Genomic DNA, 142,491 nt, shown 5'->3' with positions numbered 1-142,491 from the left:
ACTGACTACATCGACAGCACGGGAGCGATAATAAAAAGAACATCCAATCAACCATATTATTTACTATAAATATTGTACTCCATGGTAACGCACATGTAGTTCCTAGTTACTTAAAATATTTGTTATCGTGGTCTGCCGCTTTGCCTCCCGCCTGGGCCCTGGCCCTCGTGTGGGCCCTCCAGCCTCCCATACGCTCTGTCGCGTCCATGCGTCCGCACGTCCCGTGTTCTCCAGTGCATCCTGTGGATCCCATGTGCTGCCGTCAGATGTGCAAAGCACGTGCACCAGCTTAGTCTATTTTCATATTGACAAATATTACGTGCAATCAAACTTCTCTAAAGAATATAGAACTTCAAGAAAATATAAATATTGTAGACATGAAAATGGTCAGTATAGATTTAGCTTAAAATATTTTTTCATAATATTGTCATCTTATTAGGTTTGTACAAATACAATTGTTCTTGAAAAATGCATTGAAACTAGAAAGGTGGACCGCATATTTACACGGCTAACTTTGTTGTACTATATTTTTCTCCATTCTAATGCAAATTCATATTTATAAGATCAATCAATAAATCTATTATTTATTCTGTACTATATAAGTTTCCCGCATCACATCTTCCCCTACTCTTCTCATATATAATAAAACTCTTAAAATTCAATAATTTATCCACTTTTACTATCCACACTTTTCCTCCAGCTTCCTCACCTCGTTACCAACTACGAATATGGCATATGTTTTACTAATAAAAATAAATAAGGAGATTAGAAGAAAAATTAGCGAATAATCTTCTTTCTTTTTTTGATCACATCTGAAATTAAACTATGACATCACTCCCGATGTATTCTTTCAGCAACACTCTCGTAGCGTATACACATCTCCATACTTTAAGTTTATGCTTGATGTTACCGCGTTTAATATTTTTTTCATTACAACGCACATGCACCTAGATTTATTGAGGTAATCGTATAAATATGAATTTGTGGGAAATTTATATAGTACAGAATAAATAATAGATTTATTGATTGGTCGTATAAATATGAATTTGTATTAGAATGGAGGAAAATATAGTGTAACAAAGTTAGCCATGTAAATACGTGGTCTACCTTTCTAGTTTTAATATATCTTTCAAGAACAATTGTATTTGTATGAAACTAATAAGACGACAATATTATGAACAAAATATTTTAAACTAAATCTATACAGGCCATTTTCATAGCTACAATATTTATATTTTCTAAAAGTTCTACATTCTTTGGAAAAGTTTGATTGCACGTAATATTTATCAATATGAAAATAGACTAGGCTGATGCATGTGCTTTGCATGTTGCATTTGTGGCCATTTGATTTGCTTTAAAAATCTCACTCGGTTTGATTAACTGCTGTGGATTTTTTTCTTATTGGTTAATCGACTCGCACCACAACCCGTTAAGGAGGCCAACCTGGAGCTGGGGTGAAATTTTTAGCCTCGGTTTCCGTGCCCTCTCTCTTGCATCAGTAGCATCAGCTCTATCCTAACCAACAAGTAGGTGTCTCTCTCCTCCTTTTTCTCAAAGACTCGTGCTCTCTCTCTTCTCTTCCCCCTCTCCTCATCCTCCATTCCTCATCCAGATCGTACGCCTGTTCAACTCACGGTGAGTGGGCCACGGTGGATTTTTTATCTATGTGTTATTGGTTATTGTTGATTTCTTCTCACACCACTCCTCCATCGGTGCTCCTCTGATATCTTCTCTTTTTTGGTTAATTTTCGCTGCTAAGGTTTGGTCTTTTGCAAGCAGCCATACATGGGGAGATGCAATTAGTCGTTTCTACACTTCGGTAACGTCATTTGATTTTTTTGCTTCGTTGATCTAACTAGTGTTTGTTGGTTTTAATCCCTTCTGATTTGTTTGTACTTTCATGGTGGCGATGGGGAGTAGCGATGTTTTTCAGGTGTGGAAGTTTCTTCGTGGAGCAGCAAGCTATTTTCGGATTTCTGACCTGCGTACTCACTATTTTTCATTGTAGTCAGCCAGGTTTATCCACAAAACAAATCTCTATTTATTTGTTGCTTGTGTCTGTGATAGCTGATATGTGACCTCCAAAATTTGCCTATGATGGCCCTGTTGTTTTGAGAGGTATATGGCTGACCTGTGTTGTTTGTTGACTTTACCTATTGCTGGTAGTTGTACTTCTGGGAAGAATGTATGTTGCCTTCCTGTTATTTTCCTACTGATAGGTGATGGTTAGCTACGGTTTTTTGTCGCCCCCTCTATGATGCTAGTGATAGCTGGACATACTTGGTTGCTGTCCTGGTGATATCATCCTTATGATTCTTCAGCAATGTTTGTTAGCTAAGGTGTGATGCTTGGCTTGTTCTTTTTGTTGAGTTGATGAAAGGTGAGGCTTCAATGTTGGAGGCTTGATGTCATTACACTGCTCCTCTGTGTTGTTGATGGAGCTGGTAGATGTGGTCATGCATCTCTATTGTTGGCCGCATGAGCATGATAATGTTATATGCTTGCTGTTTGTGGCTTACTCTGTATTGAGCCCTCATGCTGCCTTACTGTTGTTGATAAAGCTGGGGGATGTGATTCTACATCTCTATTGTTTTATTTTTCTTGGAGTTTTGTTTATGTACTCATTCATGGTAGGTAGATTTATACAAACATTGAACTAACTGATGGTCCCACTATAACCAACAACTGCACTTATATCTATCTATTTATATCTTAGTTTGATCACAGGGTAGCTAGCATTTGTATTGTCTTTTTTTGTTTCTGATATTTTTTACTGGACCTTATCATTGCCAAGAAACATGACAAGCATATGTGCAAATTTTTCGTGTGGATTAAGCTAGTTTTCTTTATGAGGCCTTTTTTTGCATTAATTTCACTTCCTTATGCTTAATTTATAGTACTAGTTTGTATAGTTCTCTCGGTAGTTTTCTTGTGGTATGCGTTTGGTGTTTCAATGATTGAATGCATACATTTTGTTTTACCAGAAAGTGTCTCAACTATTATTCGCTCAGTTAGATTTCTAGCATGTGTGTGTGATTTATATTGCTTTAGCATAAACTTTGATGTGTCCTGTGTGAAGGGAGAGTTTTTTTGCCTCTCTCTCTGTTTTTCTGTGAATTATGCGCAACACATGCTCATCCACTAAGTGTTGTATGTAGTATGTTCAATTTTAGTCATAGATGTGTATAAATTTTTAATACATATTTTTTTATCTATGTACAGCATACTTATAGCCACTGCAAGTGCATAGTTGTTTACCTTGTTATTTATGTTTTTTGAAGTGAATGTTTATTGTCCTTATTTTTCATATGGGTAATGGTGATAGAAATGGCTTGATCCCTGATGAGTATAGTTATGACGGGGACCATTTAAAATCATCCTGGTCTAAATTGAAACATCTTAGAGAGAATGTTGCATTAGATGATGCTATTTTTGAGTTGTACAAGAAAGATGTGAGCATTTTTATGAGTTTTACTGTTATTTTTAATTCTCTTTCTTATCTCCACATGTTGTTAACTCCAATTTCTTTTTTATCCATGCTTCTTTGTTTCTTTTTTTAAGAAAATCCAAAAGTTGAAGAGGAAGTTGGATGCTTCTATTCTTGATGATATCATGAACATCAAGGCATGCCGTTTTTTATATGTTTTTTTGTTGATATTGGAGTTAGTTGTTTTAATTGTTATGAACACTTACAATTTATTTGTTTCTTCTCAGAGAAAAAAATTATGCATGACAAGAAATCAAAACCAGCCTCCACACACGTTTATGCTAAGTATGATCAGAAAACTTTCGACATAATTTCAGTATCTTCTGATTTTATATCCAGAGTTGAGAGTTCTTTTGGTTCTTTTCTTCCACCTCATGTATTTTTTTAGTTTTATTGTGATTTCTTCATTCTTTATTTACAATTTAATATTATTGTTTCTTACTCTGACATTGTTTTAACAATACCTTTTTTCCTTCCTTCACAGGCTAAAGATGGTCTATGTCAGATTTTTGTAGATCATTTTGTTGAACAATCTAAGAAAGCTCAATTGAGTTGTGAAGATTTAATTTTTAAAATGTTGTTGTTGTTCAATTAAGCGAGAGCAAAGATGCTTGATGATGAACTTGATCCTTCTTTGGGTTTGTCACTATTCTCGTTTTCTTTTGTGTTTTTATTATTTCATGTTTTTTGCTTTTTTCTGTGATACATTTCTTATTTGCTTTATTTATGCATACAATCTTTTTTTTTTTGATACCATTGTTATTTGCTACATTTATGTTTCTATTTGTTATGTGTAAAGATATACAATCTTTTTTATTTCTTATGCCTTCATATATGTTGTCTCACACAGAGGCATTTTCACTGTATTATTTAAGAGTGGTCTGTACTTTGTAGTTTCTCAAGGGATGAATAACAAAATGAGCTAACTTGTTTAGATTTAATATTTAGTGCACCTCAAAAGAATAATTAGTTGAATTGTTCAGGCCAGTTCTTCTCTACCTTATGTAAAATCAGATGGTTTCGCAAAGCTTTTTTGAAAAGTGTACATGTTATAGAGGACTAAGAATTTGCTAAATGACTTTGTTTTCTGTGACAAAGTTACTCTTTTTGGGTTTCACCAATGCTAAACTGTCTCGTTTGATAACAATATGCACCTTGCAGATTCAGACAAGTATTTTTGTTTTTGTGCTATTATCAATGAATCCATAAGGTAGACATATTTTTCATCTGTTTTTGCTATGAATAAAAATTATTGATCAATCTTTTTCTTCTTCTTTTGGCTGAACATTGATATTGCATCTGTCCTATTATATTTCAATTAAAAAAATAGGGGTGAGGTTACTCTGTGATATATGTGCTAAGATTACTTTTTTTTTTTTGCAAAATAGGCAACAAGAATGTTGTGAATCCGAACCCAAATAATAGCTTTACAGTTTCATGCAAAAAAAATGTGTACAGGCAAAATTCCTGATTTTGACCTAAATTTGTCCCTCAAGGCTAGGTGGAAGGTTGATGTAGACATTGTTGAAGTATGTTTTTCTGCATTTTTCTTTGTTAATTTCTTTGTTATATTTTTTAGAATATGTCTTTGAATTTTTTTCATTTTTTGGTTGATTTTTTTAGGCTGATGATGTCCAAAACTCTTTATCTCGACACAATCAAAACATAAATGCTAAATGTTTCATAACCATGAGTAGCAAGAGGAATCCTGAAACAATTGACTGTATGGTAAGTAATCCTCAAAAATCTAAAAATATGTTAAGAGCACATCTTTTTTTATAATTTATTTAGAGTTGTATGTTTTAATCTCATTATAATTTTTGTTTTTTTTGGTTGTTAAGGATCCTAGTACCGAGAGGTTATTGCAAATATTATGCAAGTAAGGTTAGTTTTTATTTTGTTAGAGTGTAGAATTCCTAGTGTTGTGCAAATTATTACATTGGTTATAATTTTTATTTATTTTCCTATATTTTTTTGGTTATTGATCTGAGCACACCAAAATTTATTTAAAATAGAAGTATTGTATCTTCTGGCAATCATCTTATCATAGGTATGATCTGTGTTAAGTGTTATCTAAAAAAAATTATGGTAAGTTATTATGATATCTTATTATGTTTTATCTGTTCTTTTTGAAAATGTTCCAATTAAGAAGCTTAATATTATACCAAAGCTTAGAAATATCCATAAAAAACTAAATTTTGTCAATCTGAACAATCCATCATGTGACATTTTTTCAAACAACGTATTAGTCTACATATTAGATATTATTTCAATTATGCATTATACGATTTATGATTATCTGTATCCACCTTTTCTTTTACAGACTCCTGTTGAAGTTGTCATTTTGTCGGATTCTAAATATGACAAAAAAGAAAATCACATTTCTATTTGCAACATCCTTGCGCATACTACTGATCTTTTGAATGCTAAACCAAAAACAAAACCTTCTCATGTGTGTTTTTTTATCTCATCCCTTTTTAATGGACATTAATTATATTTATGCATGGATATTGTAGCTTTTTTTTGTGTGTTTTTGATGCTGCAGGGCAATGTTGATGTTGAGGTTCTTGGTGAGATTAATTTTGATCAGAAGACAAAGTCAACGTGTTCAAAATCTAAGAATCTTTACAACAAGTCTTTTATATATGACCATCAAAGTTTCAAGCATGTTAATAAGGACATCCCATATTCTATTGTTGTCAAGGGTACTTTTATTGGTTGCAATAGTGCAGGGCCTCCTCCTGATGTTTTGTCTAATATTGTTGTCAATAGTGCTTCTAAATTTGTTGTCAATATTCAAGAGAGGAGGAACTATGTTTCTGTGTGCAGTCTTGCAACTAGCACAATATGGTACAAGTAAGTTGATAAGTATTTTTTTTTAATGCTATGTGTGTATGTCTGAATATTTAATTTATAGTTGAGCATTTTTTTTTCTTTTTTACATAGGTAGCACGCTATTAATATTGGTGGTTGCCATGCTAAATATGATTTTCTTAGTAATTCTATGAAGCCTGTGGTAAAGTTGATAGTTTTATTATAAATGCATTTTGCCGTAAGTTTTTCTTAGATGAGAGGCCTACAAAGTCAAAGAAACACTATTTTTCTCCAGTGTTGGTGTGAGTTTGAATTATTTTGTTATTTACAATTTAAATATGTTTCATTTTTTTTATTATAATTTTTGTATTTGAAGAGTTTTTTTTTCTTGCAGACTATGCTATTGAGTGATACTACTGATTACTCATATGTGAATAAATGTTTTGACGGAGCTGCTAGTGTTGTCTCGTTGCATAAGGCTGATATGGTTAATCCCCTCTTTTTTCTTATGATTTTTTTAATTGTTGCAATTTATAAGATGGTAATGTCTAATTTTTTAGCTGATTTTCCCTATCTATCATGGTGACCATTGGTTCCTTTTTGTTGTTGACTTGAACTTCAATTAGTTTCTTTTTCTTGATTCTTTGTATTCCAAGGATGATGATTATCAAGTTTTTGTAAGAAGAAAGCTGGTAATATATCTTTCTTTATGTGTATGTGTACATGTATGTATGTTTGTGTGTTGTGTTTCTTTTTTATGTATGTTTGTGTGTTGTTTTCATTTTGTATCCGATAGCCAATAAATAGGTTGGTTACATTAGTGTTGAGCCATGTAAGTTCTTTATGTGTTTGTGTACATGTGTGTGTGCGTACGTGTGTGTTTCTTTATGTATGTATATTTGTGTGTTGTTTTTATTTTTTATCCTATGGCCAATAAATTTGTTGGTTATATTAGTGTTGACTCGTGTAAATTCTTTTTTAATTGCTAATTTGCCACCTCACCTGCAATATGAAGTGCTAAGTCACTTTTTGTATGATGTGTTCTACCTTTTCAATCCCAAGTTATGGATGTATCTAGATAAATTATAAAGTGAAATATAGTACAAGTTTGTGGTTTGGGGATTGCATCACATGCTTGCGTGTTGTTATACTTAGTCGGTTAAAGAGCATGTTGATTCCATGGTAACCAATGTTTTCAAGTAGTGCGCAAAGTAGGTGTTCTAAAGCTCGCAATTACTGTTGGTGTGGCAATAGTATGTTTTGTATATGTTTGTCTGTTTGTTTCTTTGGACTAGGTTTAGATATATTTCTGAGCATGTTTGTGGTGGAGTCAGCGTATATGTGTATGATGTTCCCATGGATTGGGGAGCATGTTCCTGAAAAGAAGGACATGACTTGGTTCGGGTTTGGTTAGGTTTTGGTACAAGTTTTTTGTTTGGGGAGGGGGGGGGGGGACTGAATCAATATGTGATATCAATTGTATTTCTTTTTGCAAACAAGGATGTTAATTTTTTTTTTTGAAATGGAACCATGTCTTGTGTGTGGTTTTGTATGGTGTGTTAGAATGCGCACTTTTGTAACTGCCTCGTCCCCCTCATTTTATTTCTTTTTTTCCTTCTGCACTTCTGTTAATGAAAACCTCCTAAAATATTTTTGGTTCTGTTGTTGGAAATACCCTCATTTCAGTTACTTGGTTTATATTGATTTTGTTTGATATATGGATGGGTATTGTTGTAGTTCTCATTATATAGGGTTGCTGCATATTCTTGTGTAAAATAATGCGACATTTATTGAGCAGACCATGACTTCCAAAATCAGCCACCATTCAGCTTTGTGTGTGTGTGTGTGTTCCGTTTTTGAGTAAACATTTTGTTTGATAGTCAATAAACAGGTTGGTTATAATAGTGTTGAGTCGTGTAACTTCTTTTTTAATTGCTAATTTTGCTGCCACACCTGCAATCTGAAGTGCTGAGTCACTTTTTTGTATGATGTGTTCTGCCTTCTTCAATGCCGAGTTATGGATGTATCTAGGCAAATTATAAAGTGAATACAGTACAAGTTTGTGGTATGGGATTGCATTGCATGCCAACGTGTTGCTATGCTTAGTTGGTGATCTGAAGATTGCAGCTACTGTTGGTGTGACAACAATATGTTTTGTATATATTTTTCAGCAAGTATGTTTTGTATATGTTTGTCTGTTAGTTTTTTTTATTGGGTTTTGGATATTTTTTGGCATGCTACGTGATGGAATCAGTGTATATATGTATGTTGTTCCCGTGGATTCGGAGCATGTTCCTTAAAAGAAGGATATGGCCTGCTTCGGGTTTGGTACAGGTTTTTTGGGGGGGGGGGGTTAATCTGTGGTATCAAAACATGAGCGTTATTTTTTTTTAAAATAGAATCATGTCTTGTGTGTGGTTCTGTTTCATAAACATTTGTAATATACAAAATGTTTGTTACCGTCCGTGAAGTGTGAGCTGAAGATTTCTGATGATGTAGATAGGGCACTGGTATTGTTTGCATAAAGGATTTGTATGGTGTGTTAGAATGTGCACTTTTTGTAACTGTCTCTTCCCTCTCATTTTCTTTCTTTTCTTTCCTTTTGTACTTCTATTAATGGAAACCTCCTAAAATATTTTGTAGTTCTGTTAATGGTAATATCCTCATTTTCAGTTACTTGGCTTGTATCTATTTTGTTTGATATATGGATGAGTATTGCTGCAGTTCTCATTATAGAGGGCTATTGCATATTTCTGTGTAATATGATGTGACATTTATTGAGTAGTTGTGTGTGTGTGTTTGAACTAGCTATGTGGTTGTTTTTTGTTTGATCTAGCTACTATTAGAATGCTTGTGTGCGTATGTATTTTTCTAGTTCTACTGAAAAAGATATGTGTGTATGAATAACATTTTTCAGTCTAAAATATATAGCTTTTGTTGTGTTTTCTTATATTATTTCTTTCAGGTATGTGTGGAATAAGTTTGTGCAAACACCAGTCCAAGTACATTTGGACAATTTTTGCATTGGATGTCCTTCTGTTCCGAAACAAAACAATATGTATGTCTCACCTTACTGCCTATACTTTATGGTCCTGTTATTGGTTTTTTTCTAATATATCTTGTGTTTCGTTTGTTTTAGATTTATTGTGGAGTTTTTGTCATGAAGTTTATGAAACTTTGGAGACCTAAGGCTCTTCTTCGCTTTAAATTTTTGCAAGATGATATACCCAACATCATAATTCAACTTGTGAATGATCTAGTTTTCAGTGAGCACAACATCATCGACACTAGCATTGTAAGGGACTTCTATACACAGATTTGTTTTCCACTTGTGTTTATTTTTTTTGGGAATTTTGTTTTTTCTGAAGTATAAAGAGTCTTGCCTTTGCTTTTATATGTTGGTTCAATGTCGGTTATTTTTTTTAATAGGGAGATTATCTTCGAGTTCGATAGGGGATGTAAAATATCACTGTGTCATTGTATCAAAAGGCAGCAAATACAACTTTATAGAGTTGATAATTAGTGTAAAAATGCAGCACATATGCAAACATATGATCCTTGGAAGTAACCCATATATGTTCCTTAGATAATGCGAAATACATTGTAATGAAGAACTCAATTACATAATGATCAACCATCATAGTACTTTCATAGTTTGTTCATCAGACAATACTTGCTGAAATATTGTTACTATTTTAGTACAAATTATTGATATAAAACCTTGCTTAGTCCTGTGTTGTGCTTTTCTCATTGACTTTGAGTTGAGCTATCATTTGTATTTCTCTTCTTCCCTTAATCTTTCTGTCCTTGTCCTTCTCCTACAAATTAATCCTTTATTAGACTGTACTAAAGCTACAAATTCAGTCAAAACTTTTTTGTTAGTTACCTTAATTTTTTTATAAAAATTACAGTAATTGTTCTATTTTTACCTTTTGTAGTAGTGCTGAAGTTCTTCTTCTTTCTCTTCTGCTTCTTTTTGTTCAAATCAAATTGTAGGTGTTTGAATTTACAATCGTGAACATTGTGTCCTGCCCCTCCACAGTGTCCACAATTATATTTTTGCTTACTTAGTATTTTTCAACAATTGGCATCCATCTTTTATTTGACAGTGATCTCCCTTTTGTATTTTCCACATCTGAGTCTTACACTTGGATAATTGATTCCGAATCTATGTCTTGTCCATTTATCTGCTCATTTCCATTTGATTGCATATAGTCTGTTGAACTTTATGGTTATTCTTCTGCATCAATGCTATCCATTAGCTCTTCCATTCTCACAATTTCTATGAGCACAAACTTGTATTTGCCTTCTGTTCTTGCCCCTTTGGATGCAATATCTGCAAGCCTTCTAGAGAGTATATTGAACCTCAGACTTACACTATCAGCCACAAGTGTGTTTGATATGCTTGATATTTCTTTCTTCCTTTCTCTTTTTCTCCGCCTCTCTATTATGTATTTATCTAGAATCTCTTTGATTTGTTACTCCAACATTACTTTCAGGATGTGTGAGCACAAGAGGCCATTTTTCTCAAATTTTGCACAAATGCATGTATACTCTTCTACATTTAAGTCTATCAGCACAATGTAAGTTATGCTTCTATGATAATCTGATTTGTAAGCATGATATGTTTTGTTCCTCCTCTATGACTGTCACATCTAGCTTTGTTGTACTTTTGAGCTGAAACTGAAATTTTTTGAAAATTTTTCAATTGTATAGCAGCATTGCTTGTTCTTCTATCCAATATCCAGACCAAAGCTTTGATAGCCTTTTCGTATTTGATTCATGGTCTGAATGCTCTTCGTTGTCAAATATAGTTTCTTTATCCTTTTATACTCCTTTAGAAAGCTAGTAACACTATATGTAGGTCCAACATTTGCTTTGTACCTTGCATTTGTTGATTCAATTCTTGCAGTGCTTTGTATGAAAGGATAGAATTGATGTATGAAATACACTGGCGACCATCTTTGTCTCGTATTCCAAATGTGTGTCAAATATATTATATTATGAAGGTTATTCTTATCTACCATTTCTATCCATAACTTCTCAAACTCCTCCACTGTCAGCGAGTTGTTCACTATGTCCACAAATTTCATATGCAGTTATTTGTCCTCAAATGTTCTTCCAATTTTTTGCTTCACTTTATTTTTGATGTGGAATAAACAATTACGATGGATTGCATTTGGAAACACTTGTTCTATAGTTGACTGCATTGCACCATCTTGATCAGTTATGATACTTTTTGGAATTTTTTTCTTCCATTGCTCCAGAAAAATTTTGAACAACCATTTGAATGTATCTGTGCTCTCACCTAAGATTAGTGCACAACAAATATGCATTCTTTGCATGGCTTGTTATTCCCACAAAAGGTGCAAATGGTATATTGTATTTGTTTGTCAAGTATGTAGTGTCAAAACTGATGTAATCACCATACAATTTGTAGTATTCTCTTTCCTTTGTGTCAGTCCAAAATATGCATTTCACTCTATTGCGGTTATCCATGTTGATCTTGTACAAGAATGTGGGATCTTCTATCTTTTTTCTCATGAAGAAACCAATTACTTGCATCATATCATTTTGTGACGTCTACCTTCTAATTGATGTCCTTATGTTGTTGACATCTTTTGATCCATATCGTAATGTTGCCAATCCTCCACGAAGATATGAAAAAATAGCAATCATCTTTCTTGTAGGTATGTTGCAATCATTTAAGGTCCTTATCATCCTTATCTAGGTTTACTCTTGTAATTTTGCATACATTATTTCTTTCTGAAATGACCATCACAACTTGGCAATATGTTTTAATGAGAATGTTTGTGTCTCTTTTTGCAATCACCTCTTCATCTCCTTGGTCTTGTTCTTCTTATGTTGTTCCTTTTGACTATTGGTTCCTCCCTTGTATATTACATTTATATGTAATCCGTACCACCTTAATGTTTCTTTTCTTGCTTTGTGTGCGTGCACTATGTGCTATGACTATTGCAAAACCAGCCAGATATGAATAGAAGTTAAAGAAACGATGAGCATCTTCTGGGGTTTTGAATTCCATCCCTAATGTTGGGGTGCATTCGCAATCTATTTACACATTATTGCCCTGAGTTGCTGTCATTCTCTCATTTTCTAGAAAATTATCTATGTCGTCTTCATTTAGTTCAACACCCTCATTGAATCTTTCGTCTTGATGTCATGCTTCTTTTCTTATCTGGCCAACTTCTTGTTCACATAAAACAGTTGTCATGTTTGATGTTTGGTTGCTTCCACATATTATTGCTCTTTGCTCATCAATAATATCAACTTCAATGTCCTATACATAAGACATAGATCATGGGTGATTTACTCTAGTGATATATGTGTTAAATATCTTTATTTGAACAACTTGATTACCTGATTTTTTTCAATATTTTTGAACATTGTCCTTCTTCTTCATCTTCTTCATCACATATTTCTGAACTTTCCATCTGCCAAAACATTTGGTTAGTATCCATTTCACATTCTTTATTTTTGTTTCATCCTTTTTTATGTATGAAGGACGGCGCTACCTCATGACTTATGAGACTATCTGACTGTCTCTCTTCATTATTTTTTAATGTTGTGTCTCTATTAACACTGGCATAAAATTGTATCTGCATTGAAATTTGAAGGTTAGTTGTGTATTGATCTTTATTTTTTCACATTTATACATACTGCATTATGCTTTTTTTAGGACATAAAATACCTCGTTTGACAAATCATTTAGCTACAATGTTATGTTATTATCAGTTAACCTACTTATTGTCATAAATATGTTGTTCTCCACCTTATAATTGATTGACAATAATAATAGTCATAAGCTTTACCATCAACTTGTAATGACTTTTTGTTCTACAAATTATTATTTTTCATACCTAGTATGGAAGTGGATCTGGTAGGAGTCTTGTGTAGCCCCCAATTGGTTGTTCCTGTTTTGCTTTATGGAAAATAGAAATATAGTGTGTTCATATTTATTACAAGAAATATACATGTGTCCATTTTCAATTCTTTAAGTTCAAAATATAATATAACGGAGGGGGAATACCTCACTGTATATCCATTGCGGACTCCATGCGTCTGTTTGTTGGGTAAGAAGATCTGTGAAGCTGCTGCTCTCAATCTGTGTCATACGAATAATAAGATCAATTTGGTTTTTGGACATGTTATTATATTTTTTTTCATGTTTTTTCTGCATCAATGTATTTTTTACAAACAGATTTTGTAAGGAAGTTGGTAATTTTTGTATCAAAATATTGTTACGCATTCACCAAATCACATCAGGGGTAAGTAGTCTCCGCAAATGATTGTCTTGCTTCTTTTTTTGCCTGTTTCTGTTTCTGAATTTATGTCAAAATCAATTGCACTGAACATGTTTCGCAAAAATTTTAGAATATGTAAGGTTTTTGGTTTGAGGGGGTGGGAGATCAAAGCGATGAATTGCTTGTAAAAAGAGATGAGCTAATCATACAACAAATTCAAGCAGTATGTATGTATGTGTGTATGTATGTATGTATGTGTGTGTGTGTGTATGTGATATTTGTACATATGAATGTATGTGTCTAGTACCCACACATAGACAAGCCTGTTCACATATCTTGTATGAATTTTACTCATGTCACTATAGCCACTCCTGTATATCTTGTATGTGGTAATTTCTATGTTTTATTGATATGAAATCTTCTGTTATTTGGTCAGGTATATGAGTTGAGAAAAGACCCATTAATGCAGTCTTCTGACATAGTATTAGTCATATCATGCAAGGTAAATTTTTCTTTTTGTTCTCAGTCACATGTATGAACATAGGTAGGCAACAAATGTGTATATTAGCTGAGGAAAGACCCATTAATGCAGTCTACTGACATGGTACTAGTCATATCATGCAAGGTAAATTTTCCTTTTTGTTCTCAGTCACATGTATGAACATATGTAGGCAACAAATGTCTTTATTGGATACAGAGCAATACGTTTGACTATGTTTTTGGGTATTTCTTTTTGCAGTGCTAATTGTGTTGTTTTTTAATCAAGTTAATTTATACAGTGTTGATTGTGTTGTTTTGGGTATTTATTTTCGTGATAGATAAACAAGTAGAAATAGAAATGTAAGCTCATTTATGTGTGTCTGTCTCTCTTTGTTTAATTATGTATCTCTCTATGGCTCTCTGTATTTGTATATGTTTACTTTTGTTTATATATATATTTATATATATATATATATATATATTCTTTGAACGGGTATCTCTCTGTCAATAGAGAGAGGTTTCATATGTATGCTTTGTTTAATTATGCCTCTCTCAATTTATATATGCTTGTTTTGTTTATATGTATCTATGTCTCTCTATTTATGTGTCATCTCTCTATCAATAGGTTATTTGTTTTGTTGTGTCATCTCTCTTTCTCTCTGTTTGTGTGTGTCATGTTTGTGTCATGTCTCTCTTTGAGTATCTCTATCTCTGTTTCTCTCTCTCTCTTTCTCTTTCTTTTCTAAGTATCTCTTTATTTCTCTCTGTGTGTTTCTATCTCTTATCTCTTTATTTCTCTCTTTCAGTTTCTCTCTATCTCTATTTATGTTTGTTTGTGGATGTAGTTATGCTGTGTATATGTTTGTATTTGTGTATATCTCTTGTGTATATGTTTGTCTATGTGTATATGTTTGATTGTGTATATGCCTTGTGTCTCTTTCTCTTTTGATTCTGTTAATAGGTGTCCCTCTTTCTATTTTTGCTATTCTATATGCTTGTGTATGTATTTGCCTTTGTTTATATCTCTTATGTGTCTTTATCTTTTGATTCTGTCAATAGATGTCACTCTTCCTATTTACGTGTATGTTTATTTGTGTGTCTCTATCTCTTTCTCCCCCCCCCCCTCCCTCTCTCTCTATTTCTCTCTGTCTGTTTCTCTCCCCTCCCTGCCTCTCTATTTCACTGTAGATATTTGCATAAATAAACAATTACCTTTTGTTACAACAAAAGGTAATTGTTTATTTTTCTATCTCTCTTTTTGTTTGTTATATCTCTATGTATCTCTCTTTGTTCCTTGTATCTAATGGTCATATGCATCTAAGTATTCATATCTATGTCTGTGTTTCTATTTATATATTTGTTTTGTAAGCTCTTTGTTTAATTATCTCTATGTTCATGTCTTTCTTTCTCTATCTTTTTATTTATCTCTCTCCTTTTTTCCACTTGTATCTGCATGTCTTTGTTGTTATCTGTTTCAATCTTTTTGTGTTTTTGTATCTTTTTGTCTATCTGTGCATCTGAGTATTCATATCTCTTTCATTTTTTTCATACACTGACTCTTGTCTCCCCTCATATTTTTTTTAGTTTTGTGTATGTATCTCTGATATTTATGTATTTTGTGGTATACATGTACCTTTTATTTTGTGTGATATTTTTTTTCATATATTGTTAGTGGAATAGACTTGTCTATTTTATAACAGAGAGAAGTTTTTTAGATATACATGCATCTTTTATTTTTTTTCATACACAGATAGAGAAAGATTGAGTGTTTATATGCTCACTTCTCATATTTAGTTTGAAACATTTGTGTTATACACATATTTTGTTATATAAATTTGTAGTATTTATCTGTTATATTTCACTTATGTAATATACATGTTTATCTATGATCACTTGTGTGTATGTGTGTTTTGTAGGATTGGATCATCAGACTATATGCAGGAAGACAATATTTTTTGGACCATGTTTGGAGGTGAGTTTGGGTTTACTTTCCTTGCTGTTTTTTTTTTATGTCTTCCTCTCTTTTTATATCTCTTTCTCTATCTGTTTGTCTTTGTTGCATACGCCTACATTATAGTTGTTTGGAGATCGATCATGCATATTCCTAAGCTTCATCTTACATCTGTGTCTACTCAACTGGATTAATTTGTCCCACAATCAATGAATCAAAATCTACTGCATGCATGCATGAAGGATCATGGGTAAGGTTTTTTTATTCATCGATGAGATAAGATGAGCAAGCAGCAGCTATCCTGTGCCATAAATTTAGAACTTGTTGTATAACATAGAGAAGGGGGATCACAAACTACTACGGAATTGAACTTGTGTTACTTGCCTGCATTTTTCTTTTTTTCGATCACCATCTTCTCCAGGTTCCATTATATTCTCTTCTTCCTCCATTATTTTGAAGTTATTTTTTGTCTGTGTTTATGAGCAGCCAGGAGAAGAAGAAGTGTTTTTTGGCTTCTTCTTGCGCTGCAAGATGTTTGTTTTGGGCTTTTTTATATTTTTTTGCTATGGGCTTTTTTGCAAACCCGTTTGTGTGTTTTATGTGGTCTTTTTTGTGTGGACCTTTCTGTATATGGGTATTTTTTTCTGTCTGTGTTTTGTGAACCGGTCTATATATAAATTTGTGGATTTCACCTAGCTAGTTTGTGGATCTATTGCAGGTTGGCTCATTAAAATTATTGAATCCAACCCAGGGAAATCTGACATATTTGTCTCAAAAAATCATTCAAATTCTCCACGTGGCGCTATGTGATTGGACAAAAAAATACAACAGATTTTGGAACAAAAATATGCCAACAAACAATTAAACAAACTCTCTTTATCTTTCCCAACAAATTAAGTTAAAAATAGCTCCTCGTCATCCTGTAGCCGCAACCGCAAGGTGCACGGTCCAAGCATGACTCTGTTTTGCGGTCCAAGCATGACTCTGTTTTGCGGTCCAAGCATGACTCTGTTCTCGGTGTTTCTTGTCACCACGGTGAGGCCGGTGATACGCATCAGATTTCGTGTCCTTCAAAATTCAGGACTTCTTTTTGTAACATTCATAGAAGTTTCACGTACACACAACCAATGGATGAAGAGTGAAGGGTGAGGGAGAGGAGGACTCGAGTATGCCTAAGGTAGGAGCTATCTCAGTAAACCTCTGGCTCGTTGTCCTTTTTCTTATATACATACTTGCCAGCGTAGTGCAAGAACACGACCAGCTCCACGGCGCTCAGCGCGGCGAGCAGCCAATAGAAGTAGTCGAGGTGGGCGCGGTTGAGGTTGTTGGAGAACCATCCCTCGCCGCCGCCGCGCCGCGTCATCCCGTCGATGACCGACACCAGCAGCCCGCTGAGGAAGCTGCCGATCCCGAGGATGCTCAGGTACAGCGCCAGCCCCAGGCTCCGGAGCGAGTCGGGAACCTGGTCGTAGAAGAACTCCTGCAGCCCCACGATGGTGAGCACGTCGGCCACGCCGATCAGCACGTACTGCGGTACGATCCACCACAGGCTCATGGGCACCGTTGCGTTTGGGTCATCCACGATGCCGTGCTCCCGTGCCACGGCCAGGCGCTTGCCCTCCACGAGCGCGGCCGCCGCCATGGTCACGATGGCCACCGCGATGCCCGCGCCGATCCGCTGGAGCATGGTGATCCCGGAGGGGAGCCGCGTGAGGCGCCGCGCCAGGGGCACGATCGCGCGGTCGTACACCGGGATGAACGCGATGATGGTCACCCCGCCGAAGCTCTGCAGCGCGGCGGCCGGCACGTCGAGCACCTTGCCGAGGCTCCGGTCCAGGGTGCTGGCCTGCTTGGTGAAGAGCGTGCCAACCTGCGCGAACACGATGGCGTAGATGAGGCTGGTCGCCCATATCGGAAACAGCCTTAGAATCCCCTTGGCCTCCTCGACGTGCACCGCCATTTCTTTGTACCCTGCCATTGTCATCGCAGGCCTGAACAAATTTCATGCCACCATTAAATGCTACTCCGCACAAGTGACAGCATCGTCTAATAACGGTGTACTTACTTGTGATCACCGGGAAGAAACCCGGCGACCCATCTCTTGGACATGGCGAGGAAGGTGTTGCCGATGCGCGCGAACGGGTTGTCCTTCTCGGGCGGGTACATGCGGTACGTGCGCGTGCCGAGCAAGAAGATGGCCATGGAAAAGCAGACGACAATCCAGGGGATTCCGAAGCCGAGGCCCCAGCCGACGTTGTCCTGGACGTAGCTGAGCACGACGACGGCGACGGTGTCGCCCCACGACATCCAGAAGCGGAGCCAGTTGAAGAAGCTGCTGCGCGCCGCGGACTCCTCGGTGTCGCTGCGGTCGAACTGGTCGGCGCCGAACGCCTGCACGCACGGCTTGTGGCAGCCCTGCGCGAAGGCCACCATGTAGATGGAGACGTAGAACGCGAGCATGTGAGACCCCGACGGCCTGCACCGGGCCGCGCCGTCGACGTCGGAACAGATCTTCATAGCGTGGTCCGGCGGCAGCACGGCCGAGATGGTCACCATGCCTAATCCCTGAACAAGAACACATCGCGATGCACAGCTTGTGCGGTTAGAGCAGAACCACTTGGCAGTGTTACAGTTTACATAAAAACGATTCTTCCTAATTTACAGTGACAAAAAATTTCTTATCTTTCAATCACATAAATAAATTCTAAAATTTACTAGTGGATTGCAATATTTTGCTTGGCGCTATACTGCATATAAAACTATGTTGATTTGATTGCACGAACATGCTTTGTACTTTAAAATACAGACATTATCAGAATCGATCCCAACATGTGACGCAAGCAAACAATCCAAGGATCATTTGACAGTGCAATATGCGTCCATAAATTGTGATTCGTACTGCATATAAAACTATATCGGTTTGATTGCACGAACATGCTTTGTACTTTAAAGTACAGACATGGTCAGAATTGATCCCAAAATGTGACGCAAGCAAAGAATCCAAGGATCATTTGACACTGTTGTTGCAATTTACATAAAAAAGAAAGAGTCTTGCTAATTTTTGTCGCCTAAAACTGTATTATATTTCAGTTACCATAAAATTGTTACAATTTAGGAGTAACTGCAATCGTATAAACAGTTATTCGTAAACATAAAACTATGTCAAATTGATTGGATTCCTCTATGCACGATCAGAATCGGGCCCGACATGTGATGCCAAAGTAAACAAAGTGAGAGACGGAACCATTCCATCAGCCATGAGCTGGGGAACTGTAATGGGCTACACCCTACAGGCAATGGGTCGAACAACCGAATCAAGTAGGCCACAACTACCACGCCTTTCCCAAACTCGTCCTTATCAAGCAAAATTCTAACATTTTTTAATATACATTTATAAAAAAAATCATCTGTATCTTGACTTTTTTATATTCCCTCCAATACAAATCTTAACCTAAATAAACGGTCTTGATAAAACATACATCTATATGCTAATAAAATTTTCTCTTGATAAGGAAATGCTACTAGGGTGTTTGAAGTTTGGACGGGATATTTCACGCCTTTCAATTTTGTTCTTAGGTGGTGTATCGCTTTTTTTCTTTTTCTTTTGCTATAATTCTGATTGATGCGACATGTTCCCTCTATTCATGCTCCTTCCGTCCGGCTGGAGACGTATTTTGGGTCTACCAGAAGTTAGATTAACAAAGAACCATCTTCTAACGACCTTCACCTCGATGCGAAATTTACGCGCCGTCCAGAAGACAAGAAGCAAGATATACGGTTGCACGGCGCGTGGAAACTGGAGATTGACTTGAGGACTGTCGTCACAGAAGTACAGCAGTAACTTTTTGTTACTCACAAAGAGGCAAACGATAAGTCCCCACCACCACATCGTGTGCGCTGCACTGCCTACTGCGCTGTGAGAACCATGCTCACCATGAGGCTTTTACCATGTGTTAACAGTGCACACAAGCCAAAGCACCCATGAACTGTGAACCTACGCTACCATGCTGCCTGCCAATACATGAAAACGTGGTAGTAATAGATGGAGCGTGTCAATGCTGTCGCGTTGCGTGCGTGCGTGCGCGTACCAGGATGTAGAGCGCGGAGGCGAAGAGTATGGTGCGGTAGCGTCCGAGCCAGGAGTCGGCGACGCAGGCGCCGAGCAGCGGCAGCATCTGCGACGCCCCCGCCCACACGTTCACGGCCGCCGCGGCCGACGCCGTGCTCTCCCCGAGCGGCCCCGTCAGGTAGCTGATCAGGTTCGACGACACCCCGTAGAACGCGAACCGCTCCGCCACCTCCGTTCCTGCAAATCGATGTCAATTGCGCACGTACGCTCACACACACGTGGCGGCATCCACACGAGCGTGTGCACGTACCAATGATGAAGTTGGCGGAGAGCCACCGGCCGTGGCGCTTCCGGCTGACGGGGCTGCCGCGGTAGTCGACGGCGCCGGCCAGCGGCTCCACGTCGTGGAGCGACAGCAGCAGCGCGTCGGCCTCGGCCGCCTCCGGGTCCATCTCGCCTCTCCCCTTGCTTGCACGCACGCTTTCCTCTCGATCGAGTGGAGGTGGATGGAGGTGGAGCTAGTGCCCCTTGCTTGCACGCTTTCCCCCTTGCTTTGCGGAGTAGGCTAGTGGAGATGGAGCTCACACCCCACGTCGGCTCTGCTCTTATAGCAGTTGCCTCTTCGCCCGGCCGTAACGGGGGAAATCTTCCGGAATCACTCCATTTTCGTTGCTTTTCCCCGCGGTTAAGCGCAAGTGTCGAGGAGTTAGTACTGTAGGTAAGCCATGGTAAGGTGGGCTTCAGTCCGTAGGAATTTCATTAAGGTATGACTCATATAGTAAAAGTCTAATTTGATATGATATTTTGATATTGATTAGCTGTTAAAGTTTAGCTGAGATGTGACTGAATCATGCTTCCGCCCGTGTTGTGTGCTATGGATTAGCGGCTAAAATATTCATTAGCTTCAGCTAATTTCTCTTACCCCGCCTCGTGACGGGTGGCAGGTAACGCAGTGCTTTTTTAGGACGGGGTGGTAGGTGCATGTCCGTGCCTCCCCGAGGGCGCTTTTACCCGCTGTTTTGTTCCTGTTTGTTTCTATTTTTGTGTTTTGGATTTTGATAGTAAAAGTTGAAAACCAAAATAAATGTTTTAATTTTATAATCTATAATTCATAATTTGATATTAGTTTGTGTCATAATTCATAATCTAAGTTCTTCTTAGCTTCTGTTGGATTATATGGGATAAACAAATAAATCTAAACATCAAAATCGATGATATTAACTACAATTGCTATTGAGTCACCCCTACCGATACCTCCCACCGCCCCTAGTCCCGTCCAGATACAGATAGGACATCTCCTGTTGCTTCATGCCGCTCTCGTATGATCCCGCTGACAGGCGTGCCTTTCCTGTCCGACCAGCGCGCCTCCTCACCCCCGAGCTGCAGGAGTTCCGCGACCGCTACAAGATCCGCTCGCTCGACGGCCGCGATGCCTTCACTGTCGCCAGGTCCGACGACTCCCTCCACACTCTCTCGCCAGTCACTCGTATTCCCTAAACTGTAGAGCACGAAGTTTCGCGGCTTCGCTTCCTGATTTGGCTAGTTTGAGCTGTTTGAGTCGTAAATCGGTGGTGGTAACTTACATGTGCGTACGTTTGTTCGCATGCAGAGGAAGTTGCGGTAGGGATCCCTTGCAAGGTCTCGGTGCTGGGTGGCCGGCATCATCAGGTTGTGTGATACTGATGCTTTATTTGCTATGAGAAACTAAATTGTTCATATCAATAATATTTCTTAGGTTATGGATTAAAAGAATTTATGTAATTGATGTATCAGTTGTTACTTGATGGTTAAAAAACAATACGCTATGAATTATGTTTTATTTACTAATTTATTCTAGCAAATTTGTATTTCTAAAATAACTGCAAAGGAATAAGTAGGAGAAATATGTATTATAAAAACTAAAGTGTTACAGATATTACAAAATATAAACTGCCATCCAACACTCTCATAATCCAAGTAGCCGAACAGTTCTTAGCTTTTAGTCCTTTAGTTTTTTATAATTTAACTTTTTATAATCTAAAATCTAATTATTTGTTTGTTTTAGCTTGCAGATTGTAGTTATGATCATAATCTGCAAGCTAAAATAAATAGGTTGGATTGTAAAAGCTAGATTGTACAATCTAGTTCTCATATTATAACAATCTAGTAATCCGTCTTTCATCAGCTTTGGTAGAGTATACAATTTAGATTTTTACCATTCATAATCTACCAGCAGCTTTTTATAATCTACAATTAAAATAAACATACTCTAAAAGCTTTTTTTCACAATTCAAACTGAAACAAATAGGTCCTGCCACGAGCAGAAATTCTTTTTCACACGTGCGCACGTTGCTTGCTCATGTCGTCCCCCTGATAGGCCTACTTTTCATTTTTGAAAAGAAATTCCGAACTTTTTTAATAACTTTTCTAAGTGAACTTATCATAAAAACTTATTTAGAAAACTTATCTTGATAACTTTTTTGAAAAACTTACCAAAAAAGCTTGTGAAATAGCACAGTTCACAGAATTCATTTTCACACACATGGGCGCTGCCTTGCTCCCGCCGCCCCCTGACATGCCCACTTTCTATTTTAAAAGATCAAAAACTTTTTCAAATAACTTTTCTGAGCAAATTTATCTTAAAAACTTATTTAGAAAACTTATTTTGATAACTTGTCTTGATAACGTTTTTGAAAAACTTCCTAAAAAAAGTTGCGGAGGAAAAATTTTTGAAAAGAAAATTTACGAGTTACTGTACCAACACGCGTCCGTGAAACAGCATAGTCCTGCCGCGAGCGATGCGCAATGGCTGCACATATCGGCGGCGGCCCCAGCCTTCGATCTGTGTCGGATGGACAGAGCACAGATGATGCGGTTGCGGGACCTCGGTCACGGTCACCAAGTCTATAGGGACAAGATTAGCGACTAGAGGGGGTGAATAGACGTCTTAATAAATTTTTGCGAAATCGATGGTCTTCTTCTATTTGAATCACCCAATGTATCTTAAAACTCAAACGAAAGCAAAATTAGAGAGAAGTTTTAATAAGAGAAAATTGAGACAATACGACTCCACGAATAGTATATGAACCATATATTCTATTTAAGATCAATTCATGTATCTTAGCACTCGAAAGGTCACAACTTGCAAATAAACAAGAAAAGATTAACACTGAACAACGAAACTCTCCAAGTTGATTATCTAGAGGCAAGAGAATTCAAGACCCCATCACACAAACGTGTGTATATAAATTTTATGCCTCTATAACAAGAATAATAATCTCACAATATGCTAAAATTTCAGCTCATAAACCAAAATAAAAATTAAAATCGAAAACCGAAAAACTTGTAAATTTGTAAGAGAACTAATAGATGGAAACTAGAATGGGGGGAATTCAAGCGTATGCAAAAACATAAATTTTATTACTCAAAGAGATCAGTCCTATTTTAGACGGATTACAAAGATTTGTCTCCAAAAACTCTCACTCATTACATAGGCTAATTATTCATCATTCTCTCATCTAAAACTCTAGCTCTAAGCTCTCAAATAGGTGGCAAAGGGTGCTTAAATGACTTGTTCAAACTCTTTCATAGCCCTACCTCTCTATTTATACGTATAGTAAACTTGACTCCTAAGTTTCTTAACTTTTTTCTAAAATATTTCTCTCTTGTAATACACTCTTACCTACCGTCAAGTGCATTTTGGTCCATATTCTTCTACATTCATTGAACAGCCGTGGCGCCTTCACGACTTAGCTTCGGCTCGACGCAAGCTTTGCGATGTTGCCACGTACTTCTCTAGTCCTCTCACGGGTTTGAGGTTAAACTGTGAAACTACCTGCACACTTCTCAAAACATGACTCGTCGGCTTACTTACACCTTAAGCAAGCGTTTCGATGTCGACACGTGTACTCCGTCATGCGATCCTAACAGCCGGCAAGTCTCTCCCGCTCCCGATCCCTCAGGCCGCCTTATCACTTGCACCGGTATCCCATTCGCTTAACTTTATTAACACACCGTCTCCATTCGCATTCCATGCTCTGTTTGAGCTCCACGTGTTCAGCTAGAATCACATTTTACTCCGTCCGGTCTCCTTGATCATCCGACATCAAGCACTCTGCTTAGCCCTGATCATCCCGCTATCGACCGTTAAGTTGCATCCATCAACTACACACTATGAGATAAGTAAACACGTATCTTCAACTCTAATTCTAGTTAATCCATAATCAATATACTCAAATGAAATCACAAATAAATTTAAATCACATCAACACTCATGCAAAATCGAAGATCATCAAATCAAATAAATATCAATATCAATCACTTATTACAAATAAATTAAGACACATAGATTCACAGAGTCGCAAGAGGATGTGCCTAACGTGAATTGCAGTAGTAACTGGCATGTTACAGTGCCCGCCAACTGTGGCGTCGTGGGCTCGTCAGCTCAGCTGTTGTGCACATCGGCCATGGACATGGACGAGCCTTGCCAACACGTTCTACATCATTGCATGTTCACTTTGAGCTGTCCTGGCTCATCAGTCTGCCGGACCGTAGCTAAGGAGCATCTAGCGGTCGGTCCTAAACGATAATTAACTCATTTTTACTTGTAAATTAAGCTATGCTTGACCTGTTCCTAGCATAATTGTATACTCCTTCACTAGTGGCGTAGTACTATTTTACTATGTAAAATATTCAAAAAAGTACTAATCGTGCTCACCTCATAATTGTTGACTTCTTAACCGTTGGGTTATACACCAGTTGTCTATGAGTTAAACGTGAAGCAACAGAATAAATCAAAGTACTTGATTCTTTCTCTGATGGCGATTTTCCTATTACCAGCCATTGTATTGAAAATAATCATAAGGAACCAAACATTCTGTGCCTGACCATTAGGTCATGTTCACCATTTTGTACCTGATTAGAACACGAACACCCCATCCCAGCTTAATGATGAACTAACCAGTAATTATGTTATACTTATCTGCCGCTCAAAAGGAATCAAGCAACTTGAATACGTTGTCGGAATCATTTTCTACATCCTGTCTGAAGTGGGAGGATGTGACCTGTCTGAAGAGGGAGTAACCCCTGACTAACTTCTCTACACCCTTTCTAGTCCAAAGCCAATTGTTGTATCGTAATTAAACATGTTCCTGAAGGATTTCGATCACTTAACAGAGCTTCTTACCTAGCAGATAGCTTGATAGCATTAACGTTGCATGAATTCTCCAACATTAGCAAAGATGGACGTTCAGCACACGACGATGAACTGTATACTTGAGGATGGTTAATTATAGACAGGGAAGCGAGCAACTGCGTACCGGAGAAGTTGAATGTCGTTTCAATCATATAATACAAGCAATTTCATGTTTACTATTTTTACAGACAGCATTCTACTACATGTATACAACAAACCCTTTCTGTCAGCAAGGCACAGATGAGAGCTATTATATGTTGGAAACATTGCAGAGTGGCAAGTTCAGATCTAAATACTATATCATCCGGTTGTCAGTAATCTTGCACAGCCGGTACTTTTTCTAGGCATTGTTTTCTTTATGTTGTCATCTAACAGTTGGTACTATCATACAGCCAGGCCTGGTAGTTTGATTTGGACCTATTTCAAGCGTGGGTTGTTCTCAGATCTCAAAGCCACAGGAAAAAAAAAACATAACATGATGCAAGTTCAATTTATTGGCGCTCACCCAAAACAGAGTTCGATTTGCCTAGAAAAAAATAGAGCTCAATACAAGTAAAGAAAAAATGAATACAAATAAATGCAGCACTGGAACAACGAAACATGCATTCTGGAGTCGAGACTGCAACGTGATGATCTTGCCAGTTGCCACTTGGGACAATTTCCAGGATAGAAAAGAGATACGATTCCATTTTTCATATGATCAGGGAAAAAGGCATCGATTAGTTGCATTCTATCCTTATCCTTCCATGAAAAAAGAATGTATAAATAGATATAGAAACATTTGCTAACTAGAATGCACCCACATGAAGCAGGTGCACGGACCTTGAATTATAGAAGTTAAAAAATATTTGCTGATATCACTTGCGTGTCAGCAGTGGATTACCTGAATTATACTTTTATTCAAGAACGCCAATTGGTCCACTTGGACTTATCATCCAATTAAACAATACATAATTTTATCTTTTTTAAATGAGCTGTCAGTTTTATTAATCAGAGAAAGGCCGGCGGTCAAACTTTACTAGTCCAAATGGCCCAACAAGATTTATACAGGTAAAAAAACAGACAAAACAGAGAGAAGACATAAGGAGCTATTCTGGTAAAAATTAGGCGACCGAGGCGCGGGCACGAGCGAAAGCCCAAAAGGCAGCGTTGACCCTAATCTTTTGGGTGATATCATCGACTGGGAGCTCAGCATCACGAAACGCCCTGCAGTACGCTCTTTCCATATTTCCCAGCATATATAATTTTATCCTGAAGGTAGTATAAGAAAATATAAACTAGCCCTTAATGATTGGCCGCCCATTCAGAAATCAGAAGGCACAAGCTAGCCCTTTAATGATTGGAAACCGAACTTGCTGGAGATGACCTTAGCTTGGAGTAGGAGGTTGGACTTACGAAGCAGGTAGAAATTGGGCTCCCGTGCGAGAAAATGGGATTTCGGAAGGCGGGTGCAGTGGGTTTATAAAAGGGAGTTTTTTAAAAATATATTATTTTACTAGAAAATTAAAAAGCAGTATTCAAAATCTGATATTTACATAAATAGTTACATGTTGGCACTTGGCACTCCGTGTGCCGACATACTACGTATCAATGGGTTATGGGTCCTGTCGGCATGAGTGCTGATATGTCTTTTATCCCGCATACGATATGCGAAGAAAAATTTATAATTTTTCCATATGATTTCAGATGGAGATGATATTTAAATAAAAATTATATCTATTGACGATATCTACAACTTTATAATTCAATACTTTTCTATTAGAATCTGTTTAGATATCAAAAAGTATCTAGAAATTCTAAATCTAGTTTTTCATATATGAAATTTATAATCATTTTTTGGTATCAAAACGGATTCAAATGGAAAGGTGTTCGATTATGAAGTTGTAGATATTATAGATATATACAATTTTCATATATAAAGATCATATCGATAGTTATCTATTTCTGCAAATATTAAAATTTAGATATTAATTTTATATTTGTTTCAATAAAATAATATTATTTAAAAAATTCTATAGGAGGAAGGGAGGAAGGAGGCTTGACCGTTCCTGCCCCTTGTCATTAGGGATGGTAATGGTTACAAATTACTCACGTGATTGTTGGTAAAAAAAACCCTTAATGAGTGCGGGTTTGTGATGCATTCTTTATCGTTGGTCTAAGTGTGGGTTTGATATTAAATCCATTGAGTAAAGAGAAATGAGCATAAAATAGTTATATATGTACCTGTTTTGCTCGTGTATCCATGTGGATCCAAATAATTTAGTGGTATATAAATTGGCATCCGCACCCGCTAACCCCGTCCGTCGCCCCCATCCACCCCACCACGTCGGCCGCCCTTGTCCACCCCACCGTGTCGGTCGCCCCGTCCACCCCTCACCTCGTATACGAGTATGTGGTGTTCGCGGGTATGTGATGTCCGCTGATAATATGCGTGACTGCCAGTTCTTACTCGTGGTGGATAATATGCGTGACAATTGTTCATCGATACTGGTTTATATAGTTCATCGATACCGGTTTATATAGCATCAACTCTCCTTTGGCATCCTAATGGTTGGCCTCTTGAGCTCCTCAACTCTCCCTTGGTATCCTACTTGTTGGCCTCTTTAGCTCCTCAACTCTTCTTTGGCTCCTTCGTTGTGCGAGCCCTGATACGGTGCAACGCTTCGACTGCTTTGTATAGCAATAGTTCAAGAAAATTTAGAGAACTCAGTAGGTGTGATGCCGTGTGCTATTAGAGTAGTATTTGGTTAGTTGTATCTGTCTGAACAGGTTGAGCTAAATTTCTGTTAATTTGGTTGACTGATTCTGAGGTCACATGAGCGGATGCAAGAATTGAGATTGTGATTGATTACTCGTATAAAAATAATTTTGTGATATTAATAAAGGAGCTCGCCGCCTGTATGAGCGGATGCAAGAGCTGATATCTGATGACCTAAGCTATGGACATATATTCATATCTACCGAATCAGATTAAAACAATATATACAGATAAACACCCTTGACTTTACAGAGATTATATACATCCGGCAAGACAAGATACTCCATACACACAACCAATCATATCCAGCTGCTCAAGCTGCGCACGGAATCAGAATAAGCAAGACGGGGGTTGGCTTGGCGGCATCAGCATCGTCGGGAGACGGACGGGATGCGATGCGAGCATTGCGAGGCGTCAGGTGCTGAGCGGTGGGCCTGCCGATTCGGAGGTCCCCAAAAGAAAAAAATCGTAGCAAATAGAACATGCCAAAATTGTGGGGAGTAACAGCTAACAGCAGGCGGTCACAAAAAAAAAAAGGATAACAGTATGCTGCCTTTTTCATTGTTGATGTTTGTATTGCTCGGTCCCATTTTACAGGATTTGTGCTGTATTGTTGGGGCTGCTTGATTTGCAGGTGTTGGAGTGGGATCACATAATAATATGTAATCCAGTTTACAGACAAAGAAGTAATAAAATGCAAATGGTGCTCATTGAGTCAATTTTGTTTGTTCTATCTTGTACGCACCCGAATTCCAAATTCGGAGTAAAAGCATTTCAGTGTACAGCAGCAAATTCACTGTTGGAAGAGTGAATTTCACGGGATTCATACGGGAATTATGTTGTTCCTGGGAAACTCCCGTGTTCCATATGGCGCCCAAATTTGATATCCTAATTACTCTGGCAGGTGTGCTCCTCCTCAACTCAATAGAATTGAGAACGAAATTTTCAAGGAGCTCAAGCCTGAGGCTGCGATACAACGGTGCAGATCACGCTATCCAATCTCCATGACGGCACAGCGTGCACTACAATGGTCATCGCCCTAGAAGAACTATTTCAGGCTTCCAGCCGTACCTCCTTTTGATATCATCCATGAGGTCACACGGAATAAAACAGGACAAATCAACAGAAGTATATTGGGCTCCACTGCAGCTTTGCTTAAAGTAGAGTTACTGCATCACCCTCCCTGGGCGACTCCAACTGCGTCCCATCCCTTAGCACCATCACCCCTCCTCAGGGCCGGAAGCCCGTGCACATGCGGCTGCAAGGACGGTGACGGCGGGGCCTCTCCAAGCCCGATCGGTGGTGGCAAGGACAGTGCGGCCAACGATGTTGGCTTTCGGTGCGCCCGGGGCGACCAGATCTACAGCCGTCAAGGCCGAATCCGATGTCAGCTCACCCGGGGAAGGCTCCCTTGCCCCATATTTAAGGGGCGGTGGCCTTGGGGGCAACGCGACTGGCTGACGTGCGGGGTGGCAGCGGAGCTAAGGCGAAGGGAGGCGGCTGCAAGCACGCAACTAGCGATCGGTGGAGCTACAACGCTGCCTCGTGTTGACGACGACGGGGCGTATGGTAACGGCTATGCCAGGCCTGTGTGCGGTGCGGCACAACAGGGGGTTGTGCGCGGCGCGAGCACGACGGGCACGTTGTGATGGCCATGGCGATGGTGCGGCAACTATGGGTGCGGCAGAAGACGACCATGGTGACGGCGTGGCAGTGCAGGGTGTGACGTTGCCAGCCATAGTAGGGTTGTGCGCGGAGCGATGCGGTGTTGATGGCCATGGAAAGGTGTGTGACGACTGGATCTGCAGGTGCACAGGTGCCTCTGCATGACGGTGACAACGTGGAGTGAGGTTGGGCCTCGTTTGAGGAGGGTTGTAGGTGTGGGGTGGACTTAGGAGACCACCAAGGAGTCGGGTTGCCATTGCTGACAGCATCTAGGAATCTGATCGTGTGGTTCGACTGTAATTTTGGTGGCGGCTCAACAGAAGGAGGATCTACACGGGTTACAGGGCGAGACTGCGCACCCTAATGGTGAGGCAAACCAGATCCGAAGTGTGGTGTCCAGCGGCGGGTGTGGGGCATGCCCGTGCGTTGTGTTCGAGGCGGTGAGGGGTGGCCTCGGAGGTAACCAGATCTAGTGCGATGTTTCGGTTGGTGGGTCTATGTAGTGCTGCAACGGCACTGTGGCGATGGGTCCCACACAACGACGGCCTTCTCGGTGCTGTGCTATTGGATTTGCGATGGCTTCCTCTATGATCGATCAAGACCGAGTTTTCGACGATTGTGCGAGTCGAGATGTGTTAGGGCTAGCGGCGGCTTGGCACCGTAGCGACAGCTAGCCTCGCATGGTGACAGCTAGTCCAGTGCTCAGCGATCTAGTGACAGGTCAGATGGTGCTCCGTCGGTGACAGCCGAGTGGTGTCTGCAGTGGGCGTGGAGCGGCCCGCGAGTGGCAATTTGGTAATGTCCGGGTGCCCAGTGGTGGCTAGGCCCACATGGTGACGTCTAGTCCGGCGAGGGGTGGCCTATGTTTCCAGGACGGTGGTGGCAGCTGGTCTCGCATGGCGACGGCTAGTCCGACGCAGCAAAGGGCTAGATCGGTGGTAGTGCCTGTTTCTTGTGGCAATGGGCAGCGACACACAACATTTGGGAGCCAGACTGTAGCAACTAACACTGTATCGTAGCGGCGAGTTCGATGCGGTATGGCTCCCACTCAAGTGCCGATGGCGGTAGAGGCAGGGAGGCCAATGCGATTGACCCTTATCCTTTGGAGCTGGTGGGGCACGGTGGCACAACGACAGTCGATCACACATAGCAACGGCCGATTTTAGTGTTGGGTGACTATGGCAATGTGACGGGTGATTTCGTAGTGGTTCGTTACAGTTATCAACATGTGTTGTGATCCTTTCGTCCAACCGGCCAAGTATCGTTACTACAATTGCTTGTAGTTTAGTTGTTACGTTTGTTATTGTTTTTCTTTTTTCATGATTATAGGCTCGCAGCTTTCAAGGCTATACTCTTGTATTTTTTCCTGCTATATCAATAAAAACATGCACTGTCTGATGTTGTTTGTAAAAATAATAATAATAAAAAAAGTAGAACTACTACAGTCCAAATCATTATTGGGTTGTTGGGACCCCTCCTCTGCTTAAAGTACAATTATCGTACATTATCGTACCAAGCCCCAGTCTCACTTAAAAGTTTTTGCAAAACTCAATGTTGAGTTAGAATTTTTATTATCCAGAGTAAGACAATTCCATCGTGGATCTTAGTTGACACTAGGCCGCATGGGCTACTGGGGCAGCATGGGCTACGGGGACATGTTTACACTAGGCCGCAAGGGCTAGGGGGACATGTTTACACATGGCCGCATGGGTTAAGGGGCAGCATCGTTGGAATTTTTATTGGTAAAATTTAAAAATTGTATGCATATATTTTAGTCTTATATTATATACATCTATTTTGTTTCTAAAAATATATAAAATTGTTTGCGAGTTTGAACTTATTTATTTTTCTGAAATTTGTTTGTAACAAAATTATTTATAAATTATTCTTATTTTTATTGAAAATATATAACAACTATATCTGATATTGTTTTTGAATGATTCTAATTTATTCACAAAATTTGTTAAATATCCTATCTGAATTGTCTTGACCTAAATTATCTTAACTTTGCTCGTAGATCTATTCTAATTTACTTGTGATTTTTTCACAAAATTACTTCCATAACTGCATTGAAGAGACAAACAAATATATGGATTTTTTATCAAATGATTCCTCTATTTTTTGCCACGTGTTGAGGTGAATCACAGATAAGTGTTACAAATATAGATGTAAAAATAAATAAAAAATAGAATAAGATACTCTTACTAAAAATAGATGTGCATGCTATAAATCTAAAGCATACATGTGCACTTTTTAGATGTATCCATTTTTATTATCCAGAGTAAGACAATTTCTTCATGGATCTTAGTTGACCATAAACTTTAATAATATTCTGAAAGTAGTGAAAATTGCAAGAGCGAAATAATACCATAAAGTAAGACAGCGAATCACCAGATGAGCAACTGTGTCCAAAAAAATCCAACTGACTTGCGTAACCCACAAATAAATAAGACTTATATTGCAAAGAGATAAAGTTGATCTCCTAAACAAATTAAGAATTAGGAGCTCAGCCATTACAGGGAATGAATTAACTCTCAACAAGAATAGAAGGCACAAAATGAATTCGATCAACATTCGTGCACGACAAAGAATCAAAGTAAAATAGGGAAAGCTGAAAGAGATATCCATGTAGTTTTTTTTTTATGTGGCACAGAAACGCCCACGCCCACGCAGCAAACAACTACAGTACAAGTAAATTGTCGCCAAGGGGTTGTTGGGACCATAACACCATCGCTACATGAAAAGATACTTCAGCCTCTTTCATGCTGCACCACACATTACCATGGCCTAACATCCTTTTCGCTTCAACTGGTTAACAATAACAGTTTTGGCACCTATGTACCACAACCTTCTCATCCTAAACTTGGATCAATAAGTTAGAAGCTCCAAACCACCCAAAGACCAAATCAAGACAAACTCTGCTTTCGTGATGATAATATAGATGCCTGTGATATTATTTGGTTGTAAATATATGACAATGTAGCAGCTTATCCAGGCGCATTGATGGGCGTAGGTGGGTGATGATATTGTTCATAAAAGGTGTGAAGAACTTAAGAAATCAAATGGCTGTATGGGGCCTCAAATAGTTCTTGGGTTTTACATGATGCAAATGAAATAAATACATGTAGGCACTACGAGCGGGTTTTATCTATCTTATTCATTTAGCTCTCAACGGATTCCTGAACTTTTTCCTAAACGTGATAAAAGCAAGGGAGCCGAGGAGCGGCCATGATGTTACAAAAGCAATGTAGGCAAGCAACCAGACTGACCTCCCTTGGTATCGAGTCAGTTGGTTTATGGATCTCTTGACAGGAGCAATTATCTCATGGAGCTTATTACCGTAGAGATCCTCGCCTTGCTGATTTGCAGATCCTGCAGGGCCTTTGCTCTCCACTCCACTGGTGTGTTCATTATGTTTTTCAGTGTGTACTTCATTCTGTTGATTAACACTCACCACATCACGAAATTCTACTTCATCAACTGTATGGTTAGAATGTGAGCCATCATTGCAAGGGCCATCATTTGTTACTGGAGCTACCATTCCATCTTCCATGATATTAACATACGGGCTCTTATCAATGGATGATTCCAAGGAAGAGTGCAAAACATGATCTTGTACCTGTATTCAATTATGAGATGAAATAATGTAGCCAACATTAAAAAAAATAGCATCTAAGATAATTTTCATTGATGAGTTAATGCTCACACCTTCTGCCGATGCATGTAGGAGCTGTCATGAAGAGCACAGAGGAACTCAGAAGCAGCTCCGACCCACCTACAAATATATCAGAAGACACCGAATTCAGAATATCTATCAAACAGCAGTAACATATACTGTAATACAAAAAGATATAATCAGCAACATAGATAGAACAGAAATTTCAGATTTATACAGACACCATACCATAGTCTTCCAGCAGTTAGTCCTTGAAAGAAAGCAAGATGGCCACCATTCGGAGTAGTTGCCAAGACAATGTTCTTATTGGCCCTAAATCAAATCAAGATGCTTCTGATTAATACATAAACATAACTGTTCAGGAATCAGGAGCATGACTTTCACAAGCAAAAGATCACCTGCATTCATCCCAAGGAATAGCCTCTCTTGTGCAAAGGGGATCATCCAAAGCGTTGATACAAAGCATGGGAACTGATACATTTCCAACGTAACCAGCACTGCTGCACCGGCGGTAGTAGGTATCCACCGTCTGTTAAAAATTGATCATTACAAATGATGATACACATTCACATTATTCAACAGTATCAGCTGTTATAGAAGTACTTGGAATGTTAGTTATTTATAATAGAGTAGTGAATGTCATAAAAGCCACAGAAAAAAGTGAAACATTAATTCTTATATGATTGAGGATAGAATCAGCAACGGTAGGGAGGGTACCTCATATTTTGCCACAATGCAAGTAGCATGGTGGTCGAACTCCCGGATAGAGCGTGACTGCCAAATTAGAAAGAAATAAAAAATAAGCAGCGGGATATCATACAAGTCATGAAGAGCCATAAATAGGAAGATATGTTTTTTTTTTTTTGAAACAGTCTAGGAATCCAAGAAGTATAGCATTTGTCAAACAGTTGGCAGCCAGAATTTTAAAGATTGTCCTTTATAATGACACAAACTAGCAAACTACAAATATAAATGAAGAGGACATGGAACTGATCTATCTTTTCTAAAAAATAAAAAGGTTCAAATTTATAAATTTGCTATAAATACAATATATAAACATTCAGTTCAGTGCCAATAAAAGATGCAGCAGAGTGAGTCAGACCTTTTTAATACCTTCCCAGTTTGCAAGTCGGGCCAAGACAGGTTGATGTCTGCAAAAGGCAAATGTTAATGCTCTCAATAGTGAAAGCGATAATGTTCCCATTATTTATGTCTGGTAATACGTAGGTGGGTGCAATCCAACCAAGATCGTGTACATTTAATTGGTATTTCCATTCGTACAAGGTACAACTCAGTTATATTGTTAGGGTAAACACCACCGAGAGGATAGCCAGGCAACATCGGCTGTTAGAGGAGGGATTAGACTATAGATTGGGGAGACTTATTCTTCTTTTGCTTGATTACAAGGATGTGTCGGCTGCCCCCTTTATAGAGAGAGGGAAAATTACAATCCTAATTCAATTCCAACTCCTAACTTATCTCTAAGTAGTCCTAATTCAACCTGACTCCTAACTTATCTCCTACCAAACTTATCTCTAAACAAATCAATTCGAATCCTAACATACCAGTAGACATACTAACTGATGTATCCTAACCTCCCTAATCTCGTGCCATGGTTACTGTTCACGCACATAACATATATTGTCATGATATCTGTGACTGCTGTGCAATAATTACTATCATAGTGAAAGCAGATCAGCAAGCAAAGGATGAACAACAGATAACACATGTACTTCATGCAACCAACAAGCGGAAAGCATAGAACACCGCTTTTGGTTATGTTCAATTTCAAGCTTCATACATGTATTATAATCACTACACTTGAATAGACCGAGCATCCAAGAATACTGAAAACATGTTTGACCATGGAAATATTATCGCAGTCACTTGTACATCGCTGCACAAAACTATGGTTCGGTCACCTATGCATCGCTAACAACCGCTACACAATACAAGCTTTTCCAAACATATGTATCTGCTATTCTCAAGGGGGAACTTAAAATATTTAAAAGAGCAACTTAGGTTTTAAGAAAGGATAGAATAGAAATCTAAAGGGGGCAGTTTGTGGCATCACAAACTGACAATAAAATTACTAGAATAACATTAGTGTACCATTAAAGATGTGGAGATTCTGTAGAATAAAAGTAAGAGTCTCATATAAATGTGTGGACAGCTTAGCGAGGAACAGATGCTTACAGCTTTGCATAGCCCTTCAGACCAATTGCAAGGGCTTTGTCATAACAACGTTGCACAAGCTTGCGGGAAATAAATCTGTCACCTATCTGCAAAATTGAAGTGAAACGACTAAACAGAGAATCCTTGCCAGTTATAAAGACAAGCCAGAAATTGGTTAACATATCCAGAAATAGTATAGCAGAAATACTTTTCCCAATGCAAGACACAACCTAGATTTGCAGTAAATCAAAACTTCAATGAAGTTGTAAACGTAAGATGGATCCATGAGTAAGCACTACACTGGACTGTAATTCATTGACAAAAAGGATGCTTGGTTCCCTTGTCTAACCTGGCCAAGGCTAGGGGTAGGGGGGAGGATTTATGTTTGGTTCCCTTACCTAACTTGCTTTTGAGCATGGTGAGCAAGGATTTCCTTGCTTTTGAAGGAGAGCCAAATTGACTCTTCTTCACTAGCAAGGCTAGGAAAGGTGGGCAAAGAAACCAAACATGCCCTAAAGTCACTTAGGCTTTTGGAGAGGTGTCAAAAGCTAACTGAAAATTCTTGAGTCGCAACTTGGTACAAATTTCTACATGGTAAATATGCAAAGTTTACAAGTGAATTAGGTACAGCAACTAACCAGCAGATCCCATGGAGAACAAATAGATGCAGCACCAGCCACAGGAGTAGTCTCGCCTTCTTCTCCGAGATATTTAACCTGTACAAAGACGTGGAATAAATATGTACTTTAGTACATCAATTGTATTATGTTCTGAAATCAAGTGGCACACTTTCGCAATCTGACCATGATTGTCAGATGACTGACCATCAAAATTGGATGTGAATGAAGTACCAGGCACGCATCAAAACCCAACCAAAATTACCCACCAACATGGGTAAAACTGTGAGCTGAAAGAAAGTAAAGAGGAAGACTAAGTGGTGGATGAATTGGGGTGCAGATACAAGGTTTGAAGATCCATACCAGATTTAAGTAAACCCATTACTTCACTAAATGGTAGATTTGCGCAAATTGTGGACAACTCCTGAACGATTCTAATCTAATTTAGTACATCTCTTTAAAAAATACAGAATTTAATAATGTATGTAAGAAAGACTTCGAAGAATGGACTGTGTCAGCAAGTTTCCTGTAACAATAATTCAGTTCATGGCTTCATGCAGATTCTTAGTCTAGTTACAAACAAGTCACAATTGAAAAACTGGGTCAAACTGAAATGTTAAGTTTGTAAATGTGTATGACTCTTTTGAGCGAGAAACTACTAGTCCCTCTGTTCAAAAATACAAGGCGTATTTTATTTTGAAAAGTCAAACTTTGTATATTTTGACCAGCAATTCGTCAAATTATAAGTGTATTTAGTATATAAAAATTATACAACTAGATTAATATTTCAAAATGCTTTCACACTATATTGGTTTTGTAGCTACGTATGATATATTTTATGAGAAAAAAACAGTGGTCGAAGTCTAATTTCGAAGACCAGGCCACAATAAAATACACCTTGTATTCTTGAACGGAGAGAGTATCATCTATAAAAAATCAGGCAACACTTGTGCCAACTTTAGCTACCGACACAGGTAAAACTAAGCAACTAGCACTTTTCAATAACAGGTAGCAGGAAATAGCGGACTGTCATAATATGAAATATTTCAACACGCAGAATGGAAAGATTTTGTATTAAGCCAAGGTGAAAGTTGTGTACCAGAACATTGGCACCTATGCTTGTACCGACGCAGAACAGCGGGGTCTTTGGATATCTGTGATGCAGGTAAGTAATGACTTCTCGGATATCTTCTGTCCAGCCGGCGTTATAGAAGCAATCTGACTGCCATAGGAAATAAATATTACAAATTCAGTGGCTAGGGTTACTGAATGAACCATTTGGTGCCTCTAAATTTGTTGCTGCGGTGTTGATAGATAAATTCTAACTTAATGTGAGTTTCAGCAGTTTCTATCGTCATTTGGTGGTAATCAGATATAAGGTTAAAGTAACAATCTTACAGTCATAAATCTTGTGCACCAATATTATGTAACATGCTGGACACAAAAACAATCAGGAGTGTGCATCGAAGTTTAAAGTGTACAGTGAATGAAATTTAAATACTTAGAATTAGATAACTTACGGTAATTGGCACACCACCAAGACCCCTGTGGTTGCTTACAACGACATTCCACCCTTTACTTGCCATGGAATAAGCCAAGTGTTTTACATACTGCAACAGATTACTGCATCTTTAGAACGACTAACAAATATAGTAATAAGTTATGCATCGGAAAAATCAAGAGCTCTTCAAATATGCAAAACAGAGATAAGCCAACATCAGAAATAAGTTAGGGACTAACAGCAGTAGCAGAATCACTAGTTAACCCAGGAACCACAACTACTAGGGGTGTTGAAGCATCTTTAGAAATGAAACCATCTGCATCTGCAACATAGCTTCAAATGTCAGATGATCAACATGTATGACATACAATTACACAAAATATGTGAGCCTCATACCTTCCAAATCAGAGGCCAGCAGCCAATCCAAAGCAATGGTTCCACCATCGCGAACTGTGTACAACTGTCTGCAGTATCGAGAATGTAATCAGTGCACTGTCAACTAAAAAGCAAAAAAAAGTGCTTTCTTCGCTCCACTAAGAAATAAGCATAGATTCTGAACAGCTGAGTTGAAGGGTCAATCTACAGAACATCATTGGTAACAATATATGCATTACTAGGAATTGTATTGTTTTCCTTTGAGGAAAGCATAGAGGTACTTTTCAGTAAGAAAAGCAACCTCTTACTATTCAGCTTTCTTTCCTTTTTCTAAGAAATCTCCCTTTTCTTTCCCCTTCATACAAGGTCCAGATCAGTTATCACGGCATAAATTTCTCTGATAACCAATGGAGTTGCCAGATCGATCTCAATTTACTGAGAAAATTAAACCCCCAAATTGAAAAATGAAGCACAAGAATGCCCAGAAATCTTGCAGAGCTCGTCTAAGCTGATTGGGGCATACATCTTCAGCCGGCTTCACAGCAAAATAGAAGCAGCACGGATTCATAGCCAAATTAGATCCTATAATTTGATTGTGGTTTGGTCATAGAACATTAGCCAGCACGTATTTGAAAAATCACTGACGATGTACAATAAAGCAGAAAAATTGATGGTGGCCACCGTACTCAATTTCACATGGGGACACCTAAATCGAATAACGCAATCTAGAAGACCAGAATGTAGGTAACTCATCTCCACGTGGAACGAGTCTAACCTCTTGTATGTGAATGAAGGTGGCCTCCCGGAGATACCCAGGAACAATGTCTGCAAATGCGGGCTTGCCAGCCATGGCGTCGCCAGGTACCTGCATGATTATAGCGAAAATTCATCATCACTCCAAACTTAGCCATTCAATCATCAGATAATGCAAATAACACCTCACATGATTCAGAACCCGAGCTCACAAGTTCCATCATAACTGACCAAACATGCCCAATGCTGCTAACACCACAAAATCGCAGCAACTAAATCGTAAAGGCCACGTACTAATAACCAAACCGGGGCGGCGATGGTGGGCGGCTGATCGCAAGGGGACTTCTGCATCAGCCGCTGATGGATTTCTGTTGTTTTACTGCCTGGATTGGTATTCCTGCTAGCGATTTGTAATATGTTGGCCGCTGTCACGGTTGTAATGGTGAGTGCATATGTTGGTCTGTTTGGCAAGTTCGTTTTTGGGGCAGCCCTCTGAGCTGTGCTACTGATGCTGGACGTCGTTTTTCAGTTAGTTTTAGATAAGGGCTTGCAAGTTTGTAGACTTTAATGGTGGGGTGGTTTGTAATTTCGTTGCGCCAAAGTAATGAAATTCGGGGATAACCCGTTCTTAAAAAAAACTAATAACCAAACCATTCAAGGGCGATCAGGCCGCGAGAGCCCACGACCATACCTTCCGTGGAGGAAGCGGCACCTGGAGGCGACAAGGTGGTAGATCTCCGAAGCGGGATGGAAGGTTAGCTCGACGCGGCCGCCCCGGAAGCCGCGGAGGAGGTCGCCGATGACGTGGAGCTCGAGGAAGCGGTACACGATGGCCAACACGACGACGAGGGCGGCGAGCGCGTAGCGCTCAGCTGGCACCAGCGCCGCCGCGCGGAGCAGCAGCTCGCCGACTGACTCGCCCTCGGCGACGGACACCGACATCGCGCGCTGCGCTGGGGAAGCAACGCCTTGGGGTCTGTGATTCGGTAGCGGCGCTCCGCGGAGGGGGGGGGGGAGGAGGATAAGACGCTGCCGCCCGCCCTTGTCGCCGTCGCGAGCACCTCGAGCTCTCCCTCCTCGCCGCGGCGACGAGACCGGAGGGCGAGTCTATGAAGCGGTTCGAGCGGCAATCTCGAGGATCGGCGGAGACCCAGAGCGCTCGAGGCTCTCCGGATCCCCTGCCTTAATTGTGATTAATACAGAGAATCAATATGTAAACAGTGTAATGAGTCAACAGCTACAACATCTGATCTGAGCTTTTCGTTTTTAAAAGATGTACCATCAAATACAAATATACCAACATATCACATATTATCTCATATTTACCTTAATACATCTGCATTGGTTTCTCTAATACCGAGAATCTCAGTCCCTCAACTTCAACTCCCTAAGGCGTTTGTCGTTTCAAGTAGGCGCCTCCGGTGGGGCATGGATGTCAGTGAGATGATGTGGGTTAGGTGGCAGGCGTTGGGCCTTACGCCGTGTAGCGCAACTGGCGAATCGCGAAGCGAGAACTGACTTCTGGGCCCACCTTCTAGAGGGACAGCTAGCCTCATCCACTTGTGCTACCTAGGAGAGCGATTGAACAACCGTCTACGGGAGCTTGTAAGGCAGTGGTTGGTTTTCTTTACATGTGGATATAAATATGAGATAATATGTGATATGTTGGTATATTTGTATTTGATGATATATATTTTAGAAATATTTTATTAATATGTCAAACCATCTGGTACGGGAAAATTAGTCGAATGACCTCGTACGTGCTTTGTTAGCTCCTATAGTTACATATAATTAGTGATGATTAATGAGAATTAAGAATAATTAGCTATGTATTAATTACAATTAGATGTTATTAGTTATAATTAAGTATTAATATGGATAATTAGTGACTAAAAGTGACATACCGATTATAATTAGTAAATATTAGTATTGATTAAAATATTTTATTGATAATTATAATTATAAAATTATCATATTATAAAAAATTAAATTATAAATAGATATAGTGCTTATCTTTTAAGTAACTAAATACATTCATATATGCATCTCATACATCTAACTAATACTCTCATATACCGTTTCATACATCGTACCGATCATGCTACTTATAACATCTCATTCTGGGTCATCTTGTCCATCCAGAACGATCATATTTTGTTCTTGCCTTTCAGATATTCAAGAAGGGATATAGATAGATTGCTATTGTATTCATTTTAAAGCTCATTTGTTGTTTTGCTTCTCTACATATCTCTTTTATTGCCTTGTTGACCATCAGTGTGAGTGATCAAGTTTGAGCTCCAAGACTGAATCTGTTGACTGCTTAATTCAAGAAGATACTCCACTCTTGGTTGTTTTGTTTTCTGAACTGTTTTATTTGAGTTATGAACTGCTGCACTAAGTATTCAGCATTAACAATTTGGCATGTATGAACTTGTAAAACTTTAATGTGCTTGCTGGTGCCGGACTATTGGCAGCTGGTGTGTGGTGTGACTATATGACTGGTGTCTTGTGTTGTATAAAAGCGTATGTATTACTAGTGGTTGCCGCGCTAGTTATGGTCTACTTGATGTTGTATTACTTGTTATCAATAGTGTTCTTCTTGTGGTCTAATTGCTGTTGTACTCCGTATTACTTATCATCAATAGTGTTTTTCTTGTGGTCTACTTGATGTTGTATTACTTGTCTACTTGGTGTTGTATCACTTATGCTTGCTATTAGTGATTAATCAGTGGAAAAAACCCATCGGTCCCCGTAGGCCCAATGGGGAACAGAAACGGTGAAAGTCAATCCCTATGACCGGGGCCTAGGGCGTGCTTTAAGGGCGGTTTTTCTGATGGGTCTCGGTTACGGGGCTAGAGTCCTGTCGATGATCGGACTCGTTGCCATCTTTAGTTCTATTGATCTTAAAATTTAAAATACTTTTGAAATAGTTATGAAAAAATCTAAAAAATTAGTGATGTAGAGGATACAATGATCTAACTCTAAAAAAATTCACACAAAACTATGATATGTACGATGAGAAACAAAAAGATAACAAATTATTTGAGTTGAATTTTTTTAAGCTAGATTATAGCATTCTCTACACCACCAAATTTTTAGAATTTTTCATAACTATTTCGATAGTGTTTTGGATTTTGACAGCAATGGAACACAATATTTTTTATTTTTAAATATATTGCCTGTTACAAGAGTGACATGTTTATTTTTTTAAACCTATCGTCCGCTGAAAGGATGTTCGAGCGAGCGATAATAGCCTATTTTTGCAACTTTTTTAGACATATGTGTATTTTTTACAATTTTTATTTTCGAAATATAAAAAAAATCTCGCCAGCAATTGCCGGTGCGCGTGAACATATGCTCAGGCTCAGAGAGTTGTCATTCCAAAAGAAACAGGGCCCGGACCCAAAAGACCCCGTGTCTTTGCGCTTCGGAGCCCATGCGTGGCAGGCCAGTGTCCGGGAAACTCTGAGTGGCCCACGCGTTTCTACTTTCTAGCGCCGAGTATGGTTGTGGGAACTTGGGGAATTTTTTGTTTACATATTTTTATTTTTTAATATTTTCAAATTTACACGTCAAAATTAGGTTACAATTGTCAGTTCATTGAGCGAGAACAAAATCTCACCTGATAAACAAGTTACACCTTATAAATCTCACATATTAGATAATAAAAAAATTGGTAGACAAGCGGAAAGATTTTGCCCATTTAACGGGTTTATTTTATCCACTAAACGAACAAGATATTACTCTAACGGCTCCACCAAAAGATATTTCCTATTGATCGGGTGATTCCTTTTGGAATGCACTTTTCGTGTGTGCTCCGCGAACGTATGGCATCAGACGAAAAAAAAAAATCAACAGGATTTCGACGCATGACAGTATGGTGACCAATTTTTCCTTTTGTTTATTGAGGGAAGCGGTGGTCAATTTCTCCGGTGTGCGTGGCTTCATGTGCTTTTTTTTGTCGGTGGATGCATGCATACTTGTGTGTCTGGTCTCGGCTTGTATCAAGGTGCGTGTGTAGCAAGGCTGCCCCCAGACTCGGTCTTGATATTTCAGTGGTTCAAAGCGAAATTAAAAATAAATCTTATTATTAAATATAAATGATTCAGATCTAATTTTTTAGTTTGTTTTTAGCTGATATACACAGTATACATATACATAATATATGACTTTTGAATTTTGAGAGCCCGAGGCGGCCGCACCGCTCGACCCCCTCCGGACCGGCACTGGCTGCCCCACATATCACACGTGGCCCGCACAACCACGCGCCAAGCAATATAAAAAGGTGTCGCTCGAACAGTGCCACCGACATCTTTCTGGGTGTATCAGAGTTAGACCTTGTTCATTCAGTATGCAAGAGCAAGATACGTTGAATAGACGATAAATAGCAGCACTAGATTTTTAATTACTTGATAGGTAAAATCTATAAGATATTACTTGTTCATAGAGCGAGATCTTGTTTGGCTCAATAAGCATATGACAATAGTCTATTATTACACTTTTTTTCAAACGTTTGTGTATTTTTTAAAATATTAAAAATATATAAATAAAAAAAAATCAGAACTCGGGTCTCGTTGACCGTTACGGGAGATGGGCTTTGTCTATGGGCGCTTTGGGTCAGAGGCTGTCTTCGCCCCATGGCTGGCCTAACGGCTGGCGGGTGGGTTAAAGTTTGGATGGGTTCGCCCCAGCCGGGAGAGCCCAAACATGCTGTACTTTGCGGGGTTACCATTAGGACTCAGGAGACCCTACTATTTCGCGTGTTCCGGTAGCCTCCTGTTGAAACTTGAAAATTGTTAAAGGTAGTTTGGATCATAAGAATTTCTAAAACTAATTTTAGCCTAACGGCCCGTAAATCACTGTTGGATACTTAAGGGAATGTTTGTTTGCTGCTTATTTTTTTGATTTTTTTTAAAAAAATTGTGCTTTTAATTTTTTTGAAAAGTTACTTTTAAATTCTAACAATTTTTTACAATAAAATTTTAACTCCTTAGTACATAACTTTTAAAAAAAAACTACTCTCAACTTATAGTTTATTTTAATCACTTTTTAATAAACTATTTATTTAGATTTCTAGTTTCTGACAAAAAAAAATCATAAGTATAAGCAGCAAATAGACAGAGCCTAAAATAAACCGTTTTAATGAGAACTCGTTTTCCATAAAACTTGAATTGCGTGTTTTATGAAAAACGATTACAGCTGGTTTTTATGAGAACCGACTTTGAGAAAAACAGGCGATGGATCTACAACATAAGGAAACCTGTTCTCTGGTTCATTGCACGCGCATCATATTTCGTGGCCATTCACGTTCGCTGAGATTACGACGCCAAGGTTTGAAGCAATTAATAGCTCCCCTCACTATTTGAAATATAGATAAAAAAGACACGAAATTAGTAACGAGTGATAATATGATCAGTCACTTATGATAATAGTGACGAATCGTAGTTGTAATCCGGCACTTATTATCAATCATAAATAACGGGTTATTCTAAGTTAGCTATAAGTGACGGGTCAAATGGAGGTTTGAAGCATTCTCTCACTATGTCAAAAACAGATAGAGGAGACATAAAATTAGTGATATGTCGTAATATGATCGTTACTTATGATAATAATGACGGATCGTAATTATGACACGTTACTTATTAACAATCATAAGTGACGAGTCATGCTAGAGAGTAATTAGCAACGGGTCAAGTTGTGACCCGTCACCAATTATTAGTTTGATGAAACATAGCAAATTAAGAAATTTTAATTAGTTAATCAATCATTAAATATATTAGTTAATTAGTTTCCTAGCACAATTTACTTAATTTTTTCTTATATAGTTAATATGTACATAGCATGATGCTATAGTTTTTTATTTTTATTTTTCTTTTAATTTTTTCTTATTTTTTCTCACTTCAGCAACACTAGAATATGAATAATTGTATATTTCTGTTCAAGTTTGGTGTAAGAATACAAACACACGTTCTGAAAATGGTGCAGAAACTTCAATAGATAAGAACTCAATCTTTCAGACTGTTTTTAGCCTCGAAAAATTCGCTAAGTGACAAATCAATTTACAACTCATCGCCTATAACTGAATTGATAACCCATCACCAATAATAACTCATCAATGATGTGTTCAAAATGACAGATGTATAACCCATCACTAATAACAGTTACCACCTATCACCCATAATTTTTTTTACATAGTGCCTGAAATTGACTAGCCTGCGTGTTGCTTCACCGTTGCTGCATGCTCCTGACGCCCGCCGCTCCGCATCTGCCCGACTGTTGTGCATGCTTGTATCTTTCAAAAGGCTGCTTCTTTAGGAATATTTAATATTTTGTTATTCTACCGAAATAGTAATTCTTCACTGAAACGAATAAAGAGGATTTTTTGAGTTCATAGATTATATATGAGATAATAAATTTGCCACTCTACTGAATAGTAGAGTAGAAAAAAAAACAAATACCCGCTGCTTCACACCTGCCCGGTTGCTACTGCTTCCACCCGACGGCGAGCGAGCAGACAAGCGCATGGAACACTGTTGTGGTGCAGGCGACCGCCGCGGTGGCTTAAATGGTGTTCTGCTGCGCAATGGACAGAGAAGTGAGGCAAGATCGATTTCTCCATTGACCAAGAGAGAGAACAGCGCTTTGATAATATGAGAAATAGGTCACCGTTTTTACTATCCCAAGCGAGATACATGTAAAACTATTTTTCACGTTCGGTGACCCAAACAAAGTACTCGCAAAACCCAAATTAACAAAACAACTAATTATTACTCGTTTCCCTAAAAATCCTCTTAAAACGTATTTTACGGTATATTTGATTTTCTTGCCCTCATTTGCCAAGCAAAAGTAGTGTATAAATAAGCATGTTTAGTTTCTTCGTTTGGTTTAAATTTAAACAAGGTAAATTAGTTTTGTTTTTGAGAGACAGTCAAATTGACTCTCTTCTCCTAACAAGGTTTGCCTTGCCAAGCAAAGCTAGTGGCTAAATAAACCAAACATGTCCTAACTGAAGTGGATTTGTTTTTTATGAGATCTAAACAACCACTAACTAAACAAGACATCCCAAATGAAGCATCTGATATTACTCTCAAATGACCAAAAGAAAAGTAGCACGAACCACTTCACTTGCTCATCACAGCACCACATTATTCCACAGCGCATGAACGGCACGCGCGTGTGCGACGACGTCCAAACTGTTTTGTAACCCAAAAAACCAGCCACACGCGATCACCGTAAAACTGCACCCCAACCGGTAGCATGCAGGCGAATCAACCAATCGAACCCCAACGTGATCAAACATTTCAAACCAAGCCCCCATTTATTAATCTCCCTCCTATATGTTCTGCTTGAGTTATCAGACGTTCTGCGTGACGCCGCTGGGCGCCTTGTGGTGCTGCGTGTCGTGGTCGGAGTACCAGCCGTGCTTGGTGGAGTCGTACTTCTCGCCGTCGCCCCACAGCGCGTAGGCCTCCTCGCCGTGCACCGCGTCGTCGCCGATGGCCAGCTCATCGTCGGGCATGCGCAGCGGCACGACGAGGCGCACCACGAGGCACACCAGGCTGGTGACCATCACGTTCCAGCAGATGATGAAGAGCGCGCCGCCGACCTGCTTGACGAGCTGCATGCCGCTGCCGTAGAAGGCGCCGCGAGAGTTGGAGACCGGCAGGAAGAGGGTGCACAGCGACGGGTGCGCGAAGAGCCCCGTGGTGGCGCCGCCGAGGAACCCGGCCACGGCGTGGGTGTGGAACACGCCCAGGGTGTCGTCCACTTGCTGCAGCAGCCGGGAGCGCTTGTGCACCACCATCATCGTGAACCACGGGATGCTGCCGGAGAGCATGCCCATCATGATCGCCGCCCACCCCTGGACCAGACCTGCAAGCGAGTGATCCAGATTGAGATGTAATATGATGTGTGTGCATCAAAAAGTAGGTCCCGGTCAAACTGTCAAAGAACTAGTGGAAGCATGCATGACAATATGGGCTCACAAGTTAATAATACAATGATCCTCCAAAGTTGGTTTGTTCTTTGTTGTTTATGGTGATAAGTGATAACTGATAGAGAAGGCAATGATCAATCAAATCTGAGAAGGAAGCCGGCATAGCTTTGGAAAAAGGAAACTCCAATCCTTTGTTGCTTTACTTAATTTCCTTCTAGATTCCTAGTAGAAACATTCTGGCCAGCTTAAAGCATACACACTGACGCGAGCTAGTGCGAAAAATCTTCAGAAAAACTAGGCTGCTATATGAATCTTCCACGCCACACGTGCAAAGATAACTAGATTTCGGACTTCCACCTCTCGTTCAAGGAATCTAACGTCCGTTTCAGCATACCTTTTCCAAACCTAACACTGCACAACACTAGCTAGTTCGTGCCGAAGCAATTAACGTAGGCTACTATATATATGCGTGCCATTTAGCAGCTGGTTAAGGCACAATTAAAGCTAATTAAGTGAGTTGGGGACTGCTAGTTCTAGAGGAAAAACATTCTATATAGCAGTCCTGCAGACGTCCCTTCCTGCAGCACCACTTGAGCATTAGCTAAAGTAAACTAACCCGTGATGCCGAATCCTCGATTCCATGATGGGTCAAAAGAGTGTAGATTCAATGCTGTGCAGAATCACAAGAATTGGCCGGTTCCAGTGTTTCCGGCGGGCAGAAACGTCAACCAAGGCCAATCTCGGCGACCTACATTTTAAACCAGCTAATTTCGTACATGACAAAATGATGTCATTGCCGGCCGGCGCGTTGTATCAACTATTGCTAATGATCACTAACCAATAATATTGTAGTGATACCTCTAAAAAAATAAGTATGTAGTATATAATAACTTCACTAATCAGCAGGCAGTAGCGTACTAGTACTATTTTTTTAGATAATGACTAGTACTATTATTAGTCAACTAATTACTAGTTAGAGAGAGTATATGCATGGCTGTGACAACGAGCAGGCGAGAGTAGCATACCTGCGCCGGGAGTGATGCAGACGAGGCCGGTGATCATGCCCTGGACGGCGCCGATGACGGAGGGCTTCTTGAAGAAGATGACGTCGAGGCAGGTCCAGACTAGGAGGCTGGTGGCGGCGCAGATGTTGGTGTTGAGCACGGCGAGGGAGGAGTCGACGTTTGCGGAGTAGGGGTCCCCGCCGTTGAATCCGGCCCAGCCCATCCACAGAATCCCGGCGCCGGTGAGCATGAGCAGGACGTTGTTGGGCGGGAACCTCTCCCTGTCCTTGGTGGACCTTGGCCCGACCCAGTAGGCGGCGGTGAAGCCGGCGACGCCCGAGGAGAGGTGGATGACGTAGCCACCGGAGTAGTCCATGACGCCCCAGTGGAAGAGGAAACCGCCGCCCCAGATGGAGAAGGCGCCGATGGTGTAGGAGAAGGTGAGCCAGAGGGGGACGAAGATCATCCAGGCCTTGAAATTCATGCGGCCGAGCAGGGAGCCGGCGAGCAGGATGAGTGTGATGGCGGCGAAGACGCACTGGAAGTAGACCATGGACGCCATGGGGTAGAAGGGCGTGATCTCGGCGGTCTCGAGGGTGCCGTCGTGGTAGTAGTGCGTGGTCCGCGGCAGCGCGGCCTGCTCCAGGAGGAAGCCGTGCCCGAGCGTCGTCCCGGCCTTGCCCCAAAACGGGAGCAGCTTCTCGCCGAAGGACATCTTGTAGGCCCAGGTGACCCAGCACAGCCACACGGCGGCGAACGCGTAGAGCGCCATGAACGCCGAGTTCACCGCCCACTTCTTCTTGACGATGCTGCCGTACAGGATCACCAGCCCCGGCACGCTCTGCAGCCCGACCAGCGTCGCCGACACCATCTGCCACGCGTTGTCGCCCTTGTTCAGCCACGGCGGCACGCCGAGGCCCGGCGTGTACGCCGCCGACATGTTGAACGCACCATCCGACGACATCCTCGGTCGCGAGCTCGATCGTCGACGACGATCGATCAGGCAGTACGTACGTGCCGGTTGAGGTGGTCGCCGGAAGATACTAGTGGCGCCCCACTGGTACGGTGATCGATATATGAGGCTGCTACTGCTAGGCGAGGCGCCCGGCGTTACATATAGAGATCAGCTGTGCGGCTGACGCATGGGGTGAGGGTGGGCGAGCGCAGCGAGAGCGCTGGTGAGGGGCACAAGGAGAGGAGCTAGATCCTAAGCTGCATGAATGAGCTGGGCGGGAGCGAGAGGAGGGAAGAATACAAGCACGGGGCTTTGGTATTGGGCCTGGAACGCTATTTGGTGAGATAATCAATAGATGAATGAGTACTAGATGGAAGAGAATATTGAATATATGTCCTCCAAATGAAGTTGTCTTTCCCCGCTAGCTACTACTATTTCGTGTACGTCATATCATGTAAGATTCTAGCGCTAATTAAGCGACTCAAATCTCTTCGTTTTGTGCTCTTGCTCTAGTTTCTATAATAGTTTAAGACCCAAAAATGGAGGAATTTTAAAGGATTTTAATACTACAGGAAGAACTCCTATGGAGCCCTTTGGAACAAAATATTGTACCTCTAGAATTCCTATGGAATGGCTGGTTCTATAGGAATTTTGGAGGATTTCTAACATGAGATTCAACTTTATGGAAAGATTCCTTTGATTCTATCCCTCTTCTCTCGTTCTTGTGTTTTTCCTTTTTTTTTATCCAAACGGTCCATTAGAAATATTCCTGCATTCTAGATTTCTATAGAATTGCGAGTGTCAGGCAACTCTAATCCTGTGCTTTTCCTATTTCTACATTTCCATAATCCTACGTTCCAAAAAGACCATAAATAAGTTCTGCTTTGGCTGGTTGAGGAGGATCGCCTCAGCCTGACAGTGGACGTTCTTGTAGTGTGCTTGGACCTATCCATGTTTCATGAGCCTGAGACTAGAAACGTAGCAGAAGTGCAGAATATAATCCATGATCAGCTACCTAGCTACCTGATCAGGTTCACCCTTGGTACGTGCAGGTTCTCTGGAACGCAAAGATTAATCATCAAGTGCGTCAACATTTCAGCGACATGCGTCATGGCTAGACACGATCGCATATGCGATTACGCTAGAGAGTCCAAGACTCCAAAACTTGGGCCGTTTAAACTCGGGTCATCCAGAGGAGTTGCAAGTTATCGGCACATGCGTCCATAGTAGTGATACAGAGCAGTAGCATATGAAGCCTAAAAATGATTACTAGCTAGGAATTGGCCCAAATTGACGGCCGCAACAGATCATTGAATCCGTAAGTTTCCCTCCTGGAGCTGCGTTGACCTGGAAGTCAGTAATCCAAAAGCGAAGCCGGAGAATTGGTGCAACGGAAAAAAAGAAGTACGAAACCCTAGGTGGTGGTACAAGAACAAACCTGTCAACGATATATACTGCAGAATCCTACCATTTTCGGTTCCCTTGTGGTCCTACAATTTCAGTGACTGGATTTGTAATTGTTTGTCAAAATGTTCCTTTGAGCCAATCGTCCGAATCAGACACCTGACTAACACGGATCGATCAGTAAGTTGTTCGTTCAGTAGAAAATTACAAGGTGTTACCGCAACTGCAGTACTATTTCTTTCGCTATTATCGCATCAGGAAGGTACCATGAAAATCTTTTATAGTGCTGTAACCGTTGGTATAGAGCAGTAATAATCTCTTTTATTGGACGAAAGGAGATGTCTCCAGACTCCAGGCATGACACCAAAAGCCTCTGGGAGAACGTATCAATGCTGATGACTAACTTGACTGGCCAAGCAAGAGACGATTAGCAGACAAAATGCCCGTGCAGACTCTTGAAATATTATGAAATCAGGTGCCCTGAAACGATCGAGGAATTTTGGTGAAGACGACCGGATGTCGCCTGGTGAGTTGTCTGCGTATGGCTGACAAGTAGCGCATAAACATATGGCATGAGACTAAGGGCTGATGGTCTGAATTCATGGCGCAACGCAGAGAAACACATCTCCGCTGCTCATGCTTCCATATTGCAGCACTCGAAGCTCGGTGACTTCTCGAATCTGATGAGACGCAGGGTCGCTTTCAATAGCTGGTTGAATGGAGTCATGGGAATCTGAAAGAAGTTTTAGACCTCATCTCAAACATGGAAATTTTACCTCTTTCGTGCGAGAATTGAATTGTTTCTCGCTGGGTAACGAAGTGGGAAGTAAAGCAATATAGGAGTATCTGCTGCAAGTCTGCTACAATTTACCATCGCACACTTTGATGGCTGCAAACTTACCATACTTTTGGCCCGCACGAGACGTAACTTCGGATGTACTCCTGCACGAGGATTATGTGAACTCCACTCACTTCGAAAGTTACAGGCTTACACCAAAATTGAATCGATCTACCTTTGATTCTGTGAGATCAAAAGGTTCAGCGATTATCGACTCCGCCATATCGCTTATAAGCTTAGTTCACACGTTGGGCCACAAGCGAATAGAAACACCTTATCAGTTCTTAAGGTAAGCCTACTCTGCTTTACCCAAATTGTGATCCATGAGGTGACCTGATGCACAGTGTTGGTACGTGACGCCAGGACACTCGAGCCACCAACGAAAGAAATATGTACAAGAACAGAACAAACAACAAACACGATAGCAGCGTTAGAGCGGTTTCCTTCCTGACACGAATATATCACCAAGCTTATAATGACTCAGCAACACCATCTTAATTCCTAAGTCAGCCACTTGCGCATATAACTGCCGGAAACAGAAAATGGCATCGTTCGTCGCAGTATGGGAGTCCCCAGTCGTGAACTGGAAGGCCGGCAGAAATTGACCATTGCCAATAGCGGCTTCCATTTCACCTTCATCGCTGATGTTACAATTTGAAATAACTACATTGGTTGACATGTTGATTGACAACCAAGTAATATAGGAGGGGGAAAACCACAGTGCTAGAGTGGCAGTGAAATGACTATACCAAGAATGATAATTACAAGTAACTTTGTGATCACCAAAACGTGGTACGTCTCTTCCTTTAAAAAAAGGAGCGGGAAACACTAGCTGGAACATAAGAATCTGCAAGTACATTGAAAAAAAAATGAAGTATAATCAATGTAACAGTTATAAACTTTTCTGAATTATCAATTAAAAATAAATATGCAAACACCAGAACAGAAAACAACACAATTTTATCTAGGAAAGATGCAAATATTCACAGCATAAGGCAAGATGTTTCAACAACAAAGTTTCGCATAGTATGTGACGGTGCAGACAATAAGACAATGAACTAGTAATAAAAAGAAACACATTAGATAATCATAGTCTAGACCTAACCCCAAAACTTGGTGAATGTTTCCACAGCAACCAACCAATGAACTGGCCTTGAATAAATCGACATGTTAAATGATGAACTACTTATGTTCCATCCAAATGAGTTTCCCAAACCCCTCAGGTCTCAGATGAAAGGCCTTACCATTTCTGGCGGTGAAATGAGTCCCATCATTTATTAATACATAAAAAATCACTATGAACAGGGGGAACAACTTGCATAACTGTATCAACATTGCTGCTACAATGTGGGTTGCCACATAAATTACTGGATGGTATTTTTTTCCATTATACCTTTTTATGATGGTACTTATTAGGAATAACAATTTGTATTCCCTGTATATATACATGTATAGGTAACAATATGCAAGAAACTACTTATAGACTGAGGATATTACACGGAGCAATATATATATGTAACATCCCCCTCCCCACAAACTCACGGGGGATCAACCACAATGAGTTTGGAGAGACAGAACCTGTGACAAGCTATACTATGTGCCTTCGTGAATGAATCAACTAATTGAAGCTCAGAACGAACATCCTAAAGAGAAATCACCTTACCATGTACATGTGTCCGTGTGTAAGAAACATCAACACCAATATGCTTAGTGAGCTCATGTTTCATCGGATCCCAAGCAATACTAATAGCAGTTGTATAGTTTGAGTAAAGAGCAGTAGGTGCAGTAGAAGAAACACAAAATCCTCAAGTAACCACCGTAACCAACTGAGCTCCACTGTCAACAGTGCCATGACCCGTAACTCAGCATCTGCACTAGAATAAAAAACTGCAGTTTGCTTTTTAGTCTTCCATGCAATGAGAGAACCATCAAGAAAAACACAGTAGACAGAAATAGACCAATGATCAGAAAGATCGCTAGCCCACGAAGATAACGCAAAACACACAGTAGATGATTATAGTGGAGCTGAGTTGGAGCGGAAACAAACTGACTGAGAATGTGCACTGCATGAGAAATGTTTGAATGAGTGACACCAAAGTAAACAAGACTCCCAACTAGATGACAGTAGTGAATAGGAACTCACCATCAGTGGACTGAAGCTTACGATTAAGCTCCATATGAGTCTCAACGGTGCGCTCATCAATGAGAGAAGCACGATGAAGAAGATCCTGAATATACTTCTCTTGGGACAGAAAGAAGCCCTTTGAGATAAATGAAATCTAAATCCCAAGAAAGTAGCGAAGATGACCAAGATCGAACATAAGAAATTGGTTATTGAGATGAGTCTTCACAAAGGCAATACACTTGGAATTATCTCCTGTAATGATCATATCATCGATAACATTATCCTGTTGCTCTTCATCGATAACATTTTTGCCAACAGCTTTTATGGTGCTAGGTTTGGCTTCTGTCGAGCCAAGATCGCTCGCTTCTACAAGGATGCAGTGGGAAAAACCCTGTCTCAACCCCATTGACACAAATTTCTACCGTTGCTTCGAACATGAAGCTCCCAGAGCTCCCCATGCCACCTCGTTTCGCGATGTCTAGGAATCAGAACATTCATTGTCAGCCACTGATGTTGTCGGAGGATTAACTCCTGTCGCAGGGATCCCGAGAGACCCCTTTTTAGAGATTCGGCCAGGGGGATGATCCTGAATAAGTTCGTCGGAGAAATAAATGGAAGTGGAAGTGAATGCAACGGCCGGTGGTGAGGGATGATCGACCTAGTGCAAAGAGAGGTAAATGCACCGAAGTTTAGACAGGTTCGGGCCGCACGGGGGCGTAATACCCTACTCCTGTATGGATGAAATAACTGTCCTGAGGGAGGTCCCCCGAGGATGTATCTGGTTACAGGAATATTGTGTCTAACTAAGAGCTTGATGCTCCTTGTTTCTCAGCAGGAGCTCTGCTCAGGCTAGCTCACAATGTCTTCGTCCGTTGGCTTGGTTCGTTGTGGGGTTCGTCTTCTTCGTCTATTGCGGCAAGGTCGACTGCTTAGGCTTGTTGATCTCTCTCTCTTTCTCCCTGTGTGCCGACCCTTTTATGCACTCGCCGGCCGCGACATACCCCGAATGGGAAGGAAGGGGCACAAGTTCCAAGATGTCATGATTGAGAAAGGCGTCATCATTTCCTCTGGGCGAAGTGACTGGGGTGGTCGAAAAACGCGGCGCGCGTCTGATCACTTGTCACTGTGGACGCCCTGGCAACGGGCGTCGTTGAGAGGGCCCACCGAGCAGCCACAGAGCCACCCGGCGTACCCGCCCTGTCTTGTTCCTCTGCCACGGCAGGGCGGCAGGCGGAACGCCTTGATACTGGCAACGTTATCCCGAGATACACCGGATAATACGGGACGGGACCCGTGCAATTAATAGCCCCACGCCCCTCTGCCAAAGCATGGCAGGAACTGACGCCGCGGCGGGAGCAGTTGGATATGTCAGGCCACGCGCGCTCATTTAATGCGGCCTCGGACCTCTGACGGGCGGACACTTCATCTGTGGGCCCCTTGGGGGCCTTTCTGGGTCGTCGGGGCACCGAGTGCTCGGGGGTACTGCTCGCCTCCCCGAGCACTTTTGCACGAACCTTCGGGGAACCGAGTGCTCGGGGGCTGCCACGTGCAGCCCCGAGCATTCTCTCCTGAGCACTTTTGTACGGATCTTCGGGGAACCGAGCGCTCGGGAGCTGACGCACGCAGCCCCGAGCACTCTCTCTCGGAACTTGGCTCTTTTGATCGTCGGGGGACTAGGGTGCTCGGGGGTGAGCGGACACCTCCCCGAGCACTTTCTTCCCGGTACTTAGACTTCGTGGATCATCGGGGAACTGGGGTGCTCGGGGACCACTGATTGTGGCCCCGAGCACCTTCTCCCGGAACTTAGATTTTCCTCATCCCGCATGAGGGACCTCGCGGGATGGTGACACGTGGCGGACGGTTGGCCTGGCCTCGGGACTCAGGGACCCCCGGTTCCTGATACACCGACAGATGTGCTAGACTAACTTGCAACAGATTATACAACCAACCTAACACTTGAGCCCGCCTCAACTCTCCTGGACTATTCAATTATGTGTCAATATACTGGAAGTTATTCAAATCCACCCCACTGTCACAATATATGTTATATCCAGGGTTGTAATAAACCTTGAACCCCAATATAGCCGATATCCCTGATTCAATAACCATATTATACTCCGTCGGGTCAAATAATTGAAAGCACCATACAACATCTACGACAACAACATATATTCAACCTCAACACTTGTATAGTATATAATCATCAAATATCACCGCTACTATACTCTTTCTGTTGACACTATACTATTCTAAATGTAATGCTGCCAAAAAAAAGTACTCTATTTCTATTCTAAATACCCTACAATCATGGAATATTTCTACTGCATATTCATAATAATTTGACTTCAAACTATTCTAGAAAACTATTGTAAATATTTTTAACAACATACATTGTACATGTATTCTATATTCACAATCTACATCAAAATAGTTAGACTATTGAATGATTCTGAACTATGTATACTCTATGCTAAATTATCTATTATACTCTGATCTAATTTTCCTACTCTAAATTCTAAATGAATCTAACTTTTCCCCCTACCATTCTAAATACAATTCAACAAAAATCCACAACAATTCAATTATACAATCCCTACATCGACGGAAAATATGTACGACTAATAATATCAAATCTTCGAAGAACATTAAATAACCTATTTTACTTCGAATTTACCAAAATATTTAAACTTTTCCAACTATTCTACATTTCGTAACTAACTATACTATATTTTCTACCCTAATTTTCGAACCATACCTACTCTATTCTAAATTTTATATTCTTATTTTTCTAAATTATCTACTCTACTCTACATTTCTCTAATATTCTCTAACTTTTTTCCTAATATTTTTCTAAGTATTTCTAATTTTTCTAACTATTCCTAATTTCTACCTATATCCTACTGTTTTCTATTTTTTTTAACTATTCCTAAATTATAACTATTTCCTACTGTATTTCTAAATTTCCTACTATTTCCCTAACTATTTCCTAATTTCATATCCTACTATTTTTCTTAATTGCTAATTTTCCTAACTACTCCTAAATTACTAACTATTTCTAAAATAGAAAAAAACTCACCGGTAGCCCCCTGTCGGCTCGTCGCTGCATGATACGCCTCTCTGTTCAATGGTCATGCGTAGGAGATGAATCGGCGGCTAAGGAATAAATAATTTACTCCGCATGCCAACAGATCCCTAAGTCCACTGCCACATAAAAAGTCGGTACTCCGCATGCCGAAAGGTATCTGTTCTTGCAATTTTATGAATTTAAGTATTAATTTTATAATTTTTTAATAAAATAATATTATTAAAAAATGCTTCCATTATCTATAGTGGGTGTTCAGGTGGTGGTGGATAGCATCAATCACACTTCAACATGCGCCAGAATTATCATACCAGGCCTGGCAAACTGTACAACGCAGACAGATAGGCATATGATTTATTTGTACAGGTTTCGTCTTCTCCCAAAACCAATATAAGACCATTGTAGTTTGTCTCAGTGTAAGTAAATTATGTTACATGGAAAAAGACCGAACAAAGGCAATTCTGCAGCCAAAATTGCATACATCCCACTGAACCGTTCAGTTCCGTAATACCTGATTATCTACATGTAACTTCCTTTCACACACTTTCATATGCGTAGTGCGTCGAGACGGAGTTCTCCGCTTGCATGGACCTCCTTGACCCTGCTATCGTATTCATCTTCCTCTTCCTCGTTCTCTCCTGGTATGTGTTCTTCTTCCTTCTCTTCTTCCTCGTCTGAACACTCATTGCCCCACCCGTAGCCCGACCGAGATGATTTTGGCATAGTCCTTGCTTCTTGGACAATATTCATGATTTCTTCTGACGTTTGGTCTGAATAAGAAGGCACCCTGTTATCCCTCCTGTAGTACATAGCTTGTGCCGTCTCCGTGAGTTCCCTTGGCAGGTTCTTCAAGAACCATGGATGGCTCTTTATTTCCTTCATTGTGGTTCTCTGGAGAACATTCGTGAAAAATACGGCATCAACATTCGACAAAATTACCATGTCCACATTATGCCACTTGTATCGAGACACATCATGACTGCAATTTAAATGTTGAGATCATTACCCTCATTGGATTGGCAACAAAGATACGGGCAATAAGTTGTCTGCATTCTGTAGATATGTGGACATAATCTGGTATCTTGTATTGCACTTGCATTATTTGCTGCGGGTGAAGAAGAGCGATTGGAATGAGGGTAAAGTGATGTGGAGAAAAGGAAATGCTGGCAGATATTGTTATGATATCTATAGCATTGACGTATAGCTTGTCACCTGAATGGTCTTACGTATATTCTTGGGGTCATCCGGGTCTTCAAACGGGTATGCTCCCACAAGCATGACATAAAGAGTCACCCCACAGGACCAGACGTCTGCAAGCTACATGAACAAGTTTCATTCTCACCAATGAGAGTATAGCTGAATAATACTTTCTGGTCAAAAATATTAACTAACTTTATTAGGATAGAGTAAATTAGAAGGTCAGTAGTTAGATTTAACAGAATGGAGTTAGAATAATGGAAACAATAGTCTGAAGTCTGTTCCGGAGCTTGACATGACTTACTGTCGTTTATGTTTTTGTGGTAAACTGACAAACCTTCAAATTCAGTAATCCTACAGGAGACTTATTTGATTCTGAGGTGCCAAGACAAAAGTATCCTAATGAACTGATTTTTGATTGATCAGGTGACTTTTATGTGGTGCAGTTCTGTTCTGCTGTTGCGTTAAAAAAATATAGACAAATATGCGGGTTGCTTGTGAGCACGAGTCACAAAAAACAGAGTAGAGGAGTTGATCGAGAGCAGCCAGTAAGTTCTACTGATGGCTTAGCATACCAATAATCCATGTCAGTACAGTATTACCAAAGCAAATACAAAGCAGATCAGCGTAAACCATAAAGACCATAACCCTAAACACATTACACACAAAGGGCAAGTCAGAAGCATCAGGAGGAAACAAATAGGCCGTTCCATGGACATATTATACACATTATGTTCAACAAGCAAGTCAGAAGAAGAATCAAAAGGGAAATAAATAAGGTCAACAATTTGTTCAAGTTGGCATGATGACATGCGCATGAAGCCCAATTTTGACCACCTAGTTATGCAGGTAACAAGTATAAACTGCTATATCTCTTCTCTTTTTGCGGTTTTGGATCTTCATATCAAGCCATCAAGCTTAATGCTACCCATGATAGCGCATTTCCTACAATATGGATTGAACTCCAAGCTCTTGCATAATACTTGGATTGTGTGATGCACATGTCCAGAGTAGTGTTCTTTATTGATTTAGTTGCATTTACTGTGCTCCAAAAATTAGATTTAATAAAAGATACAGGTGTTGAGAAGTTTCTAGGGGGGGGGGGGGGAGGGGGGATGCAAGACAAAAATAAGACTGCAGAAAAAATTCTCCTTATAACCTAGCTTGTAATTAACCTATCAGAACCTATCTATTTATGACAATGTTGTGGTAGACAACAAACTAGAACCTAAAACCTCCATCAACAGTTGAAAGGTGAACCATCTCATAGCTACATGGAGAATCTGTAGGATAAGAACCTCTTTTGGGGATGAACGGCCTGCGTTCACCAAATAGCCCCACTCCACGTTTCCAATGTCAACATCCTTTGTGGTACATATTACCTCAACAAACCAAACAGAAGATGTTCTAGCACCTCATGATGACAATGACTCCTCATCCAAATCAGAAGCATTTATCAAGAGAATTTCAGATCCTCTGTTGGTTCAGTATTTGTGACTACAGCTAATAATGAAATTCACTATCAAAGAACAGTGTGAAGTCCATATAGTAGCCAAACAAGACTGTCCACCAACAGCATGTCAGCAACAAAGAAGTTTAGTGCATGCACTATATTTTACAAATTTATTAGTTCATCATCACAAACAATGACCAATGTGGTTCAGCCCTACACATGAGAGTCCAACAGAACTACTTATGTAGAATTTTGGTTTCAGAATGATGGGTCATTCAACCTGACTTTTCATTACATTGAGAAGCCATGCATGTGTAAAGTCACAATCATGGAAAAATGTACATCCACTATATGGTTGTGATGGGGAAGTTTGATAACCATCATTTAATTTATGCACCTAAAAAATCTGGGTGAATCAGTATTGTTATGCCAAAACACTACTAACCTTAGATCAAACAGAACTTTCATGTTCAACTTGCACCTTAGTATTTCACATATGGACGAGAGCAAGGCAAAAGGATATTTGCACAAAGTCACAAACAATGCCTAGATAAAGATTATGAGTGACCTAACAGAGTATATTGCAAAGGTGTTAAAAGAAACACAGGGACATAAACTCACCTTTCCATCATACTCGCGACGGGATAGCACCTCTGGTGCAATATATGCTGGCGTCCCCACTGCTGATTTGGGTCTTGAATGCAATACTGATGACTGTTCCAGACACGGCAATAGTTTCTTAATGAAAATTTATAGAAATTTCAATAAGTTCAGTGTTGCAATATTAACCACGGATTCAGCAAACAACCTTGGAATAACCAAAATCACATATTTTGAGCCGTGGAGCTGGGCTGCCATCCAAGAGAACATTCTCCAGCTTCAAATCTCTATGGCATATTTGCTGGTATTGACCAGATTTGTCCTCCGAATCAATTATTGGAAATACAGATATAAATCTCATACATCAAAGTACAGTTTTTCATTAACGGAAACCAGTATATCGATTAAAAATAAAAACACAAAGTATAACGGTCATTTATGCTTAAACAAGTGGGTTGCTATTTTGGATGTTATCTACTAAACAAATATATTTTTGTGTGTGTTTTGTACCATGTAATGGCAGTAGCTCACGCCACAGATCAACTGCTGAAAGAAATACCGGGCCTGCACTAAGCAGAAAAAAATTAAGTACCACTCTTTCATCAAAATATTAACATACACTCAGGACTAAGCTACGAGACCTCATCCTCACTAAACCGCCCACGATCACAGATTCGATCAAAGAGCTCCCCGCCTGCTGCAAACTCCATCACAATCATAAGGTGTGTTGGTGTAAGTATCACCTGCAGAATTTATTCCCAAAGCAATTAAAACCATGTGATTCAGAAAAGGAGAAGAGAAGACTACTGAAGCTAACAGGGTGAAGGCACAATCTGATTTCTTCGTCCATTTAAACTTCACTACAATTCAAACAGACATTTTTTAACCTTTTAAGTTTTGAGATTTTGCACCGAATAATCGCGACAGAAAACATAACTAGTATGTAAAGCGCATGCAAACGTGACGCTAACATGCGTACCTAATTCGTAAGAAACACAAGGAGAGTAGCCTAAAACGAAAGAAAGGAAAGGGACAAAGGACGAAGGAAAGTAGCAAAAGTTGCCACCTAATTAAACAGCACCAATGAAAATATTCCCTCACTATATGCAGTTAAGTGGAATCAATAAAGTCTCAAACTAAACTACAGAATATATTTTCAAAGAAATACTTCATCCGCCACCCTTTAAAACCGCTCCCTAACACTAAAATGGCACCAAACAATATGTGATCAAAAAAAGGCGAAGGAAAATGAAGAACAGGGCAAACGTTTTGGTCCACATCGACGAACCTCCTTGAAGCGAATGATGTTGGGGTGGCGCAGCGAGCGGTGGTTGATGATCTCCCTGTACACATTCTCGTCGATCTGCACAGCACAGATCCCCAGAATCAACAAAATTAGAACCGCGGCGCAATCCACCCAGACAGTGATTAATTCACCTCCCCGAACAAGCCATAACAAAAAGTTTCAAGAAAAAAACGAACCCGGTGGCCGCGCTCGATGCACTTGACGGCGACGAGCTCGCGGGTCTCGCGGTTGCGCATCAGACGAGCCACCCCGAAGTTGCCCGATCCGATGTCCCGCACCACCTCGTACTTCTCCATACCTACCTCCTCCGCCTCCGCACCCCGCCCCCCGGGCTAGCCGCGGCTTGCGGGCCCCGCGCTTCCCCCTCGACCTGTGCAAGCACGGTCGGGACGCCACCCGCGGGGCCCACGGGACCACGGCGGCGGTAGCCTGAGGCTTGAGCGCACCTGAGTGGAGGCGCGGATCGGTACGGCACGACGGCGCAGGCGGCGCGGTGCGTGTGGGTTTGCGTTGCGCCTCGTCGGCCGGTGGGTCGGTGCGTGTGCGTGAGGCGATCGGGGATTATATAGTGCTGGTGGTAGGAGCGCAGCGTGGTGGGACCGCCGGGGAAGCCAGCGCCAGCGAGAGAGCGGAAGGAAGCAAGGGGAGGGGGACGGGGAGGAGGGGATGCCGGGTGGGCCCAGCTGTCGGCGTCCGTGTTGCGCACCGGGCGTGTGGGCCGTGCGGGCCTGGCTGGCTTCTATTCGCCGTCGGATCCGACGCGCAAAATTCTGTTCCGCTTGAATGGGGATGTTCTTGGAAAAGACTTTTTCAGGCTCAGACAAAAACCTTTTTAAAAGCCTGTTTAAAATGTGTGAATGGAGTTGCAATCTCTCAAATTTATTTAAAGTTCTTTTTGAAATGTAGAAATCGAGCAGTTCCCTCTGGAATTCATGTAAAAATGTTCTCTTGACATTTCTAGGTTCCAACTTGTCATTAATTACCAATCCAATCCCCCCATATGCAAACTAGCGTCCCTCCACACAAGTTGGAGTAAGGAATCTAAGCCGGGTTAGCTAGCCCGCACATTTTTTTTTTTCAATGTGCACTGACCTCGGCATGAGTATTAATCGACTGTTACTCCATTCGTTTTAGATATTGATATGATTTTCAAAATACAATTTTAACTACTAATATTTATTATAATATATTGATAAAATATAGTAAATATATATTATTATAAAAGTAATTTTCGTGGTAAATCTACATATCAATTTTAGATATCCAAATTTAATAAATAAAAAATAATTTATAGTTAAAATTTAAAATAATTGACTACATATAACTTAAAATAACACTTTTTTATGGAGGGAGTACAACAAACCATTATTTCTCCGTGGGTAGGCTCAAATATCAGGCTTAATTATTTCATCAAAAGAATAAAAAGACTGGACTTAACAAACTTGGATAAGCCTAACTACATTGGATCTATCACGAGGTGCTTTAGCAATCCCGTCAACTAATAAACTAGGCTCAACTATTGCGTTGTGATTTTGATTATGCAGTGATACTCAGGAACGAACAAAGAACCGTGCTACTAATTCGCCCCTCTACATTGAACCGATATAGGTATACGACTTCGTGTAAGTTTAGAGTATAAATAATTTTTATTTTTTTATTTTAAATTTATGTGTTTTATAATTAAATGACATTAATATTGTGAAAAAGCTAAATAGAGTAATTTTTAATTAAATATTATTGTTATAAAAAAATTATAACGAGACTAACTATACTATTAATATAGGTACCGTACTAATTCTTAAAATGATTTCGATGCATCCTGATCCATGCATCAAGCAAATAAACTGTGTCATCCCTGTTCATCCCTAGTAAAAGCGAAGAACAATGCTGTGGAAAGGACGAGCAAAGCAAAAGGAGTTACTGCTGCGGCTACGTGGTACAGTCAGCCTCTCTTCCCCGGAAGACATGGGCGCCGTACAAATCATGGAGCCGGCGCCCTCATTTCGCTTCATGTGAGCATGTACCTCCGGCACGATTAACTGGCCATGGATACGTACTAAAAGTGATTAGGTAGCGTTGTTTCTCGTACTGTCTTCTGCTAATCAAGGATTGCCGATGTGTTGCGTTTAACATGCCGACACGGTTCATGGCTACTCATGGGTGCCAAGTGTGTCGTGGACTCACCACATCGTTGGATTTTGTAAGTCTAATCACGAGGCAAGTGTCATACTGTACGTAGTAGTCCATGTCACGATCGTGTATGGGCAGGTGCACCGCAAAACTACTGCACGTATCCTTTGGCCAGTCAATTACTCAGTGAGAGAGAGAGACCTGCCGACTCCGGAGAGTTGATGTTGCAGATAAGAGAACGAACCTGCGCGCGCTTCATGGTGGCAAATTAACCGTGCAGATTTTCTCACAGTCGTCCGAAACATCTGAAACATGACCGACCGATGAGTTCGTTCTCGCTTTGGTACACACGCCATCGGCTGCTAGCGGCTCTGCAGAAACCAGGTCCAGCCCCAAGCCCCAACGCAGACCGGCCTCCCTTTTTAAGGGAATGTCTAACGGATCCAGAACAGCTTCTAGGTTACAAATAGAGATAATTCTGCTAAATAGTAATTTTGAGTGAAATCTATGAGAGTGATTATCTGAAATGAATGAGAACCTAACGAGTAAAAAACAGTTTCTCTTTATTCATTTTTTACACAGAATCACTTTCTCTATATATTTTATTTTAAAAAATCATTATAGAATCACTTTCAGTCACATAATCATTTACTCCAAAAAATCACTCCCCATAGAAAATTTAAATTAAAAAAAATTCTACCAAACAGACTATAAATCCGAACAACAAAAAAATCCCTTCTAAAAAAATAAAAAAATCAACTCCCAACTCTAACCTCGCCAGTATTCTTGGTCACCTGATCAGTACATCTGGTTTAGCCAGGGCACGAGAGATATCGGCAGCTATCATGGGCCTGCCCTTAAGATTTCAGAAGCGTGACATGCTTGGCCATTCTGTTGCTATTAGTTATGGAATCCGGCATGGCTATATGGAAAAAGGTGACATGTTTGGTCATCATTTATAGAGCCTTGCAGTTGGCTGCAGCATCCAATGATCACGACACTACAAAAAACTAATTAAATGTTGGTGTACGTAGCTGTCAATCTTGAAGAGAATGACAAGTAACACTGTTGAAGTAAAAAAAAATATTACGCCTAGTCCTAGGTAGTTAATAATTAAGGTTATGGTTCGAACATTGAATTTTGAAACATCAAAATATGCTGGCACAACTCACAAGTGGAGGGGAGGTGGTAAAATCAAAACAGTCGTACATATACCTTTTTTCTCAGTTTTTTTAAAAGGAGGAACTGCACACACCAGTCGAATGTTTATTTGATTTTTCACCGTTGAGGTATGTGGTTCCACACATCAGTCCTATGTGGATGCGTGCAGAGACACCCCTGCCTCGCCATCCTCCTTTCGTCTCCGGTTTCATTCGTGTCGCCGGATTCACCACTGCGCTAAGCAATGTCTTTTTTCCCTCCCAGCCACCGGTCCTCCCCAACCCGCGACAAGGAGACGTCCCTGTCGTGGCGTCGCCTCGCGCGGTCGCGCCCCACCCGCCGCCCGCCTCCTACGTGGGGCCGTCCTCCTGCCAGGGCCTCCCTGTTCTAAAGTCAGCACTAGTAAACCTCTTCTCACAAGCTAAAACAAATTTTACCCAATTCTGTTAAAAAAAACTCTTGTAAAAATTTATTTACATTATCTATCTCGTGATCTAATAATTAAATTAAAAATATATATATAACATATATTATAATAAAAAAGAAAATCTTTTATAGAACAAAATCCTATGAGTATAATTTATATCCCTCGTCGACTGTGTTTTTTGGTGAATTCAATCGATAGATGTCGAGGAAATCGGGAAAAAAAACAAGGGTTCTTAGTCGCGAAGGAACTAGTTCCAGGTCGCCATGTGGCCGGCGCGACGCAAACGACAAGCGAGAGGGGGAGCCTTGGATCAACCAAGCTGCCGACGCGCCGCGCGCCACGACAGGGCACGGACACATGGTCGGATCTGCATGGCTACATGCCCTCCTGCCTCGGTTACGTGCGTGGATTCTTTTCTACCTTTGCGGAGCAGCCAAATAAATCACTGGAAGCCAAGGTGCAAAACCCGGTAGACCCTGTCACCGTGCTGAAAAACACTGTGCTGGCACTTGTCACCTGCTGCCGGTTGCCATGATCACCGACGAGATTAACGCAACACCTGACGACAACATGTGCACACGGCACCCACATGTAGTATCTACAAACCCATTTGTCTTAACTGAAACAAGAACCAGCGGTATATCCGTATATGCACAGGTTGCTGACGAGTATCAATTCATTCAGTTGTCATTTGCCTGAACTGAAACTGCGTGCCATTTTCTTTTTAGTTCTGCTGGTTTTCAGAACATAAATTGGCTATTGCTTTCTCGCCGTTATATTATAGACTAGTACAGTAGGATATTCTCTCTGATCTGTAAAAGCCGCCCCGTAAAGCAGATTCGTTCATAGTCCGAATGGCCGGCGCTTCGCGTTTCCCTTGTCAAATCACGGGTTGATTAATACGGCAGTACTGCTCTCTAGGATTAACTAGTCCAGAGTACAAGCAAGCTAAGGTCAGCTACAATACTAACTCTAATTAGTAGAGTATATTTTTTAAAATTTATATAGGTTTTAATGTAAGAAATAGTTTTTAGTATGAAGCGGACTCTATCTCAATACTTCTCTTCTTTACTAAGGAATTGTGAATAACAAGACCAGTATAAATTTTAAGAAATGTGCCCATTAGAGCTGCTCTAAGAGATGTGGGTGCACGCGCCATAGTTGCGGCCATGTGACGCAGGGTCCCGGCTGAAACAACTCACGTCTCTATAGTACGACTACGATGGCACAACAGCAGGGGTCTCCTTCGTTTCATTTCTCGAAGCTCGCATCGACCGGTTAGTTAACTTCGATTTCCCCCCTGGATTCTTGAACTGCGATTTTAATCTCTCTGCGATCTACGTGTGTGGTGCTCAGCTACGAAGTTGTTTCACTACAGTGCAGCACCATTATTTCGATTGTAGCTTCGCCACTGGCTGGACCGCAACGTATACCGAAAGTTTACATCAAAGAACTCAGAGAGAGAGAGAGAGAGAGAGAGAGAGAGAGAGAGAGAGAGAGAGAGGTTTGGTATTTCCATGATCTCACCGCTAGCTAATTAGAGCAAGCAGTTCCTTGACCAACCTGAGGGAAAAGGAAGCCGGATAGCTCATCCTGGCGTGTGGCGTGGGATCTATGCAACCATCTAGCTGCAATATTCTGCAAATAAAACCCGTCAAAATTTGGTGGCCCGTCGAAAGCCAACCAACAGCGAAGCAACAGTTTGGCTGGTTATTATACGAGCGGCTTTCCAAATCCCACTTGTTTGCTTCATCGAACAATCCATCCTTCTCTTTGCAGTTATTAATAATAATCTGGGCTTAAAAAGGTTCATCAATCATCAGGATTTGATTGTATCCCAGACTAGCATCAGTTCTTTCTTTCATCTTTGGTAGCATCAATAAACTAGAGCAGGATAGCATGTCAGTGGGCATCTTTTCATCTCAGCCCATGCATGGCATGATTCAGCAGGGGCTTCCTTTTGACAAGCCACCAGTCTAGACTCTAGAGCCCGCTTTGAGCTGTAGCTGGGGTTCCACGTATGATCTGCAGCACTACACAGCTGCAACATCTCATCACTGATGAGCTAGTGGAACCGATGACGATGTGACTCTTTCGAGCTGATGCGTTTCGTGGATGCGTGGACTTTGCCGATGAGCTTAGCACGCACGCGTACGTGCCGTCAGCCAGACTGGTAATGGCGTGTGTTGTGTCGATGGCTGGTACCAGAAATAGAGCTGCAAATGTTTAGCTTTAGCAACATGAGGCGATAATATGATTAGTGATAGTGGTTGTATCTCTATCCAAAGGATTAAACTTTAGATTTGCTCCTGGTGTGTGACAATTTTTTTCATTGGTACATAATGTACTCATCAATAGCGAGGCAACTACGATGACTTCGTTAATCTTCAAACTCATTATCTCTGGTCTTCAGTATATATTATGTTACTGTATATATATAATGGTGTGAGTATGTGTATATATCTACTAAGTTGTATTGGTGTTTTAAAAAACACATAGAGCCTAACTGTATTATTACTTGGGCTTAAAGTTTAGACGGTTAGACATCAGGTGCAGAGGCCCGTCCTCAAAAGATGAGGAACCAGGAAACTGTGGCACCTCAATAGATGGCGTGCTACTTTAAGCTGATGCGTAGCGTGGCCCGCCTAATCAATCAAGCCCACCAAGTCGTGGCCCGCGATTCGCGTAGATGGCCGCAAGTATGAAGCCTGTTTTCGACTTTTTCCTCTGCGCAACTGGGCCTCAAGTCTGTAGGCCGTTTTAAAATTAATTTCTTGTATTCAATATTTTAAAAAGACTATATTCAACATTTTGAAAAAGAATCAAAATATTGAATTATTTTCAAAATAAAAAGTATAAAAATATATTTATATTGAATAGTATTTTATTGCATTAATTTCGAATAACACGATGGTTTAAACAGATATGAAAATAGACACACCGTTAAGGGGAAAAGTTAATTTGAAGTTTGAGACATTCCCATTCACCTCCTCCAATCGGGTGATGACATCTGTCCTTTGGCCCCAATACCCACGCTTGTATAGGAATTCTGGGAAACTGTGACCCGGTTGCTTGGGCTTAAATGAGACTAAGTGGATAGGCCCATTTACATCTGAACTTGGTTGTTCAATGGTGAAGATTGTCATCACTCATCACCTTTGCCAGGCAAAACTGGGAACAGAGTCACAGAAGATAGCACCTCTGAGATATTCAGTGCCGTACCGATGATCAGTGTGATTTTGAACACCGATGCCATTGTACTTGTACACTTTTCTTTTTGAAATGGAACTTCTCTTCTTTTCATTAATTCTAGCTTACTGGGAAGTGAATGCTAGTGATCTCTCGAACTAAACAAAATCTTACTCTAGGAGAACCTGACCCTGCGATCCATTTAAAGCTAGAACACATTACACATGCAGGCATTGCATGGTATTGGCTAAGCTCAAGACAACAACCCTACTCACGCAGTACCAACAAAGCACGCACTCGCACACGCACAGCGACGCACCGATCAATCGCAGCCCCCGGCAGCCTACTCCTCGTCGTCGCTGGTGACGAACTTGCCGCTGCCGGGGTTGATGGCGGCGATGAAGAAGAAGAGGACGTTGAAGAGGACGAGCGGCTCGATCTCGTTGATGGGCACGCCGGTCTCGATGTTGAGCTGCGCCAGCGCACCTTTGCCCGTGATGATCTCACCGATGATGGAGAAGGCCACACCCAGCTGCGCCAGCCGCCCCACGAACAGCTCGTTCGACTTGGTGAACCCAAACAGCGGCCCTGCACATGCATCACACGATCATCAACGCGTCGTATATGCACGCGCGCACGTTGTGCCATGCAGTGGCGAAGCTAGCGGTAAAACGATGGTGGTACACTAATTCATTATATATCGAGTAATGCATGTAATTTCAAAGCGATATATCATAAATAGTAGTATGTTAGTAGCAAAATTTGGATTCACATGTGGACCAACCAAACTACAACGTAGCGTCGCCACTGGTGCCATAACATGGAAATGGTGCAAGCGATTGTGGAGTGCGTGGATGCAGTATATTGTTTTACCTCCCTCGCTGAGGCCGAGGGCTGAGCGGAAGCCCTTGCCAGGGGGGATGACGGCCTTGTCGAGGCCTGTGACCTCGTCGACGAAGCTGCCACGGTCGCCGAGAGCGCCGATGGCGCCGAGGAGGGTGAAGAGGATGAAGAAGAGGAGGAGGGGCTCCGCCTCGTAGATGGGGATGCCCGTCTCAAGGTTCAGCTGGGCCAGGATGCCCTTCCCGGTGATGGCCTCTCCAAGTAGCGATGCCTGGCATTAACGTTGTTCAAGAGAATCGTGTAAAATTGTCGTTTGAATTGAGAATATACTACAGAAAAAATATGTAATGCACGAATTAGACATTCAGTTTTGGGAATTGCTAGCTAGTACTTGAGTTGGATGGAAAGTACTCGAGTTTTGAGTTTTGACCGTTTGAAATTAGGCAAATGCTATATCTCCTACGCCTGTTTTTTAAAAATTCAGGAGATGAATATGAGCTGTCAGATCATGATCCAATGGCTCACGTGCATCTTCAACATCTAGCAGTCTCCTCTCACCTCCCGCCCTCCACCCATCTTTGGTGACGCTCCCGCCACAAAATCTGTCACCATACTAACCTAGTTTCTCTAGACCGTCTTCGCTCACCCTAGCCCCCGCCTCGACACTACACATCGGCCATCCTCCACCGCCTTGCCGCTCCACCCCTGCCCGCCTCCTCCGCCAGGCCAGCCTACCGCCGCTGATCTTCCTCTAAACCTACCGCCCGTCGAGAATCCATCGTCGGCAACCCAAAGCCCTAACCCCACCGTCAACCCGACCCTCCTAAATTTCAGCCTCAGAATGAAATTTAGGAAGCATGTTGAAATTATTTTCGTTCCCATCCGTTACTCATCCTCTTGTTCCTGGATGAATTTTCATTGCTGAAACTTATGAAGCTACTAACTTTACACGCAGTAACCCCACAGCCGTGCAAATCGAATGGCTGTGCTTTTTGCTAAATGAACGAAATTTCTTCCTAGAACATCCGGAATAATACAGTTAAAAAATTCCATACTAATATCAGAGATGGTGTAGTAGTTGACCTGCGTGAACGAAAAAAACTTCAAAAACCTTTGTTCTACTACTTCCTAAGCATGCGTGCATGGTTATCGACTTGAGTACTCACGGCAAAGCCAAGCATGGCAACACGGCCGACGAACAGCTCGTTCTCCTTGGTGAAGCCGATCCCGCCGGACGTGCCGAAGATACCGTCCTCAACCTTCAACTTGGGCGCAGCAGCCTGTTCGATCGATTAAACCATCATACACATGCATGGCAGTCACTAACACGCAGAAGGAAGGGGGAAAAAACTAGGATTGAGCATGCAATGTGTGTGCGCATGGCATGCAGTGTGTAGCTACGCACGGACCTTCGCCGGCGCGGCCTTGGCCTTGGACTTGCCGAACAGGGCCAGGGTCTTGACGGAGACGGACTTGGCGTGCCTGTAGCCCGACGGCAGCGCCAGCCGCGGGTACGGCGCCGGCCGGACGGCCTGCGGCGACGGCAGCGCGCGGCCGCCGTTCACGCTCGTGGACATGAGCATGAACCGTGCCATGGAAACTGCGCGCGCGTCACGTACAACACACACAGCTCACTCGCACGATGACGCCGAGTACGTGCGCGGCTGCTGCGTGGTTGTGGACTTGTGGTGGCTACTGGCTCCGACTCTCCGAGGCTGCGTAGCCAGTTCTTATGAGAAGAGATCACATGCGTGGGAAGCGTGAAGCTGGCTTGGCGCCATTTGGAGGTGGCGATTGGCGAGCGGCGAGGCGGAGGATAGGGTGCGGGGTGGGTAGCCAGGCGGCCACGTTTCCCCGAATCCAATCTCTGGCTGCGGAGTCGTCCTGGGCCAGAGCTGGTGCAGCTCGTGCGATCCCCGGCCGCGAGTATGTCTGGAGAGGCATGGGGCGTGGGACGTACTGATGGAGCCGGTCGGTAGGATACACGCGTCACGGGAAAGTGCTCTCTCTCTCTCTCTCTCTCTCTCTCTCTCTCTCTCTCTCTCTCTCTCTCTCTCTCTCTCTCTCTCTACATTGTATTGGACTATTGGATTTTAGTGAGATTGAGAGAGGCCTATGGTCGTGTGATGTATGGAGCAGCTAGCGGCCTAGCTAGCATCTCGTTTCTCTCGGATCGATGAATTGGGTCTTGCTAGGAGTATTACATTTTCAACTTTCACTGCAACATACTCTGTTATACTAATATTTAGTTTTTGAACCATGAAGACCCATTTTCAAAGAAGAATTTTCACAAGGAAATTATTATTACTTCCTCAAAAACTCCGCTGCCGTAACTAGACGTAATGTTGCTATTTCCTACTGGATTGTTGCTTTAAGTTTGCTTTATTTCATAATACATCAGGCCATTTCGGGCCCATGAAAATTTCTCAAGGGATTCGTCGGATATTCCCGCGTGTGTTCCATTCTGGCGAGTGCAAACTTGAAAATGGATTCAAGCCAATGAAAAATGGGCTTCATTGCATATGCGGGTTATCTTTGAATCTGGCGACCTGGGTTCAAATCCCGATGGGACCTACTCTTTTCTTTTTTGCTGCTCAAAATAAGCAAGATCACACAGCATGGTACAGAAGAGGTGGTCCAGATCTGTATTCACAACCAGTAAAAACTTTGACGTAGTACAACAGAGCGAATGCATCAACAACCAAACAAGATTTACTTCACAGTGAGAAATTATCATATTTTAAAGATAAAGATAAAGAAGAGAGTTTTGTAGCCTTCTAGGGCCAGTTTACAAGTTAACAAGGCATCTTAGTATCTCTCCATCCTGTTCACCTGTCTGCGTATAACCTAAGAAATCATAATGTAATGTCTACATGGTAATGCATGCTGGCAATGAAACCTTTCTGGTAGAGATCTTAGTACGAGTTAATATACATAAAGAAGTATACATACATAAACCGTTACGCTCCGGGGTAGAGGCTAATCAAGACTTGAAGATACCTCTCTGTCTTTACGCGAGCACAATTATAACCATGTCAAAATTTAGAGTACACCATCAAGGAAGGTGCATTCAGTCCTGATGCCTCTGCTGATTTCTTTCTCGTGCATACGCTTTAAATAGATCGAGCCCTAAAAATATGTTGAGCAGATTCATCCCTGCCATACCAAAAAGAGCTAATGGAAGCTCAATGCCCTTACCAAACTTGTGGGCATCAGTGATCAGTTTATATGTAATCAATATATGGCATATCACCCTTGCTGTCACAAAGGTAGCCCAGTTGAGTACCCATTCCAGCTTCACAATTTTTCTGTTGAAATCACGAAATCCAGCCATTCGCCTCACTTTCCTTACATGCAAAAATATGGAGTGCAGCTGCAATCATAAACTTTTTCAGTTTGTCTGCTCTGTGAATATAACTAACTTGAGATAAGCCACTCCAACTAATGGTAAACCCCTAATATAACAATTATGAAGAAAATTATCAACACTCCTACAGTGGAGAATGAGATTAATTACTTATTTTGGGAGATCTTTATAGACATGAATGAACACATTAATATTCTATTCTAGCAATCTGAAGAATAAGCGCAGCTGTTGTCATGGTGCAGCAACTTCATAGACAAAAGCTGAAGAATAAGCTCATACGAGAATTCAACTGACAAAATATCCATTGCAAAAATCCAAAAAGCTCTAAGATCGCCATCATATGAAACCATACATGCCATCTATTCAATCTCAGTAAACTGTTCAAGTAAAAATGAAGATGCAATTGCGACCGCCAATGGATGAAAGCCCAACTGGGCAGGCAAAACAGTTAGCTTTCAAGGTCTTACTGAATGAACTAACCATCTTATCTGTTATGCATTGCAGGGAAAAGTGAAATGTCTTCAAGTCATATTATCATTATGGCAACCATACAGGGGGAGGATCCATAGTACTTATATTTGCATGTTCATGGCAATAATGTTGGGGCTAAATGCATATGGTCATCTAATGACTAAGGGCATACTTGTGACAATAGTTTCCAATCCTGAGAATCAAAGGCAGCTTAGGGCCAAGGGCTCATAAAATCTGTGTCAAGTACTTTGTTTTGCTAAAGCACTATGCATTTATTCCTTAAACAGTTAAACGACAAGTGAGAAAAGAAGTCAATCCTTGCAAAAAGGTGGGACAAGAAATTTATTTCAAGGTAAGACCAGTTTTGTCAACAAAATTAAATGCCTCCCAAGAATAAGAAGAGATTGATGTACCTCGCATACAAGAGAGAGAATTAGGTAGTTGATTGTGACATTCCTATAGAGAGCTAGCGTAAAGCAAATTAGCAGAATCAGGTGATGCATGAGAATTCCAGAAATCCATCCACTGTATAGACGGTAACGGAGCATGTCCAATTGGTCGTATGCAAAGTAGCCACAAGAGAAGCACAGAGCAGAATATGCTCCAATCCAACTGCCACCAAATAGTTCTTCATGCTCAAACATGTTCTCAAGGCCCTTACTACGCCATTGGTTGACGAGAACAAAGATAACTGCAAGTGCAATGGCATCAAGTCAAAGATGAGCTGACACAAGACAAAGCGTATAAGCAAGCCTAAGACTTAAAGACATGACGTACTGATGGTGCTTCCCAAGTTTGTGCAACATCTTTACAGTTTACAAGTCATAATCATGTGCCAAGAAGCGTTAAATGCCTGTCTGTTACAGACTTAGTGTCAGAACAATCCTCATATATATTGGTATTAATGGCTTCGCACACTTTAGTTCTTTGCTTCGACCGCCCCAAATTTAAGAATACTGGAGTAGACAGAAGAGAATATTTAGAGCTTAAAGGAGCATCCATATGATCAATACTAAGTGGGAATAGCAGTTTTATGTCACTTAAACTAAAGCTACTTTTGAACAAACTTGGCAGCATTTGCCTGTAACACCATTACATGGCACATTTTGAGCCACAATACCCCTTGAAAACATAACAAGCCACTAGCGGCGAATCCCGTGCAAATATGGCATTTGAGTAATATTGCACAATTTCAACCAAGCAAAGCTCACACCAAGACAAATGACATCACCACCATGGATGCAGTAACTGACAAAGCTAACAGTACTTAAATCTACGGTGCTCCCGGTTCCCCAACACGGAAAGGCACTAAGCATTGGCATCGCCTAGTTTACATACTGTTTAATCGGCTGTGCACTTCTCTTTCCTCAACCCATCTAATATCGGAACCGAACCAACCGTATGGATTCTTGTAGTCGACAAATACATCGAACGAGAGTAGCAAAAGCTAAGGAACCAAAGGTTGGGGTTTGGGGGAGGAAAAGGAGAGAATCCATACTGGAGACGGAGGTGAGGGAGGAGTGGAGGAGAGAGACGGCGGTGTTGACGAAGAGGGGGTCGCGTGAGACCGCGGCGCGGACCGCGGCGTTGGCGGCCTGGAAGAAGGCGAACCCGGCGGCCACGGGCGCCAGCTCGCGTCGCCCCCGCACGCCGATCTCAAACCCCACCGACACCGCCCACAGCACCAGCGTCACCGCGAAGAACGCGCTCGTGTCGCCGCCGCCCGAGGCCCCTCCGGTGCGGTGGGGCCGCATCGGGTTCGCCGGAAGACTCGTCGTGGCGAACGGTGAACCGCACCCAATTAGCGGGCTGCCTTGAGGGTGCTGACAAGTGGGACCCGGATTAATTAAACCAATTACGAGAAGCCTTCGAAATTTGAAAGGGGGTTGCGAGGAAAATAAATTTGGGAATTAAAATCTCCGTAACATCTCGGCCGTCGGCCCGACCCCCATGGCGTCGAAGCAGATGGAGGAGATCCAGCGGAAGCTGTCCGTGCTCGCCTACCCGCGCGCCAACGCCCCCGCGCAGTCCCTCCTCTTCGCTGGCGTCGAGCGCTACCGCCTCCTCGAGTGGCTATTCTTCCGGTATGCGCCCACCCACCCGCGCCGCATTGCATCTCCGCTCGTCCTGTTTGGGAGTCGCAATCTCTTTGCTAGATTGCGCCCGCGATTTTGGAATTCGGGTTCGAAACTGAGGGCTTTGCTTGTTTGATGTGCGTTCCGGAGGCTCCTAGGCGACAGATCGCCGTTCACGCAGCAGAACTGGCAGGGGGACAGCCTCGACCGCGACGAGGAGAACAACAGAATCCAACGTAAGGTTTTTTATTTGCCCTGCGGCTCAAATGTTTGCTATTCCTGGGATCGCGAGTGGTGCTGACGGTGGAAAGCTTGGGTTTCTGCAGACTTAGCGGGGATAGCGAATTTTCTAGGCGTCACGCCTTCGGTTGACACCGAAGCGATTCAGGTGAGAGGAATGGGTGACCCTGTTGGTGTTATGCGGTTACATTTGCTGAATTTTGGCTGCTGATATCATGCGAGATGTCTAGCATGGGAGAATTGCAAACTGAGATGCGTGGTGTGTCATCTTTTGTGGGTTGATAACTGTCGTTATTGTAGGGTAGAGGCAGCTATGAGGAGCGGGTGGATCTGCTCCGTCTCATTGTCGATCTAGTGGAAGCTAGTTGCTACGCTGACAATCCAGAATGGAGGTTGGTTTATACTTGATTATTTGTATCAGAAATGAAATATATCTACTATGTTTAATGTTGATTATACAGGAGAGAGCATACATAAACTTAGGTCATCCCGTGGTAATTTTGTAGAAAGTTTTCATTTAACTTTATCTGATATCGTGAGAACAAAAGGGATATTTAATGCAAAATGAACTGTGCTAACAAATTGAACTGTGGTAGAGTTGATGAGCAATTGGCAAAGGATGTGCAACTTGTAGATTCAATCGCGGAGAAACAGGCCCAAACTTTTTCAGAGGAGTACAAGCTCTTTCCTGCAGATGTTCAAATCCACTCAGTTTACCCCTTGTAAGTACTTCCAATTTGATATTCTTGTCAAGTGCATTGTTTATGTGGTTCGTATTTTAAACACCCACAGAATTGCTTCAGTGATCTGGATCTTTTTTCCCCACTCCCTGACACCCGATTGACAAAAGAAAAGTCAAGAACCACCTTGATGTTTTCTAAATCTGAGTTAAATTCTCATTCTGCAGACCTGATATAGCAGAACTGGAGTTGAAGCTCTCTGAATTTACCAAAAAGATGTCAAATTTGCAACAAATGGTTCAAGAGTTGGCATCTAAGGTATTACAAGATAGAAAGTTGCATAATAAAAGTTTAAGTCAGCGCTGCTTCCTGTTTGTTGGTTCCTATTTGAGCAAAATCTTAAAAAAATAAACTATATCTCACTAGCGTCGCATATTTCTTATTCCCAAGGCTTCATATTTAATAAAGGTTGTGTCATAATTATCACAGCTAGCCTTAACAAACTGTGATGTTGTATGAATAGCAACCAGTGTTTCCATGTGTTGTGCTATCCTCTAAAGCATCCAACCATCATTTTGCTTAATTTTGTTAATAAATAAAACCTATTGATAGAGTGGACGCTGAAATGGACAACTTCAGTAGTGGTAGGGTTATGGTTGCTCCTGCGAGAGTGTTCGGACCTGTTGCGCCTTCTTTCGTTCAAGTAGTGCGCGGTCATACTTCTTTTTCAGTTTCGAGTGCTTCAGACACTCATCTTGTGAACTTGGACTGTTGGTTTTTCATCATGATAAACCAGGGGGAGACCCTATTCTCTAAAAAAATAAAACTTCTTAAAACACTGTGATCTGAAATTTTTATGCCGTGGATACCGTAGTAATCTGTGGCATGATATTTAACACTAATAATGTAATCGCCGGTGCTCAGTATGACTACAATCGATACAACTCCAGGGAACTTATGGAAGCTTGTAGTGATTCACTTGTTTGCATTTTAGTTTCAGTTGAGGCATGTAGTAAAGCTTCTGTGCCATTTGTTGCTGTGTTCATGTGGCTAGAGTTGGTGACTCATGAGATTTAAATAACTTACTACAAAATCATGTGTAGAGCTCTTATGATGTTTGTGCTGCACTTGTATATATATGCCCTTTGATCCTTGAGCAGTTTAACTCTTATTGATCAGATCTTCCAACATCGTCTCGCCGATGCAATGACAGCTGGGGCTGGAGGCGTCGGGCACCTGAGGGGCAAGGGCAAGTAGGTTAGAGACTCAAGGGCGTCGGGTGACTGGACGAGATGGGTTGGGATAAATATTTTTTGGGTGTGCCTCGGCCCACCTGATAACCCCTCTAGATCTGCCCTTGGGTTGCTCGAATGATGTTGAATATGTATGGGATGATTTACCCGGATAAGATGATTTTGGATGAGATGGTGCAAATAGGATGTTTGGTTGCTTGTACAAAATGATACATGTTTTCGTTTGGTTGGTTTTATAGGATTTTATGAGCTCATACAAAGTCATTTTTGGTTGGATGATACATGTTTTTGTTTAGTTGGTTGTATGAGATTTTATAAGCTCGTATAAAGTCATGTTTTGTTGGATGAATTTGTATAGCTATGATAACATATTTCCTACCACTTTGCCTCCCTAAAACATCATTCATGAACACCTCTCCATTTCAGAACACAGTTTATCTTATATTGTTTTCCTGAGGAATCAGAAGACGGTTGGTCTCTAAAAAAGTGGCTAAAATAGAATGAACCTTTTAAACATGGACGCTAGGCATTACTCTACATAATTGCGCACGCTTCATACTTTCTTGAAAGATGTTGATATGATTCTTGGACGTAGCAAGTGCGTAGCCTGACTCATACATGGATCTAGCTGAAATGAGCATCAGAATCAAAGCTGTAACTCATACCGATCAATTGACAAAAGGTTTCAGTCTATAGCATCTTCAATATCTGGTAGGCTTTGTCAACAATGAATGGACGACAACTCGAGTAAAAAAACAAAAGGAATTCAAAAGCAGTATACATGTGTTTGCTAACCATATCTACCAAATTTTTGCAACAAATCAATACATAGCTGACGCTACCAAGAACAAGCACCAAACCACCTGTTTACAATAGAATCATCGAGGGCTTGAAGCTAATCCCCTTGCTACAAACAAGGGTAAGGAGATTTCTTATATAAATCATGATACCAAGGCTAAAATAATCATACAAACATATATCAAAAGATTGTAGCGAATTAGGTTCGTGGAGGCCTTGGAGGAAGAGACCAATATCTCAGAGTCGATGACTCACCTCAGGTTCTCGTCCACGGAGACCTTGGAGGATGATGCAGCGAATTGTGACGCCAAGAAGTGGCAGGTGATGGTCTAGTGCGACGAGGAGACAGTGGTTGCGGGGAGACAGCGCAGGAGAGGAACGGGCGCTGATGGGTGGAGGTAGCAGCGGGCAAGGGGTGAGGGTAGCGATGTGCGAGGTGAGAGCGACACAAAGGTGACGAGAACTGCTCGTGTTGGGATGATTTGATTCTGTACCGAGTCGTTCGGTTGATTTTGCCGCACGGCTCAGTACAACATCTTCTTGGCATATTCCAAGAATCTGAACCATCTCATCCTAAATGGAACAGTACGATTCAATAAACTAAACAATAGGATGTGCTTAGATCCCGCATCAGCTCATACATGTATTGGTTCATATAAGGAACCAAACACCACATTAGTGAATAAAGTCGATGGCACATAAAGTTGTTTGCTACACTTATAACATGCAAATACAAAGAGTGGAAATCGTAAAACTTATAACATGCAACTTCTAGTTATAATTGATGAGAATGAATTGTAGGATGTGAGATACGATGTCTTTTGATCCTAAAATTAAAGTCAAAGCAACCTTATCTTGATATCACTAGCACAGTTCCACTCATTAATCACTGCAATTATATGAGCTACAGAGCCGATATAAAAGAGGAAGTAGAAAAAATCATTGAAAGAAAACTTCCATTGTTTTGATCACTATAGCCTCATCTCATGAAGCTCTAGGTGGTTTCATGTTCTAACAATACGGAACAAATATCAATCCATACCCTATTGCACATCAAGACAAAAACAACAATGGCAAGAAAAAAAATAAAGAACAAAAGAGTTGAACGATAAAAATCACAGAACATGCTAAGAACCAAGGAAAAGTCATAGAATGCAGTACAGATGAGACATGCTAGTAGCAATCAAAGAGCTATATAACACAAATAATATTGGTTAATAGATAAAGAAATAAGTAAGGTTCCAAAATACTTATGTAATAGGAACTAAACCTTGTTTGGGACTAGGGAACAAATACAATGCCATAGATTGAATGATGATTCTTCCAAAATGGTAGCAAAAGCACCATTCATTTCTCGTTACCGTCTCCTCGACCCCATATGCTCCTAACCACTCCATATGTGACACCCCGCTACGACAACACGATTGCAACGCTTTGCTGCTCCCACCATATCAGCCTTCCTCTTGGATTCTATGTCTCAGGGCAAAGGAGAGTGCAACCCTAGAAACCCTAACCCTAACCATACCTGTTATCTTTGTTACTGACAGTTTCATCTGAGCCTCACAACCCAATAATTATGTCGCTCGCGCGACATATAAGATTCTCGTCAACTAACTATACTATTATGAGATTTATTTAAAAAAAATATTGGATAAAGCTTTAACAATATGTGTATGATGATGATGTGATGAATAGTGCGACACATATCATGTTGAATGAGTGCTGTAACATTGATAAAAATTCTCTTTAGGGTGCATATCACGTTCCTTTGCCATCTCCTACGACGGCTTCGATTAATATGGCGAAGCCAATAAGATTGACTATAAAATTGTGCTTGAGTGTGTAATAGGTTGAGCCATAAAGTTGTCCAAAGTCAGTACACAAATTTCACATTTTTTTATAGACTTTTATAAGAGAAGAAAATAAACGAGAAATCGTGATTACAAGTTTGCAATCATGTTTGAAGTGAACATTTGGAGTGGAATTTGCACATATCCTGCTCTGGTTCTTCTTCATATTTTCATTCCCTTTATTTTATCTTATTTTTAATAGCTAGATTTATAAAGAGAAAGGAGAGAAAATACCATATAAAGAGAATAACATTAAAAATTCCTTTATAACAGGAATCATAAAAAAATTTTTGTTAAAAGTATTGAACCGAACTAGAAGGATTCTCGTTGGTAAAATGAATCGATTGGATGATCTTAGGACTTATTTGACAGAGCTTCTAGAGCAGTTTTTCGGCTGAAATTAGGAGAAGCTCTGCTAAATAGTAGCTTTCAATTTTTAGCTACTTGAGTAGAATTCGTAGGAGTGATTCTTTAAAATAAACTAAAAGATAGGAACTAATGTAAATAACTTCTACTTATTCAGTTCCCGCACAGAATCATTTATTTTATATATTTTATTTTTAGATTAGGACCTTTATCGGACATACCCTTAGGTGCCGTTTGGATTATGGAAAATGAGGGGTGGGAATGCGAAATAGCTGGTGGGATGAGTTTAATCTAATGTTTGGTTGAAGGGTATGCGAAAAGAAGAAGGTCTGAGAGTGGGATATGAAGACCTCTTATCCCATCGATTTTATCCCAGCGGGAGATGTGGGTTATGGACGGGAAATGAGCGGTGGACCAAATAAACCCTGTTTCTCATCTTTTCCGAGCCCTCGCCACATTCATCACCTGAATCTGCCGCTATCCGATGCGGAAAGTGATGGGAAAGCGTGCGCTGTGTGGAGGATGAGAGGGCGTACCTTCCAACAGCAGCAACGGAGCCTCGTCCAGTCGCTCATCCAAGCATTTAGCATGCTGAGACGACACCTCGCTTCTATCCCCATCACAGGTAATACGACTAGGGAGGCACACCTGAGCTGCTAGCGTGGAGCTGCGTGGGTGTGGACGAAGGGGCTTGGTGTGCAAATGTGGTCAGCCATCAACCCCGTTGCTGTGCGGCATGTTGCATGTGCCTAGATTTGCTCCTTTTTTTACTTGTAGTTTATCTTATCTGTAATTCTTACCCCGTGCCATGGTAAAGGCCCAACGGAAGCTACACGATGGGGTCGGGGCCCATGACAATGTTGCTCGATTCAATATAAGTGATCAAGTTTTACATTTCTAATTTGTTCGGCAGAAATGCAATAGCATTTTGCTCCTTTAAAGTTTCAATCTTAAATCCAAACCCAACATACCCAAATATAAAAATAATATTAGAATTTAGTATCATTCCCCAAACCCAAAGCTTCATAACCCTTTTCATTTCCCCGTCCCTATCCCATCATTCATCCAAACGGCACCTTAGCACCGGCAGAACTCGGCGCTCCGGCACACACTTTTTCCTTCCGTTTCATGGCCTCTTCCTCCGCCTCCGCTCGCTCTCCCACCGCTTAGCCTTCCTAGGGTTTAGGGTTCCGGGATCCACGACGCCGCCAGAGCCGTTGCCCCGCAATGCCTGGCTCGCCGGAGCAAGTTGTGAGGGAGGTCGGGAAGCGCCTCGCGCAGCCGCGCCTCGGCAAGGACGCCCTCGTCAAGCTCCTAAAGGTGAGCACCCCTCCTCCCCAGTCGCTTCTCCTCCTGATCCATTTGCTCGCTCAACCGAACCCAGCGCGCTTCCTTTTTCTCGTGAAACGCTGCGCTGCTTCTGAGGTTTCGAATTAGTAGGACGCGTGGTGCGTTCCTAAGTTTGGCGGTATTCGCTACAAAAATTAGTAGTTAGGGTTCAGGAAGTGGAAGCGGTCTACTGAAATTTTTGGTGAATCCGGATACCATGTTGCAATACGTACTGATTCTCAACTTAAATGGAGTGATGGTGCAGTAATGCTGACGAAGTTGTGTATCCAATAGTGGAGAATGTCGCGGTTGGTCAATGCGGTGCTTATGTCTGAGTGGATAGATCTTCTGAGAGTTGGTTACTGACTTGGGGATTTTAGGGTCTACAGTTGGGAGAGGCAAGAGCAATTAGCCAATAACTATGCTCAAACACCGTGCTGATTGCTCTTTTCTTGCTATATATAATTATCCAATAGTTGCAACAGTTCAATCTAGCTTAGAAGTCATTCTGGAGCTAGCCATGAACTTATACATACTCAAGTGGGATCACCATAATGATGAAAAAGCTTAAATAATAGTGGATACATATCCTTTACATTCCTTTGGCTATATGTTAGATTGTATTTCTATACTTCACTAACACGCTTCTGTTATTATCTGCAGCAAGCTGAAAGTGCATTATCAGAGTTTAGTCAGTCCTCCTCTCTGCAGGATGCCCTTCATGCTTTGAGTAAATCTCTGGTCCAGACCACTTTACTCAATCATAAGGACAAGGATGTCAAACTTCTTGTTGCGGTTTGCTTTATTGAGATTATGCGGGTCCTTGCACCTGATCCACCTTTTAGTGATGAAATATTTAAGGTATTTAACAGTGATGCCACTTTTGTGCTTGTGTATTGGTGACTTCTTCAACCATCACCATTTGGTGATGTGAAATACTACCTGATAGTTACATTTTTTAAACAGAACTTCTGAAACATGATTTACCTTTGAGCCATGAAGTAGTGACAAAGAACAATTTGATCAAGGACTGCACTCAATAACACTTGGTTAATTGTTTTCTCTCAGGAAATATTTAGGCTATTTATCAGCATATTTGCAGACCTTGCTGAAACTAGCAGTCCATATCTTACTAGAAGGATGAAGATATTGGAAAATGTTGCTGCGCTTAGATGTTCTATAATTATGCTCGACATTGGCTGTGAGGACTTGGTTCTTGATATGGTCAAAATTTTCTTCTCATCAGTGAAGTAAGGCTAAATCTACTACTTTGATTGCTCTTGTAGTTTGTGCAAACTATCCTTAAAATCTGATGCTCATTTGCCCATCCTGTTGCTTGCAAATGCATTTATTCTTTGTTCTTTATTGAGCAGATTTTAGTAGTAATAGTGAGATGCAATTTTTTTTGCTGATACCGTATATCAATCTATTTCTGTGTGGACATTTCACTGTTGCTCAAAACATGGTTATATTTAAGTTCAAAATACTACAATCCCAGAAATCTCGAAGAAGTTTATGTGAAATGTATGAAGCGCCCAATGCTTGCTGACCAAAACATGCAATAGTATCGGTCAAATTTCTAGGAGAGAAGTTTGTTCCTATAAGAGGAGCGGTTTGGGAGCTTGTTCATTCTTGTGAGTTTTTTTGAAATAAACACTTTTGCTTATTGACTTTTGGAAGAAATATATTGAACAAAGACATACAGCTCACTTGTACAGTCTAGTACGATGTCTCATACTGCGGTCATTGCTTGACCAGAGTTTGACACTTTCACCAATTTATGGCAACTCACAAATTGCATTAGATTCAATATCAATCAACATAATGCATACATTGCAACTATATAATCATGTACACATATCCATTGTGCAGATTTTGTCATGTATTTTTCTTCTGCCTCTCTGTTAATTGTATTTTTTCAAGAAATTATTGCGTTCTTGTTAGCGTTCTGTTGGTAAAGCACCATCTTACTGATCCTTTTTGTACTTCGAATTTCTCATTTTTCATATTTGTCTGCTGGGTATTTGACTCTAGAAATTTAATATGAAGTATATACGTTAACTTCTTGATTGTGAATCTTTTTACAGGCAAGGCCTTCAGCAGAGTTTGTGCCAAGCTATGCTATCAATAATGACGCAAATATTGAATGAAAAAGTTACTCAACCTCTTGTGGATGTGATTTTACGCAATTTAGTAAAAGACGACAAGGTGCATTATTTACTGTATATTTTGTTACTGGTTAGAGGGATGTTTCTCTAAAGCCTGTAGTTCTCTGCGGTCCGGACAAATACTTATATACGTGGGCACCTACGTTCCTCATTCTTCAGTCCAAGTTCCTCATTCTTCAGTCCAAGTAGATGATCAGCTAATGTTTTTTTCTTCTTGTTGCCTGTGCAGGGAGCATCCCACAAGCTGGCTATTGACATCATTCGAAATTGTTCCGAGAAATTGGAGCCTATCATTCGCATTTTTTTGTCCTCATGCATTTTCAACAAGGATATGCCGGTTAATGAAGTTGGGAAACTACATCATAAAGTTATTTTGGAATTATTCCAGTGTGCTCCCCATATGCTTTTTGCTGTCATTCCAAACTTAACACATGAACTTCTCGTACGTTATTCTCTTTCCTTTGTTACACCATTATACTTGCCAAATATTCTCCCTGAACTTGCACCATCTACCTCTGTAGAGCGACCAGGTTGATAGACGGCTGGAGGTGGTTCACCTGATTGGGAGGCTTCTTGCCTTCTCTAAACTTCGTTTTGGTCAAGAAAACAAGTTGGTTTTTATAGAATTCCTGAGGAGATTCTCTGACAAATCTGCAGAAGTTAGAATTGCTGCAATCGATGCAGCAAAAGCCTGCTACATGGATGTATTATCTGGAAATGAAGCACAAGATATACTTAGTGAGGCTGCTTTTATTTGTTGTTCTTTTATCTATTTTGCTGTGTTAGCAGTTTAGCACCCTTTTCATGTTGATGTTTCATTTCTGTGGCAGCATCACTTAAAGGAAGGTTGTTGGATTTTGATGACAAAGTGAGGATCCGAGCTGTTCACACAGTCTGTGATTTAGCCAAATCAAATCTTAGCTCGTTTCCTCCTGAAGTGATATTAGAAGCAGCTAACAGGCTACGTGACAAAAAGGTGAGTATACACTATTGATATTTCTCAATGCAGTTACTTCTCTACAGTGCCTCACCCAAACATACTTTGCAGGTATCCGTTAGAAAGAATGTAATGCATAAGTTGCTGGAGCTGTATAGGGATTACTGTGAGAAATGCTCAAGAAGAACTGCCACAGTCAATGCTCATTATGAACAAATCCCGGCTAAACTTATAGTTCTTTGTTTTGATAAAGATAGTGAATCCTTCAGGTTTGTTCGATTTTCTCTCTTTGTACACAAGATATTGCCCACAGTTCTGAGTTCTGGCTTCTTTATTATCTGATCGCAGGCCACAGAATATGGAACTTATATTTGCTGAAGAACTCTTTCCATCGTCACTTTCTCCAAAAGAAAGAGCAAACCACTGGATTGAGTTCTTTTCTTATTTCAAACCAGAACATATTAAGGCTTTGAACATCATCTTTTCTCAGAAGAGAAGGTAATATCTGCAACACATAATATATAGGTGCAATAACTGTATGCAATACATTTTATGCTGAAAGTTTTACCTTTAGGTTGCAACTGGAGATGCAAGCATATTTATCTCTCCGAGCAAAGAAGGTTTGTAAATCATCAATCACTTGACAACAACATTGACCTTTTTCTCAAATTGAAGCATGCATGTGCTGTAGGAGGAACCTTCAGATGAAATACAGAAGAAAATTTGTGCATCATTCAGAAAGATGTCAGCTTCCTTTGCAGATACCTCTAAAGCTGAAGAGTGCTTTGAAAATTTGCACCAGATGAAAGATAATAACATATTTAAAGATTTGGGTGAATTAATCAATGAGGGAGCTACTTTTGCAACAGGCCGCTTGACCAGAGTAATACTCTTTTAGTCCTTCCAATCGATAAGACTGCAATTCATTTGATCTCTGCTTGGTTTTGTTCCCTTTATCTTAAGAAATCTAGTCAATATAAACTTATAGGAGAGGTCATAGTGCATAGTTTCTAGGTTTTGCTGTACACATGTTCAATTGTTTTTCTTGGCATCCATGTATTCCATAATCATAGTTGCATAATCCTACTTACTCATCAACCAATCGTAAGATGTGAACATGCATTCATAAAAGGAAATGTGCTTTTATGTCATCTTTGATACATATCCATTATTTGATATTATGTACCATAAGAATTTCCTAACTATTTTACCTTTTTTTTAAGATTGCGTCTATTTGCCATCCTCTGTAAGGTTGAAACGCTTAATAAATATTAGAGCAAGGCAAGTCGACTCGAGTTTTGCTAGCGATTACACGTCCTGATATTTTTGTTAGTAAAAAACATAATGTGAACTTTCTATGTTCAGTTTTTACAAGCAGCTAACTGTAGATTCTGTTGAGGTACAAAACGCTCAGTTCACATAGTTGATCTATTCATTTTCCTTATTCTGCCTGCATAAGTGCTTTTCTTAAGACTTGTGGCCTAACACATTAAATCTTCAGAAATCTATGGTCTTTGTTTGTATCTGACTATGTGTTTGCATGGCTGCAGGATTCCTTTCTCAAAAGAATCGGAAACAAACACCCAATCTACAATTTTTGCAAAGTTCTGTCTATAAAATGTTTGCATTCAATATTTAATTGGGAGATGATCTGTGTCACTTTTGAGTCTCTTTTCACCTGCAGAAATGAATTAACCAATTACGTGGAGTCTGCTTGTGATCTTTTACTGGTAAGCATATCTATGATGGTATAAAATAATAAAAAGCACGAGTTGGGGTGGATTCCAGGACATCCTGACCATTTGTCCGTCAAATTGGGAGGCTGCAATTCAACGCCCCACCCCCTCACCCCCCAAAAAGGCTAAATAAATAAGCTCGCAATTTAACAGTGCATCCCTTAATTTCATCAGTAATTGTGATTTCTCACCTAAATTCCCTGTTATTGATTAAAAGCTTCAGGAACTAATTGTTGCATTAAATGTAGTCAATGGATTGGATGAAGTACTGAAAGAAGATGAGTTTGACAGGCAGATAGGATTTTTGTCTGTAACTTTTTGCAACAACTTGCACGCCTTGCCAACTATTAGTTGACCAACTATTAGTTGACAGCAAGCAAGCTACTTGTTTGTTTTCAGGGGACTACACCCTTCGCTGCATAGCTTGCATGCCTCCAATATTACTATTACTAATACCTTATTTTATTTAATTCATTGTTCAGCCTCTTGTGTGTTGGATCTTATTGAGTTTTATCTCCAGCCTATCCCAACTTGCTTGGGACTAAAAGGCTTTGTTGTTGTTGTCGTTGTTGTGTCTGCAACAGCTTGCATTCCAACTAGCAGTCAATAACAAGCGAGCTACTTGTTTCTTTGCAGGCATCATAATTCTACCCTTTGCTCCAAGCTTGCAATTTGTTTACAACTTTCAGCATTTTCAGTCCTCATCCTTGATTGAACTACGGCATACTTAACAATGTTTATAACTGCTTAACTGTAGATTCCATGTAAAGATCACTCTTGTTTGACTTCCCGCTGATGCTTATTACTATTTCCATGTTTTCAATCATGCCAAACCCAAGAACCACCTTAGATTTAAAATTTGTTATTTCAGTTTCATTGTGTGAGTCATCAATGACAATCTTAGAACCATTAGTTTAATTTCAGCGTTTTGAGTTTATGCATGCCTTTTCTTCTCATGCAAGAAGCATCCTTTATACTTCTGACTCAAAGGTGTAACAATGTAGGTAGTTGCAATGGTATTTCCATCATTATTCCAGGGATCAAAGGAATACTTGTTGAAGCTATTCTCAGAAGAATCAGTCCTGATAAATGAGAAGACTCTCCAAATGTTGGCACATTTGGCAAAATCGACACACTATTTATCTACTAATTTCAGGTAAATGCATTTGCATGTGAAGTTGGATTGTCTTGATCTGTTTGTTTGTTGATGATTATTCTGAACATGACTCATGCTTGTGTTACAAGTGCAAACCTGATCTATTACTAGGCCCATAGGGCAATATATATACAGTGAGTGCAAGGGAAATATAACAACCTATACGAGAGACTAAGACACTCTTAACGGTTTGATGTGTGTATCAATACTGCACCTCACGCATGAGTTATCAAGGATCAGTTCTGATTTACTTGGCTGCAACATGTTACCTCAAATCTTGGAAATCACTTTAATATTTGAATATATATCAAGACTTAAGTGTATACTAACTTTGTCTTTTTTAAGGAAAAAATGTCCGCTTCACTTCACCAAAGTATTTCGAGAGCCCACTTAACACCTTAAGTATTTTCTGCTCTATTCGAACCCCTTGTTTCATAATACTGGTGCATTAAACCCCTAATGACAGTTCAAATTGTTTAGTCCATGTCATCCGGCCAGCTGGCCATCCGATGAGGCTAAACCACTTAAACCGGTGTCCACTCTGGCAAAACCATCATTAGGGGTTAAGTGCACTGATATTAGGAAACAAGGGGTCACATAGACCAGAAAATATTAAAATATGTAGGTGGTTAACATACTCGAAATATTTTGTGGTGATAAAGTGGACTTTTCCCTATTTTTTAAAGAAGTAATTACACTACATCTGTTTGTGAGGGGGACATACACTGTGTAGTAAAGAAGTTGTTTGTTCTGTTGCCAGTAATGCTGTCTACCCATTATTGGAGCAAAAGTGCATCGAAGGTACTCGTGCCGAATCAAAATATGCTATCACCGCAATTGCTTCACTGCACTTCGCAGATGACAAGAGATTTGCCAGACTATGCAAGGTAGGTTGTAAATAGTTCAGTCGCTTTTAGTGATTTGTTACATTTCTAATTTCTTCTTGTCTCAACTCTCATTCCATAACTGTTTCAAATTTGCAAACGCCTTATAAAAAATGAAAGCATTGACATTTTATAAGGATTCTGTGTGACACGATTAATCAGTCATTGTATTTTGTACCAAATCATTACATGATTTCCATGCTGAATAACTTCTTATTTTATTTACTATTGTGAACTGTACATTAGTATCTTGCATGCACAAGTTTTTGGGATTTCTCTTCATTTTATTTACTATTGTTAACTGTAAGCTGCCAGCTGAGAGCCTGACACTGTGATACATGCAGCTTCTATATGTTTCATTCACGGCTGAGAGCAGGACAAAGTTAATAAGATGGTGTATTAAGTTATGATCCACAGCCCATGATGCTAATGCCCAAAAAAATTCCATGGAATGTAAAAAAATCTACTTACTAAACACATATTATAATCATCATGGTTTGTTGTTCCCATATTGAAATGCTTAAAACTGTTGCCGAATGATGTTTATGATGCTATGCTATTCACAAAAAGTTTGTTGGCCATATATATCCTTGTTTTTAGGATACTTTTTTATTTGACACCATATAACCCTTGCCTTTGTGTGTAACTTACTGTCTGTTCTTCCCTGCAGAAAGTTGTTAGCGGTCTAAATGATAACAACAATGTTCCAACACTATTACAGTCTTTGGGCTCAATATTGGAGCATTCCCCTTCTGTGTACGAGTTATATGACAGGCAAATTATCAATTCCATTGAAGATATTTTGTCATCAACCAAGGTAGGTAATTTTTTTGTAGTAATATGATGTCTAGAGTTAAACAAACTTATTTGTTGTGTTTATTTCAATGCTTTGGTTTATCCAGTTCATTTCAACATCCGGACAGTCATCCCTTGATGACAATTGTGCATGCAGCTTCTCTTGCCAACTGAAGGTAAGTTCACTGTTTGAAAGGAAGCGTTCAATTCATGGTAGGTTTAGTGTGGAGATTCCAAGTGTGGATGAAATTCACTACAGGACCTTTACTTATACCATCCACTTTGGAAACAACTTTCATCTACTTTTATGTGCATTCTGGCATGGGGTGGGAGTTACACATTAGAAGGCTGCTTCTAGGGATGGATCTATGTCTTCTGGTCTGATTTGTTTGTGGTCTATTGTAGATTTATTGTCTCAAAGCACTTGTCAAAAGTTGCTTACCAAGAAGTACCGCTCGTGCTCGAATTAACAAAGTTCTGGGGATGCTGTTGGAATTTGAAAAGGGTCTCTTCCAAGACATTGCTCTATGGTTCGCCTTGTTCTGCTAACTCACATTCTGCTAAATGTTCTTTTTCTAAGAAACGGTTCACTATTCTAAATTTTGTGTTTATGTTTACTGATAGCCTCAGATTTTGGGAGACTGGTGATACTAAGTTGTTTCTCAGAATGAAAACTCTGAGTTGTGTTGATTACTTGGTTGATTAGCTTTTCTATGATATTTGAAATCAATTTTAACAGTATGAAAAGTTAAAACCTTGTGCCTTACTCTGCTTACAAGTCATCCACTATGCACTTTCACAAGGTTTGTTATATTATTGGTACCAATGTTTTAGGGTTACTGTGATGGTGAAACATGGGCCAGTGTCTTGAGGAATGTCAGTCTGTTTCAGTCAGATGCTTCTTGGTTAGTTCAATGACAGGAAGTAGGAACCCATCAAACTTTTTTAGAGAGATGAGGGACTCAGTATAACTTTATTTTATTTGCATTTTAGAAAATAAATGAAAGAGTTTGCCCAAACTTATAAGACCAGTGTCTCAATGAGACTCCCACAGTCCTTTCATCCCCTTCATCAATTTTCCGCACATAATAATGCATTTTCCTATGTTAATAACACTATCTTGTTATATCCCGTTTTCCCCATCCATGTCACATTCACCAATAATCTCAATGCTACTGCGACCATATATGCTCGCTGACCTATTTAATAGAGAAAACACAAGTTTGAACTTACAATTGAACTTTACTGTCAAGCCGCCTTGGCCAATACCTTCAATGTGGTTCGCACCCCTATCCCCAATTTTCTGGTTCCATACCTTCATTGTTTTTCACTTATTGAATTAGCTGATTGGGAGTTCAGAAAGGAGAAACTGGAGAGTGTATAGTTCGTGTTCGTGATGAGCTAGCTCCTAGGATTAATGCTTGCAAACTTCAGGAAACTATACATTTATACAAGTTAAATGTTGTTGTACTGCAAATTTCATATATCATCCTGTTCATTGAAGTCCACTAGGAGAATGTTAAATTTATATTTCTGTATTTGTAGTTTTCTTTTATTTCTTAAACAAATGAAATACTGATTCTATTCCCTTTCATGCTGTATTCAGTGAAAATGATAGACTGTATCTGAAACTGGCTGCTGGAAAATCTGTACTACGATTAGCTACAAGATGGGATTCACATATTTCACCAGAATTATTTCGTAATACACTTCTCATGGCAAGGGTACTGTCAATATATTACATGCTAATTATTATCTTGTCTTTACTTTTCATATGGAGGCAACATTTTTTCCGCTAACCTTTCAAAAATTATTTGATAATCTGATTTTTATATGGCCATTGATTTTGAGGTGCAATCTTCTCTGTGGACAGATACGTATGTTTGCATTCATCAGTTTGCCTTATATACCTTAGTCTATTAGTGCGATTATTATTCTTTAGAGACAATTGTACTGACTGACCTATCACAGCTCCATATTCAAACCTATTATGGAGGATTTGTGCATTTTAGTAGTTACTTTCCCTTTGTAATGTATATTGTGTTTGGCTTCCAGGATCCTTCATATGTTGTTCGCAAGTCATTTATTTGCAAACTTTATGGCCTCTTGAAGAAACGTGCAATCCCTGTTAGATATGCATGTGCTTTTGCTCTGGCATCAACAGATTGCTCTGGAGATGTCCGTACCGAAGTAAATGCCCTCTTTTCTTTTCTATTTTTGCTTTCAGTTTTCTAGATATATGCCATACATCGACATGTGGTTAAGCATTTCCTGTCTGTCAATCTGTGCTGTTCCTAGTCGACAAATTACTTAAGCGAAGTGCTAAAAGAGCAAAGAAGATTTTTTATTCATCAGAAAGCAAGCAAAGATTCAATTGTAGACAACCCAGCATATGCTGTGGTTTTCTTGATCCATACTCTAGCATATGATGGGAAGTTCCCTTCCAAGCACAGTGAAAATGATGCTAGCTTTCCTGAGTTTTGCAGGTATATTCTTATTTTAGATCTTTGGATCCTGTGACAGAAGTTCCTTTTGGTACTTATGTGGTTCTTGTGGCTGGAAAATTTTTGTGCTCGTAATCACTTTCTTGTTTGTTCCTTTGTTTTGTTGACAGCCCACTTTGTGTGATGTTGAGAGAACTAGTTGAAATAGATGATTTTAACAGAACTGAGCATGGTGCCACAACCAGTCCTGTATCAGTTCTTTCAGGGATCTTCCGTGCTATTCAGAAGGCTGAGGATCTGGTTGATTGTGAGATCACTCCTGTATATCTCTTAGCCACTTTTAAACTTTATATTTGTCTACCATTTCGTCATTAAACACTGACGTCCTATGCTCCTGTCACAGAAACTGCACATTCTCTCAAAAATCGGCTTGCTTATTGTAAAAGAACTTGATAAGTATTGCAAGATGTCTGATTCTCCGCGACATATTCTCTTGCCCTCATCTTATTATAGATTGTCTGGGAGTGAAACAAAAGCGGATGTGAGTTATTCTGTCTGTTACTATATTTGAAACCATAGCTTAATCTATGTTTGCATTATAGCTAATTTTTGCTGGCTCGGATATTTCTAATGCAGGCATGCTGCCAAGGAATTTTCATAAACGATAGTCTTGTAAAAAGAATTCTGAAAGCTCATGAACCTTATACTCATCAGGTACATTCTGTCTGCAGTGCCTCCGTTTCATCTTCATTTTTAATATATAATTATACACCATAACTTGGTGATCTTCTAAGCTCAATCGACATGTGTTTCAGGACAATACTAATTGTTCTGTTATTTCTGAGAGGGTATCTAATGAATCCGCACCTAAAAGGGAAGTTTATTCCTCATTAAGCAAATTAGTGGGACATAATGCAAGTGGTTGTGATAAAGGGAAAGGGAACCAAAATTCGGTATCTGGGGAAGCCCGGTCGAAGAAAAAGGATCAAAATACTAATAATAGCTTTGAGAAGGAAAAGGTGTCATCTTGTGGTTCCGCTGGCACAAAGTTATCATCTCCAGGCTCCTTGGGTTTAGCTAAGGAAGCTGATTCTAGAGATTGTGTCTCTCTCTTGGATAATCAGAATCGTCCATTGAGTAGATGCTCCACTGGGGAGACTAGAGCTTCAAAGGCAGATCATAACTTCTGTAGGCAAACTGTGGTATGCACGTATTTGCTAACCTGTGATCAACTTATAATTTTGTCTGTAAGATAATGAATTACCTATGGTTTCGCACATGAATGTATTTTTTAATTCTTGCAGGACATTCCCAACTTTCATCCTAGAGAGTGGTAAGCAGACAAACAGTTTAGCATGTTTTTCTCCTTTGGAAACGGTTTTTCTCCCGCATTGCATTATCTGGTATTGGCAGGCTAAGCTGATATTGTGAAATGTTTTAAATGTGTTCTGTAAAGGTTACCTCGTGATATCGTGTTTTGCACTATTTGAATTAGTATAACTCTATAGTGTAATATATCCTGCGAATTATTCTTGACCTAACTGTATAGGGCCACCTTCCCCATTTTCTGCCCAATGTGCCCTTATTTGGTAGCATAGGAAAACCATGCAATGCCAAGTTAACTACAAAGATTGGTTGTTGGATCTGTGTCTGTAGGTAGAATTGGTTGGTCTCATTCATTTCTTGCTGATCCTTTACCTAATAAGATTATTACTCTCTCAGTCCCTCTGATGGCAAACATAAGTTATCCTAGAATGCGTACCGGTCAAATGTTTTTATTTTGACCTCAACTAATAAAGGCCATATGGCCACATTAAATTTGTGTTACTAGATTCATAATGTTCTTTCATTGTCCAAAACAACTTGTAAGTGCAATCAGCTGTAGTAGTTCTTTATCAAAAAATGTGAACGAGCTTCAATATCTTTATATCCTGCCTTGGCCTGGATTTCTGGTTACCAGTTCTTGTGCAATTTAGTAAGTGTATGCCTGCAAGTCCAACCACACCTCTGTTCCAATCAAGTGAAAGAACTACAACTCTATTCCAGAATCGTGCCGGTGCTGTAAGAATAACTGGGAGAGTTGAAAATGAACCTTTTCAACTTATTTGATAAAAAACTGATATGTACATTGCTGCAAGTTTGTCTGGTGTGGGCACTGTTGAAAGTTATATCCAGCATAGCATGACGCAGAATAATGAACTATTGGAAACTGCAATCTCAAATTTTCTTCCTTTTGATGATATTTATTCTGAATTATTTAATAGTTCCTTCAAGAAAGACCGTGGCAAGGGTTTGTCTGAATCCCGTAAGCATGAACTATTGCTTCCTGGCTCTTCGATTGCATGGTGAGAATGTTTCATTTTCGACCTTTGCCATCTTCCAATCCATGACTACTTATATATCAACTTATAGCAGTGATCTTGGAGATGTTGGCGATTGTGATGACAATTTTGTGAAACCGACTTTATCAAACAACAAAACAGGTAACCGTCAAATAACCAGGACATGACAGCACCTTCATATTGTCAATTCATAAAGAGCAAGTTCTGTACAGATTTCATTCAGGCAGATAACCGAGACTCTCTGTGGTTCACTTTAAGCCGATTGTCAGAGGTCTTGAAGTCTTTTAGGGATGCCTTGCCTGGCTGAACAAAATCTCGCAAAAGTTGCTCATAAGTCAAAGCTGAACATATTAGCGGTTCTGATCAGCTGTTTGGAAATGGAATTATCTTTGACAATTAAATTATTCAATTCTACAAGGCACTTGTATTCTGACAATTTTATGTCCTGTCGACAAGATGTGTTACTACTTCTATGTGTCTTAGAGAACTTTATCCATTCCGTGTTTATATTTCATCCATTAATCCAGTTTCAATGTTTTTTGTAGCCGGCCTTAAGAAAAGGGGCAAGAGAGCATTAGAGTTGACGAATGCACAGAACAGCTCTGGTGTAACTGGTGTTGGCATAAGAGATGATGTAAGTCTTGGAAACTGTAAGCATGATTTCATTTGTATCGTGGTATGATATAATTTTATTTTTACCCAGGTTCGACGTACTAGAGCAAGGAAGGTGCGAGTGTAAACAGCTGTTGCATCTAATCAAAGTATTTATCTGATTTCTGCCCGATGTAGATACTTAGTTCTAGAGTAGCTCTTGTACATCCGCTAACGAGTATTGTTGTGATGACTGAATCTTGGTCTCGATCCATGGAACATTGCAATTAAAGAATAGGGACTGGCAGATGAGGGTCGTATATGATATCTTAATGCTAGCTTTGATTAGCAGTTTCTATCGGATTTGTCTGATAGTTTTGCTAGCATGGTAGAATATTCCTTCCATCTTTTTTTCATCTGTACTCTCGCATCGTACGTGTTCCGATTTTGTTGCTAGAAGTGTAACTTCGAGAACGTTATATCCAAACACTCAAACGCTGCGAAATATCAGCGGTGTTGCATTACAGCGATACAGTCTCGAGTTAGGTACGGTGGTACGTAGAACGGGGAGTCCAGCGGACTGGACGGCGAGGAGGACCTTATTGAGCGCAAAGGCGGCGAACGTCTCCGGCGTCTCCAGCGACGGTGCGTTCTCGCCGAGGTTGGATCCTTTCTCGGGGATGTAGACAGACGCCCTCGGCAGCGAGGAGGCCATCGGGGAGGACCAAGAGGGGGATGCCATGTCCCCTGGACCCGACCGAGATGTAGTGGTGTTGTGTCTCGTTGCGCGCGCTGGACAGCGGAATGCGGAAACTACACGTAGTACGCAAGCCAGTGAGTACCAATTTTTAGACTTACTGAACACGAAAGCTAGATCAATCGTAGCATTAGCGTAATCACACGGGACTAAACATTAGCAGTGAGAGGTGAACCACACACGGATTAAACAAGTGATGCAACTCCAACGAATGAATCAAACTGACCCTTCTCTTTGCTAGAACAACAAACAAAAAAGGCCAATTTAGTCCAAAAATGGGATCAAACGTGCTAAATCCTAGAAGAAGAACGAGGGCGTAATCATCGTAGTTATTGCATCGTATACACAACCCAGGAATCTCGTGCCAATCCAAAATGGACGCCTCATGCTGCAGAGCTTGCTGCGTGACACTTCCTCTGCTCCATCGTTTGCTGAACTGAGAACAGCACGATCACTGCAGGATTTTACTCTTCTTGCCAGCATAGATAGCTAGGAGATATATCACAACGCATCCGGCAACCGTGCCCCAGGTGGTCTCCCAAAACTTCATGTTCTTGATCCTCGCCTCCTCATCGGTCTCCGCAGCTTTCATGAGGTCGATGTGGATGTTCATGCCGAACAAGCTCACGACCGCAATTCCTGCGGTGACCACCACGGTCGCCGTCGTGAGCATGACGCCCATTTGCAGCAGCTGGTTCTGCTTCTCGTCGAGCATTATGTTGATGTAATCTTCGGTGTCGTCCACGTATTCCCGGAGCTTTGTGAATGTAAAAGGCACATGTCAGGTTACTGAATTCATGCATGGAACATGCTAGTGACTGTATTGTTACAAAACACCATTCAGGATAACAGATACTTGTGTAATTTTCAGTGATCTGTTCAACAGCCAATTTCTCATGGCATTGCATTCATTTATCTTCAAGTTTACTCAATTATCAGTATGATCCATCATTCGTCTTTATAACAGCTACGGTACAGTGCATCAAAGAAACAATTGTTGCTATTTTCCTAATTGCTTACTTTATTTCGAGCAAGTTATATTGCTATTTGCTCTTAGTATCCTGATTATTTAATTAACAAACCTGAGGGATCTCATATGTATAGCAATTCAATCATGAAGATGTTATGTTAGGTCAAGCTATGAATAGAGCAAGATGAAACATACATTGTACAATTTATTCAGCGTTCCATCAACCTGCACGAAGTAAGCTTCAAGAAGCATTTCCAATTCTTCAATGTTAGGCTTAATATAAACAGAACTTTCACGGCCAGACTCTGTCTCATCATCATGGTCTTCTTCCTCCCTGAATACAATAACAAAGGTAAGATTAAAATGAAAATCATATATGTCCAGAACAGGGTATGAACTATCTTTCCATCAATACGGCCTGTCGACATACAGTTCGGCTTGATAAAATGTCTTCAAAAATAATTCAGGGAGTTTACTTCCTTCTCTGATCCTATCAACTAGAAAGTTGAACGGGGATTACATACTTCTCCTCGTCATGATCGATGGGTGCATCCTTATTTGAATCCACCATGCCCAATGACTCACTGAGTCCTTGGAATGTGAGTTTCCTAGTCAGGTACATCTCAGACATGTCTATATCGTCGTCCAGCAAGTGCTCGAGTTCATCCCTCACCTGCAAAAGAACAAGCCACACAACACAGCACAAACAGATGGCCAAATGATTAAATGTAACAGCGCGCCACTTAAAGTCTTCAGTTTGCACACTAGCACAAGACTCCCTCTCCCTACCTTCTGCACGCGCCCTGACAGCTCGACCAACCGGCTCTTTATCTGCCTGACGTGCTCCAAGTTCAGCGTGCTAACCTTGGAGGTCAGCTCATCCAAGGCCGGGTACGCCTCCTTCTCGAGAGCCAGCGTCTAGCAAGATTTGTGAACCCATTTTAAAATCATTGCAAACATGTCCCATGAATTCATCATCAGCAACAAGCAAGAGTTGCATGAGTGCCATAGTGATTTTTTGAAGGAAATATATGCTATAGTGATTGATTTACCTCAGATTCCAAGCATTTGCATGTGTACTCGAGGCAGACCTCGAGCACCTTGAACTCGAAGGGCAGGAACTTGACGCTCCCAGACCTGTACGCCGCCAGCGTTGGCCCGTTCCCCTCACTTTGCTCTGTGTCTGTGCCGCGATCAGTCGCCGGACTCGTGCTAGGCAAATCCTTCACACAGAAGGACCAACAAAATTTTCAGAAACATCACCACGAGTTCGGCTCGAGTGCGGAGCGCACTAAACAACCATCTCAGTTACAGAAGCAATCTAGTAGTACCATGACAACAGAGTATGAGAGTGAATTCGGCTGCTTCTGAATGAAGAAAGACGCGTACCGGGAATACGAGGCGGGCGTGGAGGTCGGAGAGGAAGGGGCGGAGGAGCGGGTTGCCGGGGTTCGGGACGAGCGCCTCGTTCGCGGTGACGATGGCCTTGACGTGCTCGAGGTTGACAACGACGGCGCGGTCGCGGCCCAGGATGGTGGAGGGGTACGAGAGGAGCGGGTCGAGCACGCGGAGGTCGCGCGCGGGCAGCCCCGTCATCTCCATGATCTGGTGCTTCCCGAACTCCCGCGTGCGCGCCTCCCCCGCCGCCGGCACCACCAGCCACTCCCGGCTCGCCACCGCGCCCTTCCGCCGCGGCGGCGGCGGCTGCGGCGCGGGCTGCCTGCGCTCCATGCCCTCCCGCGTTTGGCTTGGCTGGCCTAGGTGGCTGCGGCTGGCCGCGGCTGCGGGATCAGCGCCTTCGTTTGCCGGTTGGTTACTTCTTTGGACTTGGGGGCGTGGACTGTGGAGGGTTGGGCCTGCTCGCGACCTGATGACAGCGCGGACGCGGTGCCACCTGGCGCGCCGAGCCGTGGGGGCGGGGGGCGGTGGCGGGCTGGGTTCGGGAACTGGTTTGGTTAGCCGCGGGCGGGGCAGGATGGTCGGGTGAGAAGAGATACGTGGCCGTTCTTTTGGCCCCGGCGCAGCGTTTTTGGACGGGAAAGACGAACTTTTTATTTTTATATTTTTATATTAAAAAATTGTAAAAATAGATGTCTGTTTTAAAAAATAGCACATCTAAACTCACATCATCCGTTAAAAGCCAACCGGCAATATATTAAAAAAAGCTCAAAATACAATATTTCAATGCTTTTAACTGAACAACAGGTTAAAAAATACTCAATATACAATATTTTGATACTCTCAACCGGTGATATAAGTTTGTTTTGAATTTTGAGAGTATTGAAACTAGTATTTTTATTTTTAAACCTTCTAACTGGTGAAATAATTCTAGATGTGTAATTTTTAAAATAATATCTATTTTTATAATTTTTTATTTAAGAAGTACAGAAATAAAAGAATCTGGGGAAGGCTGCGTTTCTTGGACAGAAAAAAGCGGTTGATTTGTCGTCAGCGCGTAAGGATGTGGTGCGGTGGTTGCGGTCCTGTGCGGGCGGGCTCGTCGCCTCGGTCCTCGGATGCCTCAAAACTCCGTGCGCTACGTGGGTAATCTGATGACCGATGGGCGATGGGCGTGGGTTGAATTCTGGCACGTGACTGACGATGGTGTAATGGCGGTGGATGTGACGGGAGGGGCGCCCTCGCTCTGGGGGTTTATCTGATGGGCCATCCGATGGCGTGGGTTCCTTTCCATTTTACTGGGATGTCATTGTACCAATTGATCTAGGATGCCTCTCAAAAAAAGTTGATCCAGGATGAATTTAGACTTTAGATAGCATGATATTTGTCCATGAATCTACAGAATTAGTTATCCGATCTGTTTTTGACGTTTGTGGCTTTTGCGATAATTTGAAAATAAACAATCACAAGGGTCGTATATTATATTTATAAAAAGAAAATCCAAGGGAAAGAACAGAAATAGTAAGTACTTCTTATTTAATATATATAGAAAATAGTTAAATATATAGAATATATATAGAATATAAAATACAAATCAACTCATCTGATTTTAGTAGATATTATTTTATATGTATAGAAAGTTCTTATTTTTATATTATGGTATAAGAATCAAATAATATATAGACCTTTCAGGTTACTTCTTCTAGATTTTCGCTTTTAGCAGGCTGTTAGACTTTTGCGATAATGATGGCAGTCCTTTGAACTGCAGAAGAATCGAGCGCATCTGACGGCTCATCCCCCGCCTTCAAACGCCTGAAGCTAATCACTGTTCTGTCCCACGCTCGATTAACCGTGCCGTCAGAGATAGGCTAAATAGCTCACTCGGGTAAACTGGTTCAGCTACTGTAATAGATCGTATGTACCGGCTCGCATGACTCTCTGATGCCTGAGTTAATACCACGCTCGATTCATCTGCACGACGGGCACGATATCAAAATAAAAAAATTAACTATAAAATTAAAAAATATATAGAAAATAGATAAAATATAATAAAAATATATAGAAAATAAATAGATAATAGCTAAAAAATTAAAAATATATATAGAAAATAGTCGGATCCATACGTACAAGGCCAGATCGTGCCTAGCTAGGTCATGCTCGTGCCGGCCTGACTCAACCGTGTCGGAAAGGTTTTTTTCTCTTGCAGGCCGAGACACACTAGTCAAATCCGTTCTCTCATCTCAACCAATATATCACCTAACCATTTTGACTTTACAAAAATGGTTCAAAAAAAATCGACAGAATACGCACGAGTTTTCTATAGAGAGGAGAAACCCCCGAAAATGTGAAGGGGGAGCATTGTCTCGTAAATTGGACGATAGTTGCCAAATCGAAAAGTTTAGACAGTTTGGGTATCTTAGAGTTGGGAAAGTTTGCGAGGGCACTGAGACTCCGATGGCTATGGCTCAATTGGCAAGAACAAGAACGACCTTGGAAACGTATGTTGGTGCCGTGTAACGAAAAAGACAAGTCACTCTTCTAGGCATCGACCATATTATCAATTGGGAATGGAGAAAAAGCTGATTTCTGGTATTCTAACTGGTTGGATGGAAAAGCCCCTCACAACATTACACCCCTCGTTTATGACAAATTCCTGAGAAATAATATCTCTGTCAAAATCGGCCTTAACAATCACATATGGCTGCGGCATATCCAGCTATTGGAAAACGAAGAAGAGCTACAGTAGCTAATTGTCCTATGGCGTTTGGTGCGTGACATTGCCCGGCAGGACGTCACTCCAGACTTAATCTCTTGAAAATGGACGGCAAATGGGCAATATACCACTAAAAGTGCTTATGACACCTAATTTTTTGGATGCATTAAGAAATATAGCTTGCAAAAGATTTGGAGGGCCAGAACAGAGAAAAAACAAAATGTTTTCTTAGATCCTTTTACAAAACAAAATCCTCACCGTTGATAATTTGGTGAAATGAAATTAGCCCCTCAACCAAATTTGCCAATTATGTGATCAAGAGGATGAGACCGTCGTGTATTTGTGCAAAGATTGCGTCTATATAAGAAAGTTTTGATGCACACTTCGTCTTGGATGCATTTTTAGAATTTGCCACCTTTTCATAATTATCGGACTCTAACTGGATGGTGGACAGCCGCACAAAAAGTCATTGACAAAAAACTTTGGCTGGAATTCAATGGAAATAGGATTACTTTTTGGTGGAATGTTTGGAAAGAGAGAAATCGAAGAACATTTTAACATAAGAAGGAGGAATCACTCAAGGTGATCCAGATCATCAAAGAGCACATCGACGATTTTTTCTTATCGTCCTCCTCCATTCCTTAATTTTGTCATGCTGTTTCCCTGTTGCTTTATTTGTTGCTTGTCCCCGTTTGGGGGAGTGTTTGGGGGAGTTTTAGCTTGTTGTTTTTGGCCACCTGTATGGGAGTCGTAGTCGTTGTTTTTGGCCACCTTGTTTCTCATTTTCCGAGCGGTGTTTTCTCTCCGGACAGTGGCCTTTTTGTTTTCATTTCCCCGGGCTGGACGCTCTTTGGCTTTTTAATTTATGTAATCATTTTTACTCCTTCTCTAATAAAGATAGATCTCCTGCCGCTTTTCTAAAAAGTAAAAAAAAATAAAAAAAAATAAAGGTACATTTTTCAGCCCCACCAGATCAATGTTCAAAGAAATTGAATATTTCAGATTGCTTGATTCCTGCATTCTGCATTTTCTTGATTATGTGCCGATCAGTATCTAACATTTCACGTTGTGACCTAAGCATATGAGTCTTATCTAGAGTTACAAAAGAATGATTGTGTTCAAGTTAAACTTACTGTATCTTCCAAATACCCTCGCGAGTGATGTAGAACTGAACATGAGCACTGCAACATATTCTTGAAGAAGCTTGTTCTTTCACGGTTTCATGAGTTGGATGAATAGTCTTCGGACCTTCATTACTACAAAGTAAGTATCTTGGAGATATAGTCCATCTGCCCTTTTTTCAAGTGGCACTATCTGATGCTGAATCCAATCTTTTTATCATAAGAATTGTAAAAGTTATAAGCCTCTTTTTCAGATGAAAAGCACATTCCAACTCTCGGAACATTTTCTGAAGATGCACTTCGATTATTAACCTATGGCATAGTTAAAGTACATAGTCAATTAGTTGTGAAAGTACTGTATCAAATAAGATATCCCAACTTGGTGGCCACAATCACGTGAGAGATGTAAAGACTTCCAGTAAGATAGTTACAGTTTGCTATGACTTGCCTCTAAATTTGGCGCAGCACTTTGTTCTAGATTATCACTGTTAGTCAAGGAACTACTCCGTATCCAATTTGTTGCTCACGTTCCAGTCTATCAAGGTCAATGCCAATGCCCTCGCTGCCGCCGTGGTGTAGGGCCCCTCTGTCCAGAGCGCCATCATGGTCGCAGCTTGCACCAGCGATAACGCGGTGATGAAGGCCCTCTCTGACTGGACCACCGTCATGGTTGAACTCCACACCAACCATGGCGTCGTGGTGCAACCCATCTCCATCCAAAGCACTGGCGTGGTCACGGCGCGCGTCAACCATGTCGTCGTGGTGAAGGCCCTTCATAGCCTGAGCGCTTTAGTGATCGACGCCTCCGTCAGCGATGACGTCTTGGTGCAAATCCTCTACGGTGCTGTCATGGTGCAGACCCTTGCGATGGAAGTTGAAGAATTAAGATCGGGATTAGAAGTAAGAGCAGGTAATCTGGAATGAGATTAGTGGGGTTAACGGGGGAGTTAATGGTATGGATGCTTCAATATTTTGTGCCGCCACGTGTCATGGTTTGGAGGGGTCCAGGTTGATGAGGTTGTAGACCTGGTCCCATAGGATTTTTCTCCGGGCGCGGGGCTGTCATAGGCCAGCGTACGCAGGCGGCATGGACCTCATGTGCCGTCTTGCGAAGAGCGGTCGGAGCCCCTCGTCTCGATCGTGAGCTCGACAGAGTTGTGCCGTGAGCTTGATTCCCACCTCGAACGTCGCTGTCTCCCCCATCCTGCTGAACTTCAGCGTCCCCGGCGACACGGGCACGTCGACGTTGCTCGGCGACACCCAAGACGCGCGGCAGACCGCCGAGCCCTTCCTGACGTTGGTCACCGTCCTGCTGAACCGCATCTCGCCGGAAGGGGCATTCGCACCAAAGATCGCGACGAAGGACGGGTAGTTCACGTCGTTGGACGAGAAGGAGCAGTTGTACGCCGTCGACGACCTCGTGATCGCCATGATCTGGGCGTTCGTGTAGTTCGAGGCGCAGAGGAGCGCGACGAAATCCCCCGGCTCGGCGTCGTACACCAACCCCGGGTCCAACGCCGCGTTTGGGTCGACGTGGCCTGAGCCCATGGCCAGCGGGTTCGCGACCGTGGCATTCCCGAACCCAGCGTCCATTATCGGCCGGAACGTGTTGTCGGTGGCGATCGCTGTGGTCATCATCGCCGACTTGATCATGGCCGCGCTCCAAGCCTCCAGTCGGGGTGCGCCGCGCGCAGCAGGGCCGCGACGCCGCTGGCGTGCGGGCACGCCATCGACGTCCCGGACTTAACATGGAAGTTGCTGCCAAGACGTGTCTGACCTATCAGCCCAAAAGGACGTACGGGCGCCACCGACGCGAGGATGCTATCCCCTGGTGCCAGGATGTCCGGCTTGAGCACGCCGGCGTAGCTCTTCGACGGTCCTCGGGAGGAGTATGAGTTGACCATCGGCGCCGGCCGTGTGCCGAGGATCGTCTGCTGGAACTTCAGGGTTCCCGTTGGGAGCGCGCTATAGTTGATGTAGCTCAGCAGCCTTGGTGCATCTTTTGGGCTGATAATAACAGCCGGGAGTGGCATGGAATCTTGGAAATATACATCCCCTGAGATGAAGATGGCTGCGGCGACGCCAGCCTCCGAGATCGTGCTGATTTGATTGCTGATTTGATCGATCAGATCTCCCGTGTCACGGCACACGACCATAGTAGTTGTTAGATTTGCGAACGCCGCTTTTGAGTCGCACGCTGATATAGCGTCGTCGTAGACCGGCTTCGTGTCCACTATCCAAGCATTCTCCGGGTATGTAGTGACGCCGGCGATGCTACCTCGCATTTTGTCATAATACACCGTGCCGGCCGCGACGGTGAGCAGCCAGGGGATGCCGTTGTGCAGGGTGCCGAACCGTGGGCCATCGTTTCTTGCTGATGCCGAGACGAGGATGCCGCGCTCGATGGCCGCAAACGCGGCGATCGCCACGGGGTCCTCGTACAACGGCACGGCGTCGAAGCCGCTCGAGATGGAGATGATATCGACGCCGTCCGCGATCGCAGTGTCCATGCCGGCGAGCACGTTGGACGCGTACCTGAACCCTGGCTCGGGCCAGATGACCTTGTACATGGCACGCCACGGGGGGCATGCCGTCGTCGGCAAAGCTTGCGCTCTCCGGCCACACTCCGGTGTCGATCATACCGATGATGACACCCTCGCCGAACTTGGCTGCCGGCCACAGTCCGTTGACCGAGTTGAGTTGAAGGAACTCCGTGGAATGCGTTGTGTCGTGACGCGTTGTGGCGCGGCGATCCGGGTAGGCCGAGACGAAGCCCGGCGTGCCGCGGAGCGCGTGGAGCTCGGAGGCGGAGAGGGTCGCAGCGAAGCCATGGAGCGCTTCGTCGTAAGTGTAGAGGAGCCGCGGCTCGGCACGGTCATGTGTCCAAGCGTCTATTACAGACGCGACGGTGGCGGCGTACCACTCCCGGTGTTCAGAGTGGTGCGGCGGCATGGCGGACTTGTCCATGTGGACGATGTATGACGTCCGCTCGGCGCCCGTGGCAACCGGAGCGAGGGAAGCAACGCAGAGGAGGTTGCATGCACTGACGAGGAGTAGTAGCAGTGGTAGACTGGTAGCGATGGGCGTGCGTGCAATGCACTATGCGCCATGGTGACGTGTATAGAAATTAAGCTTCTTTGCAATCTCGATTTGTGATCGTCAGGTGTCGTGCAAGCATGCATGTGCCTTTTATATGCCTGCTGCTGCACATTGGCTCGACCGTCACGGCTGCAATGCTAGATGGCACATCGTATTCTTCAGTTTTGCTGTCTCAGAGGATGCATCGCCGGGCATCGAAGCTACGTTACTCAGTGTTTTCCGGGAGGAACAAACAAGACAATGTCAGGACTGAAAAAGGATGCTGTCGCCGACGCTGTTGGATTAGAAGAACACAAGGCCCAGCTTGGGTGGTCTCGAATCGATTTTTTATTAATATTTTGTTCTTTAATATTCACAAGAATGCAGGTATGTTTAAAAAGTCGTAGAAGTAAGGTACCATCACCCGTCTATCGGACGAGATCTTATGATTCCTGTCCGTCAGGTAATAAAAAATTAATGGACATGCGAGGCATTTTGATATTCTCTTTTTAATTCAATTTGAATTCAAACAATTTGAATTAAAAAGAGAATATCACTTGAAATGACAAAAATGCAAATAAATAGAGCATTACAAAGTAACTCATGTTTTCATCAAATAATCTAGGGCTGAAAATATTTTTATAAATTAGTACATTATATCATAAAAATATTAGTAAATTTTCCCCGATTTTTTAAAATTTATTCAAGGCATTAAAAATTTCTATAAGTTATAAAAGTAGGTTGCTTTGGAAAATTTTAATTAAATATTCGCTTCGGTGGCGTTTGGATGGCCTCTGGATTTGGGAAAGGGAAATAGATTGGGTAGCAGAGAGATGGTTTGGGATAAGTAATGAGATTTTAGTCATTTCCTTTGTTTGGTATGTATTGGGTATGTGATTGGGATAGCTTTTTTATGTGACCAAAATACCCCTGCTCAAAAATAAAAAGAGTAAAAGAGAAGTCATGATTGCACTTTGATAGCAACGTAGCATGAGATGTATAAATCAGAATGCAATCTGGCAGTCCAAATAATGTAAAATATCATCCTACTTTGCTGCATCCTCATATCCCTCATTTCAACATTCCATCTGCACAACAGAACAAGGATACAATAGCCAAAAAAAAAGGGAAACAATCTAGAAGGAAGCAAGAAGCATCTATCCAACCAAAGAAAATCAGCCAAGCGCTTGGCATCGACGCAGATTGCCTCGGCCGAGGGTGCAAGCGCGGCTGCGCAAGCCATTGGGCATAGGAGCATACGGCGCATACCTACAGTTCACATAGATTGGAGGGGCGAATTCAGTGAAATGTTCGTCAACAACGTGGGCATTGAGCGTGGGCATCGGCATCGGGCAGAGGGATCTAGCGGCAGCAGGCGTGAAGAGCTACTGCGGACCGGCTGCCAAGCGGGATTCATGGCGGCAGGATCTCCATTGCTGCTCCGATGGAAGGGCACCTGATGTCCAGTCGCATTTCCCAGGCCAAACCCAACTCCCCCACTGGGTTTGATTGGGTGGGATATGAGCCCATCATATCCCATTCCCAAGGCTTCTTCCTTTTCCTTTCCCACTAACCAAACATGTCTTTGATCCTATCCCAGCCTCATATCCCTTTCCCGGCCCTCATTTCCCACAAGCCAAACGATACCTTAGACTTTTTGAATCAAATCAATTAAATGAGTTGCTAGTTAGATCTAGTTTGCTCATGAAAATGTTTAAATTTTTTATACCACTCATGTACTCTAAATAAAATCGAGTTTAAATGAAAAATATGGAAACACACAAACATACACACCAAACATGGTTGAGTGAACAGTGCATGCAAAAAGTACGCGCCTCAACAATAGACAATATGTTTGGTAGTGCTACTAGCGCAAGATCTCGTAGGTTCTGCAGGCGAAATCAAGGTCTTGCCCATAGAACAAACGAGACCTTGTAGGCCCTGTATATCTACCGGTTTTTTATTACCTTACAGATAGAGCCTACAAGATGTTATCCGTTCATCAGGTGAGAATTTGATCTCGCCTGACGACGTACGGACGAGGATAGCCTACTTTTGTAATTTTTTCAAACAGGCCTTAAGCGAGGACAAATTTTAGCCCAATAGAAGAAAGCTGAAAGAAGATGGCCTGTTTGTTGTGAGCCAATGGAGACCCGCCTCGGCTGCGGCCCATTTCCTCGCATCCAAGCGAAAGCCCATGCAAATCCTCGTGCTCCCTTTCTCTACTCTGCACCCGATCCATAGAAAACCCTAGAACTACACAGTACACACGCGCCCCTGAAACTCTGCGCGCCAAATGCTCGAACACCTTCCCGCCAAATCCACCAGCACACCTTTTTTTTTTTTTTTTTTTTTTTTTGCGACGATACCAGCACCAGCACACATTTGCATTAGATCTCCGCACACCATGGTGAATTCGTGTGTGCCAGAGAGAGAGAGAGAGAGAGAGAGAGGCTCCATGGAGGACGCACCCGCCGACGCCGCTGGCTCTGGCCGCCGCACGCGCACCAGGGGCGCCGAGGCGGCGGCACGCTCCGCCGCGCTCGAGCGCCTCCGTGCCATCCGCGGGGGCGGCACCCGCGCGGCCGACGCTGTCCAGGTGAAGATGGATGCCCCGATCTACGACACCGTTGCGGAGGAGGAGTACGCCGCCCTCGTCGCTCGCCGCCGCAAGGACGCGGGCGCCTTCATCGTCGACGACGATGGGCTCGGCTACGTCGAGGACGGCCGCGAGGAGGATTGGAGCCACCGGGCCCTCCCCTTCTCCTCCGATGAGGGATCAGACGGCGAGGATGGCGCGCCCCGCAAGCAGAAGCAGCCGCGCCCGCCCCAGTCGAAGCGCCCGCCACAACAGTCCGCCGCCGCAGCGTCTCTCTCCGCCGCCGCCGCCATGATGGGGAGGCAGCGGCTCTCCTCTATGTTCACCTCCTCCGTGTTTAAGAAGCCTGGCAGCTACCGCGCCAAGGGCTCGTCGCTGGCCGCCGACGGCATTGTGGACGACGTCATCGCCGAGTTCGCCCCCGACGAGAACGACCGCGAGGAGTAGCGGCGGCGCGTCTGTAGGATTTGTGCTCCGCAGCCTCCTCCTCCACCAATTGCCCACATCAAGTCCGAGAAGGTAGTCGTAGATGCTGAAATAATGGCCAGATCGGACAATTGGTTCGAGACCGATGGGAATTCAGACCATGCAAATGATATGGACGTGGAATTGAAGCCGGATGCTGAGATGGAACCCAAATTGGAAGACACTTGAGGTTCTAGTGCTGAATTAGTGACTGAGAATAAGAGCTCGGAGGAACTGAAGCAGGAGGCTAATGGGGAAGTGAAGACCGAGAAGGTGCACCGCCTCAATGCAAAGATTAAGGCGGAGGAGAGCAGAAATGGTGATGTGACGAGTGCAACAGCAGGTTGGATGAAGATATGTGAGGATGGGGAGAATACAGGAGATGAGGAAGGGGTGGCTGTTGATGGTAACACCGATGTTGATGAAAGCTCAGAGTTTGAGCTGAAAGATGGAGCACTGCCATTCTACATATTGGATGCATATGAGGAACCATTTGGTGCTAATTCAGGTACAGTGTATTTGTTTGGGAAGGTAAATAGCATTCCTACACTCAAATTTCAATTACAATATTCTGGTAAATTACTCCGAAGAATACATATTTTTTACATTCTGGTGTCTGCTAGACAGCTTTTCTTTAATCAATTACACTGTGAAGCCTGGGGTGGAACCAGAGCACCATTTTAAGTGATTATTTAACTGTGTAGGATAATTGGTATGTCGTATATGTTATGATCCTTGATGTATTTTATCATTAATCATTTAATTGCATAATCCCAATGGTATTCCATAACCTTCTAAAAGAAGTATTCCATAACACTACAATGATAATTACTATCATAAACTAGTCACTAGTCAATGTTCTGAAAGAAAATGTAGTGTGGCTTTGGCCAAGGATCTCAAAATACTTGCACTGCTGTATAATTTTTGCACAAATTATTATCCTGAGATTAGGCATGCTTTCATCTCTAGATGCGGCTATTGCTTTTTTTCTTCTGACAAGCTGTTTTTCTTTTTCTAGGTTGAAGTTGGCAAGCGATTCCATAGTTGCTGTGTCATTGTAAAAAATATTCAAAGATGCATATATGCTATTCCGAAAAGTTCAGTGTTCTCAAGGGACTCCATATCAGGGATAGAAAGGAAGTCAACAAATTCTGATATTTTGCCATCACTTCGAGCAACTCTACATGTGAGAATGATTGTTTATGTTGAAAATAAACTTGATTTTCTTCATACCAGTACTATCTAATATGCATAACACGTCTTCTGTTACCAGGAGTTGGCATCGGGATTAAAGAGTGAAGTAGCCGACAAATTGTCAGACCTCAACGTGTCAAATTTTGTAATGACTCCAGTCAAGGTTAGTAGGCGTAACACGCAAACACATATACACACAGGCTCTTTCATTTTCCCCTTTACCGAGCTAATTGATCATATCTGGCATGCCTTAGAGGAACTATGCATTTGAGAGGACTGATTTAACAAATGGAGAGCAGTATGTCCTGAAAATCAATTATCCATACAAGGTATGTTTCTTGCTGTTACATCTTTGGCTGCTATCATACTTACCTAGTTTCTAATAGACTCCAAGAGGTCCAGGTCTTTGTGTTTGTATAAATGTTACTGATATGGTTTGGCTAGGGTAGATGGGTTAGTATGAAGAAACAGGCTAGTCGTCTTTCTTTCGGAGGCTCTGACTGCTCTTTAAGTTTCTTCTTGCTTGATTACAAGGGAAAAATGCAAATCCCTAAAAAGTCACTTGGATTTTGACTTTCCCTCTTAAAAGTTGTTTTGTTGCAAAAAAACCCTCAAATGTTTGGTTTTGTTGCAAAAACACCCCCATAAAAAAATCTAAAAAAAACTAGAGACAATTTTAAGATCTTTTGTGAATTTTTTTTTCAAAAATAATATCCTTTGCATCATATTTCATGGAGAGGAAGTTTTGAAAAAAAAGAAAAACGTGCAGCTCATTTATTAATTCGAGTTAAATGCATAGTTAATTATTTACTGATCTAAAAATCATGAAACCAATTTTTTTAGTCTTCTTACACGATCCTCTATCTTCTAAAAATACATGAAATCTTGAAATAGTTATTGTAACGTGCAGGATTGAGTAAATGTGTTGCAGATAGATTAATTCATAACTAATCCATAACACCCCTAAAATTAGTGAAACCACTTTTATTAGTTTACTTAAACAATTATTTGTGTAGGAAAAATAATGGTAGACATGACAAAGTTAAAATAACATGAGTTAATAAATGAGTTGCATATTTTTCTTTTGTTTAAACTCCCGGCGTAGAATATGACCGGGATGGGTAATCTGGTAGGGCGGAGCGTCGGGCGGAGGACAAGTGTTGAGCAGGAGGCCCAATCTGGGCGGTGACACAAGCGGATCGGGTGGAGACGAGGACGCGATCTGTGACAAAGGAGTGTATGTGAGCGGAAGGCTGCAGAAGGCGGACAATAGGCACCAAGGCCACCGTTTGCTCCACGCGGGAGAAAAGGTCGTCGAGGTTGAGGTCCACCGTGTCCTCCACCAATTGTTCCTCACTGAAGGACCAATCGACATAGTTGTAACACCCTACTTTACCACTAAGCCTAATTATATGAAAACAGAAAATTTTGACAGCATTTCTTCTATAGGACGGTATAACTGACCAAAAGAGATCACAGTCAGACAGTATATGACATAACCGGCATATATATATAGAAACCTTCACGACGCTACCAGCGTCATACCACGACATAAACCAAGCAAACGACAGACCACCAAAACCACCATTTATAACACCGGTTGAGCTATCAACATGGTGATGAGGTAGTGTGTGCAGCTACCAAGATCCATCCCCAAAATGCACGTCAACATCTAAACATACCTGTAAAGAAAGCACGGGTGAGATTCAAAAATCTCAGCAAGTGAAAGGTACTTTAACAAAAAGCTATTTAGCCACAGTTGAATGTGCTAACAATTCTAAATAGAAACTAGTAATGAAACAGACCGCCAACACTAGGAGAAACAATTATGACTAAGCAAGGCCAACGATAACATTAAAAATTTTAACATTCGGTTGGTATAAGCCTTCAGAGCCGCATATATATCTATATACAAGCTAACTAAAGGAAATAAGATTTGATGCGAATGATTCATTGAATTTCATAAAAAGACATAACCATGCACATGATATGCTCTCCTCACCCTTACCCCTCCTCGGGTAACGTAAGGGTGTGCACCGTACCCTAAGAAGACATAACCATGCACATAATATGCTCTCGTCACCCTTACCCCTCCTCGGGTAACGTAAGGGTGTGCACCGTACCCCTCCTCGGGTGACATACGGTACTGTACCGGTACGGTCGTGGCCAGAAGACGGCGACAAACTTCCAATGCATGAGATGTATATGTATGACGTGCTTCAAGCATAACTATCATAACTCCCGGAATATGCTTGAGACTTCGAAATTAAACATTGCATAAAATAATAATGAACAACTGCATAATGGCATATCGTGCTTACTGCACTTCATAAATCAATCATCGAGTAAACTTCTGGAAACGTAAACAACATAGTACCCAGCTCAGAATCAGTCATTCAGATTAGATGAATGCACTGTAATTAAAGAATGTAGGCAACCCAATATTAGGTTAAAGCATAGTCATACAATACATTCACTTGCCTTTACCGACGATGAAGAAAATTCGATCAAGAACGTCCGGAAATAGTACCACCGAGAAATCGCCTTCGAAAGATTGACGACGAATCCGACGAAATCCCGAAATTTCCAACTTTTCCTTTTTTTTTTCTTCTTTTTTTTTTTCCCCTTTTTTCTTTTCTCTTTCCTTTTCTCTTTTTTTTTTCCTTTCTTCCTTCTTCTTCCTGGCTTCTCTCCCGGCCGGCTCTTTTCTTTCTTCTTTCTTCTTTCTTCTTCTCCTTTTCTTTTCTTTTCTCTTCTCCTTTTTTCTTTTCTCTCTTCTTCCCTGGCTTTCTTCTTTGCCGGTTCTTGTTTGCTTCTTCTGTGCAGCAGCTAGCAGCGACACAGAGAGAGCAACGGCGGCGGCCCGGCTTGCAGGCACACGGCGGCTCGCGGCAGCGACGACGGCGCACGACAGCGGCGCGCACGCAGCAGCAGCGCACGGCGGCGAGTGCCAGCGGCGCGCAGCACGTACGGCGGCGGCGGCTCGTAGGCGCGCGGCAGCAGCACGCCGCGGCACGCGGGCGACACGCACCACGACGGAGAGAGAGAGAGAAAGAAAGAAAGAAACGCGAGGCAGCACGAGAAGAGTGTGGATGGTTCAGTACTTATCTCTTCTTCTTTTTTAATTAATTTTTTTTTTAAAAAAAACAAACGGTCTAAATTTATTGGGCTCGCTACGGGTCTCAAAGTGCCCGGAACGGACATATGAATAGCAAAATGGGTTCGTCTCGATGAGATGAACGCAACCGCGGTCTCCGATCGTCCATACGAGCCTCGGATCAAAAAGTCAAAAAATGCAGTCAAATTCCTTTTATTTTTATTTTTTTTCCTCCAAACATTTGGTATTACATTCTCCCCTCCTTAAAGGAATTCGTCCCCGAATTCTGCCGCTTCCATAGCAACTATGGAACAGAGATTAAAAATATTTCAAAACTTATGACTCACCAGTCTCAAAGAGCTCAGGATACTTCTTGCGCATTTATTCTTCAAGTTCCCAAGTTGCTTCTCGTTCTGTTTGATTTGTCCAAAGGACTCTCACAAACTGGATAGTCTTTCTCCTCATAACTCGCTCCGAGGAGCCCAGAATACGTATCGGGTGGTACTTTACGGTCAGATCTTTCTGTATCATGATTGATTCCACATCAATTTTATGCTCAGGGTCTCTCAGATATTTTCTTAGCATAGAAACATAGAAGAAATTATGTAATCCACTCATTGAGTCTGGTAACTCAAAACGGTATTCCAAACTGCCTACTCGGTCTGTGATTAGAAAAGGACCAATGTATCTCGGGTTAAGCTTCCCAGAGATACCAAAACGTACAACACCTTTGGTTGGCGACACTCTGTGAAGAACATAGTCACCAACTGTAAATTCTAGGTCTCGTCTCCGGATATCTGCATAGCTCTTCTGTTGACTTTGAGCAGCCAACAGATTCTGACGTATTTGGTATACTTCTCTGAGGTTTGCTGGACCAAATTTGGACCAAGTAGTGATCTCTCTCCGACAGAGTCCCAACACAGAAGGGAAACACACCTTCGGCCATACAGGGCCTCAAAAGGAGCCATCCGAATACTAGCTTAATAGCTATTATTATAAGCAAACTCTGCTAAAACTGGGATACAAATTTGGAATCCCGATCTGAAATGATCGATTTTGGCACACCATGCAACCTCACTATTTCCCTGATATACAAGGGAGCCAAATCATGTGCCGAACTGGTTGTCTTCATTGGAATGAAATGTGTAAATTTTTGTAAGCCTATCCACGACAACCCAAATAGCATCTCTGCCTCGAGGTGAACGAGGCAACCCAACAACAAAGTCCATAGTGATATGTTCCTATTTTCATTCTAGAATTTCTAAGGATTGCATTAATTCCGCAGGTCTTTTATGCTCAGCCTTTACCTGTTGGCAGAAACCACAAGCTGCAACATACTTAGCAATATCCACTTTCATCCTTTTCCACCGAAAATTTTGCTTTAGATCTCGATACATTTTGGTTCCCCCCCGGATGAATTGTATAAGGAGTCCGGTGAGCTTTTCTCAATATATCCATTTTCACATCTGTCTTCTGTGGTACACAGAGACGTCCTCTAAAACGTATTGCACCATGCTCATCCACACTAAACTCTTTTGATCCTCCTGCTGAAATTCTCTTTCGAACTTCTAAAAGAAGATGATCATGCTGTTGAGCTTCACGTACACGTTCAGGTATAGCAGATTGGATGATCATTTGAGTTTCTATCTGCACAGTGCCAGCAAAACAAAAAGATATCCCCATCCGATCCAAGTCTGAATATAAAGACATTATTGCTTTAGGTACACCTGTTCTACTAAGGGCGTCAGCAACCACATTTGCCTTTCTGGGATGATACTGAATCGTCAGATCATAGTCTTCGATTAATTCTAACCATCTTCGTTGTCTCAAATTCAGATCTCTTTGAGTGAAAATGTACTTGAGACTCTTATGATCAGTGAAAATATCACATGACTCACCATACAGGTAATGCCTCCAACTCTTCAAGGCAAAAACCACTACAGCCAATTCTAAATTATGAGTGGGATAATTCTGTTCATGAGTTTTCAATTGTCTAGAAGCATATGCAATTACCCGACCTTCTTGCATAAGGACACAGCCAAGTCCAATTCGAGAAACATCAGTGTAAACTATGAAACGCTTACCACTCTCGGGCAAAGCCAAAATAGGAGCGTTCACCAACTTATTCTTTAATGTTTTGAAACTGACCTCACATTCATCAGTCCATACAAATGGGACACACTTCTCGGTAAGTCTAATCATAGGCTTTGCAATAAAAGAAAACCTTGTATAAAATGTCGATACTGGCCAGCGAATCCAAGAAAACCTTGAATCTCTGTTACATTGGATGGTCTTTATCATTCCGTTGCCTTCTCACTTTTACAAGGGAAAACGAATCCAAGAACACACAACATTTCTGTTAATACTATACCAGCCAATTATGAGACACTCTCTTCGACTAGTTCTAAAACCAAGGCATTAGTTGTCTAGAAACATCTTTTTTAGTGGATGCAATCACACCAAAAATATTGTTTGGCTAACTCCACAAACTCAGGCCAAAACCCCCAATAAGAATATAAACCTTCTTCGCTTCAACTTCAACTCTTTCACAGGGAGGATCAATTTAAAACCTTTATGGTTCAGGATTAAAGAAACATCAACACTTCACCTTTTCTACCAACATCACTAACTCCAAAAATACGAGTGCGGGTAAATCTACACAAGAGACAGTCACAACGTTAAGATATAAACCTCCAGTTGGTTATTCTCATCCTGATATATCACCAAGTCTAGAAGGGGTGAACAGGAGATTACAATCACTTGCCTAACTCAATCATTCCAAACATCGGACGACTCATCCTTCATGGTACAAGTTTAGACTTGCACTTTCCAACTTGAATACCAGAACACTTCCATTCAAAAGCAGTTGGACCAATAGATAAATTGTGTTGACCGGTACGTTCAGAAACATGCCAAACTGGCATACTAAAGAACTTCACATCTTGCTCACATTCCCAGGCCAGTCATACTATCGGTAACCACACCACAACTTCTTCAAAGTAGAATTGCATGCAAAGACACATCCTCCTCGAAAGTTGAAAAGACATCAGTTAATCTAGCCGACAAGATAATCACTGCGGAATGCTTATGAAGAGGGTTGAAAATATGACTTCTACAAACTCAACCTTGTTAATCCAACTCCAATTTAGTTTAGAAAACACCATTTGCAACACCAGTTTACCGTCAACGGGTTGAGCGTTAGTATACAATGCTTCTCTCCGGGTCCTTAGAAGGCATACCCTCTCCTAAACAGCAACAAAACTACAAAGATACACCCCAATGGTTCATCCTCTTTCACAACACTCCTTTAAACAGGAGAGCAACCCTTAGCTCCCAAACATAACTTTAATCTCAGCACTTAAATTCTGGAATAAACTCCACTATTTACAATGCTCTTCCCTCAAACCAGAGTTTAGATAAAACCGATTTTAAGCTATTCTCAAAACACGTATTGACATCTTAGCGACCAAGTACGTAGAGTATCGCTTTATGTAACAGCAGATATTTACTCCCAATAGGAACAAACTTCCAGTATGCAAACCTACCCAGACACTTCCTGGCTAAAACTTCAGCTTAGAGAATAAACTGGAGCAACAAACACAAACCTGCTCCATTGCGGGAAAATCTTAAGCCAGGATCTAGCCACTTCTTCAGATCCACTCAATTCATGAAATCTAAGAAAGAAAGTCTCAAAGCAAACCACATACCAAGAACCACTCGAAGAATTGCTACAACAGGCTCTAGTGATACCTCCGGTTACTTAGCCAGGAAAGATTCAAATAACCCTTATCTTCGGAATCTACTCGGCGAGTAGAATTTATCAGACTCAACTACCAACTCCCATAACGACACGCCAACATAGCACCTCATAATGATGTTATAGGCCACAATTTTTCCGACAACCTCTAAACAACACCAACTCCACTAGCGTCACTATGACGCGAATCAGTCGCTGCAACGCAATCGATGACTCCAACTCCCATAGCCAGTGGACTCTTCCACAAAGGCTAACTTAACAAAATAACTACCTCAAATAATCATTTCAAAACATGCATAGATATTCCAACCATAAAAGAGTATTCTCAGATATTAAAGAAACTGACACATAAGGTATGTAAACATTTCAACTTAAACACGAGGAGTTAACTAATCCTCAAAACATCAACAACTAGGGTACAAGTCTAGCAAAAGATTAGAAAAACTCCCAGAACCCTATTAGGATCTCACTGTCAACACATTTTCACACAATCGGCAAAAAGATTGCCCCGACTCCATGGGGAAAAGAAATCCTACACCATTCTAATGGTTAGGTTGAAAACATTATCACCTTATCTTATATGGTAAGGCACACATCGATCCATTTCTCCGACATTTCGAGAACGAATAGTTAGGGTCAACGACATGGGGGCCAGTCCATCTCGTACCCAAAATATTCGCTCTGTATGTGGATAGTTGGACCGCAAACCTAACTCTTGGTCAACCTCACCTGACAATGCAGAAAAGGCATCATGGGGGCCCTCCACTTAACCCATCTGCAGTGCCATACAATAGTTATGCTATTGATCCTCTGAAGCTTCTCAGGTTCTAATGACCAAGGTAACCATTTTAACGCCCTGACAATTCCACCGTTCCAACGAAATTGACTCCAACAACTTAACAATATAGATCAATGATAAAACACTAAACAATATGTGGATTATCAAACAAGTAACTTCAATAATACTTATTTGAGATAGTGAACATAAGCAAACAAAGATAAGCAAGACGTATGCAATGCAATGCATCCCATACCCATTCTATTTGTGCAAGTGTGTCAGGTTCATCATTCAATTACCTAGGACCTAAAGCCTAGGCTCTGATACCAAGCTGTAACACCCTACTTTACCACTAAGTCTAATTATATGAAAACAGAAAATTTTGACAGCATTTCTTCTATAGGACGGTATAACTGACCAAAAGAGATCACAGTCAGACAGTATATGACATAACCGGCATATATATATAGAAACCTTCACGACGCTACCAGCGTCATACCACGACATAAACCAAGCAAACGACAGACCACCAAAACCACCATTTATAACACCGGTTGAGCTATCAACATGGTGATGAGGTAGTGTGTGCAGCTACCAAGATCCATCCCCAAAATGCACGTCAACATCTAAACATACCTGTAAAGAAAGCACGGGTGAGATTCAAAAATCTCAGCAAGTGAAAGGTACTTTAACAAAAAGCTATTTAGCCACAGTTGAATGTGCTAACAATTCTAAATAGAAACTAGTAATGAAACAGACCGCCAACACTAGGAGAAACAATTATGACTAAGCAAGGCCAACGATAACATTAAAAATTTTAACATTCGGTTGGTATAAGCCTTCAGAGCCGCATATATATCTATATACAAGCTAACTAAAGGAAATAAGATTTGATGCGAATGATTCATTGAATTTCATAAAAAGACATAACCATGCACATGATATGCTCTCCTCACCCTTACCCCTCCTCGGGTAACGTAAGGGTGTGCACCGTACCCTAAGAAGACATAACCATGCACATAATATGCTCTCGTCACCCTTACCCCTCCTCGGGTAACGTAAGGGTGTGCACCGTACCCCTCCTCGGGTGACATACGGTACTGTACCGGTACGGTCGTGGCCAGAAGACGGCGACAAACTTCCAATGCATGAGATGTATATGTATGACGTGCTTCAAGCATAACTATCATAACTCCCGGAATATGCTTGAGACTTCGAAATTAAACATTGCATAAAATAATAATGAACAACTGCATAATGGCATATCGTGCTTACTGCACTTCATAAATCAATCATCGAGTAAACTTCTGGAAACGTAAACAACATAGTACCCAGCTCAGAATCAGTCATTCAGATTAGATGAATGCACTGTAATTAAAGAATGTAGGCAACCCAATATTAGGTTAAAGCATAGTCATACAATACATTCACTTGCCTTTACCGACGATGAAGAAAATTCGATCAAGAATGTCCGGAAATAGTACCACCGAGAAATCGCCTTCGAAAGATTGACGACGAATCCGACGAAATCCCGAAATTTCCAACTTTTCCTTTTTTTTTTCTTCTTTTTTTTTTCCCCTTTTTTCTTTTCTCTTTCCTTTTCTCTTTTTTTTTTTCCTTTCTTCCTTCTTCTTCCTGGCTTCTCTCCCGGCCGGCTCTTTTCTTTCTTCTTTCTTCTTTCTTCTTCTCCTTTTCTTTTCTTTTCTCTTCTCCTTTTTTCTTTTCTCTCTTCTTCCCTGGCTTTCTTCTTTGCCGGTTCTTGTTTGCTTCTTCTGTGCAGCAGCTAGCAGCGACACAGAGAGAGCAACGGCGGCGGCCCGGCTTGCAGGCACACGGCGGCTCGCGGCAGCGACGACGGCGCACGACAGCGGCGCGCACGCAGCAGCAGCGCACGGCGGCGAGTGCCAGCGGCGCGCAGCACGTACGGCGGCGGCGGCTCGTAGGCGCGCGGCAGCAGCACGCCGCGGCACGCGGGCGACACGCACCACGACGGAGAGAGAGAGAGAAAGAAAGAAAGAAACGCGAGGCAGCACGAGAAGAGTGTGGATGGTTCAGTACTTATCTCTTCTTCTTTTTTAATTAATTTTTTTTTTAAAAAAAACAAACGGTCTAAATTTATTGGGCTCGCTACGGGTCTCAAAGTGCCCGGAACAGACATATGAATAGCAAAATGGGTTCGTCTCGATGAGATGAACGCAACCGCGGTCTCCGATCGTCCATACGAGCCTCGGATCAAAAAGTCAAAAAATGCAGTCAAATTCCTTTTATTTTTATTTTTTTTCCTCCAAACATTTGGTATTACAATAGTGCTACATAGGGAATTCGGTATAGTGTAGCCCGTGAAGGTAGAACTCCATAGTGGTAGGATCCATGGAGGCGCAGGATGAAAGGTCTATGATACCAAATGATATGGTTTGGCTAGGGTAGATGAGTTAGCAGGAAGAAACATGCTAGTCGCCCTCCTCTCGGAGGCTTTGACTGCTTTTTAAGTTTCTTCTTACTTGATTACAATAGGTGATACGCCCTCATATTTATATAGGAGTGACTCTAACTAACAAATCTTATCTCCCTAACAATCTTATCTCTACTAATCTAATCTGCTCCCAGTTCTTATCCCTAATGCCTGCCACAGTACGGGCTGCTACAGTACAACGTAGCAATTCCAGCCCATAACAAACTAACTAACAAACTATATCTCGGGCCCAGGGCCCAGCCCATAACAGTTACTGTGGTTGCATATTTAACTGCCGTGGAGTGGAAGGTAATGATAATGTTTGAGATACATAAGTATGACTAGTATCTAGAATAGCTGGTTGATCAATCCCTTGTTATTGGGAAACATAGTTATGTTGATTTGTAGTAAACAATGTAAGTTGTTGTAGCATACAAATACTGGACATTTCTATAAAGTACACCTAAAATTTTCTGAAAGTATAAAAGTCACGATTTTGTATTGACTATGATCCAAGTCATATTTATGTTTTCGAATCTTGTAGCATTCACAGCTAGTAAGTGAATTCTAGAAGTTGTATGCTGATTCAATATTTGCGGGGTCTACTCATCAACTGACTTGAACTGTGGGATATGTGCTGCCATGTTTGTAGGAGTGTGAAAGCAACCTAAGAATGAATTGATGCAAATATTCCGCGAAAGAAAACAACATGTGTTGGCTTATTATCTAGCATTGACATTTACATATTCATTGTTCATGTCAAACTTAAATGAGATCTCTTAGGTTCGAATACCCTAAACTATTTTTTAATTAAAAATTGCTTCTGCGGTCTAAAATTGTAAGAGCGTTCTTGTTTTATAATTAAGGGGGCGTTTTGAAAAGCAGGATTGCTCTAGGAATATTCGGGATTTAGTTCCTAAGGAAACAGGCCTTAAGTAGTAACAATTGCTTACTTTTGGAGGGCTCCCTAGCCTTTTTTTATGGAGTTCCCTCAGCATTGTTTCACTTTATTTGCCCAATACTGAAAAGTAAGCCCATCAATTCATGGCTAAAGGACGTTCTATCTTGTTGGTTGCTTTCACAACATGTAAACCGTAACGTGCATATGTCTCTCACTTGACCTTTCAAATCTGCAATTGGATTACTTATACATATCCTCTTAGGATCCTGTTCTACCAGCAGACCTCAGAGGTGAACATTTCCATGCGTTGCTTGGGACAAACAATAGGTATTGATCCATATAATTTGCATTATTTGGCACACACTATAGACGATAGTTTCATGTGTCTTTTGTTATGCCTATTTTCTTCTTGATAGATGCTAATCTTTGTATCTTTCCAGTGCTCTTGAATTGTTTCTCATCAAAAGGAAGATCAAGGGACCTTCATGGCTGTCGGTTTCCAAATTTGTGACACGCCCATCTACTCAGCGGGTATATCCTTCACTCTATCCTGTTACTCTGGGCTGTGCCTGTATTTCTATAGCAAGTTAGTTAATATTCTAATAGCTCATTTCTGATTCTTTTGTTGTGTTATATTGACGGTGATGCCTTTCGACACTACCACAGATCAGCTGGTGTAAGTTTGAAGTCACAGTTGATTGTCCAAAGGACATATCTGTTTTGACAACAAGTATATCTCCAGAAGTTCCTCCTGTTGTAGTTGCCGCAGTTAATCTCAAAACTATCATAAATGAGAAACACAATGTGCATGAGATTGTGTCGGCATCTGTCATATGCTGTCACCGGGTGAAGGTATGCTGTTCATTTGGTGTGTTGAAATATATTTTTCTAGCATTTGCTTTACTTACTTTGGCGATGAGGTGCCAGATAAATGTTTATCCGTGCCTATGTGAAACAATTGTTTTCTAGACAAACTGATACACTTCCAGGTTCTATTGCAATGGTCTACATATCTGTAAGGTTATCAAAAGAAGGAAACCCACATGTAGTGCAAACTAAACCTCGTTTGGGTCAATTTCAGATCGATAGTCCAATGCGTCCTGAAGATTGGCAGAAGCGGGGAATGCTCAGCCATTTTACTGCTATGCGCAAGCTTGAAGGTAGTATATTTCCTATAGGCCTAACTAAGGAAGCTTCTGATAGGAACCATAAGGCTGATAGCAACGTGCTGGCACTAGAAAGCAGGTGGCTGCTGCTTTTTCTTGTATATATTACCTTTTCATTTTAACGAGATCCACTGTCCAAGAATGCATAGATTAATCCTTTTACTCCCTTTCCAGTGAACGCGCATTGTTAAATCGCTTGATGATTGAACTTAGCAAACTTGATTGTGACGTACTTGTGGGACACAATATTTCAGGATTTGACCTGGATGTCCTTCTACACCGTGCTCAGGTTTTTTTCAATCATTATATGTTCTGCTGATTCCTAGATTCATCCTGTAGTACGCTACTCTTATATTTGTAAAAATTGAATGGCCTTTGATTATTTAATATTCAGGGTTAGTACTAGGTAGTTTCAGGAGAACTTACACTATATCGCTGACTGTCAATTGTTTTTTTAATTCAATGATTTAAGAATAATTGCATTTTTCTGCTAGACATGCAAAGTGCCAAGCAGCATGTGGTCCAAGATTGGTCGTCTCAGGCGATCAATAATGCCCAGGCTTACCAAAGGAAACACACTCTATGGTTCCGGGGCAAGTCCAGGAATTATGTCATGTATTGCTGGCCGTCTCCTCTGTGATACCTATTTATGCTCTCGTGACCTTCTGAAGGAGGTAACCAGCAGTGCAATTGCTTTTTAGATAATGGAGGACCACTAACAGTACAATTGTTGGTATAGTTTCATTCAAACTAGACATTGTGCTACTTTTCTTCAAGAGAATGCCATCCTTTTATTTTACTCCAAAGTTATGAACTGAAATGCCAAATTGTCACTCAACTAGGTTGAATATGGTGAGACTGATGCATGGCTTTCTTTGGAGCTCATGTTTCATTTGAGTGTTCTCCCGCTTACACGCCAACTGACAAATATTAGTGGTAACCTGTGGGGGAAAACACTCCAGGTACACTGTCATTATTATCATACATATTGTCTAGTTAACTATGTAGCAGTGCAGTCTTGACATTATATCTCACATGAAATGCCTGCAGGGTGCTAGGGCTCAGAGGGTAGAATATCTACTGTTGCATTCGTTCCATGCAAAAAAATTTATTGTACCAGATAAGTTTGCACGCAATAAAGAGCTGAACTCCACAAAACGAAAAATGAATGCTGATACTGAGGGTGCAAATGCTGATGATGGTGCTCCCAATCCTTCCATTGATGATGAGGTGCATCATGGTGATCAAGGTAAAGCGAGAAAAGGACCTTCATATGCTGGTGGCTTGGTTTTGGAGCCTAAGAAGGGTCTATATGACAAGTATGTTCTACTTCTAGACTTCAACAGCCTTTACCCTTCAATAATTCAGGTAAATGATCAACACTCACAGCTTCTATAACTTTTTGCTTGGTCTCCATAAAGTTTAAGTTCAATAGATAATGAGTATATTGTTCTATATTTACTCTTGGCTTTATCATTCTTTCTCCAAAGGAATACCATATCTGCTTTACCACTGTTGAGCGCTCTTCTGATGGCAACGTCCCTAACTTACCAGCTTCAAAGGCTACTGGTGTTTTACCTGAGGTAATCGTTTACATATATGCCATTGGGATTGAGAGTTGTCAATACTTTTGGGTGAACAGTATTTTGTACTATTTTTGCATACGTTCATGATTTTTCTCTCCTTGCTTTTATATGTGTTTGCGATCATGGCTAACAACTCAGTTGCCGAGGAGTTTGGTGGAGAGGAGAAAGATGGTTAAATCGTGGCTGAAGACTGCTTCCGGTCTTAAAAGGCAGCAGTTTGATATTCAACAGCAAGCATTGAAGCTCACTGCAAATAGGTAAGAATTGTCTATAACTAAGATAAGTATACCCGCTTGCATTCTTCCTGTATGATTAATGAGTTCTGACTTATTTTTTAATGCTTATGCTCCAGCATGTACGGCTGCTTGGGCTTTTCCAATTCCAGGTTTTACGCGAAGCCTCTTGCTGAGCTTATTACACTGCAAGTGAGAACAAGTTTCTCTCTCGTAGAAGTTATTGGCAAACTTGTGATTATGTTGTGTTGTGATAAATATCTCCTACGATGCCTCTTTCAGGGAAGAGAGATCTTGCAAAACACTGTTGATCTGGTTCAGAATAATTTAAACTTGGAGGTATGTATCATGAATTTCTCTTACGTAAATAAGCATTCTGAAAGATCGAAATTGCTTTTAAAGGGACATGGCAAAGAACAACTTGGTAGATTCTAGAGAGTAGAATTTAACACATTTCAAGTTCTGTTTTCCTGTGTGATGTATTATCTTTCACTATACAAGACAATGCGGATTATGTGTACATATCGAACACCTGCAATATTAGAACCCATTGAATGCAATGATGAATACATGAATTTCCATAAGAAAACACCCTTGCTGTATAATTTATATTCTTCTCAAAGGGTATGCATCATAAGCTTTTGGGCCTTCTAATCACTGATAAGTTCATATCTCACTAGTCACAATACATGTCTCACTCCTTGTACAAATTCCAGCATGCCACTGCATACACTTGCTGAAGCTAAACAGCCATATATTCCTGAGTGTTCTCTCTTTGAAGTTATTTCTTGATTCTATCTTTATTCATGTCCACTGTGTAATTAAAAGTGGTGAAGATGCCTCCTGAATATCCAGTCATAAAAGATTCGACAGTTTGCTTTTTTAATAAATTGGTTGTATTGGTATTTATTTTCATTGGACTGGACAGGTTATTTATGGTGACACGGACTCCATTATGATACATACTGGACTTGATGACATCTCCAGGGCAAAAGCAATTGCAGGAAAGGTCATTCAGGAGGTAAGACCTGGCATGTGAGAACTTAATGCTGCAAGCACATATGTTAATGTTTAGCAGTTCGGAAAAATCAGTGTTTAATATTCTCTGAAGTATAATATGTGCAAACTGAAGAAAGATAATCTTACCAAGAATGCTTTGATGCAGGTGAACAAAAGGTACCGTTGTCTGGAGATTGATCTTGATGGTATATACAAAAGAATGTTACTTCTTAAAAAGAAGAAATATGCTGCTATTAAAGTGGCACTAGATGGCAGCTTACGAGAGGTATGTGCTTATTGTGAATTTATATGCTGTCTTGTGAAACTGGAAGAATTATTTTAACATGTTTGATGCAGAACATTGAACGCAAGGGGCTTGATATGGTCAGACGTGATTGGAGTTTGCTGTCAAAAGAAATTGGAGATTTTTGCCTAAATCAAATTTTGTCTGGAGGGTAAGCGTTAAGTTTCTATTTAATTTCTCTCATGATGTTTTCTCGTCTCATCTTTGTGAAAACTGCCTTTCTACAGGACATGTGATGATGTTGTTGAGTCAATAGATAGTTCTCTTGTCCAGGTTAGGAGCCTACCACCTTTTTTTAATTCATTGGGGAGCTACTGGTGCTCTGCAATAAATCTGACTAAAAACAAAGGATTTGTTTTATATTTCTTTTATTATATTATGATCTACTGAATGAGATTGTGCGCAGGTGCAAGAGCAAATGAGAAGTGGTCAAATAGAGCTTGAAAAATATGTTATTACAAAGAGCTTAACAAAAGCACCAGAAGATTATCCAGATGCTAACAATCAGCCTCATGTCCAGGCAAGAGTTGCCTTTTTCATTTTTAAGTCTTGATTTGTGGGGCAAACCAGGAAACTGATGATCTGATAACTGTATAAAATTGATGATGTTGGGTTCCTCAGGTTGCTTTGAGACTGAGGCAAAATGATTACTCTTGTTGCTCCGCAGGTGACACAGTCCCTTATGTAATTTACTCCCAGCAGGTATTACAATTTTTCTTTATTCTTTTGCATGCCGACTAATTCATTATTTGGTAATCCACATTCTTTTTTATTTGAGGGGAATACAGTAGGGGAAGCCCCTACTGTGGTAATAAATAAAATATAAAAGAGGAGCACAGTAGGTAATCCACACTCTTACCGTGTTGTGATTGTCAGCCTTGTGATATGACACTGATTGGTGCTCTCCCGTTTCACAATATCTGTCCAAGCCCACCATGCATACAGGCCCAGAAAGCACTGTAAGGCGTGACCACACATGCCCCTAGTGACATTCAACAACCACTCAACCTATTCCACAGCATTAAAGTAGGGGTAGATTGTGGAAGTATTAAAATTAAGTGCACTCTTGATTTCCTTGACGAACCAACATATCGTAACATTGCTTCATAAGAATATGGATAAACAGAGGGAGTAGTCTGCAATAGAAATAACTTTTTGTTTACCTGTAATCGCAATTTTCAGAAAAAACGAAATTTTACCAAGAATTTTCTTGCCTGAAAAATATCCTTGTTTAGCTATGTTTGAATAATAGTTTGTCTGATCTAAAACTGTATTTGCCCGTTCTGAACAGGATTCAGATAATACACGTTCTGTGGGAATAGCTCAAAGAGCTAGACATCCTGATGAGCTAAAAAGAGACCCTGACCAGTGGATGATTGACATTGACTATTATTTGTCACAACAGGTTCCCCATTGCAATCTGTTTTACCTTTCTGAAAAAAAGTGCAGTTGCCTTTCCTTATGCTTTATTATATACATTATTTCTGATTCTAAATCGCTTTTGCAGATTCATCCTGTTGTTTCTCGGCTGTGTGCTTCCATTCAGGGTACTAGCCCAGCCCGTCTAGCTGAATGTCTGGGACTTGATTCATCTAAGGTGCACATTTTGTGTCGATTCATGGATATCTTAACGATTGAATTATTCTCTCTCTTTTGCTATGGTGTTTGTTGATCCTTCTTATTACGTGGATCAGTCCAATCGAGGTTGACTGAATCTAGCAATCAAGATACATTGAAACTGCTGCTATCTGTAATGGATGATGAAGATGAGAGGTAAATTTCTAATATATATATTCATTTCGATTTTTTTCTTGTAATATTTAACTTACATTAAAATAATCTGTGTAATAATGACAGATATCATGGTTGTGAGCCATTGCGTTTATCATGTCCAAGCTGTTCCGGTACCTACGACTGCCCCCCTGTATCTAGTCTGATTACTAGTGCTAGTACTGCAAGTGTATCGGATCCAAATGAAGGAAAAGATGCAACTACTAATTTCTGGCGTAGCATACGATGCCCAAGATGTCCAGATAATGTTGACGAATCCATAATTTCTCCCCCTGTGCTCGCCAATCAGGTGAATATCAGTTAGGATTAATATAGTATGATACAGCATTCAAGTTGATGGAAAACTGAACATATTGTCGTCCATGTGTAGATGAAAAGACAGGCTGATAATTTCATCAACCTATATTATAAAGGTTTGCTGATGGTAAGTATTATAGTTTAATGATATTGGAACCTCCGTTTTGACAATTCCCTGGTACTTGGATGCTTATATATTGTACAGAAACTGTTTATTATTATCCTTGATCTGTTGGCTGTGCTTTTTTGCCAGTGTGATGACGAGGGTTGCAAATACTCGACTCACAGCGTAAACCTTGAGTTTTGGGGGATTACGAGAGAGGAACCATCTGCCCTAACTACCCACGCTGCAATGGTCGCCTAGTAAGACAGGTTTGTTAATATGCGCTTGAGCTTACAAAATGCTCATTTGGGCAGTGGTGCAGTGGCAACTGGTGTCTAATGCTAAACCTGTGTGTTAACAGTACACAGGCGGATCTGTACAGGCAATTGTCCTACTTTTGCTATGTACTTGATGCAACCCGGTGTCTTGAGAAGGTTCCTAACCACCTAGTTTCTTTTGACTTTCTAATCCTCGCATGCCATAGCTGATGTGATGATTACTGTTGTGGATGTAGCTGGACCAGAACGCAAGGCTCCCTTTTGAGAAAGAGTTTGCAGCAGTAGGCCAAACCATTAACTTGGCGCTGATGGAGATTCAGAAAATCCGAGATAGATGCGCATTTGGATGGGTTCAGTTGAAGGATCTTGCTGTGTCAATCTGATGAGTTATGATTCTATAAGATTTCAACTGTGCAAGAATTACCATGCTATCTGAGTTGTAGTGTTGTTGATGCTAGATCTCATGTGGGTAGAAGGAACAGGAAGCCAAACTGCGAGTTGAGCCACTAGTCTTTTTGATAATGTTTTCCTGGCCTGTAAAGAGATGAGTCTTCCACAGCATATTCCATTTGGGTAATGTTTTCTAGCCAGTGGCTGTGCTGTACTAAACTTGTAAGTATGTTGCGTCCATAGATCTCACTGCCTGTACCAATATACAATACATCATATAGTCTGTCAATTGTTTGCTTTGCTGTTTATGTTCATGTATATATATAACAAGAATACTCTTCAGTGTAGCAGTCAGATTACCAATGTTCTGATAGATGGTACAGAAGGCAGGGAGAAGGAGCACTTCATAACATGTATGCAGGAATTTCAGGTGCCTCTCTAACATGTCATCTTTTATTTGTGAAATGCTCAATTTGTTTATTAGACAATGGGTCTGAGTGACGAGGTAGGTGATGTCATTTGATGAAATGACATACGTTTCCACAATATATTCTTTCCAAAGCGTGGCTTCCAAACCAAGATATGATTCGACTGTGTCCATGACTGGTGGGATCAAGCCTCGCTTGTCTTTGTCAACATTACTATTTTGTGGGTAAGTTACTCACGACATGATATTGTATCAATTGATCTAGAAATAATGTTCCGATTAGACACCATCGGACAAGGACAACAACTCAATAAATGAGAGAAAATTTTCGTTCTGCCACTCGTTGGAACCCTAATTTTCTTTTTGCCACTCATTGGAACCTATTCTCTTGATTTTTAAAAAACCTTTGTTATTTGATATTTTAAAAATAAACCCTTGACAACAAAATTTCCAAATCCGAACGTTTTTGTCCATGTCATTGGCATGGCTAAATGGGCTGCCAGGCTCATGGAGTGACAAAACCTTGGCACCTTGGCGTGGCTGCCCAATCCTGGGCGTGGCAACCCATTTAGCTACGCCATAGCTCGTGGCATGTCCAAAAAGTTTAGATTTAAAAATTTAGAGGCCAAGGGTTTATTTTTAAAATATTAATTTAAAAGGTCTAAAAATAATATAATTCGACTCTCTTTGACCAAAAAAATGCCACTCTTTTGTTAGTATTCATTTCTCTTTTGTTGTCGCCATCTGCTCGACATAACTTTGCAATCATGAAAACTACAAAAAGTTCATAGAAAACTATGAGAAATGAAGAAAAAAAAAATCCAAAAATCAAGAGATAAACATGAATGGGTTTAATGATAAATTTTGCATGGAACATTAAGAGTTTAACTAGAAGTTTACAATGGGGGAAAGGTTTAAACTTCCTCGGTTTTTATGTAATGTCCTCAACATTTCCTATGTGTTTTTTCTATTTTTTTTAAAACGGATTCCAAAGGTGACCCTAATTCTTTTTATTTCTAGATTTTTATTTTTTTTGTTCTCTATTATAATATTTTCCTTGGTTTCTCTAGTCAACATTGAGCCATGGCGTTGGTAAAATATACATGAACACTAATAAGGATTTGATAATTAATAATTAAGGATTTACTAGAAATAAGTTATATCCAAGAGATGGATATCCTCCATATATAAGTTCTTAGTCCGATACGGTAGGTTCCGTAACCGCCATGAAGTCAATATGGCATATACTGATATTCTGGGCAATTTATCAATAGAAATCATCCTCTAATTAGGAAGGAGTCATCAAGATATACGTAAGTAACACAATCTGCTAAGGTAACACTTAGAGACTTCGAGTATAGTATATCTCATTGACCTAACTATATAAGGAGGAGAGGATGTATGTCCAAAAGAGAATCGATAGAGTCAAGAGAGAAAGAGACAAGCCATAAGTTGGACAAGCAATACGAAACATGCCTAATCGGATAAAAGCAGAAACAACCAATTGAGATTCACAATAGATGCAAACCATGCTTAGATTTATCAGATAATAATTTCAGAATTTAGAACACAAGAGAGCTCATCGGGATCCTTAGGACTAGATCAAGATACATCGCCATTGTAATTGTCTTCTTTCGAGATTAATCAAGACAAAACATAACGTAAAACTATTATTTTGAGGTATGCTTGAACTTGTATAAAATCTCGCATCCTCTTCGATACGTATAATTGATAATCATGAATCTCTTATTTTAAATAAGTATTTGCATAATTAACTTTATCGATCATCGACAAGCACCCAAAGAGAAGTGATAAAAGAGAAATAAGAAACTTTTAGATGAGGGAATATGTTCTATTGAACGGAAAAGAAACAAAAAATCTCTAAAAAAAGCAATTGTGAGAAGACCGCACTATCGCATGGTTGTCGCACCCTATCATTTTCACCACTAACATGTGGCTCCAACGCCACGTGTCGGTGGCACGATGAGTAGAAAATCCTGAAGTGCCAATAAATAGTAACAAACCCTAAATAATTCTAATACTTTAAATATGGTCAATGTTGCACATACGCTGAACGCTACCTTCATCTGGTCCATGGATTCCATTACCGTGCGTTGATCAAACAGAGGTGCTGAAATACGACCTTGCATGCATGCAACGACGCTAAGGCGGCGCTGCAGGTCAGATTGACCTCGCCTTGAGGCCTCAGGTTGGCTGGTTGTCAATGCATGGCCAAATGGTCACCACGAAAGCTCCATGGTTCCGGCAAGTAGGCATGTCCAATGCTTCGTTTTTGTCGAAGAACTTTTTTAAAAAGAGGTTTTATTAACTCATATAATTACACAAAGACGATACAATTTATAAGAGTTTGTCCTGACTTCTGCATAAGAATTTACACAGTCAAACAAAAAAAAAACTAAAACAAAAGCGAACATGTCTTTAATGAGTCGATTGTGGTGGTGGAGCTTCAATACGAAGATTAGAACATCACCCAAACTAGGTAAAGAGCTCTCTGGCTACTCGCTATAAGTGTGCACATCCAGATGTAACAAAATGATAATGTTCCTGTCGTTACATCACCGACCACATATAGAGCAAATGTGTATATGTAAATATAATCTGCAAAGGAGAAACATGTTTTGTTTTGTTAAAAACAATGTCTTGCATGTATAACCATGGCGATCAACAAAAAGAGACCGCCGTCAGAATATTAGCTTTCATTACTAAGACCACATAGCCAAGTTTCAAACATGTTTGGTGCACTTCATAGTTGTTAAAGATTTGTTGCCACCTGAACTATAAACTATGCGAAACAAGCGAAGCGATACTCAAAGAAAAGATGCTTAATCGCCTCCGAGTTGTGACAAAAGTAGCACTTCTAATTGCCTTCAGAATGTCTTTCAGTTAGGTTATCCTTTACTAGTAACACACAATTATGTAAGTACCAAAGTAATATCTTAATTTTTAAAAGAATTTTTAGTTTTCACATCTATTTGTACATGATAGTTCCATTGCTATGAACGAGGGTTCTATAGAGTGAGTTGAAAAAGAATCTTTCGGATTGGTTTAAATTCCGTTGAAACTTATCTCGTTATTCGGTTAAGTTAATATTTGTAAGGTGAGAAAGAAGATTATTTCACAAAATTTGTTTTGGGCCAATCATGTCCCTTTGAAGGTGATTTTTTGTGGGAAGGCCTCTAAAATAGTAGTCACCGTGTCTTGTTTGTTTTATACTATGTTATATAGTTCTGGGTATTTATCTCTTAACGACGAATTGCTCAACCAACTGTCTTTTCAAAATCTGATTTTCGACCCATCTTTAATATGAAAGGAATCATATCGGAACGTGGCATGCTTTACTCTCATTGAACCGAACCAAAAGTGTGAATCACTTGATTTCCCCTCCACTTGAATAAGTGGATATTTGTTAATCATATCGGAACAGGGTATGCTTTACTCTGATTGAACAAAATCAAAAGTGTGAATCACCTGATTTCCCCTCCACTTGAATAAGTGGATATTTGTTTTGAAGGATGTCTTGCCACACCCCTCTTCAGTGAGTAGTTTGTACAACTATTTGCATAGTAGAGCAGTATTTTAGATATCTAGGTCTAGAATCCCTAAAGTCCCTTATTCTTTAAGTTGCCACACGATTTTCCATTTATTCCATTTAGCCAAGTGATATTTCTTTTTTGACTATCATTTTACCAATAAAATCTAAATCGAAAGTAGTAAGTATTTTTAAACCTCTCTTGAAATTAAAAAAAAGAACAACATATATGCGGTAAAATTGCTTAACACTGAATTAAGAAGGATGAGTCTACATGTTGTAAGTATTTGCCCTTCCAATTACTTAGGTTTTTTTTTTAAAAATATTCTTCTACTGCTTAGTCGGAGTACTTATTACGGGCCAGTTCTTTTTTCCAACGTGAAGCTACTTAACTATACAGTAGCCACAAATAACATTTGGTTAAATAGTTTTAATTAATTTGCAGGATGCCATGGCTTGCTTTGGCCTGAAGTATGTTCCTCGCCCCTGGTAAAAGAAAAAGAAAAAAACATTAGACAGTCTTCGAATGTTTGTGTACACTGTAACAATAGCAAGTGATCCAACAGCCCCAAATAATTTATTTTTGCAGAAAGGGAAAGGGGAGGCTTACGTTAAAAAAAGTGTAGTGCTACCTTTTGTTTTTGAATAATTGACACATTTGACTTCACTATTGAAATTTTTTGACCGATCAATATTTGACAAATGTATGTGCAATCAGTTATAAATATGCAATATTTTTAAAATTGTTTAGTTGGCAAATCTAAAAACACCTTTTCTATTTTAGTTAGCTAAATATTTCAGAAATTATGGTTAGTTAAAATTTCAACAGTAAAAGTCAACGTTGTCGGTTATTAAAAACAAAGGGAGTAGTACGAATGGAGTCGGCCTTTGTTTAGCCATGAATGTTGAAGTAAAGTTAATTGTCTATTTTTCTCATCAACTTAAGGTTTTATGTGTAAATGGTTGATGCATAATATCTCAATAGGGTATGTTCGAGTTCTATACGATATAATTTAATAAAAAATATTGTTCACTCCAATTTCAATTTAAGGTCCGGAGAAGTCTATCTCCGAGAAATGTTAAAGTATAAATAGATTTTTAAACTTTTAATATCTGTTTGGAGCAACTGGTCTATAGACAACGGCTAATTAAGGGACCGTTTGGTAGAGCTCTGATTTTGTGGTGAGAGTGATTCTGTGGTGAAAGTAGGGTGAAAGTGATTCTGTGGTGGAAGTGATTCTAATTGTAAAATTGTTTCGTATACTAGTGGTGGAAGTGATTCCTGAGAGAATATTGTGTTGAAATCAAGAAGAATCAGTCGGGAATCAGGTGGAAGTTAGTTTTTTCAGCTCCCACCTCGCTATACAAAACGGGAAGTGATTCCCGCGCGGAATCACTCCTCGACTAGCCCATTTGGCAGCGCTGGGAGCGATTCCAGCGCGGAATCAACTCGCAGAGCTCTACCAAACGAGGCCTAATATACACACTTCAAGAGATTTGCGCTTCGTGCACCAGACCTTTTGGCCTCAGGCCTGTGTGCAAGCAAGTTTTCCTGCCTGACAGTACACATAGATACAGGAAGCATGTGACTGTGTTTTAGACTGGTGTCTGTTTGGTAGAGTTTACAGAACAGTTTTCTGTCTGGAATTAGAAGAGCTCTGTCAAATAACAGTTTTCAGTTTTTAATTTACTGAGTAGAATCTGTGGGAGTGATTCTCTGAAATAAACTAGAAGCTGGAGAGCTGGAAAATATAGATTCCCCTGATTCATTTCCTACAAAGAATCACTTCATTCGTATATTTTATTTCAGAGAATCACCAGAGAATCATTTTTAGCCATAAAATCATTTTCTCCAGAAAATCACTAAATCATTTTTAGTCGTAAACTCACTTTGTTCAGAGAATCACTCTCCGCAAAGAATTTAGATCAGAGAGAGTTCTAATGAATAGGCCCTAGATCAGAGGACAAGCATGCGATGCAAAAGTGGTGGCAAAATATCAAAAGGTAAACATGAAATGCGCGCAAAAGGAGAAGACAAAAGGCTCCAAGCATTTGAACATTTCGTGTTCTTGGTTCGTATCCTGAATCCACCAGCTTGGAACGTTGAATTTTGAGGCGTTGCATCCATGTTCTCCAGCAAGGCATCGACTCCCAAAGTCCCAAGTACTTGAATTTTCATGACGTCCTCAGATCAAATGATATGGTTTTGTAATGTGTTTGCCAGATGATTTGCATCGTTTCCGAGGAAAAGCATCGAATCTTTCTTCATGTTTGACGACTAAAAGGTTCCAAGTCTGAACTCTGAATTAAGTTAACTCCAAGAGTACTACTCCGATCACATAGCCTCTTGCCTTTCCTTCTTCAGCATGCCGTGGGATCAAAGCTTCTGATTTTGTAATGCCCTTGGCCAAAACTTTGCATTATCTTTTTGAATCAGCTCCTTTTTTATAAGGAAGACAGATCTTTGAATTATTCTCTCTTCATGTTTTAAACTTTTAATAGTACTTTCTCTGTACACTTTTTTTTTGTCTGAGCGAACTTTCTCTGTACACTTTGATTTGCGTAGCATAGCATTGGCATTGACGTAGCAGAGCCAGGAATGTCAAACGGTTTGACAAAAGTGTCTGCTTTGCATGTAGCTTTGGAAAAGGGAACTTGACCTTGGCAAACTGAATTTTCCGTCAGCCGAGACGTTCGCATGTTCGTCGTCTTTACCAGAAAGCGAGGCTAACTTTGTTACAGTTTGGCACGGAGGAATTGTGCATATTTAAAAAAAAATATAGACAATTTTTGTGCTTTCAGCAAGGTACTCCGTTTAACAATTACTTTATCCGGTTTAAAATTGAGAAACCAAGTTAAAATATACCTTAATTTACATATAATAAGTGATTGATAGTATTACTATTTTAGTTTATTAATTTATGGGATTGCATAATCATGTTGATGCACTATAATGATTATTATGATTAACTAAAATTATAGAGAAAAATAGAGTTGATATTTTTATTTCTGAGTTCAAGAAAGTGATACATAAGAGCCTTTAAATTCGAGTGAAATGAGCCTTTGACGTAGTCAGAAATTTGACCGCCCTTTCACTATTATTTTTTTTTCGAGTAATAGCGAAAGGAGTGATAAAGCCCATTTTAGTAGAAACCTCTCCCTTAGCTTTCTCCTTGATGTTGAGAGAAATAAACGCACCGGATGGTCTGACGTTTATATGCGGTACACGCTAGAGTATTTTAATGAGGAAGCAAAAATTGAAGTACATGCCGAATAGTCTGACGTTGGGTATCAGTGAACGCCGGAGCTTTTCTTGCGAAGAGGTTGCAAGTTAGCTCTGGTGGACTTACATATATCGGATGGTCCAGCGATGGACATATGTACACGTCAGAGTATTTCATTCCAAATGCAAAGATTGAAGTGTACACTAGATGTTTCGGCGATGGAGTAAAGTGAACGTCAGAGCTTTTCTTGCAGAGAGGTTGCAAACTGGCTCTAGTGGATTTATACACGCTGGATGGTCCGGCGTTCAAAGGGATGAACGTCAGATACTTTGCTGGACTATTTCTTGCAGAGAGGATTTCAGGCGGCCTGGTCTGCTGAGTTGAACACGTCGGATGGTCCGACGCTCAAGAGGAGTGAACATCGGATTATCCGGCGTTCATGCTTTTTCAAAGATATGTCATTTTTACTAGGATTTTGATTTTGACTAACTTGTGACAGAGTTAAATGGTGGTGGAAGGACGTGTTTGCTTGTCTTATGATGTGTAGGTGGTGGATACAACTTGGTGGTCGACGGCGGGAAGATCGAGGCTAAGCGAGTAGCTTGGTATCAGACGATCGAAGGAGCCGAGCGGAGTCATGGATGATCTCAGTTGTACATGTGAAGTTTAAGCAAAGCAAGAGATGGAAAATGAAGACGACGTGTTGACAAAGTCAAGCGAAAGGGATGCTGGTACAAGTGACAATAAGACTCGAGGGATTGGGAGCGAAAGAGACTTTCCGACGATCAAGATCGCAAGATAAAATATACGTGTTGTTATCAGTATGCTTGCATAAGGTGTATGCAAGTAGTTGTGAGTCACGCTTTTAGAAGCGTGCAAGGCGGTTTCTCGATTTGACCGCAAAAAGCATGTGAGGATGGAGTGCACGTGGTATCATCGTAAAACTTTCAAGACAAAGCTAAGTCATGAAGACACCACAGCCATCTGATGGACGGAGAAAAATTCGGACAAAACTATCTCCAGTGGTAGGTGGGAGTGCATTGCAAGGAAAGGACAATTTAGTAACAGGATTGCTTAAGAGTTAAGTAAGTCCCCTTGGCCTATAAATAGAGGGGTATGGCTAGTGGAATAGGAAGAATCCTTGAGAGTTTTTTTGAGTTTTGAGAGCCTTCCACTTGTGTTGTGTAGAGAAGGAGAGAGGAGTGCTTAGCCTATATTTAGGTGAGAGCTTTTGTGAGAAAAACTATTTGTAATCAAAAGAAGGCGTTCCTCCGAGCTTAATGAACATAGTATTTTTGCATATGCTTGAGTTTATCTCCTTTTAGTCTCCTGCTTTTGGCTCCCGTGTTTTGGTGCAAGTTTTTTGTGTTTTCTTGTTAATTTTCATTTTTCTTGAGAGCCACTCCTTTTGGGTCATGTAAGAGGTGTTCTTCCTGTTGCTAGAGGGTTAATCTTCTCATATGAATTGATCTTGAACCATCTCAACCCTTTGGATCCATCAACTTGAACAATCTCTTTTTTTTGGCAAGTTATGTTGTGTTTAGAAGCTTTTCTTCTAGTTGATTGCTTTCTTGCGCTCTGAATCTTCATATAGCCTTAAATGGAACCTAGAGTTCTCGTTCATCGAAGAGGAGCGTTAGTTTTGAAGTCTTGCAATATATTCTTATCTCTCTTGCTTCCGTATGTGTTTTTGAGGTGTGTTGGGTTAAATAATAGGAGAAGATCATCAATTTTGTAAGAAATTTATTTAGACATCTATTCACCCTGTGTAGTCACCGTTCTCGGTCCTACAAAATAAATGTTGTTTTGCGTTGCGTACAGTTAACTGTTTCAAACTTTGGCTTCAAGTTATTTTTTATGTATTGAGTTTGGATATTTTAAAATGACACGATTAGATTTTTCTCAAAAAGTACTTTCATAATAATATATTTTTGTTATATTTATCAATATGTTACAACAAACAAGTAGTAGTCAAAATTGTATTTTTGTGACCGTGTTGATGTTTGAAACGACACTTATTTCGAACTGGAGGGAGTAGTATTGAAGTACTTTCATGTGCTCCTTGCAAGTTGCGACCTCGTGGGACTTGCTGCTCCCTAGGGTTTCTTGTGACTTGCTGCTCCTAGGGTTCCTTTAACCATCGCCTCCTGGGCTCCTCCTCCCCTCTGACGTCCTCACTGATGGCGAGAAGGAGTGGGTAGCGCTCCTAATAGATATAGCAGTCTTTATAGTGTTTAGCGTTAATAAAAGTCCCTAATGTTGGCTTTGGATCCAGCGCGCCTCAGACTATCATTGGGGCATGTTTGTTCTTGGCACCTTCATGTTTGGGCTAAGATCCTTAGGTTTGCTTTTCCTATTTGTGAATAGGAGGGAGCTTTTGTTGTCCTCTTTTGAAGTTTTCGTTTATGAGTCATCATCCTCATCAGCGGCAGCGGCGACGGATGGTGTTTTCAAGTTACCATCTATCATGGAGCCAAGGATGGTGGCATTGGATGTTTTCTTCCTCAACCATGTCTGGCGGTGTAGCTGCTGATACCCTTTCATAGCTTAACATGCTTCTTGGCTTTGGATTCGTGACACCGGATCTTGCGGTGATTCCAATGTTTGGGTTGTACGACGGATCTGGTTGTAGGATTTTACACTGTCTTTGACATTCTACCTCGCTTTGGTTCAGTGGCATGATGCCGGCAGTGGAGACTAGAGTTGGAGAAGATAAGTGAAGGACCTAGATGTAATTTCTATGTAATTTGCTTGTCTTCCAGGGTTGTTGATGTAAGGGGTTTGTACTGCTAATTTTTTTTTTAATATAATCCTCTTGCATTCAAATAAAAACTAGTATTGAAGTACATTTCCCTCCTTTCTCATCAACTCAAACTTTAGGGAAACTCACTGATGTATGAAACTCATACTACTATAGAAATCCCAATCCGCGATATGTTATCACTGTTGGTTGGTTTAAAAACAACAGTGATAAAGTATCACTGTCCGTTCATAACCTCCAATAGTAAAAAAATGATTGAGGTTGCAAGAACCGACAATGATAATTAGTATCACTGTCGGTTCATAGCATGAATTGAGAGTGATAAGAAGCCTACCATTGTCGGTTTGTAACACCATCGAACAGTGATAAAGTAGTATCACTATTGGTTCTTGTTATCAACTGATAGTGATGTGTGTACAGTATATAATTGAGCTTTCCCGTCGCCCCAAGCCTGAGGTTCACAGTGAAGCTCGGTGCTTGGAGGCGATTTTTCTTGTCGCCGCCCATTGAAGGTGATTTGGTGCTTGAAGGCATCAAAATTTTGAGGAATCTGCATGGTCTAGGTGATCCAAGGTTAGTAATTAGTTCTATAGCTACGACCGACATCGATAAACATATCACTATCGGGTGGCAATGGGAACAAGTAGTGATAGTCCAAGTATGACTATCGGTTCTCATTGCCACACGATATTGATAAACTATTATTCACTACTATAGAAAATATTATCACTGTTGGTTCAAAATTGACACCACAGTTGGTTTTTGAACTGACAATGATAATCCACGATAATCCTACTATCCCTGCCGATTCATATCTTAAAAGTAAAGTGATAAGTTCAATGAGTGCATTGATGCTTGTGACTTGATAGAAATTAATTTGCTAGGTAGAAAATTCACATGGGCTAACAATAAGGAAAATCTCAATATGTCCAATATTGATAGAGTTTTTTTTAGCATAGAGGTGGATCATCACTTCTCTCTAGCAACTGATAGAGCTTTAGCTAGAATTGGTAGTGATCATACACCAATTCTCTGGGACTTTGGTGTTGGTCAAAATATTAAAAACCTAGATTTAAGCTAGAGAGAGAAATTAAAGAAGAAGATAGGAACACTAGATATTTTTAGACTTTTTCGAACCAAAGAAGGAAAACTTTAATTCATTGCTTAGAAGGCCCTGAAAGGGTGGTCACTGAAACTAAAGCAATAATGAATATAACAGATGGGTACCCACGGGTCATCTTTGTGTCCTATAATACTGAGGTCGACAGTTGTGAACCCGCAGTTGTCCAACGTCACGATATTTGGGTGTTTGACCCATTTACACCGAAATATAGGGATCTACAGATTCACTCCATAATCGAGTTTCCATATTTCATCTATAAACCCATAGTAGGTAATCTTTTTCCTTGTTGTGTCATAGGCTTCTATCCGAACGTTGTTGTTTTGTGCCGTGCTCTTTTTGTCATTTGCTTTGGTATAAAACATGTACCCATTAATATCATACGCTTATCATGACATAACTAAATTTGATGGGCCACAAGCCAACATTTTTAGCATTTTTTATCTATGGATTCACTATCTGGTATGTTTTGGTTCTTGAACCATGTGGTGAAGCGACGCTTGTGCTCTTTCAAGATCCAATCATCTGAGCGGCCTTGATTTTCTGTGTGAAGCTCATTCATGTGTTGCTCGACCTACAACTCCACTATCTTGAGCTACTGTAAGATGGTGAAATGTGTTTCTTCCACTGCTTTTTAATCCTCATCGATGAATCTTTTCTTTTATTTGGTCCCTCTCCCAGACAACCTCTCCTCATATCGAGATACAGGTACACCAATCGGTTTCACATCTTTTATGTAATCTATGTAACACTCAACGACTTTATCAGTACTATAGCCCTCGATCATGAAACCCTCTAGGTGAGCATAATTCCCATACATAGCCCTTGAGAATACCTATGTATCACTCAAACGCATGCATCTCATGTCATCGGAAGAATTCATTCCATGGGTACTCAATGCGAACCTTACATTCCTTAGTTCTTTAGCGAAATCTGGATACATGACATCGAACTTTCTCCATTGGCTAGCATCAGCGGGGTGTCAAGGCTTAGTTCCATCCTTCTTACGCTTATCAAAATACTAACGCATTAGTTCAGAGTCTCTAGGGTTCAAGTACAAACGCTGCAAGCGGGAGATCACTGGCAAATACCACATCACCATGGTAGACTTCTTCTCTTCTTCTCCGTGTTGGAAGAAGTGTCTTCTTCATCACGACCAGCAATACACTTCTTCTTCTTCGTGTTCGCGAAAATATCTTCATCCTCATAATCATCATTCCTCTTATACCAACTCGCATTTCACACCGGACATCTATCCAAGGCTTCGTACTCTTTATGATAGAGGATATAGTGGTTTGGACACTCGTATATTTTTTGCACATTCAAAAATGACAACGGACAGATAAGCTTCTTCGCTTGATAAGTGGTAGTGGGTAAGGAGTTAGGTTTTGGAAGTATGTTTGCTAAGATACTCAATAGATTCGTGAAACTCTTATCGGACCATCGGTTGTTGGCCTTCAACCTTGAAGTTCAAGCACCGAGTGTAATACCGTAAACTCCTTATCACAACCCTTCGATTTCTCATACAAAAGTTTCTTTGATGCCTTTTGTAACGCCTCGAAATTATCTAAACCTCTCATCTCCCTTAAAACATGCGGTTCTGCGTGGCACAATATTTCCTCTAGATCGAAATCAGCATCATCATACATCATAACATCAGTGTCACCTTCGACTCTCTTATCATCACCATCCACTCGCTTGATCAGCAGCGATGTCGTCGTTTAATTAGCATGTATGTTTTTCGCCATGATTGGACCAACATGTGTAATTCTCGACAAAACCTCTCAAGATCAAGTGTGATTTGACTATGCTTGATTTGTCCTATAATTTTTTGTTCTTGCAATCAGAGCATAGATAGTGTATTTCCTTTGTCTTTTTAGTCAAAGCATCCTTCTCGGCGGCTTCAATAAAATTATAGACTCCTTTGATGTATATTTCTCCATATCTCGGCGCATCGTACATCCATGCTTTGTCCATCTTTAAATTCAACCATAAATTTAGATCCATAAATTAATTGATAAGAAAATCATAATAAGAAAGATTTTTAAACAAATAGAAAAAATTAGGCTTGTTATGATTATAATATGTAAACACAATTGAATCTACATTGGCGCAAATTTATAACTCAAAATAATATAGATTCATTACTCTCTCTCTCTTCCTCTATATTTAGATCTATATATATATAAATCCTCATTCATAATAAAACCACATAGAGGCTAAAAAACATCCAATTGAAGCTACATTTTTTTAAATAAAATACTAGAATAATGTGAATCTATACAATTGAATTAACATTGGCCATAAATTTTAGCTAATTCGGAGATCTAAATGACTAAAACCATGTGCATCTCTAGATCATATCTAAATCCTAATTAAGCCTTAAATCTAGATCTAAACTTGAAAAAGATGCTAGCTATAAGATACTCTTACCTTAGATAGCCCGCTCCTTCAAGTAATTTAAAAACAAAACATCTCCCTTGTTTTTAAATATCCTGGCCACATTTAAGCTGCACTGTTTGAATAGAGCAGCTCGGTATGAATGGAACTCCCTACTGATAGGAACTGTTTATAGTGAGATTACTAGAGACAGGTGATATAAGGACCCGTCTCTGAAAATACGTGTCTAATTATCAGAGTCGGTTCACATAAGAAATCATCTTTGAAAATGATATTTTTTATAGACAGTTAACATAAGGAACCGCCTCTAGAAAATATTTTTCCTAGAGGCGTTTACTTATGTGAATCACCTCTGAAAATAGTACGTTTTTCATAGACGGTTGTCGTAAGCAACCGTCTGTGAAAATATATTTCTACAGGCAGTTCGAAATCGCAGAGTCCTCCGGCTACTGCTCAGACGATTTATTATATGAATTATCTATGGAAAGACATGCTAGATGTTTCAAAAATAATTTTTATAATAGTGTACGTAAATAATCGAGAGTTCTACCTAAAAGTAGCTTGATCCGGGGAAATGTACACTTTGATCGTATGCAGCTTCCTAGAGTGGGATACTTATCTTTATCTAGCAATCAACTAGGTCAGAACCCAAATGTCGCACATTCAAATACAGAAAAAAAAAATCCACGTAGATAACCCATCTAATTAACATGGCCGGAGTAGAACTCTACGTATATATGTTACCATCATATCATATGTTTGGCGGGAGTAGTTTTTCATGATTGTTTGACCCGAAGCGCTCTACTATTATTGTCCCGGTCTCTTCGACTCTTCCCTGTCAAGTTCCTGACATTCCACAAACTAGTTTATTTTTAGGGATAAATGCAAAAAAAACCCAAAAGTTACTTGGATTTTGACTTTCTCCCCAAAAATTGTTTTGTTGCAAAAAACTCCCCAAAGGTTTAATTTTGTTGCAAAAACATCCCAAAAATTCAAAAAAAATCACAAAAATTCTAAAAAAAAAACTAGAGACAATTATAAGACCTTTTGTGAAATTTGTTTTCAAAAATAATATCCTTTGTATCATATTTCATGGAGAGTAAGTTTGGAAAAAAAGAAAAACGTGCAACTCATTTATTAATTCGAGTTAAATGCATAGTTAATTATTTACTAATCCAAAAATTATGAAACAAAATTTTTTAGTCTTCTTACATGATCCTCTATCTTGTAAAAATACATGAAATCTTGAAATAGTTATTGTAACGTGCAGGATTGAGTAAATATATTGCAGATAGATTAATTCATAACTAATCCATAACACCCCAAAATTAGTGAAACCACTTTTATTAGTTTACTTAAATAATTATTTGTGTAGGAAAAATAATGGTAGACATGACAAATTTAAAATAGCATGAGTTAATAAATGAGTTGCACATTTTTCTTTTTTTTCTTCAAACTTCCTCTCCATGAAATATGATGCAAATGATATTATTTAAAAAAAATTCACATAAGATCTTAGAATTGTCTCTAGTTTATTATAGAATTTTTTTTATGATTTTTTTTATTTTTTTTTTAAATTTTTAGGGAGTTTTTTTGCAACAAAGTCAAACTTTTAAGGAGATTTTTGGAACAAAACAATTTTTAGGGAGAAAGTCAAAATTCAAGTGACTTTTGAGGGTTTTGCAGTTTTCCCTTATTTTTAGTGCCACTTTGCCATGTGCTTTTCTTGTGCAGGAACAGTACAATATTATTCATGACCATGACATCTGATATGCCAGCGAGCACAAAACGTGTCGCAGCACGCGTGCACGCTCTTGCAAGTCCTATTAGGATACTCCTCGCAATACTACTAGTATCCTGTATTCATGCATTGCATCCATCGCGGGGAATGGTTTCTGTTGACCGTACGTCGCCACCGACAAGTGACCACTTTGTGATTGTACTCCTAATATAAAGAAGAAAAGATAAGAAAGATAGGAGAACCTTTTAAAGATTGGAAGAAAAAGATGAGAAAGATAGGAGAATCTTTTAGAGATTGGCGAGTTTGGACCGTGCTACTGTTGCATTGGCGTGACTCGTCCTTGATTGCATCATAAGATTCATGATCCTTAGCCTCCTCGTTGGTACCAGTCCAGGATAAGCATAGGTTAAGATGTCACATTCTGTGATTCTGATACTACCACGTGATTTGGTTGGGTCCTGCCTTGAATTCGTTTCGCAGTCGTTCACCCGATCCGTAGACACGCCAAGCACGAGAACAGCCGCACTCGTATGCTTAGTGTAACTCTAATGGCTTTTTCTATCCACCTTTCCCTCTACGTAACAATCAAATATCACCAACATTATTTCAAACCTGGTGTAGAGATCGATGGTATTCTAAAAGAAAGTGAATTAAGCTATCTAAAATTAATTGACTCTAAAAACTTTATAAGATAAATATATATTAATTTATATCTAAATATACTTTAGATTTATATAGTGTGTTTACTTTACCATTCAAAAATATTTATAATATATAGTCAATCCTAACAAACTATTATAGAAAGGTAAACATGTAAAGGTGGATTAATATGGAAGCGTGAAGATGGTAGAGAAAGCAAATTTGGTACAAGATATTTTTATCTCATATTATCGATAGCATAAACGTCACCCCTAGCCGACGTTGGGACAACTATCTAGGTTATAGCTCCC

General features: G+C 40.7%; 9 protein-coding genes, 2 long non-coding RNA genes and 2 pseudogenes across 13 annotated transcripts; 3 read left to right on the top strand and 10 right to left on the bottom strand.

Annotated features, from left to right (window-relative positions):
* Positions 1-16,973: 16,973 nt before the first annotated feature.
* Positions 16,974-20,646, bottom strand: LOC133925336 (protein NRT1/ PTR FAMILY 5.10-like). The gene is made up of 4 exons (XM_062371276.1): positions 20,377-20,646; positions 20,086-20,303; positions 18,063-18,562; positions 16,974-17,988 (listed from the first exon to the last, which is right to left on the bottom strand). Exons 1-4 carry the CDS (start codon positions 20,516-20,518, stop codon positions 17,187-17,189), a joined length of 1,662 nt encoding a protein of 553 aa, XP_062227260.1. The 5' UTR covers positions 20,519-20,646; the 3' UTR covers positions 16,974-17,186.
* Positions 20,647-32,688: 12,042 nt separating this feature from the next.
* On the bottom strand, positions 32,689-39,957 carry LOC133925330 (embryogenesis-associated protein EMB8-like). Its single transcript, XM_062371265.1, has 14 exons — positions 39,451-39,957; positions 38,782-38,871; positions 38,028-38,095; positions 37,871-37,953; positions 37,651-37,740; positions 37,230-37,352; positions 36,152-36,229; positions 35,535-35,620; positions 34,441-34,489; positions 34,056-34,112; positions 33,737-33,867; positions 33,567-33,650; positions 33,371-33,437; positions 32,689-33,281 (listed from the first exon to the last, which is right to left on the bottom strand). Exons 1-14 carry the CDS (start codon positions 39,699-39,701, stop codon positions 32,820-32,822), a joined length of 1,719 nt encoding a protein of 572 aa, XP_062227249.1. The 5' UTR covers positions 39,702-39,957; the 3' UTR covers positions 32,689-32,819.
* Positions 39,958-45,897: 5,940 nt separating this feature from the next.
* Positions 45,898-48,990, bottom strand: LOC133890596 (ammonium transporter 3 member 1). Its single transcript, XM_062331048.1, has 2 exons — positions 47,721-48,990; positions 45,898-46,631 (listed from the first exon to the last, which is right to left on the bottom strand). The coding sequence occupies exons 1-2, from the start codon at positions 48,661-48,663 to the stop codon at positions 46,114-46,116; spliced, it is 1,461 nt and encodes a 486-aa protein (XP_062187032.1). The 5' UTR covers positions 48,664-48,990; the 3' UTR covers positions 45,898-46,113.
* Positions 48,991-56,443: 7,453 nt separating this feature from the next.
* LOC133925320 (serine/threonine-protein kinase SAPK4-like) lies at positions 56,444-61,234 on the bottom strand. Its single transcript, XM_062371252.1, has 9 exons — positions 60,836-61,234; positions 60,642-60,716; positions 59,995-60,096; positions 59,864-59,917; positions 59,562-59,654; positions 59,375-59,467; positions 57,316-57,420; positions 57,110-57,208; positions 56,444-56,994 (listed from the first exon to the last, which is right to left on the bottom strand). Exons 1-9 carry the CDS (start codon positions 60,953-60,955, stop codon positions 56,650-56,652), a joined length of 1,086 nt encoding a protein of 361 aa, XP_062227236.1. The 5' UTR covers positions 60,956-61,234; the 3' UTR covers positions 56,444-56,649.
* Positions 61,235-67,717: 6,483 nt separating this feature from the next.
* Positions 67,718-70,152, bottom strand: LOC133925314 (photosystem II 22 kDa protein 1, chloroplastic-like). The gene is made up of 4 exons (XM_062371240.1): positions 69,819-70,152; positions 69,576-69,689; positions 68,440-68,680; positions 67,718-68,154 (listed from the first exon to the last, which is right to left on the bottom strand). Exons 1-4 carry the CDS (start codon positions 70,002-70,004, stop codon positions 67,910-67,912), a joined length of 786 nt encoding a protein of 261 aa, XP_062227224.1. The 5' UTR covers positions 70,005-70,152; the 3' UTR covers positions 67,718-67,909.
* A 965-nt stretch (positions 70,153-71,117) lies between these two features.
* LOC133925290 (uncharacterized) lies at positions 71,118-74,008 on the bottom strand. 2 transcript variants are annotated; one of them, XR_009910929.1, is made up of 4 exons: positions 73,746-74,008; positions 72,661-72,938; positions 71,362-71,782; positions 71,118-71,256 (listed from the first exon to the last, which is right to left on the bottom strand). XR_009910929.1 is itself a non-coding variant. In XM_062371205.1 (3 exons), the coding sequence occupies exons 1-3, from the start codon at positions 73,999-74,001 to the stop codon at positions 71,480-71,482; spliced, it is 837 nt and encodes a 278-aa protein (XP_062227189.1). In that variant the 5' UTR covers positions 74,002-74,008; the 3' UTR covers positions 71,290-71,479. The 2 variants fall into 2 exon arrangements, 1 of the variants encoding a protein (XP_062227189.1); XM_062371205.1 differs by lacking the exon at positions 71,118-71,256 and having other exon boundaries at positions 71,290-71,782.
* Positions 74,009-74,186: 178 nt separating this feature from the next.
* On the top strand, positions 74,187-76,743 carry LOC133925300 (AUGMIN subunit 7-like). Of its 2 annotated transcripts, XM_062371226.1 has the most exons (7): positions 74,187-74,331; positions 74,473-74,558; positions 74,649-74,710; positions 74,863-74,954; positions 75,159-75,284; positions 75,470-75,560; positions 76,422-76,743. In XM_062371226.1, the coding sequence occupies exons 1-7, from the start codon at positions 74,198-74,200 to the stop codon at positions 76,497-76,499; spliced, it is 669 nt and encodes a 222-aa protein (XP_062227210.1). In that variant the 5' UTR covers positions 74,187-74,197; the 3' UTR covers positions 76,500-76,743. The 2 variants fall into 2 exon arrangements, with proteins under 2 accessions (XP_062227210.1, XP_062227203.1); XM_062371219.1 differs by lacking the exon at positions 76,422-76,743 and having other exon boundaries at positions 75,470-75,833.
* Positions 76,744-80,564: 3,821 nt separating this feature from the next.
* On the top strand, positions 80,565-94,307 carry LOC133925270 (sister chromatid cohesion protein PDS5 homolog B). The gene is made up of 29 exons (XM_062371183.1): positions 80,565-80,829; positions 81,502-81,699; positions 81,907-82,088; positions 82,926-83,046; positions 83,236-83,448; positions 83,528-83,744; positions 83,837-83,982; positions 84,055-84,212; positions 84,292-84,441; positions 84,518-84,563; positions 84,635-84,826; positions 85,494-85,673; positions 86,684-86,835; positions 87,596-87,722; positions 88,390-88,536; positions 88,622-88,690; positions 88,920-89,044; positions 90,121-90,238; positions 90,570-90,704; positions 90,813-91,000; positions 91,129-91,279; positions 91,362-91,499; positions 91,595-91,672; positions 91,774-92,160; positions 92,263-92,291; positions 93,223-93,303; positions 93,371-93,441; positions 93,846-93,934; positions 94,004-94,307. Exons 1-29 carry the CDS (start codon positions 80,737-80,739, stop codon positions 94,037-94,039), a joined length of 4,017 nt encoding a protein of 1,338 aa, XP_062227167.1. The 5' UTR covers positions 80,565-80,736; the 3' UTR covers positions 94,040-94,307.
* Positions 94,308-94,845: 538 nt separating this feature from the next.
* LOC133925281 (magnesium transporter MRS2-E-like) lies at positions 94,846-97,561 on the bottom strand. The gene is made up of 6 exons (XM_062371195.1): positions 97,008-97,561; positions 96,671-96,841; positions 96,408-96,536; positions 96,143-96,291; positions 95,814-95,952; positions 94,846-95,405 (listed from the first exon to the last, which is right to left on the bottom strand). Exons 1-6 carry the CDS (start codon positions 97,347-97,349, stop codon positions 95,100-95,102), a joined length of 1,236 nt encoding a protein of 411 aa, XP_062227179.1. The 5' UTR covers positions 97,350-97,561; the 3' UTR covers positions 94,846-95,099.
* A 3,816-nt stretch (positions 97,562-101,377) lies between these two features.
* Positions 101,378-105,277, bottom strand: LOC133885862 (subtilisin-like protease SBT3; annotated as a pseudogene).
* Positions 105,278-106,325: 1,048 nt separating this feature from the next.
* On the top strand, positions 106,326-126,660 carry LOC133925257 (DNA polymerase alpha catalytic subunit-like; annotated as a pseudogene).
* On the bottom strand, positions 109,678-111,266 carry LOC133925266 (uncharacterized). The gene is made up of 2 exons (XR_009910923.1): positions 110,508-111,266; positions 109,678-109,868 (listed from the first exon to the last, which is right to left on the bottom strand). It is a non-coding gene; the product is annotated as an uncharacterized LOC133925266 (long non-coding RNA).
* LOC133925250 (uncharacterized) lies at positions 115,982-117,296 on the bottom strand. The gene is made up of 2 exons (XR_009910922.1): positions 117,094-117,296; positions 115,982-116,454 (listed from the first exon to the last, which is right to left on the bottom strand). It is a non-coding gene; the product is annotated as an uncharacterized LOC133925250 (long non-coding RNA).
* Positions 126,661-142,491: the final 15,831 nt, after the last annotated feature.

The sequence above is a fragment of the Phragmites australis genome, chromosome 1 (assembly GCF_958298935.1).
Source record: "Phragmites australis chromosome 1, lpPhrAust1.1, whole genome shotgun sequence".
Taxonomy (NCBI): domain Eukaryota; kingdom Viridiplantae; phylum Streptophyta; class Magnoliopsida; order Poales; family Poaceae; genus Phragmites; species Phragmites australis.
The sequence above is the reverse complement of the archived record's forward strand: the minus strand, read 5'-3'. Positions and strand labels throughout refer to the sequence as shown.

Coding starts and splice junctions, on each gene's coding strand:
- LOC133925336 (XM_062371276.1), bottom strand. CDS start 20,518: ATGGACCCGGAGGCGGCCGAGGCCGACGCGCTGCTGCTGTCGCTCCAC. Junction 20,304..20,376: donor CTCCGCCAACTTCATCATTG/GTACGTGCACAC, acceptor ATCGATTTGCAG/GAACGGAGGTGGCGGAGCGG. Junction 18,563..20,085: donor CCTCCGCGCTCTACATCCTG/GTACGCGCACGC, acceptor GTTCTTGTTCAG/GGATTAGGCATGGTGACCAT.
- LOC133925330 (XM_062371265.1), bottom strand. CDS start 39,701: ATGTCGGTGTCCGTCGCCGAGGGCGAGTCAGTCGGCGAGCTGCTGCTC. Junction 37,741..37,870: donor CTAGTGATTCTGCTACTGCT/GTTAGTCCCTAA, acceptor AATCTGTTGCAG/TATGTAAAACACTTGGCTTA. Junction 33,651..33,736: donor ATTCCTTGGGATGAATGCAG/GTGATCTTTTGC, acceptor GATTTGATTTAG/GGCCAATAAGAACATTGTCT.
- LOC133890596 (XM_062331048.1), bottom strand. CDS start 48,663: ATGTCGTCGGATGGTGCGTTCAACATGTCGGCGGCGTACACGCCGGGC. Junction 46,632..47,720: donor CTGCATCACTCCCGGCGCAG/GTATGCTACTCT, acceptor ACTCGCTTGCAG/GTCTGGTCCAGGGGTGGGCG.
- LOC133925320 (XM_062371252.1), bottom strand. CDS start 60,955: ATGGAGAAGTACGAGGTGGTGCGGGACATCGGATCGGGCAACTTCGGG. Junction 60,097..60,641: donor ACATCATTCGCTTCAAGGAG/GTTCGTCGATGT, acceptor TAAATTCTGCAG/GTGATACTTACACCAACACA. Junction 57,209..57,315: donor ATATACGTAAGACCATTCAG/GTGACAAGCTAT, acceptor CTTCACCCGCAG/CAAATAATGCAAGTGCAATA.
- LOC133925314 (XM_062371240.1), bottom strand. CDS start 70,004: ATGGCACGGTTCATGCTCATGTCCACGAGCGTGAACGGCGGCCGCGCG. Junction 69,690..69,818: donor CCAAGGCCGCGCCGGCGAAG/GTCCGTGCGTAG, acceptor TCGATCGAACAG/GCTGCTGCGCCCAAGTTGAA. Junction 68,681..69,575: donor TTGCCATGCTTGGCTTTGCC/GTGAGTACTCAA, acceptor CGTTAATGCCAG/GCATCGCTACTTGGAGAGGC.
- LOC133925290 (XM_062371205.1), bottom strand. CDS start 74,001: ATGCGGCCCCACCGCACCGGAGGGGCCTCGGGCGGCGGCGACACGAGC. Junction 72,939..73,745: donor CTCCCTCACCTCCGTCTCCA/GTATGGATTCTC, acceptor TTGCACTTGCAG/TTATCTTTGTTCTCGTCAAC. Junction 71,783..72,660: donor TTCTCTCTCTTGTATGCGAG/GTACATCAATCT, acceptor TTATGATTGCAG/CTGCACTCCATATTTTTGCA.
- LOC133925300 (XM_062371219.1), top strand. CDS start 74,198: ATGGCGTCGAAGCAGATGGAGGAGATCCAGCGGAAGCTGTCCGTGCTC. Junction 74,711..74,862: donor TTGACACCGAAGCGATTCAG/GTGAGAGGAATG, acceptor TCGTTATTGTAG/GGTAGAGGCAGCTATGAGGA. Junction 74,955..75,158: donor GCTGACAATCCAGAATGGAG/GTTGGTTTATAC, acceptor GAACTGTGGTAG/AGTTGATGAGCAATTGGCAA.
- LOC133925270 (XM_062371183.1), top strand. CDS start 80,737: ATGCCTGGCTCGCCGGAGCAAGTTGTGAGGGAGGTCGGGAAGCGCCTC. Junction 84,442..84,517: donor ATCTTTTCTCAGAAGAGAAG/GTAATATCTGCA, acceptor TTTTACCTTTAG/GTTGCAACTGGAGATGCAAG. Junction 91,001..91,128: donor AGCTTTCCTGAGTTTTGCAG/GTATATTCTTAT, acceptor TTTTGTTGACAG/CCCACTTTGTGTGATGTTGA.
- LOC133925281 (XM_062371195.1), bottom strand. CDS start 97,349: ATGGAGCGCAGGCAGCCCGCGCCGCAGCCGCCGCCGCCGCGGCGGAAG. Junction 96,842..97,007: donor ACGCCCGCCTCGTATTCCCG/GTACGCGTCTTT, acceptor TTCTGTGTGAAG/GATTTGCCTAGCACGAGTCC. Junction 95,953..96,142: donor ATCGATCATGACGAGGAGAA/GTATGTAATCCC, acceptor TATTGTATTCAG/GGAGGAAGAAGACCATGATG.